The following is a 144,179-nucleotide window of genomic DNA, read 5'->3' as shown; positions in this document are numbered from 1 at the left end:
TGCATGTGTGTAATGCTGGAAATACTCCTGGACACAGGCAGCTGCATCCCTGCTTTGCCTTGCCCATTGTGGAGCTGTATATGATTGCTGTTTCTGTAACATTCGATTGTAGGTGATATTTAAAAAAAGACCAAGCAGACATGGAATTAGAGCGGCAAAAGACTAGTCAAGTGCAGCAGTGGGTGTGGAGAAAGAACAAAGAAATCTGTAACTGACTGTGATCAATTATAAATACCACTGCCATCGGACCAGCCGATGGGTTTCTTCGTTAGAAAACTATTTACAGCTCTGAGAACGGCACGCTGTCCTTGTGATGGTGTGACAGTAGTCTCGCAGACGGAAAGGATTGTGAGTTTCCCTTTTAAAAGCAGTGCAGATGTGTCTCTTCTAAAACCCAATATGTTTTATATTGCGTGTGGATATTTTCATCTGAGCAGCGCCGGGAGCCGCTGCATGACGGGTAAGCGGTATGCAGATGAGCACCCTACAGCCAGCAACTGGGAACTGCTGGAGAAGGGAGCTGTTCCTTCGATTTTTTTTCCAAGTAGCGAAGCAGACATTACAGGTGATCTCTGGCGCTAGAAAAAAAGCTATTTGCAGGTAACCTTTAACAAGCGAAGTGTGCAGGGTTTACATGAGCAGTCCTGCATTGTGCCTGCATTTCTGCAACTGCAGCCCTCCAGAGACAAACAAGCAGTGTCACAAATATCTCTGTACTAATATATTATTTCAGTTACATCTGCTGTAGCTTATAGCAGCACACAGCTCTTTCTCTGTTTGAGAGGGGCTGCTGAAGCCTTTAACTCCCCGCTTCACAGCACATCTAAGCTGCACATGAGATGAAAAGGCCAGTAGCAAATGGGCATGGATAGAATATGGATCTCAACAGCTACTAAGAAACTATTGTCACAAAACAGAACTTTTTTTTTTTTTTTGGCCTCACAGTGCTAGAGCCAAAGGGCATAAAGGAAAGAGCAAATCCAGAAGGCAGAGTTTCAGTGAAATACTCTGCTTTCAAATGAAGTCAGCTGAAGAAGAGCCTTCCTCCTGTCCCAGACATTCCCATATCCACCTGCCCCTCAGCAGTGCTGATAACTGCTTCTGCAGCAAACCCCCACACGCCAGGAGAAAGTGGCCTCAGTTTCATAAACCAAAGAAACCCCATGTAATATGTGGTGGGTCCTGGTCAGTGCAGATTAGCCCAGCCAAACAGTTTACAGTGCTAAAGAGCACAACTGCGAGGGCAGTGCACCACAGCACTGAGTGTACAGGTTTGGACTGCATTAGAGTTGATTTTCTTCCAAACAGTTGGTACAGTACTGTGTTTCAGATTTAATATAAAAATAACGTTGATAACACAGTGATGATTTAGTTGTTGCTGAGCAGTGCTTACCCTAAGTCAAGGATTTTTCAGTTTCCCATGCTCTGCCAGCGAGCAGGTGTCCAAAAAGCTGGGAGGGAGTTGGGTCAGGACAGCTGATTCAAATTGACCAGAGGGATATTCCATAGCATAGAACATCATGCTCAGCAAATAAACTTGGGGACGTGGCTGGGAACTGTTGATCGCTGCTCAGGGACAGGCTGGGCACTGGTCAGCGGGAGGTGAGCAATTGTACCGTGCATCAGTTGTTTCTCTTGGGCTTTATTCCTCTCTCTCTCTCTCTTCTTTTCCTTATTATTTTTACTATTATTATTATTAACTTTATTTCAATTATTAGGTGGTTCTTGTCTCAGTTTATGAGTTTTACCTTTTTGCCATTCTCCCCACCCCCCCAGAGGGATGTGGGGGGGGGGGTAGTGAGTAACCAGTTGTGTGGTGCTTAGTTGGCATCTGGGGTTAAACCATGGCACTGGGGCAGGGGTTCTTCTGCCCTCCAAAATCAGCATCTCACTCACTGCTGTTTCACTGTGCTGCAGTTCTTTTTACCGTCCCCTTTCTGATTGTCCAGCAAAAGAGAGCTTGTGAGCAGCTGTACAGGCGCTTTTGTTGACCTAAATCTAAGCTCCTGAGATCACACCTTTACTCCCTGATTGCGCAGTCCCACCCTCTTCCTTGTATCAACACAACTTATTTTAGAAAGTGATACAGTGGCAAATAACAGTTCAAATGTTACATTTTTCAGCCCAACCAGCGCGCAGTGGCAGTGACGAAACAAGGAATTGCCCTGGAAAATCATTGGGAGCCTGATTTTAGATGGTCTTCAACTTGCTTTGTGTGCAGTAGCTCACTGTCTCAATGTGAGGAGTAGGCTAAATAATCCTAAAGAGAGTAAATATCGCTCCTAGTGATTTCAGAGAGATTGGCTTATGACATTCCAGAGACTCTATTCAGCCTGATGTCTGTGATCTGTCAGGCTTCTTTAGGCTATAAAAAGTGAAAATACAGACATTTCTTGCTCTAAAACCAGAATAGAAAATGTAATTATTTGCAAAAATTTGGAATAATGTCTGAGTTTCAAAATTCAGGCTATTTGGCCTCTATATTTATAGCACTAAAGTGGAACTAAAAGAAAATGTTTTAGGGTTTTCTTTGGGGTTGTGTTGGGGGCTTTTTGTTTTGTTTGTTTGTTTGTTTTTAGAGGTTTTTTTGGGGGGGGAGTTGTTTGGGGTTTGGGGTTTTTTTTGTAGAGGAATGCTGTTATCCTGATGGGACCATGATTAATGGAATAATTTCTTCAGAATAATGCTGCATTTAGTTTTCATTCCAATACCCATTAAGTGCCAGAATTTTGATGTTCTGAAACCAGAAAAACCAGGAAGTGGAAATTCACAGCTTCATCTAAATTGCTTTTCCTGAAGGCATAACAGTCTGTGGTACTTGAGATCCAGTAGGTTCAACCTGGGTCAGAGAAAGCTTAGTATTACACAAGTAGGGGTACTGAAGTAGAGTCCCTTTCATGGGAAAGTAGTTTCCAGCCAGCAAAGTTGTGTGTTGGTTTGTTTTGAGCTTTGGTTTTTTTAAATTTTGTTTGTTTGTTTTGGAGGGGTTTTTTGTTTGGTTTGTTGGGGCTTTTGTTCGGTTGGGGGTTTTTTGTTTGTTTGTTTTTTTTTCCTCCTGCAGAGTTCTTTTGGCTACATAAACCTACTGACCATAAAGGCAGGCAGGAAAAAGAAAGTGCATCATTGTATAAAATCAGTTAAAATGCAATGCACGGGATGCACATACAATTTGGCATGACCCCTGAGATTATTTTCTACCCCTTGTTTTTGTCATATCCATAGGTAATGCTGTAAATATTTTTGGTTAGGGATTTGTTTATGAAACACAGTTCATTTACATGTTTTACATCAGTAGTATTGTATCCAGGCTTTTTCAAAAAAGTTCCTAATCTGACAACATCTTTTTGGACTTTATCACAGTAGGAATCCGTTTCACTTGTTACTACTTCAAAATCTGGGATTTTTTTTTTGGAATTTTTTTCCTTCAAGAAGTTGCAAAATTGTGCCGCTCTCAGCTGTCTCTCAGTGCTTTTTTGAGCCATTCTTACAGCAGGCTCCAGCCAGTGAATATGCATTGGAAGTAGTCTCTTTTCACCCTTAAAAGGGATTTTATATTTCCCTTGAGTTTTCATACCCCTATTTTTATGTGTAGTGTTTTACAACAGGGCCCTACTTACCTTCACAGGTACATCTTTTACCTGTTGCAGAGATTTTCAAGGGATGAAATCCTCGGATTAAGTAATCCCTTATCATAGCAAAGACACAAAATATCCGAAAGCCTGGCAGACAATGGGAAGACATCATTTATTCCCAGGGCTTCATCTTTGCCCTTTTTCCAGCCACATCTCCACAGGCCTCAAATGTGGTATTATTTTAGCACACTAATTAGATGCCCTGCAGCATGGACTGGGCTTCAGAGCTAAAGTCAGGGGTATATGTTGTCTTCTATACCACCTTTTTGTATGTACACGTAACAATAAAGGCTGGAGCCTTGCTACTTGTTCCAGAAGACCCCATCTACAGTGGAGACCCACTTCGAATGTAATAAGAGAGTTTTGGGTTTTTTTCATAAGAGCTAAAGAGGATTTCTTTATGTAGCTTGAATTTGTTTGTTGTGAACCACTCCTGACTAGCGCTGTTAAGTTTAGTGCTGGCTTCTTCTCTCTCATTACCCACTATCTCTGTGTTTAGCTGTGTCTTTAGAGACATAACCTACAGTCAAAATATTTGACATGTTAAGTCAATGTTGCTACAGAAACCCTATGAATCCTTATGTAAGGTTACGTTGAATTAATTTTTATAGACTGAAAATGTGATGATGATTTTACGATGTGCTTCAAATATAGCGTGCTACACAGCACTTAAATATCTAACGTTATTGATATTTAGGGTATTGGGGTACAGGGGTATAGGCATTAACTAAAAGAAACAGATTACCTCATTTGACACTTCAACATATATTGTACACAACATTCCTAAAAGTGTTTGAGGAATGCAAGAAAACACACAATTTGATGAACATCTGACGATGTAAAGAAAAAGAGGTGTCTCCTTTTGTTATGTAGGAAGGGAAAAGTAACTTACATAGGTCAAAATATTTTATTCAATAAAAGGACATTCTTGAGAAGAAATATTTGATCAATATTGCTGATTTTAGCAAATAGTAGTATAGCTGACATGTCAGAAAAGAATTTTGTTCATCAGGATACTCATTCAAAGAACTGAAAATTAAAACTTCCTGGATTTCCATACAGCCTTAATCTAGCTAAAGAAAAGAAAGGCATCTCGAGCCAACAAATGGCCCTTCCAAGTGATTTAATGTGGACCCTTCCAAGTGAATTAATCTGGCCAGAGGGTGCAGTGGGTGGAGATAAGGTCCCAAAAACATCCTTTTTCTCCTCTACTTCATACTTCCTAAGAGAAATACGATTTATTTTTTATAATGTTTTCCTGAATGTCCCTGGACTCATAAAGTTTTAAAAAGCATCATAACTGTGGCCAAGAAGCAGTAGTAAAACCACTTTTTGATGCTGCAAATTTCATACTGATGGCTGAGCTTCCTGGTCAAAATCAACCAACTAAATATGACAGCATAATATTCATTTTCTTTAAAATAACTTTTTGTACTCAGTACTATGAGCTCTCTAATTCATTATAGGCTTGCAAGTGTCCACTGGAGACAAAGTAATGTAAAAAGTAACTTAATTTCTTATTCTGTGTAGCAGCAGAACAACTGCTTTGCTGTTCTGCTTTTGCTTTGTGTCTATAAGTGCAGTGGTAAATGGGAGGATATTTCAGAAATTGAAGGACTGATCAGAGAGGGACATGATGAGTTGGACAGGGAGTCTTTGTTGTTTCACCTAAGGGAAAGCCTGTAAATTGGCATTTATGTAATTAGAAATCTGAACATAAATACTACCTTTCAAGTATTTCCAGACATGAGGAAAAATGATTTTCTAATTTCTCTCATTCTGTTTTAAAGGTACAGCATGATTTTGCAAGCTGAATAAGCTAAATATTGCAATTTATTGAAATTACTAAGCAGAGCAACAACCCTTCCCACCTCTACAGGCAAGAGATCATGAGCAAAATAGCTAAAGGCTTGTGATGTTCGTGGTTATTAGCTTACTTGGAAATTATCTGTTCAGACATTAAAGCTAGTTTTATTTAATCCTGTTCAGATAAATTTAGGAAAAGTCACATAAAAATTGATTTTTATCAATTTCAAACAAGAAAATTATCTTGGTTTTTATTTTGTTCTGACAGACCTGGCCAAATCCATTCAATTTATATTGCCCACCAAGGAGTCTCTTGATAGTCTCTGTAGTTCATCTTTCTAATCCAACTTGTTCTTCCAACGCTAAGTTTATATTGCAATTTCCTAATTTCTGATGTCATGTCATTTTATTCAGGAACTCACAGACACTGAAATCTTAATACAGTAGTAAAGTTATGCCCTGTATAAACTGGTATATCAATTGCATTTTTCATTTGGAACATCTCTGCTGAATTGCTTTTGGTAGGCCTGAGCAGGGAATAAGACTTTGTCGTGTAAGAGTAGAGATTTAAATATAAAAATACAAGTGATTGGCATGGGTGCCAATATAATCATGTTCCAATATTATCTCTGTCCTAGCTAAAAAAGATTTAGGGCTGTCCTTGAGAAATTATTACATCATGGTTCTAACACAGTGTTTGAAATAATCTTTATTATCAGTACTTAGAACTTAGCTGGCCTTCAAGTAAAAAAAAAAAAAAAAAGATGCCTCTTTGCATTTACTTATTTATTTATTGTTTTTTTTACATTACGTATTTTTATTAAGTTTACCAGCTTGTCCTATATAGGCAGTTTATGATCAAATGCAAGCAGTTCAGTGGTTTATGGCAAAGCACTGCTTAGTTAAATCTCATTTATCAACAGTGTCAACTGAAGTCCTGATCCAGCAAAATATTTAAATATTGATAGCATGTAAGCATGCAGTTATTTCTTTCAGTATTGAAAATATTGTGCATAAGCTTAATGCTGAATCAATGCCACACAGTGCTTCATCTGTGCTGGTTGTCTAGACTCTGTTACAGATATTTTCCTGCAAAGGCTTTGGCACACTGCATATTTGTGCTACAAGTGGAAACCAATCCTCCTCTTGCTGTTTTCACAGTAACCCCCCACCAAAACGATAGTGTTAGAAAAGGCTGAGGCTTAGAGACACAAGAAAATTAGGATAATTCAGTCTTTGGCGAGCAGATGTGGAGTGCCTTCTAACTTTTTTATGCCTAAGTGTCTCTGCAGAAGTGAGTCTCAATGATTTGCTGATTGGCTGTAAAGCAAACAAAATAAAATTAACTCTTATTTCCCCTTTCCTCTTGTCTCCCCTGCAGCTTAGGTTAATGCTGATGTCAAAAATAAGACATTTGATATTCTAGAAACCTAAACAATGGCTACTTTCTACACTTCAAAAATACACTATGGAATATCAAAGCAGTTTATTTTGAAAGACTACAGTGCACTAGGAAGGAAGAATTCAAAGTTTGGAAAGATACCAATGTTTTTTGTATCAGGGGAAAAAAATATGCTACCCTTAAACCAACAGTGTAATGTAAAAAAAATTATTCTAAGGTGTCAGTCGAGGCTAATGAAGAATTCTAACTTTAGTCGAAGGTCCTCTGAGAAAGATGAAGTAAAGTTATGTGATACTTGAGAATGTACTTTAATAAGGAGTTGAACAGCACTGGGCAAGCACACACACACACATTACTGGATATATTCAAGCACAAGTAATGTTTATGTTGCTACAACACTCAGGAATGACATAAGGAGGCCACATTTGGATTCAGTTTACTTTTACAGTAATATAGACTGTTATCCAAGTTTGGGCCAGAGATGCTCATTCTGAAGGTTTTCCTTCCAGACTTTCTCTCCTTGTATTGTAAATATTTTTCTTTTTTTTCAAATCAGTTACATTAAAATGGGATGAGAAATTGAAGTTCCTTCTGACTTTGAGTTCAAACCACAGCATGTAGGTAGGTTTCAGTACAAAAATCCTATGTTTGTGGTCATCTTCTCCTCTTCTCAAAAATAATATTCCTTTTTGTTAAAAGTGTTGGATTCTTGCCTGTAACAACATATTTTATTACTTTTACTCAAGCTGGGGTAAATATCTGGAAACGTAGCTCTTAGGTTATCAGCTACAATAGCAAACTGTCTCTGCTATTTATCCTTTAGTTTAAAATTTGTATAGAAACTTGTTAGAACTGGCTTAACTTACAGTTTGCCATTGTTTTTTCCTAGGCCATTCACAAGGCAATAGCCAAATACTTCACTGAAAGACATAATTTGGATTTTCATATGATTTTAACTTTTCACACAGCCACACTTTGAAGTCTTCTAATACTAGGCACAATACCCCTTTCTTGGTTTGCTCAGCCCTGCTCAAACCGTGACCCCAGGCAGTTCTTACCTGATAACTTGAGTGTCAGTAAGGATGCTTATCCTTGGCCTGTCTTCCTCAGTTGCCAGTCCAGAAATCTAATGAAATAAAAACAAATGAGGTGATGTAATTTACTCAGTTTGCTGAGTACAAGTGCGGAGGAATTGTAGGTCCACCAGCTAAATTCACCATCACTGTCACTACAGCTGAACCTTGGCCAGAGGGGCAGACATGAGCCCTGACACTTCCAGAAAAGCAGCCAGGTGAAGAAAGGGCCAGCACTTTTTGTTGTATTTTCACTTGTCTTAGATATTATATAAAGCAGCTGTGATGGTTTTAAATGCAATCTACCTCACAACCTAGATCAAAATAGCATAAATGTTAAAGCAAATCTAAATTATGGCTTTTGGGGCAGACGCTAGAAACTCCTCTGCAGGGTGAAGATAAAAATAAACCCTTCTTTTGGATTTTAGTCCTCCTGCCTTAGCTGACCTTTTCACAGCAGCAGAGATACAGAGCCAGCAGATACAAGGTGGATAATTTGTCACCGTGAACACATTGGGAAAGCTACATATTTACAATTGTTTCTGTTAGACAAGAATACTTTTGCTTACTGCTCCTTGTGGATGGAATTTACATGAACTGCTCTGATTTTCACTGGGGCTTATTACTTAGGTCTTGTGAACATAACCCATCACATTTTCACTGTCCTGTAGAGCAAACCCCATACCCTCGTTATGCTCAGTGTCCGGGAGAATTGCATCAAAGTAAAGGGGATTTTTTAGACACTCAAGATATTACTATACAAATGTTTGACATAATGGTTAAATTACTCATCCTGGATTTCTGGAGGTATACCTTTCCTTTATGAATTCTGTTCACTTCAAGATTAAGGCTTACAGCACTGTTTAGCTTTCAATGACAAGAATTTTTTATCTTTTAAATTTTTTATTTTTAATTAACTGTCACGTACTTTTTTTCCTAGTCACCCTTGTGAAGATAGAGAAATCAGCATGCAGTCTTAAGAAATCTATCTTTAAATTGATCATGCAGGTGTGGCCTTTCCTACAAAATATTTTTCATGAACACTAGTAAATCTTACTGGAGAGCATTGCTTCTGCAAGTTGTTTACACTCTATATGTTTACCCACCTTTCACCATCTCCCATCTGGGTGCAACTTGCATTTTTCTACTGCAGTATTTACTTTCCAGTTCTCCTTGGTTTCTTAAAAGTAATGGTCTTTGCTTCCTTTGTTCTATTTTGTTCTCTGCAGGTTGGGTAACACTGGCCACCTAAATCTTAGCTAAGTGTAAATACTATTTTTTTCCTGTTGCATTTTGTTTAAAGCCATCATCAGTAGAGTTTTGTATTCAAGAGAGTAAAACATAAAAGTTGTACTTAAAGGAGATTGTAAAATATCGCTGAGGTAACAATTTACCAGGAAGTTGTTGCATAATATTAATAACAAGCCAAACTTTAGGGAAAAAAGTAACAAATGGCAGAGGATGGCAAAATCCCAAGTCTTTGTGGGGTATTGTACTATTTTACCCCCTTACAGAAAATGTTGGCATTCATTGACTCCAGTGGGATTCACCTGTGTGCTCAAGTGAAGCTTTGTAGGCCCAGACGTGACGCTAAAGACATCTTGCTTTCCCTGGCACTGGAGTGCAGAGCTTCCTGTGGTACCTGGGAGTGGCTTGGCTGCATATATCAGTGCTGTACAATCACTTAGGAACCTTTTGAAATGCCCAGGGGTATTGTATGAATCAGACAACTAAGCTCAATCACTAGGATTCTACTTTGGTCACAAAGCCAGTTTTATCGTCTCTATTTTTAGGTAGTCTTCTTTAGTGGATATTATGGCCCAAGTACCTAGAATCACAGATTTATTACTTCTGCCAAAAAACCCATACAGATTTAAAACCCTCAATGCTCTGTACATCATACGTAGAACTATGACTCACTTTTGTTTCAGAGGTAAATGCACCATGTAGTGAACTATCTTCTGTAAAAATCACACTAGGCAGTGAGAATTGACAGTCACAGCACAAAGGGTTTATCTGAGAAGCTACTGAGTCACTTTAACTGCAGACTGATAAATGTGCCCAGCAGCTGTCAGTCTGTTAGAAACAGCAGGCACCTAAAAGGCTTTAAAAAGACCAGTCAAGGTTAGCAGTGGGGTGGAATATAGAAAGGTTAGTGTAACTAACAGTAATAATTTCTGTTTACCCACTACCATCGGACCAGCCAGTGTGCAGGCTGCCTTGGCTTTTATATAACTCTCCCAAATCACTGTTCCACTCTAGTTAGGATGATCTATTTAACTAATCCAAGCAAAGGAGGCGATTAATGTTGAGTATATACTTTGTGTCATGAGCACCGGTAAACAAGGTCTCTGTCCCCTTGCCACATTTCTGTGGCAGTGCAGAGAGCAGAACTAGGTCTTGTCTTGCAACTAATTTGCATGATGGGAAATATAAGCAAATGACTGAGTTGTAAACTCTCCTTTCTTTGCTATAACAACATTGTTTGAGTTGAGCAACTATCGAGTGAGAGGTTTAGTTACTGAATTAAAAATAATATAGGCTGCCTTGAAACTGGTGCAGAGAGATGGGTTTTGTGAGGCTAGTTCTACTTTCTGAGCTCTTCCGCATACAATTAAGAAAAAAACCCACTCCACGAGCCTGCTGATAAAATACAGCAGGTGGCAGTAATGTACAAAGGAAACATGGTCCTCGGGTGATCTCAGGATTAATCTGAGCACACAGACTTCACCCTTCCTCACACCGACTGCCTGGCCTAGAGCTGCTAAATGTCTCCATTTTACCTGTCTGGATTTCAACTTGCTTTAGTCTATATGCCAGCAAATGTCTTAAGTCAAGAATCAGACGGGAAGATTCAAAGTTGAATGCCTTTACAAGTTTAAAAGAACATCACTGAGATGTTGTGAGCATAAATAAATAACCTGAAAAGAAATAGCTGCTGATCTTAGACACATCTGCTCAGAAGAAGAATGTCATCTTGACTTTATTTTAGCAATATTTTTAAAGCACCTGTGCCAGCAATTAAAAGGGTGAATCAGAGAAATTCAGTTTCATGGATTTTAAGAAGCAGTAATTCATGGATTCATCCCTACTTGAAAAAGAGCAGTACAACTCTCCTCAATGCTGTCAGTTACAGTATTTCCTGCAAAAAATTATAAAAACTTTCAGCTAAAATAGGGCATGTCTTACTGAGAAACATTAAGTATTATTGACAGTTGTTGAGAGATTATTATAAAATTTTAGCAATATTTGACTAAAAATGAAGGGAGAAAAAAAAAATCCTCCTTTTGATGCCACTAAGAAGACCTTCAGCAGGGAGGTCTCCCAAGTCCTTCCCACTCCCAACTTCCATGCTGTCCCTGCTCTTTCTGTATTCTGTCAGATTGATAATTCTGGGCTCCAACTCACAGCTTGTACTGGAGCAGTGCAAGACCCAGCTTTATGATACAGACAAATTTAGAAGAATTAGCTGAAAGGTGTTGCATCTGATTTTCAGCCACTTCTGAAATATGTATCAAACCTGAGATCAGTGATACTCTTAGTTAAAATGTTGGGCTGTGACCTGTGACAAGGGGGTTGTGGCTGCCCTGGTTGTAGGCTAGTGAGAGCCAGCATTGCCAGAGGTGATGAACTGCAAGGTGGCTTGGACATGAGTTGTTAGAAATCATGAATTATGGGCATATGTGTGCAGAGATTTCAGCCACCCTGTAGCTGCCTTTTCAAGTGGACACGATTTACACTCAGGTGAATCTCATACAACAACTATGATCTCAGTGCACATTGAGGCACGTGCTTTCAGCAGAAGCCATGGCTGAAATTCCCCACAGAGAGATCCCTGTGGCCAGTCCCAGAAACACAGCCATCACCAATCTGTCTCCAAAAGACGCATGAACATGGCTTTGAGATTAGGAGTTAGGAAGGAAACAGATTAACTGTATATACTTCAGTTTTCTGACCTCTTTGGCTCCACGATTTTATTTGTGTTAAGGATAGAAACGAACTGTTGTGAACTGGGAAAGCCCAGGCAGCGCCAAATGTAGGGTATTGAAGCTCCCTTGTTTCTCCCCAATGAATAGGATTCTTGATTTTAACCAAGAGGTCAAGAAATGAGCTTTAAAAGAAAAGGCAGATGAGATTCGCTGTTAATCACAGATCTCGTTAAAAGGCACCCATAAGGAGTTCATTTTTTCTCCCTGCCTTTCATCAGCCTTCTTTCAGCCCACCTGCAGGGTTTGCTTAGACTTTCCTCTCTCTTGGAAATGCCAACGGTGACCAGTGTTTAAGTAAAGTACCTTAGTACCTAGAACTGAAGACAGTTTTGGTTACTGTCTTTTTGAGATTTTTTAATTTTAAAAAGGAACAGTTATTCTTTCTCTTTTTTTCAGTGGCCAAGAAAGTGATGAACAGAAAATAAATTAATAGTGAATAAAAGCTTTCTTTCTTTCTTTTCTTTGTCTTTTTTTGTCTTTTTTTTTTTTTTTTTTTTTTTTTTTAATATATAATTACATCCAGACATTTTTTGGCCACAGCCAGCTATCTCCACTGCAAAACAAACAAACAAAAAGAATACCATCACTAGATGATAATAACAATGGTTGCCTACTGCAAGCCATTGCTGTTAACCACTGGCTAGCAGAACCTATGTTGCAGGTAAAACTTATGACCATATAGCCCATTTTCATTGGGGCTACCAATGCTAATATGTGCAATACTTAGTATTAAGTTTAAGCAAAAGTATTTTGATAAAGAGAAGCTGATCTAAGAATAATCTTGCAGAATTCATTGCCTTTCAGAAGGGAAACAAGCAGAGTCCAAGTATGACTGATTTGATCCAGAAACCTCAACAGAGAAAACTGGGTATCTTTGCTGTCTGTCTGGCATCAGCCCGGATCACACACAGTTCAGCTCATCGTGGACTGTGACACTTTCCTTTTCACAATGAGAAGATGATGTTCTTAAAATGATTCCTACTTTTCATATATCTACATATTTGTTGCTAGCCCTCAGAAAAACAATCTGAAAAAAAATAGTCAAGAAAATGAAATAATTGTTTCATGACTAACAGTAACCTGGAGGCCAACCTCTTGACATCCCATCTAAATAGTTCATATGATATCTTTCGTTCTTCAGGGGTTATTTGCTTAAAAAGTTCACTGTAACATTATTCTCACTTAGAGAGAAAGCAAAACTCTATTTTCTGCCACTATTGTGATGGATATAAAGCAATGCTTCTGGCCGCAAAATAAATTAATTGAAATTATAGAACCCCATCTTGTTCTATGCTGTATTTGGAATGACTATCCGAGCATTTATGTAAAATCATCTACAAGCTTTACAGTAACTATGACAGCAGCTCTTTAGTCTTTAAAACAAAGATGTTAGTACACCATATGTATCAAACAAACACAGAGAAGATATGAAGATTACTAGTATAACCTCAGCTATCTTGGATATGTCCTTAACATAAAATTTAATCTTCTCATTTTTTGCAGCCAATGAGGCATATAGAGCTGCTTCTGGCAGAATGCTTAGGTACACCTGTGTTTAGAACAAATGTTCTTCCTATATTTTGTGGATTTAATTTCAAGTTATGCTTGTCACTTTAGTGCCTTTTTATGGCCTATTTTTTATTTTTATGAGGAGAATTACACAATGTTTTCTCAAAACCCCAAACCAATTATATTAAAAGAGGTATCTGAGGCAAATTCATAATCTAAATACTCTTTCTTAAAAAAAAAATAATTCTAGATTTAGGTTTTCCTTTTATTATGGTAAAGCAGAAATAATCTGACAGTGATTAACCATACTGCAGAGTCAGTTCTTTGGGTCATTGTGTGTGCAAGAAATAAGGCAATGCTCAATCTCCTCTGCAGATGAATGCAGAGATATTGGAAAGAATTATTACAAGAAATAGTGATACTGGAAAGCATAATTATGTTAAAGAGGTAACTCAAAGAGAGAGAATATATTCTCTTAAAAACAGCGAAATACCAAAGGACAAAAAAGAAAAACAACAAAAAAAAAAGTAAAAAAGTTAAAAAAAAAAAGTAGGATCCTAGAGTTACGTATTCTTGTATGTAAAATTATCTATTCCTGCTCTGTAGGAAACAGGAAAAGCTAATAAAAAATGGGAGATGCATTGGATCACAAGAATTTTTTTCTCTGTGTGTAAAAGGCATGCACCATTCAGAAATTTTATCTGCTTATTTTATTTCAGGTTTAACTGTTTTACTTTAAATCATGGCATGTACTATTTATACAAGCTTAAACAGAATATTAATTAGAAATGACGGTTAAGCCTGAATATAAATCAAGATGTTAAGTGAGTAGTCTCAGTGGACATTTATAATTAGCATTTGAATGTATAAGTAGATATTAATTGCAAGCAAAGAACTGTAGAAAATTCTGTAGTTTTGAGTATGGAGGGGATTGGATTATATATGACTGCATTTACTAATGCAACACATTTGGATAAACATGGATTCTCTCATCTCTCATTTTCCCTGAACCTACAGCAAGCAGATTTTCTTCATGTTTGTCAAGACAATGGCTGGGGTTTTTTCTCAGTCCAAAAAGAAGCTGGCTGGGATTTTCTTGACCCCAGCATGCTGGATGGCCTTTTTACAAATCCTCCACTGAGAGCAGCTGTGCACGTGCCAAGTGGCATTTGAGCAACACGTTTGAACAGCGCTCAGCCGACAGCACCCCAAGAAAACCGTAGCACAAGCGCCCAAACGGAGCCTCGCGTTGTCCTTCTCATCACAGGGCCCTGCTTACTGTGGCCTGACAGTGATCTGAGAACTCCCTCTGCTCCACATATTGCCTCTGGTAGGAAAGGAATTGGAATTTTAATGGTAATTTCATTAGGGATTCATATTTCTCAGCAAACCCCAGCTGACTCTCCATCAGCTGTGCAGCTCTGGAGTGTTAACAAGTAGTTAAGGGTCCACTTTTGTCAGCAGTACAAGCATATAAAATTCAGGGAGAGAAGAGGGAGATCACGTAGTACAATAACATTTTTTAAAATGTTTAAAACAAAGACTTAAAATCCTTTATATTTCTAAATATCAATATGTTATAAATACAGTATTCTAAAACTAATGCTTTAATTATGAATACAAACATTTTAACTGCATTTTTTTTGGTGAAAGTATTATTTTTCTAACTAGAAACCTGCATCCAAATCAGTGTTTGTACACTATGTTTTTGTCTGCACTAACAGAACTCAAATCATAAAATAACAGTATTATTAATTTAATCCCTTGTCCTCATTACCAGTGCATAACCTGCAGTAATATATTGTGTGTGTTAAAAATACTACATAATCCATAAGGAATATATAACATGCTATTTAATTTTCCCGCATAAAGCAGTAAACCAAAACTTACATGAAGCCAATCTGAGCATTTGCATTCTGACATCTATTTAAATTTTACTTCCATAAGAAAAAAATCAAAACAACAGTAAAGAGTGGGGAAAGAAATTAAGTACTGTGAGCTGTGAATTTTCATCATCATCGTCATCATTGTTATCATCATTGCCATTATTACTACTACTACTGCTACTAGTACTACTATTTTTTTAGGGAATGTTTGGTATTTTAAAATCATGTTGGGAAATTAAAATAATTTTTAGCTAATAATGGGGTTATTTTTCAGCTAATTAGGTTTATGAAGTGTTTTATGAAAGTCTGCATCATCAGTATTCTCTGATAAAAAAATAAAGAAACAGGAGTAAAAATTGTGAATTGCTCCAAACACCATGATACAGCTGGAAAAGCAAAGAACAAACACAAAGCCTCCAGATTCCTACCCATTTCCTCTGTTGTGTCACCAATGAAACAGAGTACCAGTGAGACCTGAAAAGGATATGTAGGCTTTCAGTGGATTTGAGTGGATTTAAATAGGAGGTAATAGTGAAAGGGTGCTGGAAATTATTTTGTTTATGGTTGGTAGATGAGCTGGTGGTCTTTCTAAAACCCATCAGCACCTTGCAGGAGATGGTTGGCATACACAGACATATTAACAACTAGAGAAAACAAGATCGAAACCAAAGAGAAAAAATTAAATCACTGCTACACCTCACAAAGTAATCCCCCATGACTGAAGTCCTAAGATGCTATATTTAGGACAGAAGTCTTAAAGGTTATTTTCTAGCTCATCTGGTCTAACGCTAGCTATCACAAGCACTAGATCCTGTAATTTGTATCACAACCCTAGCTGGATCCATAATTCTTCCTCCTCTTGCCTATTTACAGATTATTCAACATCTCAAAGCCTTTCCCTTCCCATTCTGCGCATCCGTCCTTTTCTCTTTTTTTTTTTTTTTTTCACTGATTTACACTCAAATGTTTGTATTTCCTTCCTCTTTCCTACTCTGACTTCCTGAAAGGGATGCAGAGAAATCCCTCCCTTCCTCCCCCTGCTTACCGTTCTCTTTTGTCCTCAGTCCTTATTGGCTGCACCAGGGCAGCTCCATTTCAGGGAAAGCCCTGCACAATGGTTAACACTTCAGTGTATTTCAGGAACAGCAGAGTTGCTTAAAAATGCTGCAACAAACTGAAACCCTGGAAATCCCCAGCTACACAATTTGTTCTTGAATGTGTATTTGTACTTGACAAAACTTACCTCAGGTGGCCTTCCTTGTGCACCTTGTAGCTGAAGTGATGTCTCAGCTATCCGTGGGCTCACTAAGGGACAACTTCACGTTTACCTCAGAAAGGAGCCTTACAATTTATTAAATGAATGAATTTACTGCTAAGTAGAGTTTTATTCCATCAGCTAAAGGTAGACTTTATTTAAAACTTATTTGCATTCATACTAAATTAGAAACTGGACTGCTAGTGTATCTATTAGCTATAAAAATAAAAAAAGTGCATTTGTGCCACACTTTTAATAATTTTACATATAGTTGACCTCTTTCAGTCATCAATTAAACAGTACATTATCACCAGTCTTGCATGCCTACATAAGCACGAGCACATCTTTTAATCTAGAGAAGAAATAAATAATACTTAGCTGTGTCTACAGTGTCTTGGTTTTAATTTATTCATGCTTTGTCTGTTTCCAGCCATTTTCACAACAAATTGTGAATTATTTTATGTCTTATTAGATGTCTACGGGTAAAGATGATTTTCAATAACTTACTTGGATACACATACTTCTCCAGCAAAGAAATCCATAGCAGATCAACTCTTGACCAGATAATTCATCCACACCAATCTGTCTGGCCTGGTGTGAGTAGCAAAATTCCAGGAGTCTTGGGTACATATGAACATGATTTCTGCTGGTCTTCACCTATGATAATACATTTCCCAACTGTAAACTTTCCTCTATGCGGTTCCCTTTCCATCAAATTCTTGCTTGGAGTCAAGTTATGTAACATACAATTTACCAAAGTGTGGGGCCATTCAGTAGGCTGAGATTGACAACACACACATATAAGTGTCCTTTTCTGTGTATACCTTTACTGATATATACAGGGACACAAAATCATGGCTTCTTCTAAAAATAACTTCTCTGTAAGCTTAAGACTCAAGTTTTGATATTGTTCCCTGATCCTCTACAAATATCCAAATTTCTTCTCCTCTCTTGATCAGTATGGAACTAGCAGAGATTTAGAGCAGGTCTCAGCATCTGGAGCCCAAGGTCTGGGCATGTGAGTAAGCTACCAGATGGCTCTTTCAACGAAAGAGGTGAAGGCAAACAAACTCGATTCTTAAAAAGCAAATCAAATGGTAAATACCTCTTTCATTTCCCAGCAAAAATCTGACAGTCTATATTTTTTTTTAATCAACTGCACAGCAAATGTATGCTTTATAGTGCAAATAATCTTTACAGTTTATACACTTTGTAAAATATCAGAAAATTTGACCAGGTATACTACAAACATCTTCAACTCTTTCTGGTCTGTTATACATTTCATTGCCTATTTTGAATGTGTATACAATATGTGGTAACAAATTGGCTGTTTCAGACCATAGTGTAATCACATAATCACGGTCTTGAAGCATCTCATTGACTTGCTAGGCCTGACCTGCAGTTCTCAAGAGCCAACTGTGAGGATACTCAGGCAAGAGAGAAAAGATAATGTGTGGATTGCTCCATGCTTGGGTAAGCTTAAGTAAAACAGAACAGAAGACAAAATCAGGGAAAAGTAGCTGGAAACCAGCGATTAGAAAGGACAATAATTCAATAAAATAAGAAATCAGTGAGAAGAATCAGTAAATTGTAAAACTCTATCTGTCATTCTTATTAAACTGTAGAATGAATTACTCCATGAGAGCATCATGCAATCTGGCAAAATCATAGCTTTCCAAGTTTCAGACCAGACTAGAATTTGTAATTTTTATTTTTTAATGATAAATGCTGTTCCTCTTGGCTCTTTCCCCAGTACAAAATACTCTGTGTGTTTGATTTGCCCAGGTGTGATAAGCCTGCCAGGAAATAGGTCTAACAGTCCAAAACCACTTGAAATGATTAGTTTACAAAATGAAATTGTCAATACTAAAAATATTTCTCTTCATAACTGTGAAGACATTATTGTGTACTCTACAAAAATCTTAAATAAATTTATACTTAAAAAATAGGTGTAAATATTAGCACAAAGCACTCAGACAATAAACCCCGGAAGAACTTGGATGAAATGAAGTGTCATATTCTTACAATATAAAAATTCCTATGAAGTATCAAGGAAGACAAATATTCTACATTGGACACAGTGTGCTTGTCATTTTCCAGAGTTTGACATTTCAGCTGATTGATCTTCAAAAACCAAGGCATTTGGAGACAATCCATAAATTTATTAGGATTATTCTATTTACAGAAACACCGTGGTTTTATTGAAGCAAGGCAGATACCAATAGTGCGTTAAATTTTGAAAGATGCTGAACTGAACGGCTGCACCTATTATTGTTTTCCAGTAGTAAGGAGGTGCACAGTTCTTTCCAGAGTTTGTCTTGGTATCTTTGACTAACAAATACACTGCTTTCTTTTTTTTTTTAATTGAAAAAAAGTTCTGTAATTAGAAATAAGCTGCTCCTTTTAATACAAGATATGTATACTTACAGAAAATGTTATTGACCTTAAGGATAGAAAACATGCATTATTTTTGGTTATTCCCAGCATTAACATTTTGGGCTAATCCATTTTAGATCTCTGGCTAATCTCAGACATTATTTCCTAAATTAGGACACTAGCAGCTTATGAGGTACGATCACATCTCACTGCGGCATGCGATGTTAGATTAATATAATGTCTGACCGTGATTCCATGATACCATAAACTTGAATTTAACACTTAGACCAGTGCTGGACAAAAACTGCAATGGCCATTGTAATTTGAAACACTAAACTAATATAAACTCTCCCACATGTTTCAAATGTGTTTATGGTCTCGGGTGGAGAACTTTGCAGTGGCAGGCTTTAGGCCAGAGCAGGTAGTCTCTCTCTCTGAACTACTCTGACCTTGAGATGCCTTATGGAGCCTCCATTTTACCATGGCTGATGTGAAGTCTGCATAGAAAACACACCTTCTGAATAAGTACACATTCTCAGTAAGTCAACAGCAATATGATCAGGGAAAAAAAATCCTGTAAAGACTTTTTTCTGCAGGCCTACAGTATCTTTATATAGCATGTCTAATGTGGCAGATTGTCACAACAAGGCCCTCTATAATTTTTCAATTACACCTAACTCTCCACTTCTACACTCATTTTTGATATTATATATATATATTATTCATTTTGTAGGGTATTGGAACTAAATCTGAGTATTTTTCAAACCTAGTACTAAAGCAGTCTCTACTGCTGCTGACATCACTGTCTAAATTTTGGCTATTCAACAACTGGAACTAAATCCTCTTTTGATCCCTCCTTCTCCTAGCATGTGCGTAGGCTTTGGGTTTCCTTTCTTTCCTTTCAGTAAATGTGAATTCTAGATGTCTTCCTCAGGGAAGACAGGATTAAAAAAGGGTCAGATTTCTGAAATGAAACAGAAGAAAATTTGTTGTAGTTGATAAATTGGTGTGCTTCATAGTCTACATACATTATAAAAAAGAACTGACTCCTTTACACACACATCACGTTTTGAAACATATAGATAAAAATTTAGAAACTATAGTATGATATATAAATGGAAAATGAAGTGCTCTCGTACCAATTCTTACATTGCTAATCCCATGAGAAATGGTCAGGGTTCATAAACACTTTTACTGCCATTGGTTAGGGACAATGAATACTGAATGGCCAAATAACAGCTACTCAAGGTCTCCACTTGCTTCTACAAGCTGCATTTTTCTTTACTCAGCAGCCACTGCAGACTTACACAAGGAGCTTAGGAGTAGCTGTTAATTTGAAACATTCACATTTTCAAGGCAGGCTTATTTGCAAGTTAGGTTGCAAATCCAGCTCTAACATATAAGACTGTTTCTTCTAAACAGATCAAAATTATGTGTTTCTTGGCGGACCTGACTTCAACTAGAAGACATGACTGTAAGTAGGTTTCGGGGGCAGCAGTGCAGTGTTTATCCTAATATAATTGGGATTTTTTGCACATGCTATTTCTACTGGTCCTTTCAATCAAATGAAATATCTTCTAATTAATTTAAAAAACCCAGTAAATAGTAAAAGTTCAGATGTTTCCTCCATTAAAAAAATTAAACAAAACCAGGGACCATGTCCCCTCAGCCCACCGCCTCCCCTGCCACAAAAAAAAAAAAAAAATCTTTTTATAAATATACCCTAGACCATATGAAGTCAGAAGGATTGCTAACCACTTAACTGAGGTCCCAAACATTTATTTATATATTATTGTGTGTGCAAAATGGTTCAGATAATGAATTGCCAAATTTCACACATTATTTAATGAAGAAAATGCCAATTAATACAGACATTTCAGCAGTCCTTTAAAGGATATATTTCAGCAGTCCTTTAAAGGATATATATTTTGAAGCTCCTTCAGCAGAGAAGCACTGGGATTCCTCTCTTTGTTAGTAACTTTCTGGATGCTGTTCACTTTGAGTTAATGAGTAGAAGATAATTAAAAAACTCAAATCTTACAGCATAGAACTGTTCTCTAATTCACTAATGCAGGATGTTAATGCAAACACCAAGCTTCTACAACAACATTAATTTGGTCACAATGTACATCTGGGGTTTTTTTACAGTACACTTTATACAAAAGAAGTATAGCAATCAAAGTATTCAGTTATTTTTATTAGAGTTCTGTTTTATTATTAAGCAAGGGTCTAGTTATATTTTTCCAAACAAGTGTGGGCAGTTCTGTTGGTTTGAACCAGATGTTAGTATCTTATTCTCAAAAATTGTGAAGTTTCTGCAGTTTGAGAGGGGCCACCAACCTGAAAAAATGTAACAAAGAAAACAGTACAAGAAAGACTATCTCCATTCAGTGTGGATTGCTGACATAAGAAAATTAACTTTTGCATTTCCTGACTTTTTCCATTTTAACTGGGTAACTGTTTGTGTGTATGAATGTAGGGCTTCATTTATTTATTTTTGCATCTAATTTCCTAAGTTTTTTAAAAAAGGAGAGCAAATGAAAACCCAAAGCCTTCTGTTTATGCAGTAAAATGAAGCTGATTTGGTGCTTTTGATGTGGTATTCTCTGTGTGCTGGATAAGGCACACAGGGATAAGTGTTTCTTAGCTTTGCGGTTTAGAAAAGTCCTCTAAACTGGCAGTGTCTTTTGGATACAGCTTGAATCTCGGGATTAATAAAGTTTCTTTACCTGCCTTCATACAGTTTCTCGGGAAAACACTGTACATACTATAAATAATCAAGTTACAACTCTTAGAACATGCAAAATTTACTCGAAGCATGAATCTGAAGCTGTTCATGTTGGACTTTCCTACAATATTGTAGAAACTGGTTTTAAAGAGGCAGCTTTTGCAGCAGTGTTCTGGTCCCTTGAGTCTATACACAGAGAATGGCAGCAAAAGCTGGTGAAATAAATTTGGATACTCATAAAGTGAGTCAATGAGCAGCTGTCAAATGGCAGCAGTTCTTCATTATTGATCCTCTCTATCTTCACAGTAATGTGACCTGAGAGAGACACTTTGTGAGAGGCTCTACGAAAGAGCATGTCATGCACAAAACCTATGTGTTTGACTTCCACGCTCTGAGGAAGCACGAGGAGAATTTTGTATGGGTTACATAAGTATGGGCTAAGAAGGTGGCAAAGTGCAGCACTACCAGATGGTAGTCCATTATCTTTAATGACCCCATGCAAAAAAGTATTCATGAGGTTCTGCTTTTGTGCACGCATCACTATAAGGCAGAAGATCAAATACAGAATTAATAACTCAGATTTTGATTTATTTTTGTCTATTAGCCTGAGTGCAATCTCATAGCTTGTTGCCAGAGGAGGAAGTAACACATACTGAAGAGGCACCACTCCATAATAAATTATCAGAAAGTGAGAAGCAAAATGCCCTGTTTACTGATGGGTCCTGTCATACTGTAGGAAAGCATTGGAGATGGGAAGCGGCTGCATGGAGACCCCTATGACAAGTCACAGAAACTGCTGAAGGAGAAGGTGACTCCAGTCAGTTTGCAGAGGTGAAAGCCATACAGCTGGCCGTAGACATTGCTGAATGAGAGAAATGGCCAAGACTTTTCCTCCATACTGACTCATGGATATTGGCAAATGCCCTGTGGGAGTGGTTGCAGCGATGGAAGCAGAATAACTGGCAGCACTGCCATTGTGGCATCAATGCTGCTGTGGCGAGATACTGCTGCCTGCTGGAGAACCTGATTTTGAAAGTACATCATGTAGATGCTTATGTATTGAAGAGTCAGGTCACTGAAGGACATCAGAATAATCAGCAGATGGAAGAGGCTGCTAAGATTAAAGTGTCTCAGGTAGATCTGGATTGGCAACATAACTGCAAATTATTTCTAGTTTAGTGGGCCCATGACACCTTGGGGCATCAAGGATGAGATGCAAGTGACAGATGGGCTCATGACCAAGGGGTGGACTTGACCATGGACGCTGTCACAAAGGTTTTCCATGAATGTGAAACATGCTCTGCAATTAAGCAAGCCAAGTGGTTAAAGCATCTCTGATATGGAGGATGATGTTTGCCATGTAAATATGGGGAAGCCTGGCAGACTGATTATAGCACACTCCTAAAAGCCCATCAAGGCCCATGCCATGTGCTTACAGCAGCAGAAGCAGCCACTAGATGGCTGGACACATATCCTTCCACTGTCCAAAACTATCCTGGGCCTTGAAAAGCAAGGCTTATGGAGACATGATACCCCAGAAAAGAACTGAGTAAGACAGCAGGACTCATTTCTAAAACAATTTCATAGACACCTGGTCCAAAGAATATGGCATGGAGTGGGTGTGTCACATCCCCTATCCTGCACCAGCCTTAGGGAAAATCTAATGATACAATGGACTATTAAAGATGACACTGAGAGCAATGGGTCGTTGGACCCTCAAACATCTGGATACACATTTAGCAAAAGCTACCTGTTAGTCAACAGTAGGGGAACTGCCAATTTGGCTGGCACTGTCCAATCAAGATTTTTACATACAGTAGAAAGGAAAAAATTCCAGTAATGTACATTAAAAATGTACTGGAGAAAACAGTTTGAGTTATTCCTGCCTCAGACAAAGGCAAACACATCTGAGCAACTGTTTTCCCTCAAGAACCTGGGTGCACTTGCTGAGTAATGGGGGACAACGGGGAAGTCTGGTGTGTGCCTCAAGGGAATTTGATTTTGCATGAGAATAGCCAATGAATTACATTGTATGATGTTAATTGCTACACAACACTGTATATCATCACTTCTGTGGTGACTATATGCCATATCATGGGTAATACAGTTAATGAAGAATGAAACTTTGATGAAACTGGACAAGCATATTGGTGACGGAAACAGAGCTGGCTTTAACCTGCAGCAATCCAACACCACACTCCCTTTTTTCTTGCCCTGAAAAACTGTAACTAAATGGACTTTTATAGGGATGGTCCATAGACTAAGGGAATGATATCTCTGTCTGCCTATCTATCTATCTATCTATCTATCTATCTATCTATCTATCTATCTATATCTCAAAGGACTAGAAGGATGATGATGCTTACCTGGCATGACGTAAATGGTATGGAGTAAGGTGTGGATACTGTTGTGGTTTTGACTGGGATAAAGTTAATTTTCTTCCTAGTTGTGTTTTGGATTCAGTATGAGAATAATGTTGACAACACACTGATGTTTTATTGTTGCTGAGCAGTGCTTACCCTAAGTCAAACATGATCTGCCAGTGAGCAAGTGCACAAGAAGCCAGGAGGGAGCATGGCCACGACAGCTGATCTGAACTGGCCAAAGGGATATTCCGTACCACAGAATGCCACCCTCAGTATATAAACTGGGGGAGTTGGCTGGGAACCACTGATCGCTGCTCAGAGACAGGCTGGACATTGGTCAGCAGGGGGTGAGCAATTGTACTGTGCATTACTTGTTTCTCTTGGTCTTTATTACTCTCTCTCTGTCTCTCTCCTTTTCTCTTGGTCTTTATTACTGTTTCTCTCCTTTTCACATTATTATTATTATTAAATTTATTTTGATTATTTAACTGTTATTAACTCATGGGTTTTATCTTTTTTTCTGATTCTCTTCCCCATCCCCCTGGAAAGACAGAGGGGACTAAGCGAGTGGCTGTGTGGTGCTTAGGCTGAGGTTAAACCATGTCATAACTTCATGAAGCAAATGCTCTTCAGTTAACCTCCACAATCCATGGTAGACGTCAAGCCACTGCCCGACTGTGACCTTCTGAAGATCTGAAAGAATTACATGCAGACAAGCATTTGCTTGCTCTGTGGTGTAACATTGCCCTTTCTTATCTGAAAAGTTGATCCGGCTGTGGGCAAGGTTTCTCTCTCCACATATTTGGCCACCTAAAACAAATATGACACGATTTAACTCCTACTTATCTTCCAATACTGATTTCAATATTGCATTCAAATCATCCAATACAGAATGTATTTTGAAAATAATTTAAATATTTCACAAGTAAGTTTCCACTCTAACAATTACATCCCAAGCTTCCTTTTCTCTCGGCATCAAGAGCACTTTACAAACATTCATTAATCCCATCCTCATTTTGAAAATGTGAGAATTGGCACATGAAAGTGCAGTAGCAAAAACACATGAAGTAAATTAAAGAAAGAGTAAATCACATCTGTTCCCTTATCCTGAACCATCTACTCCTCACACCTCAAATTCTCAGCAACTAATCCTAAACTGAAGAACTAGAATGAAATAACCCACAAACCCTCTTCTTTGAAACACAGTCCATTTCATAGAAATGTTGTTCAGCCTTCTGTATTCAGTAGTAATATTTGGAATCGGTAGTAGGAGACTCAGTAGAATGTTAGCCAATTTTCAGTTCTTAATAAAATAGCTGCTAGTAGTAGCCTCAGATAGGAACATGTTTTGATTGAAGAGATTGGTTAGAAGATTTTCGCCCTTTACCAATCAGTTTAAAACATAAACTGATAAAACTTTTTCAATAATTTTAGCCCTTATTTATTCCTGGGTTTTATAATTTTTTTCATGGATGAAATACCACCCTAGTTTTATCAGTGCCTGGATAACTAGAACATACCTATGTGACTTCCATCAGAGCATAAGTCACAAATTTTTGATTTTGGCATTGGGCTTGAACATACATCAGTGACTGATTTAGCTCATAAAGTCAGATAGCTCTTTTGGCTAGGTAAACCCACAGAAATCCTAAAATTGCTACTCCCTGTAAAGCTAGCCACGTAGTTTAAGACATCCAAATCAAGATCAAATACACTTGGAAAAGATGGCAACATATGCAGAACATCAGCATTTTGCTAAATCAATCTGTTTGCCAAATCATGTCCTTCTCTGGAGGACTGCCATCCCATACCTGGAGGAAGCAAAAAGCAAAGGATTCCTGCTTTTTAAAGAATGGCAAAATATTGTCAGATCATAAGATATATGAAAAAATACTGCCAGCTGCTCAATGTACTGAAACATTCTGAGAGAGTGCAGTGCAGATGAGAGGGCAGAAATTGGCTTAGAATCAGGAAATATCTTGTTCTGGAACAATCAGCCAACATGCAAGAAAAAGCCTGAAAAAAGTGTAGGATTAATTATGTAACATACATATGTTTCCCATAAACTCAATTTTCAAATTCAGAATAATTTACAATAATTAAAAGCATTCTGCAGCTCAGGTCAAGACATCAGAGTTGTTGAAGTTCTGGTAACTACTAATGGTTGATCTATTTTCTTTGACCTTTTCTACTACTGGAAGTTAAATTTTTTTTTAACCCTTTTTTAATTTTTTTTTTAATTTTTTTTTTTGTTTGAGAAAAAGGGCAAGGTAAGCAAGTCTTCAGGAAGGAAAAAAAAAGCCATAGGGGGAAAACACCTCTAAGTTTTTTAAAATTCTAGACTACTACTTTATATCCCCTCATCACATCCATGTTTTGATTGAATTTTAGCAGCACAGAGTTGACTGTTTTTACTTGCATGCAGCTATCGAATGAAAAGTGACGACAGAATATGATTTATATATGACATAATATAACAGGGTTTTATTCTGCTTCTGTTTGTGCTATTTGAAGGAATAAGCTTTTAGTGTGCCAAAATTATTGCTAGCCTTGTTAACTACTTTGGAAGCAAAATAGTTGACATAAGGATAGCCAAATCTGTTCCTTTATGAAAGTGTAATAAGACAGAAAATCATTTCATTGTCAGATAATGCTTCAGTTTATACGACGCAATTAGATTTGCAATAAACTACAAACAGATTTGATAATGTCACTTATAACAATAATCCTGGAAGAAGTAATAGTGTACCATTCAGCTCCCCGATGCCAATGAGCTGAAAGCAACCTGCCAGGGAGCAGCTGATTACCCAATCCAGAGTTACATAGATGAAACCGAAAACAGACTTTGGCACGCTATAGTTCAGATTTTTTTAATTTGTCTCCCAACTAGATAACAAGTTTATCTCCAGTCTGCATGTATTAATATTCCAAACACTGGGCTCATTAGTCTAATCAAGCGATGGGAAGACCACACAAATGTATGGATTGTTCAGCAACTCTGACCCCACTCATTCACACACATGTAATAGCCCTGCCATTCACTCATGCATAGAAATGATCACAAAAGCAAACAATGCCGTGCTCACTCATTCACTTAATTAGTTAGTCACTGTTTCACTCACTTGGTTGACTCAGTCCTTCGTACTTACAGCCTTAGAATCTCATCTCACTTTCCCAGTGAGTAATGCCAATTAAAATTCACTTAAGACCCACATAGCTTGAGAAAATCAGAATTACACCCTCAGTCTGACAGATACTAAACTTCATGAAGCAATCCCTCAAAGTGACTTGGAGTATTTTAAAATCTTAGGTTGAAATTTAGTGCTGCACAGGCCTTACCTAGCCTTCTCTTCTGCTTTTTCTCTCTCTTGCTTTGAAAGCAAAAGATTGGTTTCTGCCCTTGGTGTTATTTATTTAAGCAAGCATTATTAAAAGCAAAATGTCTCTTTTTTCACATACATTATAGACAAGGTTTCAACACATATGTAGTTGTCGGCAATCTATCTTTCATAAAACACTTCTCAGCATCAGTCTGCACGCTCAGTTATTTCATAATTTTGTTGGCTGAAGTCCAGTTCCCTTAATTTCTTTTAATTTTATGTTTCATACCCAGCATGAAGGCTTCAGAGAGGAAAGTGATATGTGATATTTTTAAATTGTTAAACCAATGACCTTTTTTATTCTATGATACAAGTTTGATACAAATTCAAATTGGTCATTCTTTCAGCATATCTGGCAGCATATTCAGCTGACACCTAAAATGTAATGTTACCTGTCTGTCTCTTGATCAAGACTTGCATCATTGCATGGCAGACTTTAATGTACAGGTCTGTCTGTATTTGTACACACACATAAATCACTGCAATGGTGATTCTTTCTGTCATAAAGCACAAAAAGCTTATCATCCTCTGATTTTAGAAATAGAATGTTATTTTTCCAGTAACAGCTTTCTCAGACCAGCAGTTGAGTGAATTTTTTTTTACCATTTTGATCTTCGGAGATGTTTATATAATAAAGAACTGCATATATATGGCAAAAAAAAACCTGCCAAAAAGCTAGGAAGTAAACTCACTGATACAATGTCTGAGTAGTGAAGGGGTCTGTGTAATCCTTTTTTAAAATTTGTATTTATTTGTGAATGTTTTCATCGAGGGCTAAGACTGAAAAACAAAAAACCCAGGGTGCAAATGGGATACATATTTTGTACTTTGTACATCTTTATAAATTTTTGTGAGCATCTTACTTTTATGACTTGTATTAGACAGTTTATTTAACGGGTGGATGATTATAATTATCTTTTTACTTTCACTGTAAAGTCTTTACTGTATATCTTCTTAAATGGAAGATTTTTCTTCTTTTTTTTTTTATTTCTTTTGACTGTACAACTTACCAGTCATGGCAAGATTTAACAGTTTATCAAATCCACTTTCAGAGTGTACCTCCCACAGACATGAGAAGACTGGGTACTTCCCATTTGGTTTAATCATGTTTATACTGTTAAACAATTTTTTCATTTTTACATTTATGAATTAACTAAGCTTGAATATGTCTGATCACATTCATATATACATAAAATAATACGCATTATTACCTTTTAAAAAATGTAGATAGGACCAGAACAACTGCAAATACCTCTTAACTATTTTAGATGTTAGGACAGAATAGGACAAGACTGCACCTTTACAAAGGAGGAGCTGAAAGCAGACACAACATTAATATCAAAGAGAGAATGAGGAGGGGTAAATGATGCTAAAAATGGAGGCCTCCACACAGAGATGGAAGGGTGGCTACATTTTGAGGTAATATCTCTTTTGGAGGTGAAATGATGAACAGAGGAAAGAGATTTCATAAGTGCATTTGCTTTTGCAAACAGTCTGACTTATCACTACATGTATATTGCATTTTGCTGTCTGAAGAAGTACCATTTGCAGCCAAACATGAAGATTTGATTCTAGTCAGTGAACCCTGTCTGCTAGGGTAATTTAGCCACTGCACTGAAGAATTTTGATGCATCAGGAACACAATATTCAAATAGAGCTCAGGCTTTTAATCTTGGATTTGTCCCGATGGGAGAACATCATCAATCAACACTCATTGAATACCCACTTGAACCTTTAAATTTGTGGCAAAATTTTCCCCTCTGAGTGGGACACAGCAGTATCATACAGCTACACTGCCAAAACCACCTGGAAATGGAGCCAGGGCACTGCAATTTAAGTTCTCGGGCATACGCTTTCACGGCAATTTTGCTACATAATACCATTTAGACCTTTAAGTGGTTTGAATATAACAGTAAATGCAGGTCAGATAAGGAATAAAAAAAAAATAAAATACAAGCACACAAGGATGAGAGAGTATTTTTGGCACACAACTTAAGCAGCTACTGTGACCACAAAATAATCAGAAGTAGATTCCTTGAAGTGAAACCATTACCTATAGCCAGTTTTCAAAGTCAAGTTTATTTTTTAACTGAAGGCAGGGGAAGTCAATCAATCCCTTTCACAAATTGAAATGGATGATCATGTGCAATAAACTTTATTCCTGCATATTCAAAAAAGTTAACAGAAAATCACTTACATTGCTTCCATTTTGTATAAAACCAACATTGGAGCTTTCCTTTCAGCAACATTCTCCCTAGGCAAGGGGATACTGTCCTGTATTTAATACAGAGCCATAGTTTGAATTAATTGTTTGCATCACTCTTGCTTCCACCTATGTTTGTCTTGCATCCCCAACAAAATCTCCTTGAACACAGAACTGAGGTGGCTCAGCATATTGAAAACACCTACACTCAGTATAAAATACATTACATACCTGTATCACAATACATGAGGCAAACATTTAGTGAAAGGTCAGGTAGCTTTCTGTTACTCGGGTGTGTGTGGGGCGTGTGTGTGTGTGTGAGACTATGCACTTACAGAGCTAAGAACCAGCTGCATGTGTTACCCTTCACAACATCAGATGCAGGCAGCCCATAAACGGCACAGAAACATGTGCATTTTCCTGTAAGAGCACTTCATCAAATCTTGTCCAGTGTAATTACTGTTACACCTTTTTTCTGTGCATGCAAGTCTATTTGTTTTTCATGGTGCTCTGGTGTTAGACAATATACCTCCACTTGCCACTGCACATGTTTTGCCCCATGATTGCTTACACTTCCTTGGGTTAGGTGAGTCCCCAGGTACTGGGTCCTGTGACAAGTGCATCAAGTCAAATGGCAACCACTCGCCCACTTGCACAACAGGCACAGAGTCTACAGCAGGAGTAAGTTCTGCTGGCTGATCATCTGATTATTAAATTCATTTCTACAGAGAAACATATAGCAAATGGGGAAAAAAGAGGTCAGAAGGGGTTTGTGAAACAGGTCAGAAGGCTGCATTTCTTTCAGAGAATTTGGCCCATAAGTATCATTAAGATATTAATGGGAAAAAACATTTTAAAACATAGTTGATCTTAAAATGGCTAGTGACAAAACAGTGTCATTAACTGTTTGTTAAAAGCTAAGACAACCTCCTGGTTTTTTACAATAATGTAACAAGAGGCCAACTCCTAAAAAAGTGTAGGGTTTGTGCTGATTTCTGTGTAATCATTGCTGTGAATAACAGTTGAATATTACTACAGATTTACTGTTTTAGGCTGTACTTACATTTCCATGTATGTAAACATTTTGTAAAACCTTACCAAACTCACATGAATCAAAATGCAGAATTTTAAGCACATAACAGGCTGAGATATCAGGAAAAGTACAGATTAGCATTAGGAATTGAATGAGCAATGTATGGAAGGCACTTTTAAAATAAATAAAACGTATTGAAAGAAAAAAAACCCACAAAGAAACAAAGACCATGCTCCTAAATGTTCTGCTGGATGAAATATTATTTGCAGTGTTACAGGCTTTGATTGTAGGGGTAGGGATAACCATGACAGGGTGTGCACCCTCCTTCCCTCCCCACCACGGAACAACGGAGCTCAAACACAAACAGGCTGAACGTCTTGAGGCTGTGTGACTAACATGTGGAGTCCACCAGTCCGCGCCACGGAGGAGACCCACCCAAAAGCTGCACACAGCTTTGTTACACTGCGATTCTGAAGCACAAAGGAAAGCGACGACGCTGCGATCAGCAAGTCACCAGCTTATCTACAAGAATTCCAGATGCAGCTACCGGCATTCCTACTCTGGGCTGCTGATGGTGGGGGCGGCCTAGCTGTGCTTCTCCTTAACAAAACCAGACGGGACAAGGGGAAAACTGGTCAGCATCCGTGGTTATTTCAGGCTAAGGTAGTTCCCCGACTGGTCTTGCTTGGTTCCCCCTGCCAGATGGAAGAAATACCATACAATTCTGGCCATGAGGAAATCATTAAAATAATGCATAAAGAATAAACTGTGCTTTGGAAATACCACCTTATTTGAGATGTCAAAAATCTCTAAAAGAAACGACTCCACTATTAATTTTGCTTTGTAGCAAAATTTTACTTGTACCTTTTTTTTTTTTTTTTCTGAATTCAAATGCTTTTCTTTTAAAAGGTGAAAACAGGCACATAAGTACACCCCCACAGAAACAATCATGGTTAGGAACATCCTGTGATGTTGTCAAACAATTATTTTTGTGTCTGATTGATGTTGGTGATCTAGCACTGACAAATCCTTATTCTACTGTTTTAGTCATACATACAATATGAACATACATGTTACATTAATGTGCTGGGAACACGGAAAAAGCTCTTCTACAGTGTATTAACTACAACAACAAAAAAAGGCAAAAGCTTTCAACAGTTCTGAAAGGGTCTAAAACTGATACATTTTTCCTGACCCTCACTTTATTTCCTTGTCATGTAACATGTACATATTTCTTCAACAGTAGCTACTTTTCTCAAAAGCACTGTTACAGGCTGCCATCAGAATTCACTCCTTTCAGAATGACTCCTCAAAATACCAGATTTGGTAATTCTTTCGAGAATTGTTGCACTATTTTTGCCTAAAGAGCTGATCTGAATGTCTCTGCATAACACAGATCCTTCTTTAATCACAAAGTAGTAGTTCTTTAATCACAAAAATACAGGAGAAACAGAAAACTATTTGAGTGGCTTACTCTGTGAAAACAGAAAGTCTGTACAGAGCTTGTTGCAGCGTTAAACCCCTGTGTAGAGAATCAAACAGCTGCTAAAATTCTCCTGCATGTTTGAGACAGCCTGAACTATGGATCAGAAAATCAGTGCCTAATGGAGTTCCTTGCCAAGAAGTTCATCACTCTAAGAGCCTCAAACAGAGCCTTGGTGGAAAGGCTGTTTTGCTACAGTGCAAAGGAGAAAGAGTAACTCCATTCAAAATGTGTTCACTTTTCCAGTAAGCATCAGTTTCAGGTGTAACCAATGAATAATCTCCTGTGCAAGAGAGAAAAACAACGTGATCTGTGCTGAGGTCTAGTTCACAGGGTAGGTTCTACAGCATAGGTTTTTCCACCTTGTGTCTGACTGTACCTGTTACAGAAAGTTACCCAACGCTTATTTAACAGTGGTTATTTTTACTTGCTGACTAAGACCAGATACCATGAAGTGCAACTTGAAGGATCAAAATAAATTAAAAAATCTAAGTTGTGAAGGGACTGGGTAGCCATTTTGGTGGTGGCAGCCATCTTGGGGCAGAATAGATTCAAAATAGCTGAATTTCCAGAAATTACTAATATTTTGCAAATGTGATATTTTTAAGATAATCTTTCCAACTGTCAGCCACTCCACTAGAATATGAAGAAGGGCATGGCTACCTACCACACTACAACACGTAACTGTAACAGGAAACCATTTCTACTGCACATTTTTTGCTCATAACTCACAAAGCCCCAGAGATTTAAAAAATAAAATAAGCTACTAATAGAAACCCCTTTTCAAAGCTATGATGTAAATCGAGAACCTACAGTGTAGGAATGCCCACTCTTGAGTTCTCACTGCAAGTTTAATACCTGATGAAGTCTGGAAATTTTAAGTACTTACATACAGAGACACAGAGACCATAAAAGCACACAAGCACATCACCTTTGAGTAGAAGAACACCGAGCCTTATTTGACATGTAACCCAACTGCTTGATTTGGGAATGAGGTTGTATTTGTAATTTATTTCCCCCACAAGAGACTTTTACCACTCAGGACCTCATTACTGGCTACTGCTCATTTTTGGAGCTTTGATCCTGAAGACGTAGTAAGGCATTCACAAGGAAGAGGGGAGCTGATTCTTGGTAAGGAAGGATGATGGAAGTGGACTGTAGAAGCAAGGCTTCTAGTGCACCTCGGAAGCAGCACTCGATGTGGGACGCACAGGAGAGGAATCTGGTCACAAGAGAATGGCAAAGTACCCATTAGAAAACTTATTTTGGCAATTTTACTTTCCACTGCTGAAGGTGAAGAAAGGCTGGCAGTGACCAGAAAGCGGGATGACAGCAGAGCAAATGTGCCCGAATCCTCAAGGTTTAAATAAAACCTCAGAAACAAGACTGATGAGCACGGCTCACGGATTAGAAATGGGGGGAAAGGATAGCAGCCTTAGAGGCTGGAGACAGCACGTAGCAAGCAACAGGATCTGAGCCTGATGTGGAGCGGGCACATCGCCGCCGCTGCTGGTGCTGCGATTTATGACCACCCCCCACGACAGGGGGAAACCGCGCCGGGCGGGGAGCGGCGAGGGAGAGGAAGCGGCGGGGACAGCCGCGATGCACCAGCGCGGGGCTGGTGCCGGTAAAGTTTGGGCAAGCAAAGGTCACAGACACGACACGAGGCGGCACCGCTGGAAAGTGACTCAGCCGGCCGAGACATCCGCCGGGGCTTCCCGACGGGGCGGTGTGAGGGAGCGCGGGCTGGCTCCAGCCTCGGAGGCTGCCATCGTTTCCCCTCGTTTCTGATCCGTGAGCCGCGCTCACCGATTCGGCGCATCCGCCGACGGCATCCTTTGGGAATGCGGGTGCGTCTGTGATTTATTCCCACCAGGAGAGACTTTTACCACTGGGGACCTCATCACCCCGGAGCTTTGCCCCTGAATATGTACTGAGGCATCCAAAAGGAAGAGGGGAGCTGATACTCGGTAAGGAAGGATGACGGGAGTTGTGGAAGCAAGGATGCGGCGATTGCTCCAGTGCACCCCGGAAGCATCGCTCTGTGTGGGACACGCAGGAAAGGGATGTAGTCACAAGGGAAGGGCGAAGCGCCCATGAGGAAAACTTATATTGGCCATTTCATTTTTCACCGCTGAAGATGGAGAGAGGCTGGAGTGACCTCCAGCGGCTGAGCTCCCGTGCCGGGGGAGCAACAGGCACACTTGCGGGGACGGACCGACGGCCGGCCCGGAGGCTCGGGGCGTTCCCGCCCCCCGGGACCGTTACAGCCGTTGCGCCTCTCCCGCTCTCGGGCCGATTCAAATTCGGCAGCGGCGCCGAGCGGGAGCGCGGCCCCTCCCGGTGCCCGCCAATCCTCTCACCTCCCTCCCTGCCTTCTCCCCTCCCTCTCCCCCCTTCTCCACGTGAGGCAGACGGAGAGTTTCAAGCCTCCCCGTCGCGGCGCGACCCCGGACCCGGCCCCGCCGTGCGGAGCAGGGGGGGGCCGGGGCGTGAGGGGGTGCGAGGGGCGGGGGTGGGGGGGCGGGAGCGCGGGGAGCGCGAGCCCCCCGTCCCCCCGCGCGGGCAGCGCGAGAACAAAGAGTTCTCCCCACCCCTCCCTGCCCCCCCCGCACGTGGGGAGCCAGGCCCCGCCCCTCGCCCCGCCTCCTGCCGCGCCCGATTGGCCCGGCGGGGCCCCGGCCGCGTCCGCCCGTCCAATGGAGGCGGTGCTCGACGCTCGCCAATGAGCGCGATGGCGATTGGGCCGGCGCGTTTGGCGCTCGGTCCGGGAGGGTGAATCCGGCGGCCGGCGGGAGGGGAGGGAGCGGGAGAGCGGGAGCGCCGGGCGGAGCTGGCGGCGCCACCAGCACCGGCGGGAGCGGCACCGGCGGCGCGGAGCCGGGGCGGCGGGGGGGCGGGTGAGTGAGAGAGCGACACCTCGCGGGCTCGCGGCGGCGGCGGCGGCGCCGGGAGCGGCTATTTATACCCGGGTCCTTTGTCATGGGGGAGGGGAGCAGGGGAAGGGGCGGCAGCGAGGGAGAAGGGGAGGGAGGGATGGGGGCGACGGTGGCTCCTGAGAAGCAGCCGCCCCCCGTCCCCTTCCCTCGAGGCGCCGGCGGGAAGACACGCGCGCTCCCGGCCAGTGACAGCTGGAGGGGGGAGACATGGAGTCTGGAGTGCCCTTTGTCTAAGTTGGCTCCGTCCAGCCCGGCCGGCGGCTCCCATCCCCGCCCGGCGGGGCGCAGCCCCAAGCCGGGGGCGAGCTCGCCACCGCTCCTTCAAAGGGCAGGGGGCGGCTGGCGGGAGGGAGAGTGGGGAGAGGGGAGACCCGGCGCTTCGCTTCCCCTCCTCCCTGCTCCTGCCGGCGGCACGCGGCGGCTCCGGCGGCGGCTCGGCACGGGCAGACGGGAGGCGTGTGTGTGAGCGGGGAAAACCCGGTTCCTGCGGCGGGGAGCGCGGCGCTGAGCTTGCCCCGCTCCTCCCGGGAGGCTGGGACAGGTCCGCCCGGGTCCCGGAAGCCGGAGCGATCCGGGCGGGCAGGCTGAGAGCGCCCCGGGCCGCCCGCTCGCCCTTCGGGACACCGGGGCTGGGCGGGGGGCTCCGGGCCCTGGCTTGGGAGGGTTCAGGGAGCGAGTTCAGGAGGGGCGAGGGAGTAAGGCAGTCTGGCGGCGGCTCCGGCGAACTTCCCAGTCGTGAAGGGCACCGTGTGATCCCGATCTTCCAGAGCGCCGCAAAAAAGTTCATAAGGAGCTGGAAATTCTGGTGTTTCGGATCTAATGTGGTCCGGAGCACTCTCTAAAAGTACAGTGTCTGGGGAGGTGAGAAGGATGGCACTGACTGGGCAGAGCCGTCCCTGATCAACAAATGTGAGGTTGAATAAAGAAATTGGTGTGTTGTGGCATCACGCACGTGTGTTTGACATTATCAGGTATTCATGGTGATACGCAAATTGTTACTAATAGACAAAAGAAAAGGAGTGCGTGCGTAGATACGGCAGGAATGGGATAATAAGCTTGTACATTACTCAAGATACTTATTTCTAACTTACAAAAGCACTACACTGATTTTATTGGAACAAGAGAAAAGTTTTTTTGTTTTTTTTTTAAAACTGGAAGTAAAGATTCTCAGTCTTGCTGATAAGAAACATTTAACAATTTGAAGAATATAATTTAATTATTGCAGGATAAGAGTGTCTTTGCTGAAATCTAGCAACTGTAGTTTCAGCTATTGTGAGTTTGGTTCTTGCTAATACAGATTTCAGTGAAGAGTTTTTACCAGCAGATTCAGTGTAATCTTCATTTCTAAACTGGGATTTTTCTCATAGATACGTTCATCTTTTTTCAGGGGTTGGCACATTCAGATTCTTTATGTGACTTTTAAAAATTTAAAGGTCGTTCTTTGTTTGTCCCCAGTGTCTATATCACATTGAGAGTCGGGGGAATGTTTATTTGTGGTAACAATAAAGCATCTTCAGAAGGGTGAGTATTACTTGTACATAGTGTGCTATAACTAGTCTCACTATCGACTATTAAAATGTGAATATTTAAGAGCTACAAAGTCTTTCAGAAATATGTTTCCAGTGTTTTAGGACTCAAAAATTTTGTGTGACATGGTGAGTGTTTTTGAGAGGTAGTACTTTATCAAGTACTGGCTATTACATAAAAAACGTTACGTTTCATGTTGTGTAGTTTCCTTTGCAAAACAGACAAAAAAAAAAAGAGCAAAAATATTTTTTTCCTTCCTCTGTCTCCATGAGAAATGAAAGTAACAACTAAAGTTAAACAACCTGTGGAGAAATCTGTGTCAGTAAAATGTTCCATGAGATGGCAACTGCTATTTTTGTTTGGAACTTTGGAAGGATTCAAGATTTTAACATAGGAGGAAAATTGGGAAAAGGTTTAATTTTTTTTCCCAGAAATTTTTTTTTTAATATGTAATTTCACCTTGAAAAGTGACAGACACTAAAAATCCGCACCATCAAAAAAATCATAAAGTGTTTCTGCTCAGTTTAAAATGAGCTAAAGCAGTGGTGTGTAAACTCAGGCCAGAGACTTGAAATTCAAGCTCAGTTTTTTTTCCCCCCTGCTGTGTTTTTTTCCTTTCTTGCTAGAATTGCCAACAAGCTGAAATATGGTGATTTCTTCGAAGATATGCTTTTAAATTGTTTTTTGTTCCATAGCATTGCAACATTCATAGGTGAAATGTACATATTCCCACACTAATTCTTACCTACAAAGAAACTTCGGCTTAGGGAGAAGGGAGTTCTTGTAGTGCATTATCGAATGCATGAGCTGTATAGTGAGAGTGCAAGCTAATGGCCACTTTCTGTAAAGCAGCTTATGTCAGAATAAGCTACGTCTAGAATCTAGTTCAGTCCAACTGTGTTCCCAGGAAAGTTGGTGCACTCTAAAATTCCTCTCACAATTTGCCAGAAAAAAGTGTTTTGTCACCATTCACAAGATCATTCAGCTCCTTTAGGTGTATAGATCATGCATGCCTTTTAATAAGTTCACAGCTGTCATGTTAAAACTGAAAACCAGTTTTAGATAACAGTACTGTATTCATGTGATTGAACAGTGAGAGTTATTTTTAAAAATGGCTGCAATACTGACAGAAGGCACACTTAATAAATGTCTGATTTACGTTGTGTTTGAGCAAAAGTGCTGTGGAAAACTTTAGTGTTGACTGTAATCCCAAAGTTCTGTAATTCTACAGTTAGTGCTTATAGATGCATCTTTGCTGACTTGGGGAGAAGTATCTGTGAAGCTTAAGGGGGAATAACATTTTTCCCAGCAGGGATGCTGAAAATCTTGTGAACAGAATCTGGCTTTTGCTAAGCAAGGAAGTTCACTGAGTCGAGTAGGTAATTTTTGCAGTATTAGTTATTTACGCAAAATTCAACTTATCAGACTTTTTAAAAAGTGGAGGAAATGAACTGCATACTGTAAATACAACCTTTAATGGTTTGATGTTTGAATAATACTTACATTAGAAAACAAGACCACTGATAACAGAAGCTGTAGGACAGTAACAGGAGATTTATTTTAATGTTAAAGCTGCTACCAACCTTCTGTTCGTGCTGTCAGCGAGGTCCATGGAGAGCAATGCTGGGCTTGTTGAAATGGTATCTGATTTAAGACAGCATCTGTAAATGTATCTATCTATAAATGTATCTATACATTTAACATCTCAGTATATGACGTGTACAACTGTTCTAGAGTGGATAAGTTAATCTTTAAATGGATGAGTTGCTCAAGCACTGGCATAATTTAAGTAATAATTTCAGATAAGGAGTTATGTCTGCGAGGAGGAAGGCTGAGGCAAACTAAAATCTTGTATTAAGTGTATCCAAATCAGTAAAATCTTATATAAAATGTACGCAAAACAGAAGAAGGGGTGTTTCACAGGGGAATGATGAAAACATTGATTACAAGTTAGTAGAGTGCTTGGATTTTCTTTTTAGCTCTAAATATGTGTGCAAGAGGTTTTTTTGAGCTAAAGATTAAAAGGAAAACAATATACAGAATTATTAAGTAGGTATTGTATCTGTTCTCATGGAGATCACTTAAAGACTTTGGAATGATGCTGTGTATGTCTGATTATAGATGAGGTGAAACTAAGAATGAAATTTGTTGAAGGAAGGAGTAGGTTCTGTGGAGCTCCAAGCAAGAAACAATAAAGTTTTCTGAAACATTCTGCTTTCTGTAACTGATAATAGTAGGCAGTTTAATTATCAGTATTTTCTAATTGTACACCTAGATTTCCACTAAGATGGGTCAGACTGTGGACTTGAGGTCTGGAACCTCAGTGAAAGTGATAAAACTACATCCAATGTAATTGTCAGAATATGTATTCTGAATTAAAAAGATAAAGTAACACTTGTAAACTTGGGTAGAGGGAACTCTTAAGGAGAAGAGTGAAAAGTATAATTTGCATTTAATATTGACAAATTAATCTTCTTTTAAACAATATTAAAAAAAGAAAGAAATTCTTAAATATTTAACAAATTATTTAGCCACAGGCTTGTAAATTGATTGTAATTAAAAAATACTGAGAGAGAAGAGGATGTCTGTTAATGTTTCTTCTGTGTTCAGAAAAAATTGTAAATAAACAACACCCACCCTCAAGTTAATGTGGGTCACACTCTTATTTTAGGAATCTTTTGGCTACCTGGCTGAAGTCTGGATTATAGGATTTTTCATTTATTGTGCCTCTGCTCTATTTGTGAAAACCTACTGTTGTCTTGGAATGATTTAAAATGCATACTATACTTCCTATCTAGTGGTAAAATCAGTAGTACTTTTAAGGTGAGAAGGCCATTTGGAAATTTAGATAGATACTGCGCGTGATCTGAATGCTGTGGATAAAAATAACAGTGTAATGATGTGAGTGGATCAGCAGTGTTGTCATTTGCTTGAAAATGTGATGTACTTCCAAAGCTTCTAATTGGGATATATATGATATCATTAAAAAATGAGGTAAAACTGACGCCTTACTGTGTGCAAATAAAGATTTCCTTGATACACAATTACAGAATACTCCAGAATTTGCTATTAGTTTTCTTTTTTTGTATGTGCATATGGTGCCTGCTTAAATAACATTGTGTATGTAATTACGCAAGCAAAGTAGTACAAATTGCAATTCCACATCCTAGGCTTTCTGAGCTAGGAAGTAAAAATAAATCTTTACAGGAGGGTATGATTTCTTTATACTTTTAAATTGTCTTTTAATCTAGAACCAGGCCTATTTCCCTTGTCAGTTTTTTATTGTATCTGGCTCTTTTCCATTCTGCTTTTTACGTGGTTAGTTCAGTTTTTCCTGCCATGCATTCTCTTTTCACAGCCTGCATGTTCAGTTTAAATCCCAAAGCCATCAGATGTAATTTAAAGGAACAAAGTATTTGAAAGGAAGGAAACTCAAACCTTACAGCTCATATATAATTTTAATTTTTTTAATGTGAGCTGGTTTCCTTTCCATGTTTCTTGGTGTGAGTGGATCTGGCAAGCTTCATATTTTTGGTGTGTAGTTGTCTGATTTCGTTTCTTACTAGTAAGATAAAAAATTCTAGAATTGGAACTCATTTTGCTGCTTCAGTCAGAAATTGTGGGGATATGTTTTATAGATCCTTAATTTACCTGTGAAACTGTACCATGGCAAATGGATTAAAGTTGTTATTATCATCTCTTTGTCATTGATACAGTTCATAATCAGGACATCATAAATTTTGTCCTCTGTGATAACTTCTTCCTGTTGTATGTCTACTATTTGTACCATGTTTCAAGTGAGTATTTATTGCTAATGTGTTTAGTGCAAGTTAAATCCACTAATTATTGGGAGAAGAGATTGACATATGTTGTTTCATTCTTAAAGCAGTTTAACCATTCCTGTGTTCAGTACATGGTTGCTTTGAAACTGGGAGATGTAATCAATCCCAAGACCTAACTATTTGCAGTTCTCTTCTCCAGCCTAAGGGAGATGTTTTCTTTTTCACTGGAAGGTGGTAGTGTTTTGAGTTTGTTGTTTTTTTTGGTTTTGGCTTTTTTGTTTGTTTGTTTTCTAAGATAAACTATTTCTCGTTAGTTTTCTCCACTAAATCAAGCTTCTGGAAAAGTAGTATCTGGTTTTTTTCCCTTTATAAGCAACATCTAATGTACTGGTGGATTAATCCCATATACCTTAAAAAATAGGGATGCCGTACATTAGACCCAGTTATTCTCTGAACTTTAAAATGAGAGTTTTGTAAATAACTCTTATGGTTGGTTTCATCATTTAAAGCTCATTTTGGAGTTTTTCAGGCAACTGGCAAGTACCAGTTTAGCTTCAAAGTTTGCCAGACTGTTCTACAGTAAATTCTGCATACGTGGAAGGGTAATGTCTGAATTTCAAAGTTTAGGCTATTTGCCTATTCAGGGAAAGAGTATGGAATAACTATTTAACTGCTGAATTGTTGTGTGTCAAGGTTTTTCCTGTATGGAGTGTGCGTTGCTTTTACATGCATGGTTTGAACTGAAGAACCTGTGGCTATTTTAGTTTTTAGAGGATAAAAGGTGTGTCCACAAAACAAGTTCAGGAGGAATAGTCAGTGTACTTCAAATTCACATCCTAAATTATTTTGCCTGTGGAGACATGTCTTAAGTGTTCCCAGCAAGTGTTACTTTTTCTGCCAGATTTATCCAGGATATCAAAAAGCTAAATTTTTAAGAGATGGAGGTGTTAGGCAACAGAGGTTGATTGGAATTTGCGTGGGAGTCATCTAGCTCCTCTGGGTGTCTGTGAATGGGTGGGAAGAGAGAAATTTGGAGGTACGCATTTGAATAATTCAAAGATGAAGTTCAAGTTTTATGCATAAAACTTTACTTTCTCTAGACAACCATACTTGGTCTGATGTGAGAAATGTGGGATGGTATTAATGGTGACTTGTAAAAAGTACAGTAAAAATTGGGCTTGAAACTTCTTGTTGCTGTTCTGCTGTTTAGAGTTTTAAAATGTTTTATTCGGTTTTTGAGCCAAATAGTCTTACTCATGCATGGAAATATAGTTAAAAATATTTATACATGCAGATATCCAAGTGAAAAGTAAGTAGTTGCATTACCTGCTGCATGTTGATCTGCTGATATTGCCCAAACTGAAGTGAGATGACAGTCGCTTTCGGTTAGTGCCAGTTTTGGTTTAGTCTTTATAACAAAATACTTGGTTATGATCTCCCTGCTCTCTAATCCCCCTCCCCCACCCAAGTGGACAAGTACTTGAACTTCTTATTTTTATTTCCAAACCAGTATTTTTCTAAAAGTATCAAATGTTGAAGTGTGCTGGAAGAAAGTGGTAATATAGGGAATTTAGTAACTTTTTTCTGTGAAATGGGTCACTCTTACTCCTTACATGGTATTCAGTAATGATTTCATGTCTGTTTTTGTTTCTCTAAATCCTGAAGTAGGGATACAGAGACAGATTTTTTTTTTTAGAGTCACTTTGCAAGTTGCGGGCTTGCATATACAGACTAACGGAACACTCCAGTAGGGATTCATCTTTTTGTTTTAAAGACTGTCTGAAAACAAATGATACTATGTTACTTTTTCTGTTCTGCTGTTGTATTTGTTTAAGGAAATGTATTGGAAATCTAATTATTTGTATTGAAATCTTATTTTCTTATTAACAGACATAACTCTTTAATTTTTCTCTGCTGAAGAGAATGAAACTGAGAAGCACCCATACCACTATTTCTTGATACGTAAATGTTCTAAATGAAGGACTCCCACAAAATGAGATAATGTGAAAATAAATCCAAAGGCAGTGTACAGTTAAGAGAAAAGAAGTCATCAAACTGATGACTTCCTTTTTTACGTCTCTTAGAAAATCAGAAATAAGCTTGATTTCTGGAACAGTTCTGTTGTTGAATCTTGCTCAGGTACTTCATGTTTAATCAACTTATAGTTAGTACCAGAAACTTTTAAAATGATTGGGGGGTTTTGTCAGGACCAATTTTTTTTATTATTTAAATTTCCTGAAGCAGGTTGATTAAAATTATTTTAGATATTAAGAAACACATACAATTTTGACTGTATTGTTTGAGGCACTTCTGGAAGACCAAGAGTTACCTATAAACTCTGAGTTGCAAAGTTTTTAACATGCTGGCAGATAGAGTAAGGGATATTGAATACTGGCAGTTGCTTTGCTTTTATAGTTTTCTAACTCAGAAAAAGAAAAGATTCTCATTTAAAACCAGCAAGAAAATAAATTAAGATTTCTCATCTTTTTCCAGGAGGGAAAAGGGAGTGAAGCAACATTTTTTTCTCTTTAATATCCAAGAGCTGCTTGACTCCTTATTCTTCCCTTTCTTTCCTCCTTGTCCTTGGGAGTTTCTAATATCTGCCTGGTCAGTATATAATAGTGGTAGAAACTCCTGAGAAGAATTTTAAAGCCACGTAGTGTTAAACTACCTATGTGAATGAACTATTAGGGGAGAAGCAAGACATAAAATACCATGAGAGACAAACTAATATTTGTATTTAAAAACATCAAACGGAGAACATGGTTGAAGAAAATGTGAATTCTGTGAGCCCAAGAGCTGACATGTTTGCTTCCTGTCTTGTGTGTCAGTAACTGAACTGCTCTGACTTACTATGTGAGGTGAGCATTTCAAATAATAAGTGGTATGAACTGAGCACATCCAGAAATTGATCTGCGGACGTAGGCATTTAGTGCTGTCACAGGGAGCTGAAAATTGAATGCCTAAGGCCATAGTTCACTGTGTCCTTAGGTGGGGCCAGAGTGGCTGGATGCTCACTTTTCTTCAGTCAAAAGCATCAAGATACTTTCAGCCAGAGGACTTCCTTGCTTCTGTCAGTGTCTGGCTGCAGAAATCATGCTCTCAGGAGGGAAATGATAGCACAGGTGCAGGGACAAGTGGCAAGTAAAAGTGCTTCTTTTTGTAGCAATGCCAGCATAAAGTAGGGGTGAGGCTTGAAAGTCAGAGCCATCTGGTCTTCCATGCAGTTTTTGACTGGTATATATGGGCAGTAATGAGAAACTGTGTTTGAAGATATTAATTTATCTGTAAAAAACAGACTGGAAACAATAATGGATGAAAGAAAGTGCATGTTCTGATCAATGCAAGCCGAAGTCAGGGTTAAATATGGGGAGGGGAAACAGGGACTCCTAACAAATCTGGACCAAGGGTTAGAATTGCTAATATCTAAGATAGGAGCATTTCCTAGCAACATTGAGGCATACAATGCAGGATTGTAGCTGCTTTAAAGACCCATATGTTATTATGTTACATACTGGAGCAGAGAACAGTGACAATGAGTCTGCCAAATTGTGGTTAGCTACAATGGCATTGCTTGGGTAGGGACTGCTGTCTGTTGACACATCAGTGTCTGCAGCCCTAAATGGTGTTTCTCCCTGGTAATTTTTTTCTTTTTAATGACTTCCCTGATTTTTAATTATTTTTGGTTTTTATAAAATATGTGCTCACACTGAAGCTTTTCATAATGCCAGAGCACTTGTAGTCCTTCATGAAACTGTTGCAGAAAATACATGTAACTTAGTGACCTGTAAGCCATGTCACATTTGGTTAATGTTTGCCATTTGCATCAGAAGTTACTGTAGGGGATGCAGAAGGATGCACGTTATCCTTCCTATGCTTGTTATCATAGGAAAGCTAAAAATCAGCCATTAAGGGAATTCTGTTATATTGGTTAGCTCAGATCCAAGGTATTGCCTGTGTTATAATAATTTAATAGCTACTCGAGTGTTTTAGTTTTAGTTCGGCGAATAATACTGCAAATAAAAATATAGTTGTTACAGTTAATAAGTTAGTTTCATAGTAGTACTACTACAAATAAGTAGTTTCATTGGACTAAGTAGGTCATGAACCAGTACTCCTAGTTCACTGTTAGCTATTCATACACAGTGTAAGAGAAAAGGGTGTGTGTAGTCATTTTGTTTATGTTAGATCAAGGCAGCATGTGATGACCAGGTGTGAGCTTGCCACAAAATGGGGATTTCTTTTTTTCTCTTAAATCTGTTTTGAAATAAGCTGAAATTCTTACTCAGAAGATACAGAAGAGCATCTCAGTTATCTTGAGTATTTTGAAGTATCAATTTGGAGCTATTAACTTAGCTGCTCGGCTAGTAACAAGGTCCAAAAAACATTATGTTTGGGAAGAAATAATTGAGAAGGCACATCTTTCAAGTTTCAGGGAGGAAAGTCATAGAGTAGGTGCATATTGTGAACATGTGTACCACTTGACATGCTTAATGATTTCTTCTAGAATATGCTTAGAAATGGAAAAAAAAAAAGACAGTGGAAAAAAAACCCAAACCCAAAAGACAACCAACCATTTACTGTTCCAGGGTAGAGATCAGGCTCCTAGTCTCAAGTATGCCAAGTACAAGGTAAGGGTGTAGTCAGTTAAATCACAGAAAGTGAAAGGTCTGAAAAGAGTGACACTTCAAAGGCATGAAGGTTGGGCTATAAGAGTAGCAGAACCCCATTAGGATAAGAAGACACCTCATTTGAAAAAAACAGCCCTTTAATTTACGTGTTTTAATTTATTTTAAACATAATGTTAAGTTTAAGCACTCTAGTTAGACTACTTTCTTAATTAGTGAAGAGCTTTCCGATCTGTCTTTTTTTAATTACAGTTTCTAAGACATAGAACTGAAGGTTCTAACTGTACTGTTAACCAGACAAGGTGTCTTTAAAATGAATAAACATGTGGAACAGTAGTGGGAAGGAGTGAGTGAACTACCTAGTTGATGGAGTTGTTAAAGGAGACTAACTTAACGAATGTGTCCACTGATTATAACAGTCAGTGACTGCACACCGAACTGTAGAGTTCAGTCTGATTAAGCTCTTAATCATTTTAATTCACAAATTATTGTTCCTTTATTAGTAGTGTTGTTTTTTACAATGTGCCTGTAGCTGATTGAAATCCTGAGTATTAGGATGCAGTGGTGATTGTTTTCATCTTTTGAAATATTAAACTGGAATTTAAAAGGCCAGCAAACTCCATAACATGAGCTTTAAAAATACTGTGGTCCTTGGTTTTGGGATAGTGGGCCCAGCTGAGGGTTGTATTGACTCGCAAAATAGTTTTGGTTGGCGGATTCATCTAGAAATCATCTGATCCAGTCTCCCACTTGGGTAAGGCCAGCACTAAAATTGTATTTTCCAGACCACTTTTAAAACATTTTCAAGAAGTGAGATTCTAACACCTCTCTGCTTAATACACGCCTATACTGGACCACACTCACTGTGAACAATTTTCTTCTTATATGGAAATGAAATCCCTTGCTGAGTCTTGTCTCTTGCCTCTTGTATGTTCCTTTTAGCATAGATTAGCATGTCTCAGTAGAAGGGCTAGATCAGTGCTCAAATTCTGTGATTGTCCGGGTTTAACTCTTCATTTGTGGAGGAAAGCATGCTATTTAGGGAATTAATTCTTTTATGTAGTGGTAGAAATGCTTGGAGTGACTCATCCAAATTTGATAAGGCCCAGAAACAGATATGTTCTTAAGAGTGTGTTCAGGAGTTTGGAAGCCTACCTGCGGTATTCTAAAAGAATATTGATAAGAATAAATAGAACGTACCTGAAGCCTTAGATTTGTGCTAATACTTGTTGATGATTGATTTGAATATACCCAGTTGTTGTGAATGGCTGTAGTGGGATGTGCGAGGCAGAACTGAATTAAAGGAACCTACACTACCTTAGCTTTTCATTTGTCTTGGCTGGCAACTACAGTAGACAAGTTACAAATGGTTGCTGCTATTGTTTGCCACTCACTACATCTTTTCAGAGCAATCTTTAGTTGATCAAGAGATAGCAGGAAACAGCTTCTTGAAAGCTACTCTGCAGAAGTAGTTAACACGTTAACTGCTTTGATTGTGCAAAGTCTTGTAAAGAACAAAAAACTGACAGGGTGATAACAGTTTGTTTTATATGGTATGGAAGATAAGTGTTCTAGTCTAAGGCAAGTGGATGATACACTGTGATGGTTTGCTAACATCGAAGGGGAGGTTTTGATGCTTTCCCATTACTCTGGTTTCATTGTTCCTCTTCTTCCTTGCCATTTTAGATGCACCTAAAGCATGAACGATTTTGGTCCAGTTGGAAAACTGCTACATTTGAGTGCAGAAAAGATATGATTTGATGTAACTGATCAACTCAATTAAATTTATCATATTTGCTGTGTAAAATCTGTCTGAGATGCTAAAGTAGTGTAGGCAGACAATGAAGAGAGGAAATAAATGCCATTTTAAGATCCCACTTCCTTTCCCAGTCCTAGTTGAGAAGTACACTAGGATGTATTTATCAGCTTCCAAGAGCAAATAGGTAAGTGAATGTGCTGCTTAGTTTTGGTTAAGTTGAAATGTTCTTCAAAGCTAAATTCTGTTAGGTAACTGCTAACACACTAATAACCATTGATTACATCAGGGAGGAGAAAGCACACTAGCCTTGGATTTGACAGCTGTTCCAGTGGAGGCAAAATCTTTGGGTTGTTGGTACATAAGCAACTCCCAGTATTGTAGTGAGTATGCTGCTTTTAAAAGTGATGGTACTAACTGAAATGTATTTTAGTGTTGCAAATAGTAATTGCAAGTAACTAGCTGTCACAATAATAGGAGCTTAATTGTGATGAGACTGCTCATGGCATGCCTATTTATAGCTGCAGACCTGCCTTTGGTGCTGCCATATTACCTGGAAAGCCTACTATAGCTACTATCAGTCTGTTTGGTGTTAGGGCTGTCAGGAAAATATCTTGGCTATATGTGGATGTTACTGCAAAACAGACTTTTAATTCTACTTGCAAGCCAGGGGTTTTCTGCTTACTTGAAGAGGAGGAAGAGGAAATCTTCTGGAATTTGGACATTTGATTTCACACAGTCATTGTTCCTCAGTTTGGGGTTGGCATTGGTACATCTGAGGCTGTTGGTGGTTCTCGTCCTTACATTAAATTTGTTAAAGTTAATAGTTTTGTCTTTGACAATAGCTTGTATAACAGTTTCCATCTCTTGACTAATCAAGAACATTCTTGCAGAACATGTAATCTTGTTAGAGTTGATCATGAGTGTTTTGTTAACCTACATCATCTGCAACCCCTGAAGCCTGTCAGAGCAAGGAAGCACAGATGAGCTGTTTGGAGTTACCTGCTTAGGTCAGTTCATGAACCTATCCTTTTCTTTTAGATACTGCCAAAGAGAGCTCAGTAGAGGTTAAACCCCTGTCCCTTGTGTGGATTCAAGAATTCATGGCTTGAACAAATTTGTGGCTGCTGAACAAACCAGCATGTGGAGCTGATTTTGTTGAAAAATTGTGTTTAAGAACCAAGTATATTCATTTTCTGGGCTGTTCAGACAGATTTTTTTTCCTGACCTAGTTTGATTACAGAATCGTAAGCACTTAAGCTCTCACAGTAGAGAAAGATGTGTAGAAATGGAAATGAGTGACCACTTACACAGTGGACAGAAGATGTCTTTTCCAGGTAAAACTAACACCAAATAGCATTTGAGGAAGATAGTTGAACTGGTGGCAGCATTTGATGTAAATTCTCTCTTGAAATTTAAACTGCCTTTAATGATACAGTACTTCAGCCTATGGAATATCAACATGAGGTAAATTTTTAAACATATAGAAGTATTTTTATATATTTCTTGTTTTAAAATAGGTTGAACTGCACTACTAAGTTAAAATACCACATTTTTATAATTTAAATAGTAAAAAACACACCCCAGTTTACTTCCATCTATTTTTCTGTGACTATTTCTGTAAAAGATTTAATGTGCTATAGTTGTTTTTATAGTGAAATATTTTTGATAAACTATGCTAATATTTCCTATATTGTATTTCAGAGATAGAGATTTTTGTTAGTTGGTTTGGTTTGGTATCTGAAATACCCAAGCTGATACTGACCTTGGGAATATTTTTCTTCCCATGGAAATGAGAATGTGGTATTTTACATAGATAAGTTTAAAAGAAAACCATGTTTTGTTTTGCTTTAGAAAATCCTGAAAGCAGAGTAGCAACTACAAAACTTCTAGGCATATTTCTGTGTGTCTCTGCTAATAGCACAGGTAAAAAGCCCTTAGAGGTTCTGTGAGTGTCATTCTTCCCCCACACCTACATAACTTAATGTGGAAAAAGTTAGCAGCTCTGAAGTCACAACAGTGAACAGTTTTTCTTACTTAACCATAGAGAATAATATTGTTTCTTGACCATATTTTTTCCCCAGGAATCTCTCTGTACTGTTAACACAAGTTTGATATAAATGAAGGAGACAGATCTGGCAGATTACAGCACTAAGTTATAATTAACTTTCAAGTTACTTTTTTTGAAGTCTAGCAATATGTATGTGTTTTATTGATAGTTTATTTTCATATGCTTGGTAGTTGTAATAAGACTCTCCTGGAAACTGCTTACTCTGGAAAGGTTTAGGGTAGGTTCATAGAGAATATTGTCTTGTTTTGCATTTAGGGTGCATGAAGTAAAATCATACAAGGAAATTTCCAAGAGTGTATGCAGAAAAGTTTAGTTTAACATGCATGAAACCTAATTAGCTGCAGTTGAACAATCATTTCATTGTATCGTGCTGTGTAAAATCCTGTAACAAAAAAGATTTTTTGAGGTAGTTAGCGAAAGTTAACAACTTTGTATCTGAACTTGATGCATTGGGTTTTGATACTTAAAATACCTTTTTTTTTGTTTTGCTTTGTTTGTTTGTTTCGTTTTGTTTTCTAGCAAGTATTGATTTTTTTTGCAGGCTTATGAAAAAAATCTTGTTAATTCCTTTTGTTGCTAAAATTCTGGTTTTTGAGTTGAACATGAAAGTTGTCCTGAATTCTGCTGCCCAAGCAAAAATTTTTTTAATTTGTGAAAAAACATAGAAGGGTGTGGTGGGGTGTGATTGGTTTTCTTTGGTTTTGGTTTTTGATTGTTTGTTTGTTTGCTTTGGCTTGTTTTTTTTTTCTGTAAGTTTTGTAGATGCTTGAAGAAGTTCCGTGTTGACTTCAGATAGGGTTTATTATATAATGATTTGTCCATTAGTAAGATTGCATAAGCTCAGGCTGAAAGACCTGTATGCTGTCTGGATCTGATAAAAGCTTGCAGCTCAAGAGCATGTCTGCCACTCCAGAGCAAACTGATGTATAAAACCAGTGCCTGTTTGTGGTCTCATTGCCTGCAGTAGTTTTTCTCTAGGGTTGGCCTGTTTTTCTATCAAATTCTTTCTGCTTTATAACTCTGCACAGGAAGCCACAACTGTGGATGGGGTCATCAAACTCATCTGTCTTTCAGAAAAAGTGACAAAAAGTGAGTTTTTATTTATCCTTGGTCAGTTTAATCCAGTTTTTGGACAGCACTGGGGTGTGAATAAAGAATTGGGAAGGATGGGATGATTGTAAGGTGCCATTGCTGCAAAGGAAGTTACTTTGGTGAACACCTTCATTATGTAGAATTGAATCTAATTAATTAAGTTTATAGTATTTGAAATGAGAGTTCATGGAGCCAGCTCAGATGCATGTTTTGGGCTTCCCAGTTAGTGAAAGTCAGTCACTGTTGACAGGGCTGTGGGCATGCTAAGGGTGAGGTAGAAGAGATCAAGGAGCAGTGTGATACAGTTTGTTGAGCAGGGTGTTGCAGTAAATTCATTCTTTTCGAGCTCGATGGTCTGAGAAGCAAATGTGAAAGCATTTTGCTTTGTGGAAGGTAGAAGTAGTACTTCCCACTACCTGCCCATAACCTATGTGGATGGTTGTATTCCTTCCTTACTGTAGGCAGCAAAAAGCATGATTACTTATTTTATTTTTCTGTTTGCATCAGATTGCATATGCAGTTTCTCTTGGGTTTTATATTCCCCTCCATCCCCCGCATTGAAACTGTTGGTTAAGAGTGCTCTGAAGAGCAGTATTGTAGCTGTTTATGCATATATTTAAAATATGTGAATGACCTTATGAGTGTAGATTAATTCACAAAAAAAGAACTCATAAATTATACTGTACAAAATATGTCTTAATTCATAAATATCTCCAAACAGGAATCCTAAGTAGAGGGAAGATAATGTAGTATTTTTACAGCTTACAATATTGTGTAATATTAAGCACAATTACAAACTAATAGCGTTCTTTCAAAAGGGCAGACCCCCTCATTTGTTCCCCCATGCTTTTCAGTTGAAAATTTTCATTAATTGATTTTTTTCCTGAAATTTGGCACAGTAGCCAGAGGAGCTTAAATATAGTTTTTGACAGCCATATGACTGTTTGAATAGACTGCCTAATTTAGAGAATTATCTGTGTACTTGTCTGTCACTGATGGATATTGCCAAAACGATCAAAGAAAAATAGGACGTTGTCTTTAAATAAGGCTATTTCTATGTTCCATAGGCAAAGCAGGAGCAATTTGAGCTGAAATTGTTCTACACTTCTTTGTCTTTTGTTGTGAATCCTGGATGTGTCGAACAGAGTTTGTCTGCTGAAAGTAAATGTTGGCTGATTTAAGCTTATAGACATGAATTTTCATAAAAACTTACTATAAGGAATGTGAATCTTGTGCAGAATTATGAAATGCTCAGCTGGCATTATTTAAAACACAAAGTATATGCTTTAGGGGACTGCCATTTTTTGATGTTTTTTTTTTTTTTTTTTTTTTTCATTTCCAGATATGCAAGTATGAGTAGAAACTGAAAGGAATATCTATGTCTTTGTTTCTATTTTCTTGTAGATTTTCTTTCCTCTTAAAGCAGTGTCTAGGTGGCTTCAGTATGTCTCATTCCTAATAGCATAGTTCAATCCCCTTACTTCAAAAAGAGGGGTTAGTTTTGTTATTTTTCTTGTGTTTGGTAGTGGTCTGTTTGAAATTACATTGGTTTTGTCCTTAGTATAGTTATCTAATGTTCAGTGCTACCCATACACTTAGGTACATCATGCAAGGGTATATTCTATAGCTCAGGGAATTAGGTAGATGTAATAGGACAAGTAATGGAAAAGTGTGGATGTCATGAGAGCTGGGCAGCAGAGTGCAGCAATGCTGAGCTGTATGTGTGGGATAGGCAGCGTGGGGTCCCTTCAGCTCTGCAGTGCTGTGCTCTGGGAGGGCTGGCTGTGTTCAGTGCAGCTTTGGACCCAAGCTTTTGCGTTTAAGTGTGGTTCATGCTTCTCCTTGTTTGCTGTGGAATCAGAATGATTGCCTAGTGTGGAATGAGACAGTCTGTCAGTCTTTGAGTGTTGACGCTCGAATCACTTGGGATGTCTCACCACATTTCCCAGTGCTCCCTCTTCTGCAAAGAAGGTGCAGGGAGTTATGGCAAGGTTTCCTTTTTTAGTGTGATGCCAGGTGAGATCTGTTTAGTTCAGGTTCTGTATGGAAGTCATTCTGCACTTTCAGAGATGAGCTTTCTCTAGAAACAGTATAACTGCTTTAGCGTTGTGCTTGCTTTCTTTGTATCTGTGTTGGAGATGCCGTAATCTGCCCATAAATAACTGAGTTGGCTGCTACATAGTTTCTTTCTTTTGGATAAAGCTTTTCAGGACTGGGATCTTTGGCAGTTAGGTGGTTTCTGTGGACCCTTTTTATCAAAAGGATGAAAAATGGGAAAGAATAAGATTTAAAAACAATAGAAACAGCTAGCAGCAGGATTCAGAAGGGGAAATGGGGACAGAGAAGAAGGACAAGGCCTGGGGGCTCTCAGAATCAGACCATTGCACTGAGACAAACCAGTATCATGTTTTATTTATTAAATGAAAACTGTTTAACACTTAGCAGTCTTAAAACAGGCTTAACTATTCTTAGACAGATGGGATTTAGCTTGTGCCACTTTGGCTATTGTAGGGGATATTCTGAAACTTTATATGAAAAGTTGGCTAGCTCTAACAAATTGATCTTAACATTCACTAACTTCTCTGCTCTGCAATCCTAGCTGATTCCCATTCAACATAATTTAAGGAAAATGTAGAATGTTCTTTTCTTGTCTAACCAAGTGAAAACTCTGTAGTTTTTTACAGCTCAAAGTACTTTCATAATTTCTACTGTTCACATTTGAAGAAAGTGATTTGGGAAGGGTTTTTCTAACACACAGGTACTAATGCAAGTAGACCAACAGTAGGCTTGAGACAGCATCTACAATCCTGAATTTGCCTCAGAGATTGAGTTTATGTTAATGTTTCCCTGAAGTCTTTTAATTCTCCAAATTACTTTTGTTTGCAGGGATGGAGGTAATGTCCAGCACCCCTCTAAGAAAAGACTTCATAGTTCTGTCTCATTTTTTGCCCCCCCAACATTCCCTGTCCTTGCCTGTGAAACTTCCTATCCCAGTTTCTCAGGTTTAGTTTCTTAAATGTATAGTTTTGGGGACAACCTTTGAATTGACATTGGAAATTGCCAGTGGCGTTTGTCTGTAGTCCTAATGTGAAGATGATGGATCAATTGCACTGTGAGAATTAACTCTGTCCCCTATGAATATGCTCTTCTTGCCCTACCCCCTACCATAGTACATATGTTAGCAACATTGTAATTTTACTTTGGCGATGTTTAACTGCCCAGAAACATAAAAGCACGGTTCACTTGGTTTGAAAAACTGCTGCTAAGAGTTCATTGTTATACCAGTTTTGAAAATCACTGAAAATTTTTTACAAACGTGCATCCAGGACAGTTTTTTTTCTCTCAGCTATATTTTTTTCTATAACCTATCTATGCATATGTTTCCTTTCCACTCACTGCTTTTTCTCTCAATATGGATTTGACATTTAAGAGGCAGTTTTTAATTTGTTTGTACTTATTTGACTTAATATATGATGTATATCCCACTGACTGTTGCACATTAATGTTATTGCTTTAACTAGAAGAACTTTTTCTTGCTAAAACTTGACATAAGCAACAGTGCAATTTTTTTTTTCATTTTCTATGATTTGTTTTTTGGTGCCTTGAACATTTAAGTCATTTTCTGTATTGTGCCCCAGATAGCAGCTTCGAACTAGTGGAAGAGGAGTGTTCTTATAAGTCACGTTTGTTTTCAGATGAATGACCTGAGTGTTTGTAAATTATGCTGTTTTAAAAGGAAATATGAATTTTCTTGGGAGGTGTTATTTTTTACCATTTTAATACAACAGGTAGCAACGATGTTCATTGCTGGAAAATTGAATAGATTGTATTTTTTATTTGATGGAGGTACATATCTCTCACATCTTAAAGCCTTGTTTGTGGGGTCTTCCTGGGGCTGTATTTAAGTTGTATGAAAGAAAGATGGAAATTCTGTTGGGTTTTGTCAGTTTGTTTTGTTGTTGTTTTTAATCCAATTATATATGATTTCCATATAGATCTGCTTTTGATGAGCAGGGCTTATCTGGCAAATTAATTTCAGTTAAGAAAGCTTTTTTTAAGCCTGAGTCATTTGTTATTCTCCAGGAAACTAGAACAAGAAGGGCTGTGGTTGATGCAGTATTAGAATAAGTAAATGTAATCTGTGTTTTTGGTTTATGAGCTCTGTTACTTCAGTATTGTCAGCTGAGCTTTCATTTATCTTTAGAGTTCATTGGTACTTTTTCCATTTCTTTTGGCTGAATCGTAACTGAAGGAATTTCGACGTTCTGTATTGTTTACAAATTGAGATTCTGTTATTTAAAGGCACTTATTCTATGTCTAATTTATTTCCAGTTAATGGGATGTTTTTCCGTATTTTTGCTTTGCTTAGTTTAACATATAGTAGAAGGTATTTTCTGTACTTCATGGTGTTTTTATGCTGTTCTCTAATCAATATCATAGTGCACTTTGAATCACTGATTGTCTTGACCGTGTTCTAACATGCATGGTCCAGAATTATTTTTTTAAATTGTTATTTTATTTTTTTTTAATCTCTTGGTGTTGTGGCAAATAAGATACAGGTGGATTCAGCTTGCTGTCTTGTGCATGGAAGCAGACTAACCATGTTTAATGCTTTACTCTGTGTTTACCTCCCTGTGCTGGTTCTCCATCCTCCACCTCTGTCTAGTCAGGTGCATTATGTGATACATATTTGTATTCTGTGTCTTTTTTAATCAAAGAATATTTCCCATGATTTGGGCTGGCAATTCTGCCATTTGTTTGTAGATTAATTTTCATTCTAAATCTAAAAACCCAACGATTTTTCTTACAAAATATGATTATTAAGTCTTGCATGAAGATGTGTGTCAGGCTCTTACAGACTTGTTACCTTTTTTGTTCGGTATAAATGAAGGTGTAACCCAGAGAATAAAAAGACTCTGTATTAGTTTCCCCCCTCCCATCATAAAATCTGATAGAACTCACATCTGACCTGTGCAGAGCTACTGAAAATAGAGCAGCAAGCTTTTAATAACTTGGATAAAGCTGTACATATAACTGCCAGGGGAGCTGTGGTGTGGGGCAGTGAAATTAGTGCTGGGCCTTTGACTCGAGCCTGAAGATGGCACCTCTGTTCATGTTGACCTGCCTTGATGATTAGAAGGGTTGTAATTGTTACTGCTCAAATTAATGATGCTTGTTTGAGAATATATTAACCTTAGACAACTGGACATTTCAGCCTTTCATCCATGATGACTATTGTGAATGATATTTTGAGCTATTTAGTGAAATATTGTAGGTTATTACAATGCAGTAATAATCAGGAGGAAGCCAGTCTTTGATGTAGTAGTTTAGTTTCAGGATGCTGTCAAAATAGTCTTTGCCAGCATAGTTGCAGCATACGGTCCTTGATTTTGAAAAATACTGAGCAGATTGGCATATTCCAGCAATGTGCTTGGATTGTAATGTAAAAATACAACTTCATTGCCAACAGTCCTGTAACATAAAAGTGAAGCAGTTGGCACTAGGAGGGTGATCAGCAAAAGTGGAATCAGCGGACAGTTTGGGTTTTTATAGAACACTTGAGAAAAGAGCAAAGTCTCTTATTCAGTCTATTTCTAGAATTTCTTCATGCTTGAGAGGCTGGGTAGGAGGACTGTGCTTGAGAGTACCTCTTTGCACTTGAGGTCAACTCCAGAAGCCTATTGTAGGAGTTGGTGTCTTAGTGAAGAGGACCACTCCTGCAAGGAGGAAAAAGTTTGTCTGCCATGAACATAGATCTCCAGAAGTTAATTTACAAGGCTGCTTGTAGGGATTCTGGTGTGTATCTTTGAAGTGGGAATCTTGATTTATTCCTCTTCACCCCTTTAAATCCATCAGGTACCTTTTTGTAGAGAGGCATTAGAAGTGGTTAAAGCAAGTGTGAAGGGTCCCACTGATCTGTAATTAAAATCACTGTTTTCCAGTGCCTCTCACTTAAATACATTTTCTTTCTTTTTCTCTGTTGGATTGGGATGGTATCGCAAGTGTCTGATTGAAAGGAATTAAAGGAATTAGATATGAAAGGTATTAAAGGAATGTCTTTGTCCTACCTAACTTCACTCCCACTTCTTCTATAAGCAGTGGCATCAGATTTGGTAATATTAACATGACATTGTCTCTTGTAGGATAATCATGGGTCAAACCGGAAAGAAATCTGAGAAGGGACCAATTTGTTGGAGAAAACGCGTAAAATCAGAATATATGAGACTGAGACAGCTTAAGAGGTTCCGACGTGCGGATGAAGTAAAGGTACTTTATCTTTTGGTTCTATTGCTTATGAAATTATACAAATATTGATTTCCCTCTGTTGTATGAGGTGTCTTGCAGTTAACATCTGCTATAACAATTTCACTGAATACTTCATTAACCTACTGAAAACTTATCTTAAGTCTATGGTCTTATAAACAGGTGTGATACATTTATATGTAATTGGACTGAGAATGTTAAGTATCATAAGATACTGTGGAGAATAAGTATGGCAACTTCTTTAGCTGCATACTCTTTAGAATGTAGTTCCATGCTAAACCTTTGAGTATCTAAATGTGCGAATGTGGTTTGAATTGAGGAAAGGGATAATGAGCTGTATTGCATCTCACTGACATTTAAACAAAATCTGTATGATTGAGTTCTGAGCACTTTTTTTTTTTTAACCTGTCTGGTTTTGTTTATTTTTAATATTATAATGCCTTAGGATGCTAGCAAATTTATTTAGAGTCTTTGATTTATCTGTAATGTTGTGATTAATTTTTAGAGTATGTTTAATTCTAATCGTCAGAAGATATTGGAAAGAACTGAAATCTTAAATCAAGAATGGAAACAACGTAGGATACAGCCTGTTCACATCATGACTTCTGTGAGCTCATTGCGCGGGACCAGGGAGGTTGGTTAACATGTGTTGTGGTAATTCCACTTACAAGGTTGTTAGCACGTTTTCGTTTTATTACGGGAAAATTGGCTGTTCTTTTTCTTTTTTTTTTTTTTTTCCCCCAGCATGATATGACTTTGTAGCTTAATATGTTTTATATAAGTCTCTTAAAGAATTTTTTTTATTATTTACTTTGATCATATGACTTCTGGAAAACAATAAATATGTAGCAGGCTACCTAGCTTTAAATGAAACACAAAAGTGAAGCTTCTTTGTTTCTGGTAATACTTGGGTCATACCTCAGCATCCTTTAATCAAACTGTTTTGTCTCTGTGGTATTGGGAGTTTACTCTTGCACCTATTGGAGTTTTCTCCAAGTTGTAAAAATGAGTGGTTACTTTGGTTCTTAGTGAGTTAAAGCACATAAAATCTGTGAACACACCCCCTTGACAAAGTCTTCTTTATATTAATTAAAGTCATTTAACCATAGAGATCCTAAAAGGAGTTAGTTAGGTTGATGAACCCTTGTGTTGCACAAGCAGACTGGAAGCTAAATTTGTGAAAAACATTTCCCTAATTGTGGTGCAACTTGAGCACCGAAACTGGCTTTCACAGGATCACCAAATGGGTAAGATTAGAAGGGACTGCCTCTCTATTCAAGCAGAGTCATCCTAGAGCATGTTACTCAGGATTGTGTCCTGTGTCATGTTGGTAGCTTGAACAATGGTTTAAGCCGACTCCAACTTTCTGTATTCAGCTCAGGTTAATTTATCTTCTTTCTCAGTTGCTCTTTAGGCACTTCTTCCAACTAAGCCAGTTTGAAGGTGTTTTATCTGTAATCTGAAAAGCTAGGATGAGAATGAAAAGACCTTACTGTGAATAAGTTAAAAAAAACAAAGCACTTTATGTGCAGATTTTCCTTTTCCTCAAATTTTAGTGGAGAATTGGGGGACAGAGGTGTGTCAGAGGTGCATGTGTGTTCACATGCAAGCAGGCCAGGACCTTTGAGTGTTCTTTTTTAAACTTTCTTGGATATGCAATTACATGTACAGCTCTCCCTATTAAATGGCACTGTGGAATCAGAACTTCTGATAATTATTGACACAGGTACACATCCAATTTTCACCTTTTTTTGTTGGTAAAAGATCATTCCTTGCAATTCTTCTTTCTTTTTTCTTTTTTTTTTTGAAGCTTGGTGTTCACTATCCTTTATATTAATTTCCTGCCTGTATTGATAGAGCACACTAATTACTGCATTCAAATCCAGTCTCTGTCTCATGAGTCAGAACTCTAATGCTTGATTTAAGATTGCCATAATTTATAGTGAGAGAAGTGAGACAAAGAAATGATGGAGACTTTAAAAGATTACTTTAAAATCTCTTTCTCTTAATATGCTGAATTTCTTCAGAGTTGCATAAGAAAGACACTGGCTAGAAATTTAGTGACTTGATGGAAAGGTTCTGTGAGTGCCTTCAACCAGTGACAATAATGTGCCCCATGCTGGCCTACTAAACATCAAGCTGGGTTCCATACCAAAACAACAGGGCAACATAACTGAGACTTAGTACCAAACATTTTGAGTCATTTTGACATAGCCTGTTTGTCAGCCTGAGATTTCTAGTTCCAAAGATAAAAGTAATTAGTTTTTTTACTTTTGTATTTTTCTTTAAAAATACATGAAAAATATGCTAGATGACTGCTAGCTAGAAAATTAAACATTAACCTGAAATGGAAATAAAGCAGTAGCATAGCATAGATAGTGTCTTGAATATTCATATACAGAGCAGAAATCTAATTTCATTTGCTGCAGATTCAAAAGAAAAGAAATAAATCTGGCTTGTGTCATTCTACCAAGGTGCTGTCTCTGTATACTGTTTGTTACATTACTTTGTGTATTTCTTTAGAAATGTGAAGCTCTGTTCATCTTTCCCTTCTGGAAAGGAGAAAGATCTTTTGTCTCCACTTTTTTCCTTTCATGTAGCTGTTCTAAGCTTTGTTTTACCAATCTCGAAATCCTCTTTGTTGTACTTCTCCTAGGTTTGTATGTTTCTATCTGCTTTTGTTTCTAGCTTTTTTTTCAGAGTTCTTCATGCTGCTGCCCAAGTATTTGAGAGAAGTTGACTTGTGTCTGTTAACTGTTAATTAGATGAAAAAATAACTTAATGTTGTCTACATTTCTGTGGAGTGTTTGTCCTTTGGAGGCTACATGTATCTTTGGATCTCTAAAACAGTAGTCCTGTAGCTGAAAACTCATTGACTTAATACGCAGAGTTGTGTATTAAGAATTAATTTTCATTTTTCCTTTGTAAGCAGTGAGCATAATCAAAGGCTTGAGGATAGGATGAAGATAAACAGAGAATGACAGGAAAACAAGGCAGGACTTAAAAAGACATGGAGGTTTGATTTATATAAGATGTCTTGCCGGCATTAAAGTAAAATTTTATTTATTTTTATAACATAAATAATACATGATATCTGCAGTGTATTGATCCAAAGCCAGGGGAATTCAGTTGGCTCTCAAGTGGCTTGCATAAATACACTAACAGCAGTGTAGCAGCAACAGGTACTAAATCTGTTTTGAGATACCAAACTTAATTTGTATTGTAGGTTGAATAGTCCAAATAAAATACTATCACAGCCACTTAATAGTAAGTGGAAAAAAATCCATCATGATCTATTATCAAGGTATTGACATAGAAATAATTCTTGAGGTTTTTTCCTGCTAAAACTATTTATACTATTATGCCCTAAAAAAATGATGTGTTTTTCAAAGGTTGATGTGGCTAATTTTGAGAAACTCTTTGAATTTGGTGCATTGTGGACTGCTCTGTGTTTTATTTTTGTTCGGTTTTTTTTCTGATCTTACTATGTAAGTGTAACTTCAACCTCTTATTTCAGTGCTCTGTTACCAGCGACATAGATTTTCCGAAACAAGTCATCCCTCTGAAGACTCTCAATGCTGTTGCTTCTGTGCCTATAATGTATTCTTGGTCTCCCCTTCAACAGAATTTTATGGTAAGTTTAAGCAAGTGCTGGGAGGAGAAATGTATGGAGAAAACAGAAGCATTAATTTTAGAAGTAAACCAGCAAACATCCATTGCCAACTACCCTCTCTGTCTTCGGTATTGGTAATAAGGCAGTAATAATCAGAAATAAGCCCCCCCTCCAATAAAATAAGCCCCTCCTCCCCCAATAAAATAAAGAAAAAGATAACTTTGATTTCAAACTAAACCTCTATCCTCAATGAACCTAAGTATCTCTAAAATCTTGCAATAAAGTTTATTTAATTCAGGTGACCTATTATCTTCTGTGGCCTTTACCAAATGTTAATTTATTTGAAAGTATATGATTAGTGTAATGAGAAATGTTTTCTGAGGAGTATGAATACTTTTATGTAAGACAATCAACCAGCATACCTGTAGCAGAATAGTAATTCTTATGGCATAAAGGGAACTTAATCCTCAAATAGTCTCCCTATGTAATGGTCATTCTCATTTAGCACCTGACTATGGCCTTTTTTTCTGATTAGCTTCACTGTATGCAGAAGCCATAACTCTAGATTTCTGATGTAGGTATTTGAGTTATTTGGAAAGCTTAGCTTATTGCAAATCTTTGTCACATCATTTTGTGTATGATCACCTTTGTTGACTGGTTATTGTGATAATAGCAACATAGTGATTTAAATAACCATTTTTATCAGTATATGTACAGAGTTCTTCCACACGTTTTTCTACTTGCTTTCAATTCATCAGTGTTTGGATATTTTGGACTGCAGAATCATGATCAGCAGGAAAGTTTACATTTATTTTCTTAACAATAGAGCCTTCTTTTGTAGTATTCGAAGATGCAGCTGAGTATCAGGGTCCATAAATTCTACTGATAAAGCATGGTATTATTAATGCATTTAGTCTATATGCAGACAAAAAAAGACAGTGGAGTTCAGATTAAATTGTCAGGCATGTTTCTGCTTGCTGTTTAGACAACTTGAATTTAAAGTCTTTTTGTGGCATATTTTCTTATCTCTGGCAAAACAATGAAGGGATGGTTTCCATTGTGGTTTCCAACATTACTGTAGAAGAGATCCACAGGGGGGCGAATGAACTTATCAAATGCAAGCTTCCCAAAGCTAGGTAACTTAATGGGTTTCCATAGTAGAAGCTTTGTGGAAACACTGCTAACCTTGAGATTAGGAGCTAGTGTTAGTATTTTGAGCCAGTCACCATGAGTGCAAAAAATTGTTGAACATCAGTGATGGTTTTGTTTCATTTCTTTAATTAATGGTAAATGTGCTAAAGCAGTGAAGCCAGCTAGTTAATTGTGATAGCTAGACTCCTGTACCTTGTGGACAATAGCAATGCAGAAATGGTCACTTGAAAATGCAATTTAAAATTGTTTGATTATAACTGTTGTTCCTAGGTAGAGGATGAAACTGTTTTACATAACATTCCATATATGGGAGATGAAGTGCTTGACCAGGATGGTACCTTTATTGAAGAACTCATCAAGAACTATGATGGGAAAGTGCATGGAGACAGAGGTGAGCCCAAACACTCAGGTATACAAATCACTTCTTCCTACGTAAATAATTGTTGTAGTATTGCTTGTTAAGGCTTGAGGCTTGATTGTTACAGTAGTGTCACTAGAATCTCTACATTGTGTAAACATTGGCTATAACTGGCTTCCTTATTTAGATATATTGCTTTGCATTTTCATAAGGATAAGTGTTTTAAAGTAGTAGTATGGAGAAATTAAGCACATTATCTTTTTCCCTATACCATACAATGATTCTTGGTATTCAATTTTGTGCTCAGAACTTTGGAATAAAATATTGTAATGTCCCTGTGTGTCCTGCCTAGGAGAAGGTGGCAGGGGAAGTATGCAAAACTCTGATAATGACAACATTTGCAATTGCAATTCAGTAGAATAACCTCTTGTAGATTTGTGGGTTTTTGTATATATTTATTCTTATGTGTAGTTTACCTCTCCTCCCGTGTGGAAGCTGGACTACCTGCAATGTAATCTGTCTCTTAGTTTGCTAAAGTCTCAGTGAAGTGGTGACCTTTCACTTGCTCTCTGTGCTCACTCAGAACTGGTTTATACAAGTTTTGTAGACTGAGTATATAAGTTTATATACTGAGCTTTACAGCTGTAAAGGTTTCTCTTGACTACTCTGGTTCCTCCTTCACAGAAACATTACCTACCCAGTCTACCCCTTCATTCAAACAGGGAATAGTTTCTTAAAATTGATTATATTCCTGTTAATGCTGAAGTGATTGAGGAAGAGAATGACATTTTTTGAGTTCATTATGTGCTTCTCATGAAAGTTAAGCCTGTGATTTGATAATAACTGCTACACGTTTGACTTGTTAATGTCCTCAGGATAGCTGGTGCCTTTGTATTTCATAAGGAACATAAAATGTTTCATGGGGTTTGGCCTTTGGATATTTTTACAGATTTACTGACTGCTAATATCCCTGTCAGAGAACTGGTTATGTCAAAATGATGACATTAGTAGTAAATGTCTTCTATGATTTAATTTATTATTAAATGAGTCTAGCTTTAAAATTAATCCTGTTTGAGCATCTCGAGACCCAAGTTTATGATGGCGATTATTGTTGTTATGGGATCTTCAAACCTATATATTGAAAGTAGAAAGACTTTTTTTAGTTTCCCAATAACTAGTATTCTTGAGTGACTGTAATTAAATGCTGTGGGAATCTGTAATCCAGAGGCATTCGTGTGTAGGAGTCAGAATTCTAAACTAGCTTTATAATTGCATGTTTGGGAGATTAATTTGTACTAACCTGTGTGTGTATATTAAGAGTTCTATTTAAAACATCCAAATGGTGTTTTCAGTGTCTACGTAGTAATAAAACTATTAGTTTCTGTCAAGTTATTTTGACATCCAACACCAGTCCAGGGTCAAAAGAGGATGGTGATAAGCACTAAAGTTCCTGCACAGTTCATGATTATTTTTTGAAAAATAGCAGTTTCTGTCAACACTAACTATGATTTTTCCTCTGTGCAGAAATGCCTTATTGTTAAATCTCTTCTGCCCTCTGAATGTCACAACAGAATATAAACTAATAAGTAGATCTATGCAGCATGGTATCCTTCAGTTTTCTCTTGAATTTTTTATATATAACTGCATTCTTTTTTTATCACCCTGCTAATGGGGTCTATAGGGAAGTGGATGCTAAGGGACTACCAACCAAAATCTCTCATGAGATTCCCCAGCTGATTAAGAATTACTTTATAGACTGGTAACATGCATTTCCAGACTGGCTTAACTTACCGTGTTGGAACTGGGATTCTGGCATAAAATCTCTTAAATAGTCTAGCTAGTAATGGTTTTTTTTTTATCTTTCAAGGAGGAGAGATTTATGTATGTGTACTGATATGAAGCACAGGAAGTCGGGAAAAGAAAAATGCCCACAAGTTTCCTTCTTGCCTTCCCAGTTGTCAGTCTAAGAAATGAATAATGAGTATTTTTAACTCATCTCTTGTTCATATACTGAAACTAAGAGGGGAAAAACACAAAATTCTTTTTTATGAACAACAGCATTTGCCATAATTTAATTGAAGTGTAAGGGGGATTAAAAATACTTAATATACACCTTGTGCTTTTGTGTTCACTCACAATTTTGCTGAATTTCAGAGTGTGGATTTATCAATGATGAAATATTTGTTGAGCTGGTCAATGCCCTTGGTCAATATAGTGATGATGAAGATGATGATGATGGAGATGACAATCCTGAGGAAAGAGATGACAAGCAAAAAGATCGGGAAGGTAACAGGATGGGTATGTTTGTCTGCAGGCATTAAAATTAAAACCAAAACTTTTTATTTAACCACTAAATAAACTTGTTCAAACCCTTCTTTATACAATACAGTTTTCAGGTCTAAAGTAGCATGATTTTCATAATTGCCTTTGGCACTTAGTTCAAGAGAGTTCATTTTGTACAGAGAATAGTACAAGATACTTGTGCCAGTTTTTGTTTATCTGCAAACTGAGGCAGTCAAATGTAACAAATATGAATCAGGTAGCTGTTTAATAAATGTTTTGGTACTCCTCAAAAAATGAAATATTATTCTAAAGTAGGCAGAGTTCTGAATTACCATCTCCATCTGGTGGTGAAATAATCGTTTCTCCATTTTTACTAGTAGAGTTTTCTCGGCAGGAAAGATCACTTAACCCAGTTTAAGTTGTCTGTGGTATTTTTACATGTTAGAATTTTGGTGAAGTCCCCCTTTCTCTGAGCACCTTATTGAGGTAGCAAAGGAACAGGAATATAATTTTCTTGTTTTCCAAATGTTTTGCTTCCTTGACAGAGAAAGAAAGCCGCCCACCTCGGAGATTTCCTTCTGACAAGATATTTGAAGCCATTTCCTCCATGTTTCCGGACAAGGGTACAGCAGAAGAACTGAAAGAGAAGTAAGACAATATTTCTTAGGGTATATTGCTGTGTTGCTCTATGAAACAAAGATTCCTCGACTTCATTAAATATTTGTTGATTAGAAATGGTCCCCCTTGCAGCTAGTTCTGTGGCAGTTGTGTAACTGCTGCAAGTGAAACTTGAAGGGAAATTGGCCATTCCCACAGAGTCAAACAATACAGAAGTATTTATTAGCCTTCCTTTAAAACTGTTTAAAAGTGTATACTTTTGTGTCTTTAATAATCTATGTCATTTTTTGAGGTGTTAAAGCAAAAGCTTTTGTTAAAAAAGAAATAAATCTCCTTTTTGGAGTTAGTGAGTAATATATATGAAGAGATGATGGTCTGGAAAACAAATGTGTTCTTTTCTAGTCAATTTTATATTTGTATTAATGAGTATGAAATTAAAAACTTGTCATGTCACTAAGAGATTGACCTTTTTAGCTGGCTTGTATTTCTTATTATTTTTTTTTTAAATTTGTCATTGAAAATATAGAGTGATACTGGAATAAAAAATACATTTTTAAAAAAATATATACTTAATAAATAACATCCATTACTTTCTTTTAAAGATATAAAGAACTCACTGAGCAGCAGCTTCCCGGAGCTCTTCCCCCTGAATGCACACCCAACATAGATGGACCAAATGCGAAATCCGTTCAGAGGGAGCAAAGCCTGCACTCTTTCCACACGCTCTTCTGTAGGCGCTGTTTTAAATATGATTGCTTCTTACATCGTAAGTATGATTATAGTGTGCTTGTATATATTTTTGTTTTGCAAGTCAGGATACAATGCAGTAGGAAGGAAAGAGAAGAAAAAATAAAAGCGTCAGTATTTCTGAAGCTTATGAAAACAGCTTGTCCATGTTGACATTATTTTGCAGTGAAAACTGTACCTCAAAAAAACCAAATGCACCTCTGTGGGGTAGTTTGTTATCCTTTTTGCATTTAGGACTTTGTATATTCCTGACTTGGACCAACCTGTAACATCACTTCTCTTTATATAGTCTGTAAGAAAACTACATTATTTTCTACTATTGGTTCTATGTTACACTTTCTCAGTTTATGCATGGAGAATGGAATGTATTTTTCCATAAAAATTTAGTTATTCATCAAACTTGTTTCATTTTGCAACAGGGAGAATAAATGCTCATGAACAGTTTTATCTTTTATCCTCTTAAGTTAATAACTTGGTTATTTGAAGAATTATTTCAGAGAGTTGAGTTTAAAAATTGTGATATCCTTTCCACTGAATTGCTTTCATGTCGCCCCATTCTTTTGGGAGAAGGATTTGACAAGAGCTTAGCAGTGATGTTAGTTTTCGCTTGCAAAGTGTGAAGAGTAAGAGAGGTTCTGAAGTGCTACTAGAGACAGTTCTTGCTCAGAGAACAGAGTCAAATGTAAAGGGGAAACTAACAGTCAATTATTAAGTGGTTTTGACTTGGAGTGGAATACTATGATGCCCTCAAATTAATTTTCTCTTTTGACTTAACTGTTCATTTGCATGTTCCACCGTGAGTGCGCATGCATGTTCATTTGGAAATCTTTGTGCTTTGTCAGCAGCTCCTCATCCAGCACACATGCAATCTGCCTGTTGTTTGTACTTCACACTGAAGGCTTTGCACAGTGCTGCTGCTTTTTAGTATCCCTTAGTTGCATTTCAGTTTGAGGAGGAATTGGAGTTGTTCTCAGGTGGTGGGGAGGAGGGAAGCTTTTCCTGTTCCTAGTTCCAACAGTATTTGTGCCTTTTGGAGCTGGGTCTGTTGTTTCACTTTCTCCTATTCTGTTGACAGCCCTTGCTTGAAAATATGAAGAAAAAAATAAAAGGAAGCACTTATTTCTGAATGAGGTTAAAGGACAATAAGTTTCTGGAGGTATAGCTTCTATCTTGTCCAGCCAGTTTCAACATGATGTGTTCTGTGAAGCTGCAGGTTTTGTGGTATCTTAGTTGCCTGGATGACTCATTCCAAGAAGTGCTGTGTGCAGCCTTAGTCCGTAGGCCAGGGAAGTGAAGCTGTATGCTGCCTCTTGGCAATCCATTTATCTGGCAGGGGTTATATGAGTTCTTGACACTCTCAATAGTTTAGCAGAGAGACTAAATGCCATTTTAAAAGGATTTTGACTTTTTAAGTCAATGAAAAAGCATTGTCTGGACATAGTGAGAACCAACTCTTTCTAGTGGCACCTTTGAAGACTTTAGGTATTTCTGCAGCAGTCGTCTTAAGTCATTTTTCTCACTGATTTTATAAACTTGTAGGAGTTTTCCAGTGAAGATGGGGGTTCCTCTAAAATATGCATATATTTCATTAGTCTGTGTAGATTTGCCTTTCACAGTCACTTTGCAGATTGACAGAAGTAGAACTGAAAAGTTCACTGACCATGTGTTGGTGCTTGCTACTCTGGGGAGCCTGGTATTACTGGTTCACAGTTCTGAGGCATGAGCTCTGTGAGACTTCTGTTCTCTGAGTGCTGTGAAGGATGGGTTCATACTGTTGTACATTTCGATGTGTTTTTGAGTGCCCGGTTCAGCCAATGGGAAAGTCCAGAGTCTTTGGCTGAAACACTGACTGGCTGCAGGACCTCAATTCTCACACTAGCAGCATCCTTTAAGCCGAAAGTGCTGTGCCTCCTTTCTCTGTGTTCATAACCTTGAGATGGAAGACAAAGTGTTTTTGCTGAAAGATTGCCTAAGTTCTTGTTGCTGGTGAATTTTGATACATCCCTTAAACAAGTCAGTGTTCTTTCCAACCTGGTGTATGTCCAAGGCTTCGTTTAAACTGTGCCTCGTACTTAAAAATGCCCAAACTTTAAATCATCCCTTCAGGATTTCAGGGCCATAGCAGAAAGAGGGATGAATAGCACTTTCACTGTGAAGGCACTCAAGAGGTACCTTTGTGTCAGGATGGAGTGTGAAATTACTGGTTATGATAATGCTCCTCATGACAGCTTATGCAGCACATGCATTGTCACTGGTAATGATGTATTTGATACTTGATCATTGCAAAGAGGTCTCTTGAAGCTTGATTTACACATTCACTATGTAGCTGCCACACTGGACACTGAATGTAGTAAACTGATGCTTCAGTCATGCTTTCAGTCATGCTTTCAGTCCCTGAAAACATACCCAGATTCCACCTCAACAATGACTGCTCACTGCTTTGGATGCATTGCTTCCTTTTGCTTTTGTCCATAGCAACACCAAAGAAAGAGGATTGTTTTCTGTCTGTGTCTGTCTGTCTGCGTGTCCGTCTAGAGCTAGGAATTTATCCCTTAAAAACTGAGAGAGTCAGTTATATGACCTCTTTGCTTCCTGTGAAATTTTAAGACTGTTGGTAAAAACTCACCAGGCTCATTGCTGGGAATAAGTAACTCATCAAAAAAAAAAAGACCACTCTGGTTATTGGAAGGCTGCACTAGCAATTTTCAACGTCTCTGCAACAATTTAACAATTTAACTTTTAAAAAAAGTTGATAACCTTTCTACAGTTACCTCTGTTCTGCTTCATGCACTTCCCAAGTGCTGCTGGATGATGTCCTGGCTTCTGCAGATGACATTTTTGATGAATTACTTTGGTAATGTGGTGGGCCATAGTGATCAGATTTGTACTCTGAAAGGTGCAAATCTCTGGAGAAGGCATAGAGAATTAAAAAAAAAAAATCGAGGAATTCTATTGGATCTGGTTTTGCTTTTTGTAATTCCCCCCTCTTAGATTCCATTTTTGTTAAGATTAGCCTTATTTTATGGAGTTTCCAATCTTTGTTCTAGAACATTTGAGTTAAATATAGGAAAAGTTATCATTAGATTTTTAACATGTCAAGTCCCCTTGACGACCTGGCAATCCCTTTATGTGCAGGTGATGACATTACTGAAAAAACTTGTGTACCGACTTCATTTGCTGACAGCAAGGAATTATGCCTAAATGTCTGGACTAACAAAGAATTTAGAAGAAGGAAAAGTATCAGGTAGGGGGAATTTCCCAAATAGCTTGACTGTGAAGCAAATGTACATTTCAGGCTAAACTGTTGCCTGTGTACTTTCACATTATGAAAAATATGAGAGTTGAGCCCCTTGGGATGAGACAGATAATAAATCTCAAAGACAAAAAATATGCTCAGTGAAGCAGTTTTAGAATTATTTTCTTGAGGAAATTATTAAAGAAATATGGACTCTAGGTATTTAGGAAACCCTAAAAAGTCTTTTGTGATTTTTTTAATAAACATTATTACCGATATTTGAAAAATTAATAATACAGCTATACAAATAGTTTTATACTTGTCCTGGGTCCTTTCTTTGTAACAAGCCTCCTCCCCAAAAAAATCCCTCGCAACAGTGGTGGTAGATTTTGACTATAGTTGTCTTTACCATTCTATGTTGGGTATTTTTTAAGTAATTGAATACAAGATATAATTCTACTATGAAGTATCAGAGCCTACTTTTGAAGTCTCTCTGGTTTAAAAATATCAAAGGTTGATTTATTTCACTACATTGCAAACTAAGCAGGTCTTCATTGTCCAAAGGAAAACAATGTTTTGAAAAAATTTTCATTCTATGACCGCGCACAATGAACTTGGGAGAGAAGCGTTTGCATCTGCAAGTAACACGTAAAAAGAATAGTTTTGATTTCTGCACACTGCAGCACTCTGATATGGATCATGGCTTGCAAATGTTTTATTATTCTTTTGTATTGATGTAAGATTATTTTTCTTGTGCTATGAAGAGAAAGTAAAACAGTTACGTGGAAAAAAACCCTGAATGAAATGGTATACTGTGCAAATTTGAAGATGCAGTGTTACAAAATGGGGGGGTTCCCCTCTGTTTTGGGTGGGGGACTCCCATCATTTCACTGTTCCTTAAAAGCTGGAAAAAGGTGGAATAACTTGGCATTAAATTGCTAGGTTTCTTTGTTATTTAGCGTATTTTACCTAGAGAATGTATGAACACTTCAAGGTTACTTGAAACATATGAGAACTGACATACTACATAAAAGCTTTTAACTGAAACCTGGGGGAAGAAAGTGCTAATAGCAACAATATGCATAAATTAAATTCCTATACTTGCTTGTGAATAATTTTCACAGAGCTACATGCCTATATGTAGAAAATTAAAGCTTTTTTGTGTTTCCAGATTTATAAAACATGATTTTTTTTTTTTAATAAAGGGATGCAATATTTAATTAGTGATACTTTTATATTGTTTATACCATTTTAAGAAAGCCTTGTAAGAATACATTGCTTCCCTGGGGTTCCCATGTGCTATTGTCATTAATACAGGCACAACACTATAGAATTTATGATTTGATTTTCAGTCTGCCCTCCTTTATGGGAGGGGAGCATGAAAGGATCGTTCCAAGACAGAGTGGTTTCATCAGAGAAGCTTTCTTAAGTGCTCACCACCACTGGTCACCCTCCTCAGTGATGCTTGCAGAGCTACGCTGCAAACCAGACCACTGAAATGAAATTTACTTTTATAAACTTTGTGAAGACATATTTGGGCTCTGCCCACATTCTTTAAAAGGGAAGGAGCTGCATTTAAAAAGCTCAGTCTTGAAAGCATAGCGGATATATAGAGAGAAGCCCTGTGCATGATCTAGAAATAAGATGAGTAGGAAAGCCTGTGGTGGTGGTTAATGAGGGAGAAGGATGTCTGTCGTGTTGGTATGGAACTGCCCTTTTAGATTAATATGGGTAAGAGGGGAGGGATTTCACCTTTCAGTTTGAACATTAGCACTTATAATTAACTGAATGTTTAAAAACTTCACTCTAAGTTACAGTTGCCTAACTGCAGCTGTGGTAAAACTGTAGCATAAGTGCTTTTACAGAGCCTGGAAAAGCCACATTTTCAGATGAGTGTTTTCATGGAGCATTAACAAACAGACAGCTAGCACTGAGTACTCTTTTTTTTTCCTTTTGAACTTCAGTGCATTCCCCATTTTTGTTCCTTGCAGTTCTGTATGCCACTGTTAACACATTCAGAGGGACAAAGTATTTATTGATATGCATCTATTTGTATATATATATGTACAAAGAAAACCAGAATAATTTTTTCTTGCACCCAGGTGAATTTTTTTTTTTAAAAGAATATTGCAGAAAACTAAGGATAGTATTTCAAAAAGCTTCTAATATAATTTGGGAGCATGAGTATATGAGTTTTGGTGAGAGTCTAGTGGCAGGTTTTCCAGGCTTCAGTTAAGTAAGTGTTACGGAGAAGTTCCCAAGACTTCCGGCAAAATCATGTAAGTCACTCTCTCTGAAAACATCCTGCTGGCAGGGATTGCATGGTAGGACAACAGGCTCTGGCAAAGAGAAATGGGTAGGAGATTCTGCTATCCTGTTGTAAAGATGCTCTTGTTGCATGTGTAACATACCCAGTTCTGCTTTTTTCCGAGTTACTGCTCCACAGCTTATATAGAGCTATGCAGAGCCCATCAGATACAGGAGCAGAACTTCTCTGCAAGTTGCAGACTTAACTGTGGTTGTTCTGATCCATAGTGACTGTGCAATGCTAACTTATTTTTACCCTGGGAAAGAGTTCAGTTCCTGGGATACAGGAACAGGAACTGAACTCTTACATCCTATCAGCTTAGTTGGAGTGCTGATAAACTAATAGAGGAAAAATGCTTATGTGTCTCCTTCTCTTTGATGAAAATGTAAAGTTGGATCCATTACCTTTCCAAAGTGTGTACGGGCTTGGATTTTTTGACAAGATAGGAATTGAACAACTGAATCTAACAGATTGAAGGAATGATCATACATTAATAGGAGAAGCCCTGAATAATTCTTGTTTAACATGACAATAAATTAAAGTCTGTTCTTTTGTTAGGAAGGGAGATATAGCAAATCTTCCTTCATACATGAAATAAATGTGATGATTGCTGATGTAAATGGGTGTAATGGCTTTAAACTGAAAGAGAATAGATTTACATTTGGTGTAAGGAAGACATTCTTGACTGTGAGGATGGTGAGACACTGGAACAGATTGCCCAGAAAAGCTGTGGGTGCCCCATCCCTGGAAGTATTCAAGGCCAGGTTGGATGGGGTTTGGAGCAACCTGGTCCACTAGTGGAAGGTGTCCCTGTCTATGGCAATAGGTTTGGATCTAGATGATCTTTAAAGTCCCTTCCAAACCATTCCATGATATGTGAAACTTAACCTATGTGCGTCTCTGTGTATTTAAGTGGTAAGTCAGATGTCACTACATGGAGTTTATTTTGTGGGACTTTTTTCCATTTCTTAATATTTTTATTCTGGTTTTAGTAAAGTCTTGGTAAACTTTGTGTTTTGGATACTGTTTAAGGTTAGATATTTAATATATTTTTATATGAAAACTTAAAAATGTGATGTTTTGATTCAACAGCATTCCATGCAACTCCTAATACTTATAAACGAAAGAATACAGAAACAGCATTAGATAATAAGCCTTGTGGACCGCACTGTTATCAACATTTGGTAAGATAATTTTATAAGTTACAATTCACTGAGTGCTAGTGCTAGCTGCAGTATAGCAGGATACACTTAATATAAGGACACACTGGATTTAGGATAGTGCATATACTTGTGGGCCACTTGCAGTCAAGTAGGTTTTCTTCAGTGGGTGTGAAAGAAAAGATTTAAATTCCAATCATCTTAAATAGGAATATATTTTAGATCTGTTAGATGTAGCCCGAGATATTGTAGGGAAGAAATATTATTACCTCTTAATGATGGGGTTGCTGCTGTTGTGTCCAGTCTAGTCAAGGAACTGCAGAGTAAGCTCTCTTGTAAATTATATCACAACTAAAAATTATAAAGGTTTTTTAGTTTGCCAAAGGCAGATTCCATCCAGGACTTAAAGTCTAAAGAAGCAAAAGAATGGAAATTAATAAGGTGAGATGTAATATAATTTCAAATCTCTCTCATAATTCCCCTAAATTTTTTAGTATGAAAAACTATGCAATTTTCCAATCTAAAAACTTGCTACACATTGTCATACCCCTTTCCACTAGACAACAAATTACCAGTACTTGCATTTTAAAAAATGCAGAACACATATTGTTGAAGTGCCATGTGCCAGAAGAGTTCCTGTGTTTTGACAGGTATTCTCTGTAGGAAATTCTCATTTTTTCTGTCATCTGGGAAAATAGAAATTTACTACTGAATTATTTTTCACTTGGCAGCCAAAATAAAAGGAGAACTGGAATACTGACATGAGTACTTTGTAAATGTAGTTTTTTTTTCATGGTAGCATCAAAGGTATTTTATGTTCATGGTTAGAGTACATTTAACTGGAATTTCTGTGTACATGATTATTTTGTAGAATAATGCAGAGTTATGCAGTATACAAGTAGAATGTGCCCTTCCCCAAGCCCTGATCACAGGTGAAAACACTTTTTAATTATTTTACCAAAAACGGTGATGTTTTGTGTTTAGGAAGGTGCAAAGGAGTTTGCAGCTGCCTTGACCGCTGAGCGTATAAAGACACCACCAAAGCGCCCGGGTGGCCGCCGGAGGGGGAGACTCCCAAACAACACCAGCAGACCCAGCACACCAACAATAAATGTCTTGGAATCAAAAGACACGGATAGTGACCGAGAAGCTGGAACGGAAACTGGAGGAGAAAACAATGATAAAGAAGAAGAAGAAAAGAAAGATGAAACATCGAGTTCCTCTGGTGAGGCTGGTCAATGCTTCTTTATTCAGTGAGCTGCAGTGCTTGAGAAGATAAAACAGAACCAAACCAAACAGAACCAAACCAAACAAAAAAAACTAACAACAACAACAGCAAATCCCACCAAAACAAGTTGAGCCCCACAATCCTAGAAAACATGTATTTGGAATGTATGGGACTGAATGAAAAGACAGAGTAATAATATGAGTTTAATGAATCAAAATCCTGGAAGGAAATGCCCAAATTGTCTCAATTTTCATATAGATCATGTAATTGAATAGCTACTGTTAGCTTCTGCAGGAGATATGTGAAAAGCATTGGGTTTTTTTGGTGCTTAGGAAACAATAACAAGAAAAACCTGGGATATTTTAACTGCAATTAATAATTTGACATTTTTAAGGGCTGTGTAAAATTTTTGAAATTATCTTACTCTCAATTATTTATTACAGAAGCAAATTCTAGGTGTCAAACACCGATAAAGATGAAGCCAAATATTGAGCCTCCGGAGAATGTGGAATGGAGTGGTGCAGAAGCCTCAATGTTTAGAGTTCTTATTGGCACCTACTATGACAACTTCTGTGCAATTGCCAGACTGATTGGGACCAAAACGTGCAGACAGGTAAGAAAGGAAGCTACTTGCTAGGGGTGATAGCTTTTTACTTTTAAAACTGAAGTATAGAAATACCAGTATTGATTACTAGAAGAGAAAATTAATTAATTTTCTTGGTTTTCCCAAGAATGCTATGATCCTGAATTCATACCACAAATACATAAAAGTTAGTTTTAAAAATGTTTTTAAATAAAATTTAGAGGAGGTTTAAATTAGCCTATCAGTTATTAAATGACAAAAATAATCAGCTTTAAATGTATTGAAAAAAGACTATGACTGGATATAATCTGTAAGTTGTTGGTTGAAGGAAATCATACTAACTTAGAAAATGAGCAACTTTCTACTAGTGAGAGATTTATCGTGGATGTATTATGGTATCTCTTGTTAGGTGTATGAGTTTAGAGTAAAGGAATCTAGTATTATTGCACCAGTCCCTGCTGAAGATGTTGATACTCCTCCCAGAAAGAAGAAAAGGAAACACAGGTAAATCTGTTACTAAATAACCTTAGCATAACAATAAATTGGAAGCACAGGGGATCAGAACAGAAAGTATTTTGGAGGAAAAGTCGTGCAACATTTCTTTTGCTTCCAAAACCAAAATTTGCAGCAGTAAAACAAAATGGTGTTTTGGTTTCAGACGAAAGTCTTACCACCTTGGCAAATACAACCTTCCACTTCTCTTTCTCTCTCCCTTCTTTTTAAGCTCTTTAACAACCAGAGTCTTGTTAGCAGATTCTTGTAGGTGTATTGCTGCAAGTAGTCAAAACTCAGATTAGAAATATCCTACACAGCTTGTTGCAACATTCAGTATAGCGTGGTATAATTTTGTTTGCAGCAACAAACATTAAAATTTAGAAGCATTACAATGGGATTCAGTAATGGTTATACATTTAATTTTGTAAATTAAAACTCGTATTTTTTATGGTAAAGTGTATTTCATTAAGATTCAGATGGTTAGTAAGAAAAATATTGTAGCAAACTAGTAGGATTGCCTTTTTTTTCTTTAGGAGACACTATTCTTTTGTAGCATCCTAGTTTCATTAGCAACTAGCAAGAACCAGGCTAACAAGCTATTATCTGGAATGAAGCTTCAATGAAGAACAAAATCAAGCATTTTGCTTGGGCCACGAAGACCATCTGAAACCATTTCTGTTGAAATTTTAAACTTGGTGGCTACTGTCTTGTCAGTAAAATGCATTTTTCTTTGAGAATACTGAGGTTCAGAATACGCAACTCTGCACGGATTTTCTTTTTTTATTGCCAGGGATAAGAACACAGGAGATAAAAAGCTGACTGAAAATAAGCAAGAGCATTTCTTTCAGCAAGCAATAAGTACACTTTTTTCCATATAGTTTCCTATGTCTCCCTTTAACGGTCCCTATATTCCCTGAAGTTTGTTATTCCAGTTCTTCTCCCATCAATTTTTCTTGCTTCTGTCTTAGCTTGTGTAAGCATATTTATTATTTCCAGGCTTAGTGAAATTCCTGATACTGGCTCAGAGATACTGTTGACGTGGAATAGAATGTTTCTGCTTTGTAGCATAGAGGCTGGCGATGTGAGCTAGGAAAAGATTCAGTGAGCATCTGGAAGAGATTCTGCTCTCAGCAAAAGCTATTGATTTTAATGCTCTTGGCACAGTTTTCAAGTGTTTGGGCATTTGGTGGGCTTGGCGGTTTAAATTTAGGTTATTAGCCATGGTGCAAGCTTTGAATATGCAGCTGGGAATTAGCTTGCTGTCAGATTCATACAAGTTGCTATAAAAATGGTGCCACTACCTCTATTTAAAAAGAGCAACTAAAAGGCTCAAATGTATTTTGAAGCTGAAATGGATTTTATGGTTACCAGGATGACATTGTTTTGGAGCAGTTTTGAGACTTTTTTTAGTTTATTTTTTTTTTCCCAAGTAAATAAACGCACACACCATTGCATGGGGTTTCTTGATGTTTTTTTGGTTTTATTAGTTGGCAATATAAAAACTTTTATGGTAGCAATTTAGTTTTGAAATGCCATTTAATTCTTCTAACTCTCCTTGAAGGAAGGAAATACATTTTTTTATTTCCCAGAAGATGTGGCAATCAAGCTGTCTCTGTTCTCCTATGTGCAGTCATCTTTCAAAAAAAGGAAAATAGTTTTGCCTACCTACATACTGCTGTAATATGAGCACTCTAAAGATGTCACACAACCAGCAATTGGGACAAACATCTGGAAGTCTTTCTCTGTTTTTCACCTTTCTTTTAGTTGAGTTTACTCACTCTTAGAGTAAATCCAGTCCTAGAGCTGGGAAGACCCTTCTTTTACTTTTGCACTTTTCCATTGAAAGGGTCCTACTGATCTGCAGGTTTTCCACGTGTGCACGTGGCAGATAGCCTTTGAGCAAAAGCAGTATTGACCAAAGAGAACAGCAGCAGCAGAAGGCTGCCTTTAGTGGCCTCTTGTAACTGATTGATAGCAGATTTTCTTACAAGACTTGCCTATTTCCCATGTCGTCACGGTGCCCGTATAGGCATGCTGAGCAACTAGCTGGCAAGACTACACCCCTCTTGGATAGTGAAATATATTCTCTCCTACTTGCCTGTGTCATTTTTGTTAGATGACAATAATAAGGCTGATTAATGAGAGAAGGTGGCTTCTAATGTAGTTGCTTTTTGGAGAAACAGGAAGTGTCAGAGCCTCTCCTATGTATCAGAAATTAACTTGGCAGTTTAGGAAAACTCTGCCTTCCTGAGGAGTAAGTACTTTGCATAGAAGCCAATAAAAAAATCTGAACCAAGACAATTCCAAAAAGCATGTATGTGTGCTGGAGGGAGAGTACTTCAGTACTGTTCATTCTTCTATGTGTATGTTTTTCTTCCATTGCTGGGAGCTGAATTGTATTTGCTTTAACTAATCAACACTGCTTCCTCTATTTTGGTAAAGATTTGTTACTGATTGTAAGGCCATGTTCAGCTGTTTTTTGATTATTTTGGTTTTCCTCTTCTCTCTCATCCCATATTCAGATGCCACTTAGTAAATTTTATTTGAAAGTATTTTCTTTTTTTCCCCACTTTCTCATTTTCTTCCTCCTGTCCCTGCTTTCTGCTGGACTGCTGTTCACTGCATGTGTTTGAATAGCTGATGTAGTTCTGCCAAGAGTTCAGGATGCCTTTTTGTATGGATTTAAAGTCTCACTGTTATCAGGTAGAAGGTGCAGCTGAGGCATTGGCACAGATTCTTATGTGCCACCTGGTTGGAAGGCTGAATCTTGGAGTGGCGGGGAGACTGTGGATAAGATGATTTAGGAGACTGAAGTCTGAGTGATGCCAGAAAATCAAACACTGTAAAGACTCAACTACATATTTGACATAATTGGCATGTATTTTGAATTTTCAGTGCTCTTTCTGATAGCAGAGTATCCCTGTGCAGAGCAAGAAATGCTAGTGTAGCTTCTTCCAAAGAATGCATTTTTACTGCCTGATTAGCTGATACTGCTGCCTCCTAAAACCACTGGCAAAGTCTAGTAGGTTGTTGGGAGAGAAGAACAGTATTTTTGACAGCTTCTGTCATGATGCTTCTGGAAACACTTGTTTTCTAAGATGGCTATCCTGCAGATGTCAGCAACCAGATGTGCAAATCCACCGGCTTACTTGGGAACCTGCCACTTGAGTTTCCAGTTTGCTTTTTTTAAATGAAGCTTCAAGTTGTGAGGGCTTTCTCAGCTTTGCCTTTTCCTTGCCTTTGCTTCCTGGTGCATGGGACCAGATCTTGCCTTTTGTTTCTGTTTGAGATGGCAGATTATAGGGCAGATAGAAAAGTTACTCCACATTTAGTATGGTACCAGGCTCTAGCTCTGTGCACTAACCAGGGGAACTTGCAATGCTTCCTGGCAGTTCTGGAAAGTTACAAGCCAATGAATGTACTATTTGCTTGTGCTAAGCAAAGCTCCTGTCGAGCTGGTCAGTGTTGGCACCTTCATGTTGTCTCCTGTCATTCCCCACAATTCATGCTGACACTGTGTGTCTCCAGCTCCTTTCTCTCTGGGCTCTCCTCCTCCCATGACCCCAGTCTCCTGTGCAAGAGTGGCTCAGCGGGTGCCTTTCCCATCGTGACTGCCATCTGTAGTTTTCTTTCTGGTTTGAGTTGTTAGCATCAGTGCTTTGTTGATGGTGGCATTTTACATTTAAAATATTAGGATAAATAATAGGAAAAATATTAGGATTTTACCCTAGGAAAAGAAAAAACCCTACTAATTGCTAATGAAATGGTATTTTAAGAAGTCTAGCCACCCATCTAGAACAGCTTGGTGTGCTAGTAGGTCCTTATTATCTTGGGGTGACAGACAAGTTTCTCTGAAAGACTTTTTCAAAAATACGGTATGTTACGTTTTTCAGATACCAGACAGACAAAAGAGAAAGTAGTTTGATGTGCATTAGAGTAATTTAAGTTAAAATTGCACTCCTTCTTTCAATTATATGGCAGCTATCTTCTTACAAAGATTCAATGTCTTGTAATATATGTTGGTAGCCTTTTTTTCTAGGGTGAATCACTCTTAATAGGAATATCATCTATTTATTACAGTGCTCTGTAATGCTGATAGTCCTGGGGTTTTTTTCCTTCCCCTCAACCTCAGTTACCCGGGCAAGTCTGCCTCTGTGTGTTTCTAACATGTATGGGCTCTTTCAAATACCTGTAAGAAAGTTTGTTGTCGAGTTAAATCTAACAGTAAAGCTTTGAGAGGGCTATTTTGTAGAGGATCTTATTTATCTGAAGCTGTGGGGGGGTGCAGCACACCATTTGGTTGAAGTAGAAACTGATATGCTTTTATGAAAGAAGGAACAGCTAAAAAAGTCCTATTTAAGTAGTTACAGCAGGAGATATTTCTTTCAGAGTGCAAACTTTTGAGTGTTGCATTCACTGAAAGGCAGAATAGCTTTCTAGGTGTTCTGTGCTGGGGATTTTTGAGTACCTTTGTTCATGAGTGTCCTGGGCTGCTCAGTAAATCTGCAGAGAAAGTGAGGTAGCTTGATGCAGCTGGCAGTGTATCATTTGGCCAGGGAATGAGGCTTCTCCCATATTGTCTTGATGTTGCTATATGTCATACTAAGAAACTCCAAGATGTATAAACTTTGAAAATCCTTAATCTAATTTTTTTATTATGTGTGTTCACTGAAATACAAGTGCTAACTAAAATGCCTAGAAGTGAAGAAAAAAGTAAACCAATTGATTTCTCCTTTAATTTTAAGGCTATTGAAATCAAAAGTCTGGTTTTCCTTTTAGGTACCTAAGGTCCAGACAGGTGTTTATGCTTGATTGTGTCTGACATGCTGTTTATGGAATAGTTGACATTCCCTACCAAAGAGCTTGCAATCTGAAATGGATATAAAATAAAGGGGTAATTGTAACTTGCAAGAATGTTAAAGTGTAGTGAGTCATGTTATGATAACCAAAAGTATGTTATTTTTAAAGAAAACCCCCAACCCTAACCCAACAAAACAACAAATCCAAACAATAAAACCCATTGCACAAGAAAAGCACCACTTCTGGCAAAGGTGTGCTTAGCTAAGCTGACTGAGAAAGGGGACACTGAAGGAAAACTGTAAGGACATAAGAGAAAGGTGTATAGAGTTTGGAGCAGAAGGGGAAAAGCTTAGTGCAGTACCACCAGTCAGAACAACTGGGGAAAAGTCTGTCCGGCCAGAAATAAAATATTGAGGCCACATCACTCTGGCTGTGCCAGACAGACATCATCATCTGTTGTCCGCATACTTGGAGCTCATCAGGTGAAGGATAGGACTTGGCTGTGATCTGTAGACAACAACCAGTGCTGTGCTGGGGCCTAGTCCTGTGAATCAAACAGCTGTCAGACTTTCACTCCCCTATTTAGATATGACCCTCCAGATCTGCAATTCCGAGTCCTTCCTTCTGCTGCTGCTTCTGCCTGCTAGAAGCAGCTCCAGCAGCCTGCTCTTGGCAGGTTTTCCTTCAAGGCCATCTGAATTTAAGCATTTCTCTAGCCTGGGCTGGGTGGGGACTGCTCATCTGTACAATTCTGGGACTAGAGGAATGGTGTGGGGAGGGGGGAAGCAGCCTGCAGAGCTTTGGTCCTGTCAACCCCAAGAGACTGGGACAGGGTGTTTCTGCTGCAGTCACCTCTGACTTGTGTGCAGTTGGCAGATGTTCATGTTACCAGAAGCTTTCCCATCTTAAATTAAGTGTGGGTCCAAGATGCAACTCCCTTTTCCAGCCCACTGCAGGAGGAGTTCCTGTCAACCTTCTTGTTTGTTTTGTGTTTTTGCAGGTTGTGGGCTGCTCATTGCAGAAAGATACAGCTGAAAAAGGGTTAGCATCTTTCCATTCAATTTATGTCCTGAACTTTTAAGATTCTACTATTGCTTTTTTGGTTTTGTCTTTTGGGGGGTTTGTGTTTGTGGCTTTTTTTTTTCTATTTTTAATGTCAGGCCATTATATACATTGCGTGGGGAGCTAGAGATTATAGAGGAATAATAAGAAAAAAAATGTAAGCTCTCACTACAGATATTGTAGGACAAAAGGTACTTTGGTTTACATAACTGGAAGAGTTCTGTATAATTCAATTAAAAGGGAAGGAGGCTGAGTTTACAATCTTTTCAGTATGGCCTCATCGAAGTACAGGTAAAAATGGTATTAGCAATTGGAGCTGCGATAAAAACTGCTTTTGTGGGTTTTTGTAAAAAAAAACCCCAGCTTATTTTAGAAATAGTTCTCTGAAAATCTGTTGAGAATAGGTGGGACTTCTAGCAACATAAATAATTGATCAGTTTGTCTCCTTTTTTGTTGCTGATTGCTAACTTGAGCACTTTTACAAATTCATGCAAACCCAACACCAGCTCAGTAGTATTAACAGCAAATATAATTTATATACCACCAAATTTTCCTAGCTGCTCTGTAGGTAAAGCTCTAGACTCGTCCCTGGTATTTCCTTTCTCGTCTAGAAGACTTCAGCATTGTCTGTACTGGAAAATTGACTTGGGAAAGCACAGTGGTATAATAACCAGGTATTATGTTGCCAGTGTTAACCTGCTTGAAAGCTGATTGTTGTTCCATATTAAAAATTACTTTTGAGTATTTGATCAAATTTATTTTGCCGAATAATATCAGTCCTGTTATAGAACATATTCTCACAGGAAATTATACCATTGTAGTTTCGTTTTTCAGTTTTCCACAGTAAGGAGCTTTCGGCTTGAAATACTCAAAGCAGCTGAGTAATGGGCAGAATAAAGTGCCCTAGAAAGCAGCAGCTAATGGTGTAGAACATCTCACTAATGTTACAGTTCTGGTTAGGTGTCTCAGGTTTTTAACCCCACTCATTTGTAGGTTTGGGTATTTTATTCATGGTTGGGACTTTCTTAGTTAAATGACTAAAAGGGAATTTCTACCTTGGAGAGTGAGGGAAATTGTGTATTGTTTGTTTGCAACTTACAGCTTTACAAAATGTTGCTATTTTTATTCAGATGGGTCATCGAATCATGTTTACAACTATCAGCCATGTGATCACCCACGTCAGCCTTGTGATAGCTCATGCCCATGTGTAATTGCTCAAAACTTCTGTGAGAAGTTTTGTCAGTGCAGCTCAGAATGTAAGTAAAACATTTAAAAGTAATCTATAAACTTCTTTCCCTGTCCCACCCTCTAGCTCGGTACTGCAGTCAGTCCGTACTGCAGACAGTGTTGCAATAGCAGCAAATTGTATCCAATAGTGTGAGCACGTGTTCAGTTTAATTTGGCCCTCATAATTAGCCATTGCATGAAGTCAGAAAGTCTTCAGACTTAAAATTGAGGAAGACTAAAATCAGGAAAGAATTTACAGTACTTTTGAATACTCTATACAGATATCAGTAGCTGTGTTATTATTAATATATTAATATTCTGATATGCTATAATCTGCACGGTCTTAATTTTAATTTGTACTTTTTTCATACCTGCTCTTGTCCATCTATTCCTTTGTAGGCCAAAACCGGTTTCCTGGATGTCGTTGTAAAGCACAATGCAACACCAAGCAGTGTCCGTGTTACCTGGCTGTGCGTGAGTGTGATCCTGACCTCTGTCTCACGTGTGGAGCAGCTGACCACTGGGACAGCAAAAATGTTTCTTGCAAGAACTGCAGCATTCAGAGAGGATCCAAAAAGGTATGACCATAGTTACACAACTACATGCCTATTACCTGGGTTCTGAGGTGGTTTTGTGTTTTCAAGCCAGAGAATGGAATTTCTTTGCCTTTGTGCTGTCAAACATGAAAACAAAACAAAACCCCCAAACCAAACAAAACGACAAGGGTGGTAGCTGTCACTTGTTAGCTTGCTTATATGCTGCTGTTAAGCTCTGTCTACATTCTGTCATGTACCAGTTAGTGTTTTCTGTGTAGCACTGCAGTGGATTATCTCCTTTCCCCCATTCAGGCTTCACTTGTAATTTGCAAATAGGCTGCTGTTTTAAAGTGATACCTCAGCAGTCCTTCCCTAGATCAGCATAAGGAAGTTTGTCTCAGACACAGAATGGCTGTTTCTCTATCCAGTTGTTGATTGTAATGCACAAACTTGTGTCAGGTATACTGAAGATACTTTGAAAGCTCATTCAGCTCTGGTAAATCAATCAATCAACCAAAGCTTATTTCTACTCTGGAACATCACCTCTAGGACATCACCTCACAAACTAGTTCAGTCGAGTACTGAGCTAATGAGTGAGTAGTAGGCTTTTGTCTGCAGACCTTTCTAGGTTGAAGTCTTTAGTAAATGTGTTTTTATGTAACACCCTTATTTCCAGGTTAAACTAAAATTTTTAATGCTTTTCAAATACTTGAGGTTGTTTTTCTTTTACATACATCTTCTGATCCACAAGCTGTAATTTTAGTGTGCATTTGATAACTAGAAGAATCTATGTTTGTCTACTCTCCTGGAGTCCCAACAAATACATTTCATAAAGTGATACAAAACAAAATGGAAAAAAACCCCTGAACTTAAACTAAGCCAGGCATGTCTAAATTTTTTGGTTTTTTTCTGCCCCACAGCACTTACTATTGGCACCTTCAGATGTGGCGGGCTGGGGAATTTTTATCAAAGATCCTGTACAGAAGAATGAATTCATCTCTGAATACTGTGGTGAGGTAAGGATGGAGAATGCTCGTTATGTATGAGCTTTGTTGGTGAAGTTTTCTGTTGACAAGGACCAGCAGATTGTCTGTAACCTGGTATCATGTTTAGACAGAGTGATGTGATTGACTAAGTGCGCAGGCACTGGTGTCAGAGACTCAAAACCCAGGAGCTACATGGTTGAAATGTCACAAAAAATCTGAAATAGGTTCTTATGAGAATGAGAGGCTGGAATGTCATTTTTATCTTAGATATAATTTTGGTTCAGACATGCTTGGAATTTTGTGCCAAATCATTTTGTACAGTACTAAAAGTCAGTAGGTGCTTTCAAAAAATTATATTCTGTAGCAATAGAACCCTGAATCAGGTATGCAGCCTTGATTTTGAGATGAGAAGCAATTCTTGGTTTTCTTCTGCTCTGAAAGGATTTATTTATGCTAAGAGCAAACTGTGGATGTTTTGTTAGTGCAGAATGCTTGCTAAAAACAGTACTTTGATTGGGAATACTTTCAATCCCAGAGAATAAAATACCCTTCACCTGTCTTTCAGAATGTCTGGGGTTTTTGACCTTAAGCTGTTAATACTGCAAAAGGGAAGAGTTCATCTCTTTTATAAAAGTACTATTTTTTTCAGATTATTTCTCAGGATGAGGCAGACAGAAGAGGAAAAGTGTATGACAAATACATGTGCAGCTTTCTGTTTAACTTGAATAATGGTACGTATGCATTAGTTTGCAACCCTTGGAGCATAAATAAAATATGTATGCTCACCATTTTGTTCAGCCCTGTTCTTTTGCAGACAGCAGGTAACACAGAGTTTTTTCTGCACATCTTTCCCTATCAATTTTGATAGCTAGTGTTTTATTTTTATTCCCTAAATGCTAGTCAGCTAGATGTAGTGATGGAGCCTATTACACAAGTAACTATACAAGATGAGTAGAAGTTGAATTTCATGGAGTAAAATTAGATGCAGGCATTAAGTAGACTAAATAATTTAAAAGGCTTGCCGAGTATTGCCTGAAATAATTTTACTATGACTTAAATCAACCAGTAAGTGATGATGGTAATTGTGTTGGGGGGGAAGGAGAGCCACACACAGATACGTGCTATGTGGCTACTGCCACTAGCAGATAAAAATACAGACTGCAGTGTCAAGCATAAAATACCAGAAAAGAGTTGAAAGGAGGAAGAATCTTCTGCTTTATGTCAATGTTTGCTTAGCATATTTATGGAGCTTGTCCTTGTGGAATAAAGGTATAGAAGCTTCAAAATGAGAAGCTAAGGTAGTGCCACTGTGGCAAGAGGTAAAGGGAAAGCACAGTGTGGAGCAGCAGGAATATTTTGTCTTGCAGAATGGTACATCTGTTGTAGGATGATGGGCCACTTCTTCCATGTAGGAAGCCGTGCAGTTATCTTCTCCAGCTGTTAAAATCCAAGCACACTAGGCACTAAACACAAAAACTTGTTTGTAGGTGACTCTCCATCATTTGTGGGTTTTGTTGTTTTTTCCACCCCCCTAGATTTTGTGGTTGATGCAACACGCAAGGGCAACAAAATTAGATTTGCAAACCATTCAGTAAATCCCAACTGCTATGCAAAAGGTAAGTTTTAAATTTTCTTGCTTTTCAGCAATGTATGAAATGTTGTGAGATACTTATTTAGCATGCACACTTTATCAGTATTTGTACTAACATAAGCTTAAATTTCTTTTAAACAGTTATGATGGTTAATGGTGATCACAGAATAGGAATATTTGCTAAAAGAGCCATTCAGACTGGTGAAGAACTGTTCTTTGACTACAGGTGGGTAGATGGATTTTGTAATTTCTTTGTGTCATAGACTGGATTAGCTTTCAGTATCTCTGTTCAGCTCATAGTTAATTACTCCACCTGCCTGGTCCTTCAACCTCAGGTCTCAGCAGCTGAGAAGCAGAATCCACACTCTGCATTGTTTTTTTTAAGCCAGATATCAGAGTAAGACTGAATTGAGCAAACCTGTATAGAGCAAAGTTTAGTGACAAATGGGGACAGACCTGCACAGCAGACTTTAACTGGTAGGGCTCCCTAGTACTAGTATGGGCTCTCCCATCACTCAGAAATGGGCGAGAAGTATTGTGTTATTAGAGAGAAGTGCTTGCTAAGAATGTGTTCATACTTTCCTCTAAAATCATCCCACTTGAAGAAAATTAAGCTGTCCAGTGCCAATACAGTGCAAGTCAACCTTCAGAAATGCAGTTGCTTTCCACTAGCTAAAATGACCTTCAGCTTGGTGAGATTCAAGGTGGAAAAAAAGTGTGGAATTTTGTTTCCTCTTAATCAAACTCCTCTAAAAGTAGTTCCTTGAGTGGTCAGCACTGTTCTGCACCTGCAAATTCAAACGAGGAGGAAAGGCCCCAGCTGGTGATGAAACTATGGGAAATCTGAGTATTCCAGTCTGTAGTGCCTTCTGTCATGTCAGAAAAGTGAAGCTGAAATGTTCAGTGATACTGGTTTTTATTTGCCTTTTTTTTTTTTTAAATTTCAGATATAGCCAAGCTGATGCCCTTAAGTATGTGGGCATTGAAAGAGAAATGGAAATCCCTTGACACCAGCTACCTCTTCTTTTAAACAAACAGCTGCCTTATCTTCAGGAATTTCTAGTACTGTGGGCAATTTTAGAAAAATGAAAACGATGCAATTTGAAATTATGTATTTGCAAAGTACTGTAACAGTAATTTATAGTAACAAATTTTAAAAAAAAACAAACAACTTTTTATTGCCTTCTCACCAGCTGCAAAGTGTTTTGTACCTATGAACTTTTGCAATAATGTGGTGTGGTACATTTTTCAACCTTGAATAAAGGATACTTGAACTTCTTCATTTTTACTGGAACTGAGTTGGAATTTTGTGTCAGCCAGTTGAGGAAGCAATGTGAATTTAACTTGTAACTTCTGAGCAAAGGCAGCTCCACCCTTGTCCCCTCTTGATACTGTTACTTTAGGTCACATTTAAGATTCATGTGAAGATTCAAACAGTGTAGGAGACATCAGTCAGGTTAAGGGTGGTGCTGCAGCACCTCAGTCAGTCTTGGTCTTGCAGTTTTTGTGCTCCCTTGGCATGGCAGCTGCATTCATGTTCTCTGTAGAGTAATGGCTGCAGCTGAGAAACTCCTACAATTAACCTTTACATCCCAACATCCTACATCCTCAGCTCCTATATCTAACCTTTTGTCACAGGAAGAGTTGCACTGCATTTTTTTAGTCTTTCTCCACTTTTGCCGAGTTGCATCAGACAAGAGGTCTCTCCATTAGCAGTACAGGCATTTCATGCAAGGGAAAAAGGGTCGTCCCCCCCACAAACAAAAACCAGAACAGCTGTGAGTTCTGTGACAAATGCTACTTTCAAGACAAAGCTGTGGTACAAGATGCCCTCAGCCGTGGCATCTCTGAAGCACCAACTGAATAATGAATGCAACAGTAATTACATATACATTTCTCTTTTTAGTCCATTTGGGTCTCATAGAGGGCTGCCACACATTTATTTCTTATTTGCCCGTGGAGTGTGAACTCTGCAGCCTATTGCTGGATGGAACACAGTGCTCTAGTCAAAACAGCTGGAGTGGGAGGGCAGGCACAGGGACACATTGCAGAACTGATTTCAAGAAATCCTGTCCACGATGACTGTGTACCTTCTTGCACCTAGGGGTCATGTTCAGCACATACTGCCACACTCTCATGTACAGCAGGATCTCCTGCTCTGTGCTGGCCTAGGAACTGAGAATTCATGAGAGAAAAAAAGAAGTCCAAACATTAAAAACTTATTTTCTCTATGCTTGGGTAGAACATGGCTCTTGGGTCTCATGCGGACAGTATACAGAGTACTGCTTTAACCAGCCCTGGGTTAAGGCTTGGCTTTGAGAGGCAACTTGGAGCAGGTCATTTCTGGCCTTCCAACTGAGAACAACATTCAGGCCTGTTTGTTTTTCTGTCATCATACCACTCTTAAATCCTGCTACAAAAATCTACTAGCTCTGAACTTTCTGCAAGAATTGTTTACAAAAACAACACAGCATATACTACTACTATTACTACTACTAAAAAAAAAAAAAGCCATCCCTGAAAGCATCACAAGCTCCACTCTTCTAAATTTCCAAAAGCAATTTTAAAACTGAACAGCAAGATGCTTCTAGTCCCCATCCTGGCAGTCTTTAGTACAATTAACATTAATTCAGAACATGAATAGAAAGCCTGCAAAATCTCAGGTGCAGATGAAGCTCCTCCCTGCTTTTCCAAATCACTTTGGATCACATCTAATACTGTTCCATAATTTTTTTTAAACCCATACATTTTTTTTTAGGTCAGAGTTCAGCTGTAACCATTAGTTTCCCTCAAGAGAAAAACATTAGCAACACCAAACCTGGCTCCTTTATCTTCCTGTGAGAAGAAACACTGAACAAATCACAAATTCTAAAGGGAAAAAAGGGTTTGGCTGCAGAAGTTCTTTTCACCATCATGATTAGAAAATATAAAGTACCAAAATGAGACTTGTGAGGATGGCAGCATCTTGCTTGTAGCATGTGGAAAGCCAATATTCATTTCACAAAATGTTGTGAGAAGAATGGAATGAAGCCTGGTCAATCAGTGTATGTGTAGTAACACTCAAAAGTATTTTAATTCCCATCACAGGCTGCATTTAATGGGAATTAATCTTTAGGAACACATTCAATTTTCTGTTCTAGCCAAAGAAATGGGCAGCCTAAACCTCATTGATCCCAGGCAGCATTTAAGCAAGTGAGATGCATTTTATAGCACACTGAGCAATATTAAAAACAGCTCCAATTTCAGATAACTAAGGATTGCCATGTCTATCCTAAGTCTGCAGATCTTGTGAAATCATCACAACTTCCTTTTATTTTCGAAGTGCAGACCTTTCCTCTTAAAAAAGAAATAACATGCATAGATGATGATAGATGACAATTTCTTCAGAGAACAAAATGTGCTTAAATCACCAGAAAACAGGGAGGAAAAGCAAAACGAATTTCTAATAGCTTTCATAACCATTATACCTTTTATTTACATTTAGAAAGATAAGTCATGAAACTTAAAACAATAAAACCAAATGCAACTTGTACAGAAATCTTTTAATTTTTTTTTTATTATTTATCACACATTAAAAAATGAAACACACTATACAAATGGTTTTTCATAGCAGATTACACATGGGTCCATTCAGACTCGCTCTCCAAGTGCTGCCAACATGTATAAGTACTGCCTGTGATGGCAGCTGTTTATCATATAGCCAATGTATTGATTTAAATGCAGTAGCATGCAACCCTTAAAGGAGAAGGGTTTGATTCCTTTCTGTTCTTAAGTTAGGTTAAATGGCATTGGTGTCCATATTTACATACTTGAAATGTATCAATCCTGAGCAGTTCTGATGTAAATCTGAGACTGGCTGATGGGAGTCCTGGTCTCAGTTATTAAAAAGGGAGGTCCAAATGGCAGCAGGGTGGCTGCTATGAAGTTCCGTCGCTTTCATCCTTTCCATCACATACCTATTTGCCGAGTGTCACACAGTCAAGTAATTGCTAATAAAAACGTTAAGCCAAGTAACTGTAGGTGTCCTTCTCACCATCTACACGTTCCAAGTACTCCTTCTCAATGAGAATGTCGATGCATTTCTGTGGGAGGAACAGAGGTCAGTGGTGGGACACTGGCAGAAAAGCCCTCTCTGTGGTTGCTACAAACTTTGAAGGATTTTGGCCCCTGTGGGAGTTCCCTGCCAGGCCGAGGATGGGAGTAGGCAAAGGGCACAAACCATGGCAATTTGCTCTCCTGGTTCTGACCACATCCAAGTAGAGGACTTTGCTAATCCATTTAACTGAATTATACCTACTTGATGCTATTCCAGGGGAGTGGCTGGTAGATCAACCTATCATCAGTATGCTGAGCAACTTCACAGTAAGACAGCAAATAGAGAATTAAACCAAAGCACCAGAGTGCTCACTGTGAGGGCACCAGACACAGCAGCTGCAGTAAGAGCTGCCTGTGGCACTGCCTGACCGGAAGCACCTCAGTACCGGTGCCAGTTTATGCAACTGGTCTCCACTGCCTCTTCTTTGCCCCACCCATCCCCTTGGCTGTGCATGTAAAAACCACTGGTGAGCCCACTTTAACAATCTGGTGAAGAAATTAAAACCCATTAATTAGTAATTAATATAATCAATACAATTATTAGTAAACAATTAAATACAGTGCCTCCTATCCCAACATTTTTATCCTGAAAGAGATCAGGAAGCTGTTTCATCAAGCCAACCCAAAGGCTGGCTGCACTCCCACAACTAGGAGAGCAGGAACAAACAGTAAGCCTGGAGCAAAGGCTACGGTAAGCTGGCACTGATGTGAAAAGATGTAATCAAGCTACTATTTTACTTCTGCCAACAATGTGAAACATGCATATTACCCTAAGAGAAATGCAGTATTTCTGGTTAAAACATTTCCTACTTACTTAAAACTCAAAAAAATCTGTCCTTACCCATCCCATCTCCTTAGCTTTCCTTTTTAATTCAGAAACACGTGTTTTGTCTATATATATACACTCCTCACCTCCTGGAACACAGGTACAGAGATGTGGTTCTCCCATACCTTAATTACAGGAACTCGTGGCTTGAACCTTGAGGACAGCTGTGTTAGCACTTCTCCAAGCAGTTGCTGGTGTTTTAGAACCTTCCTCATTTTCATGATTCTCACAATAGCAGCCTGCACGGCAAAGTGGGAAAGGTGTGCTTAGGAGCAAAGTACTTGTCCTGGATAATGCCATTTAACATTTAACTTCCCCAGCAGATCACATCTGCTTGTGCAGAAGCACCACCACAACAAACCTGAGTACCAGACAGGGAGAAGTTTGCCCACAAATGTCAGCTACTCAGGCAGACTGTAAGAACTCAGGTTCTACACAGTACACAGGCATTTAGAAGTGGCTTTGACACAAGACTTAAGACCTGTAATTACTGTTGGTCTTATCAATAGCACCAGCTGGTACCAAGAGCAACATGAAACTACTTTGTGTAACAAAAAGCCTTCTTTATATATTTAACTTTACTGTAATGCTCTCTTAGTAGCACGTGTGTATTTCCTTCCCCTGCCTCTTTGCTTCTCGAGTGGATTCCGAATGAAATGATATAAAAACACTGTTGATTTCATACTACTTGGGTATTATTAGTTTTCACCCAGAACAAGGTCTGGTGAGGGTGTGCATCCATGAAACCCAAACACTATCAACATCAGATTAGAAGAAATGTGAAGAACACAATCTATCTGTAGAAATGCCCTCCTCCACTTTCTATTACAGACTTCAATCACCTTTAAGAGCGTTTTAAACACATTTTTAACTCTAACACAGTGCACTGCAATGGCATGTTGTCTTCTAATAAAAATTAAGAAAACCCCACTGTAAGCTTCATTAAAGGATTACAAAGCTGTAATTCTTAGATCATGGCAGCATTCTGCAATACAACTCACCTGAATCAGTAGTTTCCTATCTTCCTCTATATTTTTGTGTGTAGTTTCTTGTTCCTGCTTCTGTTCAGTCTTCATTGGCACATTGATGTTTACCCTTAATTTTTTGCTGTAAAGAAAAGCAAAGTTAATAAAAAATTAGCCTGTTTAGAAACCGATCAAAGAAACAAAGAAAAACCCCCCCTAACAAAATCCAACTCCAAAATAAAAGCCACACCACCACAATTACTTTACAACAAAAGAGGACTGTGGCTCTTCTGAAAATTTTAGACACTCTTATTTAAGTTAAAAAAAAATATTGAAAAAAACCCCCAACCAATCAAAAAACCAAAATATCTTTTTGATTGGTATTCTTGTATTTCATGTCTTACTGAATCCAGCTAGTGACCTGCTAGGTCTAGCTAGCACTGTACAATTACACTGTATTTGAAACATTTCTATGTTTAGTAAGAAGCTTTGAGTCAGTGAACAGGACAAAGAAAAGTAAGTCGAAACAGAATGACCTTTCTGATTTACAGACTGGATTCTGACCACAATGTGAAGAAATCCATCTGTTTTGTAAAACTGAATTCTGCCTTTCTTCTACATGCTCCCTGGTGCTGATGGTTGTGCTGAAGTGAGCCCACTACTCTCAAGACAAGGTGCTGTGTCACAAGTGGGGAACAAACCTCAGCATCAGAGTACCAACGTGCACAGGGCTCTGCTCAGCTTGTTGGCTGCACTGGAGGGGGAATCTGTTCTTTATTTAATGCAGTGTTGTACATCATATATTGGGAACCACTGAGCTGCTGAGTGCAGGAACACTGAGCTGTTCCCATCACTGCATTAAGGTAACTGACCGCGAATGCTCAAACCTTTAATTATGGGTAAAGGGGAAAACAGGTAAACAGTGAGGTACAAGGAAAGGTTTTAAAATGGTTCTTTCACTCGATATCTTATCTTCAGGAAGTACCAAACTCACTGAATTTACGTGTGTTTACATCTATGCTCTGGTAAGCATGACAAAAAGTCACCACAAGTACTGTAAACAGCTTCAAATGCAGGACTGTTTAAAATAGGCAGTAAAACCTACTGAAAATCATGTTTATTAAGTCTTCAAATCACTGTACACTCTGTGGTTCTGAAATGAGCCTGATCTTCTCATGCTAGCTCTAGTGGATGAGCATTTATGACTCTGACCTTTGCTGGTCACTGCGCACAACTGTAACCTTATAAAATATAATATTTTGCTGAGTGCGAGCGAGTCGTGCACCTCGGTAAAACAGCAGCACCATGTCTTACCAGAAATAAATAAGTCAAGAATCAGACAAGAATCAAGGAACAAAAAGGGCGTATGAAAATACATCCAGGCCTTGACAGACTTCTAAGTCATAAAGCTGAAATCTTACCCATCCCCCCCACTTGCCAGCCCTCTCCCTTAGTGCTAGTACACATCGCATCTGTATTTCAATTGGCAATTGAACCCTGAAGCTTTCATCTCAGGTATATTAGGTTTTACCCAGATTTTGAAAGCAGAGGAGGATGCTACCCATTATACATAAATGATGCATGCCGCTCAAATTTTCCCTTACTTTTTATAACCAAGATAGAGTTTTATTAAAGTATCTGGTTTTAACTCCACTTCATCAACATTTGCATTTTCATCTTCCAAAACCTGTAGGAAATAAATAAACAAACAAATAAATAAATAGCCATTAACACATTTTGCTGTGTGTTAAGCAGGTCATAAAAAAGCAAGAGTACTTACAAGCAATTTTGATTTCAAAAGTATCTGTAGAACTTGTGCCAAGATATCCTACAAAATTACAGGAAATATTATCAGTACAGATTGCACTTTCTCTAACTTAAAAACTTGAACAAGAATGCACATATTTAGACTAAGAACTAGCAAGTGCAGAACACTGTAAAATGAGGGGGAAAAAAATGGCAGTAAAAACATAGTTCACAGAAATAAAATACAGTTAGGCCCTTTTTGGGTGTTATGACATTATTCCCCTTGTGGTCGGTCAAGTAACATAAAATTCTTAAGAAAGACTAATTCCAAAACAGTAGACCTTTCTAGTTGCTGGTTTAGGAAGTATTTTGCAAGCAGACTCATAAGCCTAAGAAATAATTTTTCCCAAACCATGCAAATATATATACCATGGCAAACTTAAACTTCAGAAAGAAAGCACACTCTGCTTTCTGATTAACATCTTTTTACTTTCTTTGTTACACTAGGGATCTGTTCTGTTGATGTTGCTGGTCGGTCACCCAGATGGCTATTAGGGTCAACATTCTGAGCAGGCTTGCAAAACTGCTATTTTACCACAGTGGAAATCTTCTGGGATCCAAGCACTTAGTTTTCAGCTGTATAAAGAGTTTTATTCTGATCCAGCCATAATTTGGGCTAAATATTTATTTTACAGAAATCTCTCTCTCCACAAAAAAAGTATCTATAATAAAGGGCAACCCCCTAAAACTTCTGGGTTTGCTGTAAACCATCATTAGCAGTAACTTTCTAGATATGAATTTCTCGAAGTAAAGATCTCACTGACTAGGAATTGCCTAACTTTCCAGAAGTTGAAGTAGACTTGATTCAAACCTACTATAAAGGCCACAGATGCTAAATAAACTGTGGGCTTTAAACTCTACTTGGAAAGAAAAGGAGGGAACCTGTTCCACAGGAGAGTTAGCCAATGAAACTTCAGATTTTGCTATTTTCATGTATAAAAGCCTTGAGATGTAAAAGAATGACAGATACACAGATCAATCATTTAGGGATAATGCTTTTTTTGCTACAGTGTTGTCTTTTAACATTAAAATGTATGTAGTGAAACCCTGAAAACTTCCCATCAGAGCTCAGCAAGGGAGCTAGACAATTCACTCCAGTCATGAACAGGAGTATACACTCACTAAGATTCATCAGAATCAGGCAGTTATGATTACAGGAAAGTAAACAGGGAAAGTAAGTTGACCAAGAATAGAGCACATCTGTCACCTTCAGGACAGAAACGGACTCTGGCTTCAAGCACATGCAATCCCAGTTTCTTACAATAGCAGAAAGAGCCCTGAAGACCAAAAGATTTGTTCACAAGAGTGTGGTAAAATGTGCAAAGTCACTACCATTTTTATTTGAGTACTGTCTGTCAGCTGCTGCACGGTATAGGCATCTTCTGTGTTGTACTGCAGTAAAATCGCCATCTGGAATGTGGATGCCTAACAGATCCAAAAACAGAGAATGAAGGGGAGAGGGGGGAAATCAGAAATTGAGAACGAAAAAACACATTTTCTGAATTTGAACAGCCTGAAATTTACCAGTTAAACACACATACTGGAATATTTGGACAACACAGAATACCCAACTAGTGCTAATCATTACGTAATACAGAAAAATCTGATGTTGCTTACCCAACCAGAACTCCACCTTCCAGCATTATCTAAGCATAAATCCCAGGATTCTGATCATTTAGCTAACTGCAGACACTTCATCAAATCTTATGGTGGCAAAGCACTATCCTTGTACTTGCTAATATAGTTTTAAATTATTTTCCTCTGTCACTCCCTGACTCTTACCCATTTAATCTTCATTAAAACCTACACAGACTACTGAATTAATTCTCACAACTCCAGCAGAATAATGAAACTGAATTTATAAACAAGGCAGCTATCAGTGGCTATCACCACAGGGTTAACATATGTTGATAACATGGTCAAAGTCTGATATTATCTTGTTTCTTCTCACTGTTGCGAACTCCCCTCCTCTGTCGACTTTTCAAGAGAAAGCAGACACAAAAGTATAACCAGCATCAGATCCTACACAAAGAGCTTGCAATTGTCTCACACAATGCAACTCAACACCTGTTTAGGCCACAGGCAATGTATTCCCTTTCAGAAGTCAATTTTCTTTTAAGCACAGATCGTAAGTATCAGTGCAGTAAATAAAACAAACACACAATAAAGGTTCTAGCAGCTGTATCCAGTCCTCTGAATGCAATCATTACCAATTGTTTTACTGGCATGACACTGTCCTCACCTGTAATGTGTATCTGTTTTTGAAACAGTTGGTAACCAACTCCCCTTTGGACAGCTGATACAACCATGTTAATTTTCTTCCACTATGACGACTGGCATAAAATGCAGTAAATCTCTGATAGCTCCGTTCTAACTGTATAAAAACAATAACAAATAAATAAATAATATTATTCACCGTTGTTTACCATTACTAAAACATGCTACAACATGAAGCAACAGATGAACATCATCAAATCTGATCACCCTCAACCACTGTGTTGTCTGAATAACACAAACAGAAATCCAAAGTATTCAAATTCTGCAGACTGGATGAAATTTCCCTCTGTTATGAGTTTCCCCTTTAAAGTACCATTAACATTCTATTCTTGGCCAGTCTTCGCAAGCGAAGATTTGGGAAAGGTCATAAACCCTTCGAGCCTGCGCAGTGGATTTTTTTTAGGTGAGACACAGCGTGCGCTGAACTGAGCCCACCCTTTAATCCTGAGGTTCATCTGCCGGGGCCGAGCAAAGCTTGGACAGTGGCAGTGAGGTCCCCAGGATGTAGCTGGATTGCCATACAAGGCTGACGAGCTCCAGCTGCCCGGGGGGCCGGGAATTGAACCCGGGTCGCAGCGGTGCGAGTCCTGCACTCTAACCACTAGACCACCAGAGGCCCCAGTACCATTAACAACACAAATGTAAACCAGCATTTTAAGTTTCATTCTTTCTTTCATGATACACTAAGCACAACTAGAAAAAATATGTGTTTCACACAGTTCCTTCCTACTACTTTACTCAATTATCTTGTTCCAAATATCCTCAGGCCGAATAGGCAAATACCAGAGACACTTCCCAGTCCCCTCTCATACACAACAAAACAGAAGGAGACACCAGCCTTGTAAAACAAATTTCTCACATGATCATTTCATGTTCAGATGAACATGCAGGTGCCTCACCTCAGAGGGCAGAGCAAATGTGCACGACTGCTGAAATGGCCACGATCCAGAACTCAGCACCTGGATGCTGAAATCCACTGAAAAAGAAGTGAAGAGGCTGAGCTGCATTATTCCCCTTGCTCCTAGCCCCTCTTCAAACACAGCCCCAGTTCTAACACAAATGCCTTCTGGTCAAACTAACATGGCAAAGAATCATTAAGCAATAATTTTTTTTTTTCAGATCATAAACAAAAGACACTCATGAAAGATGTCGCTGCAGCTGGAGAGCCTTAGATGTGACAGGCACTCAATTTTCTCTAATTTGGAGAAGTTATCCTGTTCCTATCCCCACAATGTACTTCTTTTTTAACATGCAAGTGTGAAAATTGTGAGCATTCGTCATCACTCCACAAGACGCAACTGCAAGAATAGACCTTTCACATTTATACGTGTAAGGCATTTTGGGCAAGTCGACTAAGACTAGAAACTAAGTAAAATAAAGCCTGACAATACACAACTCTAGTTGTAATCCAAGAATTAATTATCAATTCCTGGCAGAATTTGGTTCAATGTGCTTCAATTAAAAAAATATGTATAAAAAAAGCGGTAATGCCATTTAGCAACATGGAACACCCTATACTTTTTTCCTCAATCCTTTCACACAAGTGTGAACTTAAGCCATTTTGTGTTCAAAATCAAAACTGTTTAAAGAGAAACATCTCTCCAGTCAAAAATTAAAAAAAAGGAAAAGAAAAAGAAAAAAAGAAAAGACAGGATTCAACTTCATTTAGTTATATACCTAAACATGAGCTGCAAAATCAGGAGGAGGCTACCCACAAAAGATATAAAGTGCTATCACAATACAAAGAACAGACCTATAGGACTAATTTAAAAATCCCAGTTATCTTAGACAGAAGAACACTAACTAACTTCTGGCAGAACAATGTCTAAGTCAAATACTTCCCTCACACAGTTAGCTCTACAGAAATAAGAGGAAGCTAAACTAGGCAACAGTAACTTAGGTAAATGTATTACTTACAATCTAATGGTTCTGAGTTGGTCAGGTGCTTTTTAAACTGTTCATTCAAATCCTTGCTTACACCAATATCTTGGAACATCCGCTGCAGCTTGGAGGTATACTCAAAACCACAAGCTTGCTGTATTTTAAAAGCACAGATACATCAGCAAGACACATTTTTGACATTGGATAATGAGAAGAACAAAGTACCAGAACTTATTTCCTTAAAAAAAGCACAAAGTTCCCTATTTCCCTCACTCAAAGTACTGATCCCAACTAGATGAGCTCTTTAACTGTCACTGAAAACTGAAGAAAATTAAGTTTGACAATGAAGCAAAACACACAGTGAAACAGAATACTCAAAGGGTATTAGATCATATTTTGCTTGACTCCGCATGAATAAGAGTTAATGAAATTAAGCTACTTTTCAGTAGTCATTCCCTTGAACAAATATATCCGTGTCATTTATTTGGATAAGAATAATGAAGTTTAACTCCACCGGACAGACATGCATTACCAGCTCCTTTGATTAAAAAAAAAAAAAGGAAAGAAGACAGAAAAGAAAGACCTAGGTTGTGCATTTTTCTATTGTACATAAAATAAAGAAATGAAGGGACATACATTAATACTTTCCAAAACAGTTGGAAGACGTGCAAGGATCATGAGACAGTCACGGAATACTCACTTTTAATTTAGAGATCATGCTTGCCTCAGCATCATCGCTAGCACTGTTCTGATGTACGAGTCTTTTTGCCAGCATTTTAGCATAGAATTTTTGAAACACATCTTTATCCTCAATGTACTTGAAGACAACCATCTGGAAAAGCCAAGATAGCTTGTAAGGAAAAAAATATTTAAACATTTGTCTTAAAAAATCTGTAGCAGTAGCTACTTCATTTGCACCTAAATTTTTAAGATCAGGGGTTTTGTTTGGTGTTTTTTATTTTTTTGAGGGGGGGGAGGGAGGAGAACAGAGTGGTGGTGTGTGTTTGTTTTAAATGTGGATATGATTTGAACACACAAACTTTATATTCCACATGTGCAGTCTTTTAATATGTGCATATTTAATGATATAAAAAGATACTGTAGAAATTATATATGTATGCATACAAAGATGAAGTAAAAGCATAGATTTAATATAGCCACTGCTGTAAAGGGCTTTTCTTTAACACACAAAAGAAAATAATTTTTAAAAAGCCACACAGGGATTATTACTGAAAAGTTGAAATACTAAGTAATGAAATAAAATATGTAAAAATATTTTTTTTCCTTATCTGCCTTGTGTGACAATCGAATACTCCTAACTTGTCAAAGCTAACACAGAAGAGAACTGTATTTATAGACATCTTACCACTTGATTGAGTGTATCTTCCAACTCTGCTTCTTCTGGATTCTTTGAGCTGCAATTAAAGAAATGCATTTTTAATGAATCTCAAAACAGTAGAATTAAGCCAACACATGGATGTATGTGGAAACTTCATAAAGAAATACAGACTTGAGTAGTTCTGGGATCAGAGACTCTTTAAAGAGGAAACAATGTAATGAAATTAACACTTCACTACTCCACCTGTGAGCAATTCTGAAGTACACAACTGAAGTCCAGGGTGAAGTCCTGGACCATGACTTGCTCGGGACTTCTTGATACCTGATACTTCTCAGGATTTATGGGCTTAAACATAGATCTGTCTCTTCCTGTTGCTAAATGCTATCTTTATTTCTTATCTTAGATAGTACAGTGAGAAGAAAACAGCTCATAGAGCTGGGACTTGACTGAGTGAAAGCTCAGGTGGCACCACACTTTTCCTCCACGGCATGATTGTCCAGCAGGTATATCCCAAATCTACCCTGCAGAAAGCTAATATTTATAAAGGAGAAAATAAAACCTTTGCTCAAGGAAGGAGGGGATGGGGAAGGGAAAAATGAACAAATTCTTCCATTTTTGGGTTGTTTGGTGGTGGTTTTTCCTCCCCCCAAACAATTAGAAATGTTGCCAGTGACAAAACTGACACCAATCCAGTATGAATTGAACTGATACCAACAGTATATGACCTGCTGAACCATTTGAAGCCAAATACTCTGAATTAAAATATGAACCATCAGAAATTAGAAAGCAGTTTTTGTCCTCCTCGACTTCTGCCCTGATGGAAGAAGGTATAGAGAAAACAACAGGAGGAAAGCAAGAGTTTTAATGGAAAAGGGAATGTGTCTCTCTTCATTATAACATAAAACCCAACTCAAATTTTTTTGATAAAAAAACCCATCTAAAACCTCCTGCTGTTTTATTAAAAACCCAGAAGTTATATTCCTATAAGGAAAGAAAGGTTTTCTTATTTCCCCTCCTCCTTAAAAAAGAAAAGTCAACATAATCTTTAGGAATGATCCTATTGAAAGTTTTGTATCCAGAACTTGATATACTTAATTTCAGTAGGATCATTAAGTTCTGTTTCTGAAGATACAGTATAAAACTTCAAACGCTAAAACATTTTAAAACAAAAGCCAACATGAAACAATAATTTGTCTTTGAAGACGTACCTTTTCTTTAGTAAAGAGTCACAGTATCGTGCCAGTAGCTCTGGGGATTTACTGGATGATTGAGCCATTTTTGTCACTGCATTATTATTTATAAATCGACCACAAGCCTATAAATCACAAAAGACAGTGAAATTTTGGGAGACAAAACACTGAATGGAAATAAAAAAAGAAGTTCACCATATGCCACTCCATACACTTACTTTGTCTAGTGCAGCCACAAAGCCAGCATCATTGTTGAATGCAGACATGACTAAAGCATTGTATTTCTTATGGACATCCAACACAGTCTGTACATACATTTTTGGATCCTGCAATAAAGAGAGACTGGATTTTGCAACATGTTGACTTTCTACCTCCTCCAAAATGGAGCTACTCACTGGCCTAAGCAAATTTTTAAGGAGGAAGTCTACAAAGTGTTAGAAATATTTTAAAGGTAAAACAGTAACTAGAGTAATTCAGGTCCTATGTTCAGGACTGACTTACATTAGTGCAAGTTTTCATTTACAGCAACCAGAGTGCACAGTGTATCACATTACACAGTACAAAAGACAACAAAATCATTTAGTCAACCACTGCAACCATTTTCAAAAACTTATGCTTGATTCGAATCAGTTTATGGCACTCACAGACCGACTCCTACGTGCAATTACTGATCTTTGCATCTCAATAAAGACAGAGTGGAGTCAGAGTAGGGACACGGAGGGACAAGTAAAACACCAGGCACACAGGACAGCTACTATACAACAGACTAAAAAGTCTAGACATCTTCAATCTGGAGATCAGAAGTTTGAAGAGAGTATGACTGGAAAGATAATTATCACTAAAAGCCACATTTTGTAACTATTGGGCATTTGATGAAAGTGTTTAAGACAGATAAAGGCCATCTTTACACATAAGGTAGTGGACTTCTGGAACTTGCTGCCACGGGAGGTTGCTGGAAACAGAATCAGCAAGTTCAACCAGGCATGGAGTTACTCTTGTAACATTCCTATCTGGCAACAAGAGTTCTGGATGCTGGCAAGAAATGGTAGAATACAGGTTGGGTTTTATCAGGATCCTGAAAAACGCTTCCTGTTGCCCCTGAAGACAGGCATAGACTACGTGGACCACCAATCTAATGCTGTGCTTGAGATAAAGAACTGAGATTATTGAGAACCTCATAAAGCACAAGTGGATTTGAAGAACATTCAGAAAAGCATCTACAGATTACAAGGACTCAAAAAAACCCCCCAACAAAACCCAAAAGCACAAAAAGCAGCAATCTTCCGAGTGAAGAGCAGTCTTGTTAATATAGTTAACAGAGACCAGAGCACAACTCATTCTGCAGTAAAAATCTAAAATAGGTGAAATGAGTCAAACTGGTATGACTATTTTTCTGCACTGACTGCAGAGAAACTGAGAAGCATTTGCTCAGCTGATTATCTGTTTAGATACAGTATGGGTAAATGAAGTTAGGTGGAATCAATCCTACCTACGTGTGACAGAGGGCTAACAAGGCAATGATGAACAGCTACACAGTGGTGTGAGTGATACTGAAGAACAGGTAAGATGGTTCCCAAGGGAAACAACCAAAGGTACTATTATGAATATGAAGAACAAATGTGTGAAATAAGAAAAGGAACAAAAGAGAAAGATGAAGAAACAAGGAAGAGTTTTGAGCAGGTTGAATTTTGTAAACAGATGGAGTCAAAAAAACTAATACATACAAATCTCGGGCCTCCCCTCTCTCAAAGAGGAACTAATTCCTGGAGAAAGAACTTTCATTTTTTTTTTGATAAATTCTTTGAGGCCTAAACAGAAAAAACCCTCAAGAGTGATGACCACTAGGGGGATGTGTCAAGCACACAATCAGAGTGCATCTGATTTCCAAATTTAAGGTGATATCTACAGATGAAGCTGAAGATTCCTGAACTTGCTTCATGCTTACTTCATGATTCATAAAGGATCAACACTGCTAAAAAGCTATGTACTTAAAACTACTGAAGTGAACCACAGACCCTACACACATCACTAGAGATTACTGCTTTAAAGATTACTAGTATGAAGTTATTTCAAGAATTTCTCAGGACAGCAACAGTTTAAAATGAACTTTGTCAAAAATCAAAGTTAATCATAGAATATCCTGAGTTAGTAGAGACCCACAGGATCACTGAAGTCCAACTCCTGACCCTGCACAGGACCACCCCAAGAACCATGCTGATATGATCATCAGTGACAATGCCTGAGAGCATTCTCCAAGTGCTTCCTGAACTCCACTTTAAATAAAATTTACCAGAATCTATATTCTATCCTGATTTTGCCTTGTGCAGTGTTTAATTATTTTTTTTCCTGGAAAATATCATATTGTCTATATATAGGCAGAAAGGTCAGCAAAGGGTTTAAACAACGTCATGTTTCCAAGATGCAACCCTAATGAATACAAATTAGTATTAGACATAAGTCTGAAATTACAATTATGGGATAAAAATCAAAAAACCGATTACATGGCTAAACGATTGCAGTGTTTCAGAAGGCCTGACTTGCTCCTTATATTGTGACCTTTCCAACCACTTCAGTTCCTTTTTCTTCTTATATTTCTCATTCTTTTCTAAAAAGCATAAAACCATGTACCAAAAAACTCAAACCAACAGATGCTTTCTCCAGACACTCCTACCCAAGTCAGAATTCTGTAAGACGATGAAATAAAATACAGTCCCCTGGAGATAATGCTTCTTGAAACAGTGGACTGTCAGGTGTATTTGTATTGTAAGTGTTGGGTGTTGTATCTGCACAGCCAGCTTTCCAAGCAGCATGACATCCTGACAGAGAGCAAAAACTCAGACAGAAACTCACCCTCCTCCCCAAAACCAAACCAAACCAAAAAAAAAACACTCCACCACACAAAACCCCCTCCCACCTAAACAAAACCAAAAAACACCTCCAAAACCCCCTCAAAACTCAAAGAGTAGTAATAAAGTGATATAACTGTTGTTCTAAACCTATTATCAACATTTAAGAATTGCCTACTACCTACAAATTAAATTAGTGAGAGGGAAAACATAAGCAAACCGGAAATTTTATCAGAAAGCATTCACTATCCTTTAATGTAAAACTGGCACCAACTGCACACAGATTTAGTTTGATGGGATACTTGCATTTAGAGCAGCTTCTCCACATTTTTCAATTGCAGCTAGACCCTGATTATGAATGTGGGTTTCCAAAAGCTTTTTCAGCTCTCCAAGGCCATCCTGGATTCGAGATACAAGGTTATACATGCGACCCAAGTCTGGAAAAGGCAAAAAAAAAAAAAAGAGGAAATCTAACAATTCCCATTTGCACTGGCTATGATTCCAATTCCTTATTTACAAGCTGCCAATAGGAATTAAACATCCACTGTCAACAAAAACACACATTCAACTGCTTCTGTAAAAAAACCAGAAAAAACTACAGTAAAAAATTATACAGTATAGCAAACCTTTGCACTCACCTGGAAAGCTAACACTAGTTAAAGAGAAAACAATCCTTTAATATTAATATGTTTTAGCTTCACCATGTGACATAAATCTCAAGACTATAAAAACCCCACTTGAATGGTAGAAAATTTACTTCTGATTTCTAGTTTTCATAGATTTAAAGCAATGATTGTTAAAATGCTCTTATTTACACAACATTCTGAAGTGTTCCCATGAATTAGAGACTGTTATTAGCATTACTGCTGGCTGTGCTACAACATTCTCCAGCCGACCACTGTCCTTTAAATCTTAATCTGAACAGGATAGTTCTCAGAGATCTAACACTACCTGTGGCCCTTTGTATATTAACACTTTTACTTTGGGCAGCATCAGTGGTAATGGTTGGAAATTTAAGGCAAAATGTTATGTCTTGATATGACCTTAGCAGATAAACTGAAACATCATAAATCAAATTTCTCTCAATAAAGCATTGTTAATAAGAGACGTTTCTTAAAAAAAAACCCCAAACTGATTATCAGTAGAAATAATTGTACCTGAAAGAAGAAAAGAGGTTATGAAAAGTATTACCATAGAACAAAACTAATAAAGGTAAAAATAAATTGGATGTCATTTCACATATGTTAAAACATCGCATTAAAAGCTCACCAGTTTTCAGCCAAGACTTTCCAAATCAACTGGTAATTCTGGGAAGTCTAATATTGAAGAGGGTTTTGGTTTTATTATTCAGTTTCAACAGGGTAGATGCTTTGTACCTTCTGAGTACAGAACTCTTTAAAATAAAAAGCAAACTTTAATATGACTGTAAACCAGGTATGCAAACCCACTAGTTATCCTCTTGCAATCTTGCCCTCACTGAACAGGCACTCAAGTGAAACAGTAAACAATCAGATTATTTACTGTACACTAATGAGGATATTTCACCTTGTCAATTCCATCTTAAGGTTGTCGGCTGCATCAAGCTCTTCTAAAGTGTAAGGACTTCTCTGAAGGGCTTATGAGCAATTTGTTACCACATGAGGATTATCAGATTAAACAAAACTGAGCAATAAAGAAGCTGGAGCTCTAACTAACTCTGAAATGCAACACACAGTTTGATGCCTTCTAATACAGAAGCGATGACATCTCAATTTAGATCAGTTTCTGTGTAACATTTTCTGTTCCTTAGAACTTTGTCAAACTTTTGGATTAGAAAAGGAAACTTTTTTTTCTGTGAAAACCATGATTGCAACCTGATGTTAACCTTTATAAGAACATAAGAATACTGTACAGAATTTTAGAAAAAAGATAGGAAAATAACGCCATGCACAGGTATAACAAGCTGCTGCCAGATCTATCCACAAGCAAGGATTCACAGGTTGGTCTATCAGGATGTCTATGTAAGGTGAAATAAGGAAGAGATGCCACAAAGCCTTGAGGAAGATTTGCTCAATGACTCCACCTACATTGTTACAGTCTGCTCCCAATAAACATAATTATTTCCTATAGGGATCATACTGATGTGAACAGGTGATACATGATGAATGTGTCCCACAACCTTTATAACCACTTTATCAGTTGCACAATGAGATTAAAAAGTTACAGAACACCAACAGGAGTGGCCTGTAATATGATATGCTTAAGCACAGTTCACATGGGAGGACCTCAAAACCAGTGCGTACTTTCAAGAGCAAAGCAGTATATATTTTAACTGAGAGCAAGAAGTTTTTATTGTAAGTTTAGGATAGTCTATAAAAGGCTATGTTAGCATATCACAAATTTGAGAATGAACTGATTAGAGTGACTAAAGAATGAACTATCAGACAATCTTTCAAAATAAATGTTTCTAATCTTGAGGCTTTGTGAAACTTAGAAAAGGGGTAGGGAACTACTGTAATTTGCACAAGTGAAGCCCAATAAGAGAAAAGAAAATATTTTGAAAAAGAAGAAGAAAATCGAGTGTTTTAAAAGACCTAACTTATCTTAGAAATAACCTAAATGAAAGTAAAACCAAAGACATACAACTAGACAGTGCCCAAGACACAAGATACTCCTTTTCTTTTTTTTCACCCTGAAAACTTACAGAATTGTCACTACAGTAAGTGACTGTATTAAAGGCTCACATAACCCATGAGCTTGATAAAAGGGGAAAAAAAGCCTGTGAAGGCCTCCTGAGTCCAAAACACCCCCTTTCTTGCTTATTCTACTACTACTTCGATTGTCAGAAGTCATTTATAAAGTCATTTATTCCAATTAGAAAGTAAATATTTACAAAGACGAACATTTGACTCTTAAATACTAGTACAGAATATTTATATTTGAATCAGCTAGCTTCTGACCTACTAATCATGCTGAATTGCCCTCTTCAGTTTTGAATCATCTCTTAGTTATCAACATGACTATTACAGTAATAATTCATAGTTGCTATTTTGAGACTGATATATAATGAGACAGTCATAGTTGCAATCCAAAACTTTCAAGTGAATACTATCATCATTAGTAACTTTATCATAGTATCTCTTAAATCCTTAAAAGCAGTATTTCAGCTACAGAGCCTTACTCTGACTTCAAATATAGATTTAATTAATTCCCCAACTGGAAAATCAGAAACATTACTCACCCTTACCATCTGCACGATCCACAGGAATTACCTGCCCCTAGTTGTGACTTACTTTGTGCTATGTATTAACTTCCGAAGAAACTCGTAAAAACCAATACAATTGACAATTCCTTAAAGATACCTAAACTTTGATAATCTTCACTTTTGTTAGAGGAACTGCTGAAGAAGACTTTATTCAATGTATTCTCAATGATGATATAAAGTCGATCCATTAGTAACACTTAAGACTCATTTTCACAGCTAAAATTAACTCATCAATTAGTAATTTACACCCTTTCCTTGTGCTGATATGGGGTTTTATGTATTTTATATAGTCTGTTTAAAAGTTACTTATTTGCTTCTATTCCTCTTTTCACATTTCCTATACATAATTCCAAATACTTTAGATTTTAAAATTCTCACTGATGACTCAGAAAGATCCATGGATTAAACTGAAACAGCTGGGAAGAGCAATGATCTGTTTTTCATCTCCCATCTCTCTCACATATACTTCAGCTCTTGGTGGAAGGGTGGCCCCAGTGCTCTTGAAGCTCTTCCAGCCATGTTAATAGAAATCAAACTAGTGATGTTCTGCCTTAATATTTGGGATTGGGATAGGTTCCTTGAAGCAATATTATCAGTCATCCCAATTTAATCAAAACCTGCTTGTCAATCAGTTTAGTGACTATCTTTTCTCTTAATCTAATTCCTGAACAAATCATATTTAGCCAGCACCAGATTTTACATTATTCACAAATCATCAGGGAGGAGAGCTCTAAGCCTAAAACCAATGTTTGAGAATCTCCTTACCTTCATTTTTGTCAGCATCCAACAAATTCTGGAACTCTGTATGAAATATCTCCAGATGTTTTTCAATAAGTACTTGCTCACATTTTCGTGCTAACTCATCTTGTGTGCTCTCATGGAGATATACCTGAACTCTACGCTGTTCCTCAAGAAGGCGAGCTTCAGCCTACAGAACATACAGAGGGAAACATGAAACCTCCATGGAAGGCAGAACAGGAATCCAACAGCAGAAAACAGATAAAATAATCTAGAAACGGCAAAATAATCTAGAAAACAACAATAAAAAAATCAAACCTCTCACTAATGTGGTGTTATGGACCACCTACTCAAGCAGTTGTTTTTCTGGAAATCATAACATATGTTTGGAATCGATGCTTATGTTGATGATAATATTATGTACTGTTTAAATGGTGGGGGAGAATCACAGCAAGACTGTTTTCCCATTGCTTCTGAATAAGAAGTTTACAGATGGAAATCTGCTGTCAGAAAAAGAGAAAGCTGCTGACATGAGATGCTGGCAGTTTTAGAATCAGAAAGCTCACCAGCTACAGGGGTAGTTTTGTTTAAGACAAACATGAATATATTTCATGCCTCCACAAAACTAAAAGGCAGAAAACTACAATTTAACAGTATGCCTATGACAAATTTATTTGAATGATCTCATCTACATTCTTACACAGAAAAGCTTCCCAATAAACTACAATCATTTAAATTATACTAGCATTTAACTTGGCATATGAAATGCTACATATGCATATCTTCCTGGCAAACTAAAATTTTAAATGTCACTTGAGGAATAGTACCTACGCCAAAATGTAAAACTGAAATTGTTTATATAACAATTATCTCTATTTTGTTTGGGAAAGTGTTAAAGATTTGCTTTACAAGCCATCTCTAATTGCAGCACATTATTAGGGATAAAGTGTGTATGTCCTCTTATCAGTCCAAATTATTTAAATTAGCAGTGTCCCCAAGAAAATGACATTAGGTTAATTCAGTTTCCTAGTATGTCAGATTATCAACTAAGCATGAAAGATCATAATACGGACAACAAAAAAAGTAACAATTCCACTGCATCATACTTAGACAGCTTTAAATAATCTCACCCACTGTTAGCTTCACTTCTTTCTGTAATGATTTTGCACTTAAGTTCTTGTGAAATGGTCCTGGATTACTGTCTCCTCGAGCTAAACCAGTACTGATTAAAATATAGGAAATGAAATCAACAGTTTGGGAAGGAATATAAGCTCCTGCTTCAGAGTACTTGCTAGTTTCTTACCAGTATGGAGTAACAATCTTTACTGACAGCAAATAGCAGCAAATCTTTCTGATGAACACTGGGGACTGGAATCAGACTAGTAGTTCTACTGATCTTGTATTTAAGCAATTCTGTACTTCTGTAGTTCAGGAAATTCTGCTGCTTCTAATGCTGCTTCTTAAAATATCCTTAGACCATCACTTTTAACATTAACAGTAAACTCTCACTTTCAGCTCCTTTATGAAAAGAAATATTTACTCTGACTTCATGTTTGCTTATGGTCTCATTTTTTTTGTGTTCTTATAATTCCATTTTCCTTTTAAAGTCACATTTCAGAAAGAAGGGAAAAATAATTAGTTCACACAAAATATTTTCACCTGCTTTAACTATAGTGATCAAAAGTTCAGTTTCAGACTATATTTCAAGGGACAGTCTTAAAAAATACTGACCTTTTTCCCTACAGCACATCAGGCTATGCCAGCTTTACTCATGAGTTCTGGCCTGAGAAGAAAAATTCACATTCCTTCTAAACTCAGTAAGTCTGCCTGTATAACTATAGACACAAATCCTAATTCTAATTAAGATTTCATTGAGTATTCTACAAGAAACAACCACAATTCTACTATAACATGGTAACAGTGATGTTATGCTGGTGTGCACTAAGGTACTCCAACAGGTTTCTTTTTATTTTCCGATGCTATTTATGCCCAGTCAGAACTTAATGTACAGTGCTTCAGGGAGAATGTCAAGTAAGCGTACTAACAGCAGATTACTCCGTCTGCAGTTCATGCTTCCAACAGATTACTTTTAAGATCTTATAACCACTAGTCTATAAGGAGATGCCAAGACTGCTCAAATAGCTTGTATACATCTCTACTATACTAATTTGAGCAGAGACTTAAGGCTACACATTTTCTTGCTGAAGATCTGCCCTGTCTTCTGCCAAGTTTATAAGGGCTTTCAGCTTCAACATCAGCTTCTAGCAGTGATTTGCTCTTTTGCGGATTTTTGAAGACCTGAGGATTGTTTGGGGTATTAATAAGTTATTTCTACTTGCCACTAATCTCCAGTTCTTGAAATAGCAATGACCTTCAGACAGCTTTTTACTATCCTGTACCAAGGAAGCCTGGATGAGCCAGTCATTCAGGTTATGAATGACCGAAATTCCCTTACTCCCTTTTTACACGTATATTAGGATGAAAGTTAAGACAAGAAATTAAAATGGAAGTAGCAAAAAATAATTAATTCGACAACAGAAAAGTAAACATAGGTAGGTTGGCTAATTACTGGGCAACTATCTCAACAGACTAAAGGCATGATTCATTTTACTATGTTATATCAAGGACTCTCCCACTTTTTTTTCTTGGTTAATTCATTGACTCTAATGCCAAGAGTCAAGAGAGGATGTGTTCCGTGGTAAAAAGCATTGCACAAAAGATACTGCATGGAGGGATGTGTATCTGCATATCACATACTCAAAAAACTCTTATTTTTTAACTAAGCTGAAAGGGAAAAAACAAGCAGCAATTCAGAAAGTAAAGAAATGTGCTGAGAAAAATATACAAAGCAGCACATGTCCAAGACGGAAGATGACCTATGTATTTCACATTTAGTAAGACTGATCCAATAACCAGGCTAGAAATAGTCAATGTTTATCCTGTTTGCTCTTAGTTGCTCTGTCTGGGATTCCCAAAAGCAGAGACTAGTCAAGACTTTAAATCTGGCCTCTGTTGATCAGAAGTAACTGCGTAAGGTTCATTACAATGAAATATTCTGAGAGAATTAAAGTTCATTAATGATCTATTTCCTTGGCCAGCTTGGTCAGGAAGAGATTCCAATAAATGTGCCAACACACAGTTCCTGTACAGGAACAGTCAACCTGTAGGTTTAAAGCAAAATTATTGTTTTAGTGTCTTGAAGTCTAACAAAATGTGAATTTATTTTAACATTCTCTTCTGTTTTGCCCATTAAGAATGTTTCAAACTTCCACTGTACTTCCTGAAATGCAGCAAAGGAGACAAACTTCAGACCAGATAAACACAGAAGCAAATCACTACAGGGAAAAAGAGCTAACTCTTCCTGTCAAAAAACCAGCATTTTAAGAAATTGATAATAAAAGCCTAGAATTTATATTATTTTACCTCTAAAAAATACCTGTATCCAGAAAAACTTAATCACAAAGCTGATTAAGTAACTTACCTTCTTCATATACTCTGTGACTGGGTTCTGTTGCAAGAATTCAGTACTTTCCCGTGTATAAAATCTCTCTGTGTCAGCAAGAAACTGAGATTCAAAGGATTCTTTATAGACAGTTAGTGTAGGTCCTTTTGCAAATGCATCATCTTCATTCAGCCCCAGCTCCACTACATGAAAAAAAAAACAAAAACAAAAAAACCCAAGTAATGCCAAAATTGTTTTTTATGAAGTGGTCTCTTGCAAATAAACGAAGTACACTCCTTCTGACTTAGATGAAGGTAATGGATTGGGACTGTATCAATGCCACTTTTAAAAACTTTTAAAAATACACACTGATTTTGCACTTACACAATAACCAACACAAGACATTACTCATGTAAATTTCATTTTTGGATACATTTCTTAAATGGATTATAGGATTTGGAAAACTCTGCAAACTCAGAAGCTAGTTCAAATTTTCCCCCAGATTATATGCTTTTGTTTTTATTAATGAAACCTATAATCTGGATGGCAAAATTCTCAATGTCATGCAAATGGGAAAAAAAAAAAACCACTCTGCTTTGTAAACTACTATACTTCTCCCCTTCCAGATTTAGGTTCTAAATAACAGATTTGTAAACAATGAACACTCTTGTCCATCGGTTGCTCTTTCAAGTATTACAAATATGGTATAACCAACTGTAATTGTACCAAGTGTCAGTACAAATATGAAGTTAAAAAACACATAACTGTATTTAAGTCACTATAAAAAAAAAAATCTTTATTGGACATCCGAGGAGGTGGGATGGTACTTCCAGGCTCTGATAGGGTACCTATATTTACTTATTCTTAAGAAAATAATAGAACCTTAAAGAAATCTCATTTACCATAGGATTGTACAACTCCACTGATCAGCCTTGTATTGATAGTTTCACCATTTCTTTCCTTTTCAATCAATTTCAACACCGCATTTGTTACCTTAGAAAACAGGAATTAAAAGTAAGTCAAGCACAGAAAAAGCAGCTGGCAGATCAAGCACAGTATTTAATCAGGACTGTATTCCTATACTGAAGACAAGTCAAGCCCCTTGAAAACAACATTTAAAGAGATCTGAACATATGAAATTCCTACAGAGTATGTTACACCTTTAACTTATATAACATAATTACAGTCTGATTAATGGTCATATATATATGGGTATTAAAGTGCTTAGTCTTTTTTCTTCATCTTTTTTTTTTTTTTAATTTCAGAAAAGCACCTTCTAAGCCAACCTTCTTTTGTTTTATACCTAAAAGACAAGACGACTCTGTGGCAAGAGCTGAACTCACCACCTGTTCTTTACACAAATGATCTGCTGCAACTACTTCATCATGAAGTACTGGTAAGTGAAATCAACATACATACATACCTGAAAATTGTGGTGGAACGTCTGGTTTTATATTGTGTTGATTTAAAGAATTTAAAATATTTGGTTGACCTGAATCTCCCAGGCACAGTGTAGATTTAACAATTCACAGTAACATCAGAAAAGACCAAAATCCCTGCCTGTCACTATCTATTCTCATAAAATCTTGACTCTCAAACCTTAAGACATGACTGTCATCAGCCCTGATTCCTGCATGGCTTAGAAACAGCTAAAGTTGCTACTTCATTTAAAATGAGTCTCCTTAGCTTTTTTTTAAAAAAAAGACAAGGGTCCTCTCAGCAGAGAGATTAACAGAACAGTCTTGGTTATCAAGGTTCAATCATACACACAGAGAAAGGCCTATTCCCTCAAATATTTATCTTTTTTAACATCACAAAAGAGAAGCAGAGGGCTCCCTTTTATTTTCAGGGTTTGTGCCCCTCCCATCCTCCAAATTCTCTCTGAAGCAGTTACTAACAATATACAAAACTAACCCAATAAAATAACACTATAATAATAATAATATATTTATATATATACCTGCTTATTTAATGGTCTGAATAAGCAGTCTCTCCAGGTCACCAAGGCAAGCTAGAAGGAAAGGAAAGGAGGTGAAAGATGGAATAAAAATATTTACATATACACATATACATGCAGGATAACTTCTTAAAGAAAGCTGATATAGTATGCTAAATAATCAGAACTTTTAAAATTATTGTATTTTGGCACACACATTTCTCAATCAACAAGACTGTTTCACACCTAAATTACCACTTGCTTTATTATTAACTCTACCTTTTCTGACAGCGATCCACTGCCAACTGTGAAAACTAACAAAGCCAGGAAATTACTTTGACAACATACAGCTTTTTTTCTCGGCAATTACCAGGCTGACACAGTCTCTTAGCATTAGGCTGGTAAAGTTAAGAGGAAGGGAACTAAGGATACCAACTGTTTTTCTACTATATGCAAAGTTATTTTAGTGGAGCAGTAAAACACTACATCAGTTTCCTAATGCTACACCAGCAAGGACCACAATTATCATTTCTAAAAAACCTAAACAACAAACTTTTAGTTATCTGAGATACAGCACTTCTGCTAAGTTCTTCTCTTATTTATATTACTTTACATTACAAAAAAAATTATCAAGATCACATATCAATCTTTCAGAACTGTACCAAAATAACTTACACTACAAACCAAATGTTGACTGAATCTTAGCAGCTTGAATGCTAAAAAATTTGAAGAGATGTATTGAAGTCATCAGAAAAAAACTGCAATTTACTTCTTCATTTGGTATTTGAAACACTTGGCTGAATTCTAAGTGGAACGACAAGGCCACACTGATGCACACAGACAGTGGTATAAGCAGCAAATATTCAGACAGACAACCCTCAACAGTCTAATACTGCAAGTCTCAATACATACAAGGCAGATTGAACATCTCACAGGCTGAGACCCTTGGAATTTTTACAAATATACTGGGGTGGGAGTATGGAAGGAAGGGAGATTTCCACTTTGCTCAACTTCTATGAACTTCCTATGAGATTCAAGCAGCAATCTGCAGGATGATAATGCAAACATGACAGATGGAATAGATAAATTGCTCCCTTCAAAAAGCTACTTACTGAATAAATTTCATATATTCCTTTACGACCTTCATCGCACTCACGACGAACCCAGTGTCGATTGAGGTAGGCACATATCCCATTCAATACTTTGCTTGAAAACCTATAATCTTCCCACTGTTGAGTGTAGAATTTCAGCACACTCTCATCCATCAAATCTTCACCATCCTAAAATAACAACAGTTTACCAGTACTGTTGGGCAATTTCAAGGTAAAACCAAGATATATAAGGGTGTACAAACTGACTGCGTAATTAACCTACACCATGCAATGTATTCATAGGGAACATAAGTGTTAATACATCTAGTTCTACATTAATAAAGCACAAAGCCAGATTTTGGAATTAATGAGATTTTGGAAATAAAATGCTGGGAAAAAAATGCACAGCATAGACAAAGGTCCAGAAGATACTCCTGTCCCTCCTGTGGGAGAGAGCATGAGGCCACTATGTTACAATCAAGCAGTGACACTGATGGGTGCACCAGGTAATGCATTCAGAATGACAACCTCCATAAAATGTACCACCCATTCCCACTGTTGCTCCTTGGGGAGCTGAAACCAGTAAGCATGGATGGGAGAGAAGTAATAATGAAGTAAACGGGTAGTAGATGAAGCTCCACATTCAAGAAAACAGGTGTGGCATAATATTTCCTTTTCTTAAGAAAAACAAAAAAAGGAAAGATAAAATTTTAAAGTTCAAGTGTCTTTCCAAACTGGACCTCTACAGCCTGAATGGACAAGGGAATAAAACCATGAGTACATTCTGGATAATGTTAAAATACAAGACAGCTTAAGACGGCATGTAACAGTACTTCTCTAAAACACAAGAATGCTGTTTTGGTTTGATGGGGAAAAGCAGCTCACAGGTACAACTTAGCAACTGAGGTAAAGCCTATAAAACATTCTAGTGGCTAATGGAGACAAAAGCAGATTTCAAGATTATTCTTTTTTTTTTTTTTTTTTACTTCCAGTGGCTGCATACACTTCTAGGTTTGTTGATACAAGCTTTTCTCAACCTAGCCCCTATTACTTACTACAAGTGCAGATCAATCTCACGTCCCATCTTACCTTAAGGAGATTTGTCAAGTAGTTCTTCAGAAATTCTTTTAGCCGTTTGTACAACTCCAAGCCAACAAACTGAGCACCTCCAGGTGTCTGGCCCTTTTTTGATTTAGAAGGAGGTACTCCAGCTCCCCGTGCTTGATTAGACTGGTGTACACTGGTACAGTAGTTATAAACATGACTGACAGAAGCGTTAAGGAACACATATGTACCAGTGTAAGACATTAAAAATAAAATGAAAAACTACGTTCATTTCAATAAGCTGCTACTTATATGACTTAAAACATAGTACATTACAAGATGCATTAGGCCACATCAAATCATACCAAAGCTAAGAAAATGAAGTAATTTTCAGCAGAGTTATCTGCAGTAGAAACCTCTAAAACTGCTGAGAGCACTGCAAGTACTAACCTCAACACCAAATTTACCTAACACTTACTTAACAAGATCACCAAGAAAACAAAGCAGTGGAATTTGCTGATAAGGTTATTTTCAACATTTAAATGGAATTTATTTGATGTATTATATTGGCCTTCTACAAATACATAAGCTTTCATTTGAACTGGAAGAAATTTCAACACTAACCCTCAAGCAACATTCAGTACTTGAAAACATAGAGAATATTTTTGCATTCTTTCAAACACAATCCTTTATAAAACATTTGTCCACTTAACACTGGCAGACAGGGCACAAACCTGGAAAGCAGTAATGGTGAAAAACATGTACATTTAAAAGATTAATAAATAAAGATTAATAAATAAATAATGGAACCCAATTTTAGGCTACAAGTATAATCCCAACATTTAAGTGTAAAATCACAGACTCATAGAATTGCGTAGGTAAGAAAAGACCTCTAAGATGAGTCAAAAGATTAACCTGGCGCATCCAAGTCCACCACTAAACCACTTCTCTAATCACCACGTCTATGGGTCTTTTAAATACCTCCAGAGACAGTGATTCCACCAGCTGCTCCTCACAGGACTTGTGCTCTAGACCTTTCACCAGATCTGTTGCCCTTCTCTGGACGTGCTCCAGCACCTTAAAGTCTTTTGTATAGCGAGGGGACCAAAACTGAACACAGGATCTGAGCTTCAGCTTCACCAGTGCCAAGTACAGAGGGACAATCACTTCCCTGGTCCTGCTGGCCCCACTATTGCTGATACAGGCCAGGATGCCATTGGCCTTCTTGGCCACCTGGGCACACTGCTGGCTCATGTTCAGTCAGCTGTCAAACAGAACCCCCAGGTCCCTTTCTGCTGGGCAGCTTTCCAGCCATTCTTCCCCCAAACTGTAGTGCTGCCTGGGGTTGTTGTGACTGAAGTGCAGGATCCAGCACTTCTCCTTGTTGAACCTCATACCACTGGCCTTGGCCCATTGACCCAGCCTGTCCAGATCCCTCTGCAGAGGCTTCCTACCCTCCAGCAGATCAACACACTCACCTAACTTGGTGTCCTGTGCAAACTGACTGAAGGTGTACTTGATTCCCTCGTCTCAGTCATCAGTGAAGATATTACACTGAACTGGTGCTGGTACTGAGCCCTGGGGAAGAACATTTGTGACTGGCTGCCTGTTGGTTGCCCATGCTGCATGCACTGACACAGATTCACTTGGGTTACTGAACCCAGGGTGATCCAGGGTGAAAAGCTCTAATTCTTATGCAACCAGGCAATTCTGTGGTTTCTAACAGATCAGTGACCCTTTTGTCTTTGCTGTCACATGGATCTCTATCCCCTACCTCAACTGAGATGGTAGACTGAAGGATCTCACTAGCATGCTACCCCTTAAACATTGGTGCTGCCCCCTGGTTTCATCCTTCTCCCCCTTCAAATCTAGTTTAAAGCTCTCTCAATGAGCCCTGCTATGCAAAGACACTTTCCCCCCTTTGAGACAGGTGTACCCTGTTTGTTGCCAACAGGCCTGGTGTCGTATAAACCAACCCAAGATGAAAAAAAAAAAAGAAAATCAAAATTCTGTCAATGACACCAGGTTTGGAGCCAAGGTATTGATCTGCCAGCTTTTCCTGTTTCTTCCCTTATTCCTTGCAACTGAAGGAAAGAGGAGAAAAGTACTTGTACTCCTGATCTCTTAATCAGTCATCCCAAGGCCCTGAAGTGTCTCTTGATTACCCTTGGACTTCTGGCTGCAACTTCATCGCTGTTTACCTGAAAAATCTGAGGACCATACCAGGGTAGGAAGTTTTCTCTTCACACCTTTAAGCCAGGCTTCACAAAGGCAGCAGACAACTCTAAGAAGTGGTAGCAATAATTTTTCCTCTTACACTAATACAGCCTGGAACTGTTAATATAACATTTCAAGAAAACTCTCAGTTTTCTGACCTAAAACATTCAGATATTCAGAATTCTTTCGAAGTAGTAAGTGGAAGTCACATTGCTCAAAACATTTCAAATAAGAAAGCATCCTGAAAGAAATCACTCCACATGCAAGAAAAATAAATTAGCTGGGTAGCACCTAAAAGAACTTGATGAGGACTCAGATCTGACAACAAAAATCACCCTAATGACTCACACGGCAAACAATCAGCCAACAGGAACAAAGCTACTGAGCACTCATGCTTCTACTGACAGTCTAAGGGCAGGCTTTTGAATCACATCTCGTGTTAGAGAACACTGTATTAACCAATCCAGAAGGTTTAATTTGGTTTTAAGTTGTGTTTAGCACAAGTGGACCCAGCTTTAACCACCAGACAGGTTTCATCCACAGTACAACACATACTATGAAATTAATAGAGAGTTGACTTTTATCTTTCCTTTCAGAAACTCCATCACAATGTAGTGGAAGACATCAGCACAACCAAATCCCAAGGGAATTATAAACCCCAGATATATGACACATTACAGTCACTGTGAAGAGTTGCTTGTAATAAATAGTAAACTCAAGTAAAAAAATTTCTTACAGTATCCAGTTAACTTTCTTGCAATTAACTTTAAAAAAAGCTTCATAGACAAATCATAACCTTAAACTGGGTTTAATGATCAGAGTATCTTGCATGCCATCAGGAACAAGGCCCACAGTCTTCATATCAAACTGGAAGGAAAGCCTGCTCATGGTCTGTATTCACATACTTGTTCAGAAAGCCATTGCATTCTGTGCAAAGAAGCAATGCCCTTTGCCTAAGATTAACCCTTTCTGAGAACATAAAGCATATTTTCATTTCCTATCTGTTATCTCATCCAGGTGCCAAAAAACTAAATTTCCAATGGTATCAACCAGTAACATAAAGACTTCAGCTGTGCTGAATTGAAGCAACTGAACTTTTAATCAGCCCCTTATCTCTATTAGCCACTGATTTCCTGGACATTAATGATTTTTTCTACCTCCTAATCATTTGTTTGTTCAAATTCCCTGGTGCTGTTGCTACTATTACCATCTACACTTTGACTTCAGAATTCCCTGTTCAAGTGAGGAACACCACACAGCACAACAATTTTTTTCTAGATACCCAACTTACTTTATTTCCAGAAACAAGAAAAGCAGGGCTTATCTCACAGTTTAATTTTAAAGGAGTTACTATAAATTTATCTAAAATGGAAAACCTCTCCATCATGATACAAGGAACTTAGGGCTGATTCATAAATACCCAGTTGACAGACTTGTCTCCTTCTTCCTCTAACTCTCCTATCCCAAGTGGCTTTGAGCAAGCCTAAAAATATGAAGACTGTCTAGATGATGGGTAATTCTTGCAGCTTTGAGAGTAGCGCCTGATGAAAATATTCCTTCTGTTCACCTCTACAAACAATCACAACAACCTTCAGAAAAATAAAGACCAAGGTTAGATGGCATAAGCCTTTTCCTAACTCCATACATTTTACTATTAAAACTCAGGATTCCTTGTAAAGTAAATACTGAGAGAGATTGAGACTTTTTGTCCATCCCTGACAGTAATCAACTCTGAGCTGAACAAAAGTAATATCAGTAATGCCCATCTTTGTCTTTTATTCTGGCTTGAGACTTGCTAGCCAAAGGGTTCAAGGCAGCACTTTTGAAATTCTCTAATATAGTTGTTCTATACAAGTCACACTGAAGTTAGTTTGCCTGTGCAGAAGGCTGTTTGCAAGTGTAAATAACTCTTTGACATACTACATCTAAAAGAATGCTCTCTCACACTTTGTTTACAATCTGTGTCCCCATCTGCTAAAGCCAGCCACTGACAGAAAGATTGACATATTCAAAACAAAATCAGATTTGTGCTGTTACAACAAAGTATATGACAGTCCATCTCAGAATAACAAGGGGAACACTATGAGAAGAATTCTTGGTTGCAGAAGGCAAAATAATCCCCTCAATGCTTTGTATGCTAGAAGCCATATACATACACAAACAACTATCAGGAAAGTTTTTTGTGGGTGTTTGCACAATGCTGCATAGCAATTTCCAACTACAATAAGCAGAGAAGTAAATTCATCAGTAGAATAGTTTGCACCACAGTGAAGCCGTGCTGGTCCCCAAGCTTCTGGTTGCTGAACTTCAGATTTGGCCCAGCAGACAAACCATCTATAGGAGGAACAGATCGAGATCAATGTCCTCTAACCTCTACGCCTTCCTTACAGTGAAGGAGAAATTACATTTACTTATCTAAATTAAAATTTAAGGAAGAAGACTGCAAGGAAGTTTATGAAATGATTCAGCATTGTGCTGTTCAAGATGAAAAATCTATTTCAGAATGTTATTCTCCTACAATACTCTACGAAATGGGATACAAAAAACAGCCAAAGACAAATTAATTTTACCACCTTTGTCATCAATATAATTGACACTACTTTTGACTTCCTTGGCTCAGTTTCTAAAGGTGAGCACAGCAAAGGGGAAAAAAAAATCCCACGCCTCCAAGCCATCTTGTATAAGACCATTTCCACAACCCACCTGGAGAGCTTCCTTGGCACCTGCTTTTTCAGTAGCATGAGAGCTCATGCAGGCCATCAGACATCTGGACTAGGGAAGTAACCACCACTACAACTAACTGTTGTCCCTGTTCCCAGATCCTTTGCTCAATAGATCTGAACTTCTGTGTCCACACAAGGGAAGTGAAACAGGCTCTCTCAGTAACAGTCCATATATTTTTTGGGCAAGTATGCCATCAAAACACAAGCTTGAGCACGCCATGCTCAGCTCTAACCTGCTCTCCTCCCCAGAAAAGTACTAAAGTACTCCATACAGCTTTTTTTTTTTATTTTGTCCAAGAGCAACTGCAAAAAGAAATTATATGAGGAAAATTATCAGTTTTGTAATTCAACACACAACAGGAAAGCAGTCAGACTTTACACTGATGGGTGCAAATTACTCAGTTTTGCACGAGTCCTTAGTCTTAAATTTTTAAAAAAGAAAACAGTTCTGCTGAGGCAATAACTGATTCCTCTTTCAGCAGTACAGCTGGGTCCCCACAGTTTTTCCATCTTCCTATGAAAAATTCATATAACTGGAAGAAGTCTGTTGAGGAACAGATATGTAAAATTGAAGGAACTGAAAGGGAAGCAGAATTAACACAACATAGCACAAACTGTAGTGCAGAGAGAAATGACAACTAAGCTTTTTAAAAGGAGGAAGCCCACAACAACAACAAAAGCTGAACGCTCTACCAAAATTTCTCTGGTTTTACGTCTAGTCTCTTTATTATAAACATCAGTTTTAGACATAAATTTGCTATTTCACAGATCTTAAGCAATAATTAACTCTATGCTCTACGTTTAATGGCTGGCCAACAGGACTAAGTTGAAATTAGTTCCACTTCTGTGAAAAATTTGTATTTTTCCTAGATCACACCAAAGGCATGCAAGAACACCATACAGAAAGTTACTGAAAATACTGATAAGAAAAATGCTAGGAACGATTATGGAAGTTTTGTATTCTTGTAAAACCACTTCTAACACAAACAATACAGCCTATTATATTTACTAAAGAACAGCTTTACATATTTTCTTTAAATTAAAGCCACTCAACTTCTGTTGAAATCCAGAAGATGAGGCTGTGTGAACCTCACAAAGCCACCTCGGGCATAAGTAAAGCTGCTAAGAGACATACCTACATGACTTTAATGTTTCATAAGCCAAATAGATTAAGGAATTTTGCAAAAGTTCTTGAAATTATAAGGTTGTCAAAAAGCAATCAATCTTCAGAACAAGTGCTTTAAACACTCACTTTAGCTTTGTGAGGAGCAGCAGTAAAACAAAAAACCCAGAAACCTTCATTCTTTTCAAGAAGGTATCATCAAGAGATTTTATGTATGTTCGTTCATCATTCAGTAAGGAAGGGTTACCTCCACAAAACAGTTCAAAGAAAACAAACAAAGAAACAAATTAAGATCCCTTCCCCAACCCCACACATTCACCACTTGTGTTACAAAGCAATTAAGTCTCTAGACTCAATTGATACATCTAAGTATTTAGATTTGATACAATTGCAGTTCAACCATCCCATTTCAGTCAAACCATTTTAGTCAGGGAAGGACTGCGGCAGAGACTGAAGGAGCTATTACAGCATCAGCTGTGCAGCTGCTATGAAAATCCAGGCATAACTCAGCTCAGACACATTTCTACAAGTCTGAGATCAGAGAAACTTCCAGCAAAAGCTATCTGAAGACTAACAGATAACTTCTTTTTTCCCTCTTCATGGCATAAACTCAAAAGAATCACAGAGAAGCACTGAGTTACAAGAAAAACACAAATTTTCAAAGCCAAATGCATAAACAAAGTGTACAGTCTTAATGCCAGGAAATGTAAGATCCACTGTAACTGAGGTTGCTTTTAAATTTAGCTTTCGTTGCATTGACAGAGGTTGGTTTTGTACAGAATATTATTAGTTACTATAAAAAGAAAAGTAGAACAGCAAGCGATCACTGTGGAAGAGGACATAAAGGGAAATGATTAATATAAACATATTCTGCCCTTCTTTCAAACTGAAGCTGCCATTTTTGTAACTACACACAAATCCATACAATGATACCTACTTTTCCACACATGTAAAGGCATGTTATGTACCCTTCAAACATGTAAACAAATACATTTACTTCTACCTTCAAGCCCTAACTGGCACATGATAAATGCTACGAAATCAGGTATTGAAAGTAAGCAAGATTAATACTAGCAGACAGCAGAAGCTGCTTTGATGCACCAAAGCGACCTTAAACAATCTGACATTGAAGTGAAAGGATGTCTTAGAGTGACAGAAACTCGAGAGAAAGTGGAAGTTTCCAAGATTAAAAAAAAAAAAAAAAAGCATGCCCTAACACCCCAGTATCTTCTCAGTATCAGAAAAAGCAAAATAATCTCTTCAGACAAAAAAAACCCCACAAGAACATACCATGCTGACTGGTAACAACCGAATCATGAATTAGAAAATAAGGATTTTCACAGTTTTAATATGCATGTGCTGAGCAAAAATCCTACTAAAATACAGGAATTCAAGTGAAAGCCACTAGGAAAAGGATTGCAATAGAAGCAACTACAAATGGATGCCAAGAGAAGGGCTTAATGGTTTTGACTGGGCAACATGTGCTACTGGTGCTGAATCTATCCAGAGGCAAAAAAATTACTAACTATATTTATACATTCTATTTTATGAACAGACAGATTATCCTGAGTCATCTGGTAGTTTTAAAATGTAAGCATACTACACTTAATTATTTAATGTTTAACACAGCATTTTCCTTTACCACTTGCCAATATCTGAGAAAAAAAAAATCCCACCTTATAAAACAATTACAGTAACCTTTTGTGATGTACAGTTAGTTACATTTGGTCCAATGGATAATCAGTAACTACCTCTTTGTTAAAATAAGTAAATAAGTAAAAAAAATTGAATCACAATAAGCAAATTTTGAAACAAGGATTTCAGAATAAAATAATGAAATGTAAAAGAACAGCCTAACCTTAAAATACTTTAAAAAACTATTCTGAAAATAATTACTAATGATGGTTAATAACAGAATAATATAAGAAACACATTTGAAAAATCCAATTTACAGGTGACTTGAGCAAATTTTAAGTCACAGTAAATTCAGTCATTTTACTTCAAATTTTCACAGAAGAGCTATATGATAATCATGCCAAACAACTACTCAAATGTATCACTGGTAATTTTTATGTACACATCAGAAAGACTCTGAAAGCCAATCCAGACACTGCAATCTGGACACTGCATTTTATGTCTTAGCAAAACAACCACACCACACTTTCCACAGTATAGTAAACTATCCTTATCAATGAAAAGATTTTAAGATATCTTCATGTAAAGAAAAATCTTATTTGTTGTAAATTAATGGCATTTGGAATCTTTAAACAGTCTTAGTTTTCCCAATTGAATTTTCTTTAAATATTAAACTGAGTTTATGTAAAAAATGGTAATTTTGGCATTTCAAAAAAAGTACACACATACAAAATAGAAGCACAACACTGATCTTTCCATTCACCACTCATATCTGAAAATTGGTAAGTTGATGTGTGCTTGGACAAAAAAATAAGTATTTTAGGAAGTTACTAATTTTTTTGTCTAAGTCACTGTGAAAAATTATGCTACTTTAATAGTGCAGGAAAGTTTTCTGACAGTCTAGTACTTGGTCTGCGAATCTGCTTAAGATACATAAAACAAGAAAATTAACAAAATCCTTTCATTCTCTCCATTAAATACAAATGTAAGTAAATCCCAATTCATCCTCTCATACCACGAGGCCTCAGGAAAATAAACTGCAGGCTCACCATAAGATTAGTTTGAAAAACAGGCATCACCTTGTGGCAAAAAAAAATAAAATAACACAAGATGTATGACTATTTTATCATTGCCAGGTGACATTAAGAAGAGGTGGCCATAAAGAAGTGACTTACAGCAATATAAATAAGTTAAGTAAGAATAATTCTAGTAAACAAAGTAATAGGTCTTCAACTAACAATTCAAAACAGAAACTGGCAACTTGCTACACGCACACACAGTCCTCTCCTGGACAGTCTAACTGAAGTTTCCTCCAAATAGACTAAATGCTGCTGAGAGATGTTCTGTCTATATATACTGCTCTAACATTGACTTTAACAAGCTAGTCCCGTGGCTCACGGCCTATAAACTAATTGTCACCAAACTAGAAATAGGGTACACAGGCCCTTCACTCACATTAGTAGTGCTGTTAGATCTACTGTTCCGAGAAATCTAGTTAATTTTATTGACTATTTCTCTTTTCTGCATGAAGTCAACGCTTGGCATATAATTCTATGCTAGCTTGTAATACAGGCTGTTAGATAATGTTAGTTACTGCTGTAGGAGCCATCAGGCACTTCAGTACTAGAAATTACTTGATATCTGGGAAAGGAACAGAAAAGCATCCAGATTTCATTTTCAAGAATCCCACATATAGGGAAAAAAGCCCAAACACCAGAACAACAAAACACACAAGAAAGAAACAGATGATCATCTGATCTGACAAAAAAACTGACAAAAGACCCTGCATCCTGCAATCAAAAGCACAAATAAATTATAGTTAGAAAAAGGAAGGATGACAACCTTGGTAACCACCATTGAGAGGAAAGATTTTTGGTTCACCTCAGTATACTCAGATCTAGAAAAGCCCTGGAATAACCAACGTCTTTCTTCTCCCACTGAAATGAAGGGGAAAAAACCCCCACCTAAAATACAAACTCTGGCCTGTACTCAGAGATTGACTCTAGTGTCTCACAAAAAGAGACACTGAATAAAGAAAATTAGTGCAGGTGTGATAGAGATACAAACATTTTGAATTGCATAACTATTCTAATTCTTTTCCAGATGCACTTGACCAAGGCACAATAAAACCTTCTACATCTCCAATCAATTTTGACTGAAAAATCAATAGCAGATACAGGATTAAAGGCAAGTTTGCTTGTATGCATGGTTCTCCTCTGCTTATAAATTAGAAGGATGAAACTGAATCCATTTCATACCCTGACAAAAAAAAGAAAAAACGGGGGATGGGAAGGGAGGAAAAGGATAAAAGAGGATGAGGGAAGACTGAAGTGCCCACTGCACAAGACCTAGCATCCTTTAAGTAGGGCTGATCTTCAGACCAGTTACAGTTGCAGCTGAAACTCATCCGCATCTGTTCTGCTTTCCAAACTAAGCTGTTCAATAGGCAGAGCTTCCTGAAATAAAAGTCCATCAATCTATTGGACTTGCTGTACACAAAGACTGAGCAAATATGTTACAGTTACTGCATTTGAAAGGAGAGTAATCTTTTAAGCACAACTTTTGAACATGTGCACATGGTATAGGATGCAAAATGCATTGTTATCTTCATAGTAGATGAAAACCTCAGCCTAACCAGTGTCAAATATTCTGAGTTATCAAATTGTAATATTAATCCACAAATCAAACTTGACCAACAAAATTATCCACTAAATTAATTCACTTATGAAAGTAACAAAAACAGTCCTTAGTTTTGAACCCGACCACTCCTTGAAGAAGCAATGGGAAGAAAATGAGTAGTTAATAGACAGTATATCCCTTTTACAGCTTCATTCCAAGAATATTTGAGAACTTCAGGAGAGGAAAAAAAAAAAAAAAAGTGTTTTACCATTATAATTAGTACCTAGTCTTCAGCTGCCCTGCTTAACAGACCTCACAAACAAGGATATATTAAAGGCACTCAGAAGAAAAACTCTCTCAGAGGTTCTACCACATGACAAGTTACTGTCAGACATTCAACTTTTGCAGACTGGTTTCACTGAGTCAAGAACAATGTTGAACCTAGCGCTGCAAGAAATCAGTAATTTTAAGTCTTAGTAAAAGGTCTGACCCGAAACAAATGTTATTACATCTTCCCATCACTATTAAAGAAGTATCCTAGAAACACTCAGCAGACCGATCAGGGTTCTTCCCACCACCTCCGGAAGCACAGATTCTGCAGGCACAGATGGGTAAGATTACACACTGATGCTGAGATTACATGTACAGAAAAACTTTTCTACCTCCTTAGAAAGTCCAAGGAACTGCTGAATTGATTGCTTTATAGCCTTCAAGCTCCTCCTTCTTTTATAAAAGCTCTGTCCTTTCAAAAAAATTAACACAGACTAAAATTTCATATGCTGCACTCAGTGCCAACAACAGCTTTAGACGTTAGTTTATGTATCAGAACAATAACTTTGTTAAAATAAAGCAACTCTAAAAATTGATAAAGAAAAATAGCAGAACTACTTAAAGGAAGACATGAAATGTATTCAGTCATCACTTCTATCATATGTCTACACACTTAGCAACCACCTTCTTACTTACCACAACTTACCACCACCTTCTCAAGCAGTACTTACTCTACAGAGCAATACAAGGTTACGAGTCAATGCAACATAATAGATGCAAAACAAAGGTGGTTTCTCACCAAATCCTTTTACCTGCCACTGTATAGGTGGAATGTAAAAGCATTTCTCACTTTCTAAATAAAATCCTTAAGTCAAACACTGAAGCTATAATACAGCACAAGACATGTGTCTCTTTCAAATTAGTTTTAAAAGATCCTTATGCACTACCTGACAGAAAAAAGCTTCCTGCAATCTTCCAGCACACTCACACAAGGATGTTAACCCCCCTTTTAGCATCTTATAACCACTCCCAGAATGGGAAGATACTGGAAAACAGCTCTCTGATGCAAGCTAGGAATTAAAGAGAAATCCATTGGACACATATTACTTTGAGGATGACATTTGAAAAATTTTTCAGGTAACTGGACATTATTACCACTAAGACCTGCAGCATAAAGCCAGAGACTAACATATAAAGGAAAAAAAATTTCTGTTTTCTTTGTGTGTATTGTGGACTCAAAATTACACCTATTAATAAAATAACTTTAAACATCTGCTCTATCAAAAATAATAGTAATCAAACTTGAAATACAGAGGCAGCCATAATAATTACGGAAGTCAGTTTTCCAAATAACAGAATGTTCCTGCTTATTTGCCAGTAATATTAAATAGAAAAGGCCAATCTTCAAAATAAAAATAAGTATTCTTAAAAGCCATTAAGTCCAATGGTTATGAAGCAATTTTGAGTTTTGAGAAGTAAAAAGCTATCTCTAATCTACTAGCAGGGTACTAACTGTCACAGGCATTAGGATACGTGTAGAGTTCCATGTATCTGGATTTCGCCATACTTTGTCTGGTGTAAACCTGTTGAATTCCAGCTCTAAGGTCATCCCATATCTGGTCAAGACCAATCTGTTTAAGTCCATGCGGGTTCTGACTCCTATTCGATGACATTTTGTATTTCCTGTAAAGTCTTCCAGTGCAGCAGCCTGAGATCTGGTTATTCCTCCATCAGAATCACAAGTCAAGTAACATTCTAAACTCAGTTGCGGCAACTCAGTGAGATATTCTTTACATGCAAGAAGTGATGTTTCCCAGGAAGATAACCTGCAAGAGGAAAAGAAAATATACACCTTATATGACAGCCCGAATTCATTCACATTAAGGATACAAAATTAATTATTTCATTGAAACATTGTCAATTACATAGATGAGAAATCCAAGATGAGATCTGAAATACCAAAACCAAGGAACGTAATCTTGCAATTCAGCAATCCACTAGAAAATGGGACAGTTAGTGCCCAGAGCTGCCCAAAGGCTGCAGGTACTTAGGTCAGGGCAGTTGACAACAAAATCCTAATGCTAGTAACAAAACATAACAGTGAAAATCTTTCCGAGCAGCAAACACTATCTTATCAAGAAGTGTTTCCTCCCCATACAACAGTAAAAATCCAGTATTTCCAACTCTGGGTTCTGCGGTAGCTCATTGTTTAACAAACATCCTAATGGATATCAAAGATTAACCAGAAGATACTACAAATAACTTCTTCTTGAAAGAAAGAGTTATCAGTAACTCCTCCAGACCTGAGATTCTATTGCAGGTAACCTGAAAGTCCAAGGTATTTTGGAAGCAGAGAATTTTTCCATCTGGTAAACCCATGCTTACATTGATTTCTTTGCTAAGTAAAAGAACACCACTTCCTTTATGTAATTTTAACAGCAAGAGAACATGCAGTCAAAAGTGGTGGGAAGAAGGAACTACTAAGGGAAGTACACAGAATAAACAGTGTGTGAACTGTGAACGAAAGAATCAGAAACTAAGAAAATGCACTACTCCCATGAGTCTTAGTGACCATAGTTTGGGACATAGTGAAAAGATGGTTATCAATTCATCAACTTCATTAAATGACAGGGTAGGAAAACAGTCACCTGGAAAGGACCACTAAAAACATCAAGCAGAGAAGATCCATTTTTACATAAGTCCATAAAAATATTTTCCCCAAAGCAACAAAATTAAGATATAAAAAAATAACAAAGATGGTAGCACAATAAAAAAATTTAGCCCAAAAATAAGAGTTTTAATAAGTCAGGACCAACTTAATCTTACTGCAGCCTTTCCATTTATATAGGGAGCTTATAAGAAAGATGACTTTTTACCAGCGACTGTAGTGACAGGACAAGGGTCAGTGGTTCTAAATCAAAAGAGGGTAGATTTAGACTGGATAGAAGGAAGAAATTCTTTACTGTGAGGGTGATGATGAGACACTGAAACAGAGAAGTTGTGGACGCCCACCCTGCCAGCGTTCAAGGCTGAGCTGCATGGGGCTTTGAATAACCTGATCTAGTGGAATGTGTCCCTGCCCAAGGCAAGGAGACTGGACTAGATGATCTTTAAAGGTCCCTTCCAGCCCAAACCATCCTGTTATTCTGTACCCTAGAGCTCATTGACTGAAATACTCAGAACACAATGAAACTTGATGTTTTTCCATTCTTCTATAGACAATACAGCTTTATGATAAACCTGTCATCAAAGGCTCATATGAACACTTCCATAATTTCAAAGATAGTATAGGTCAAGACTAGATAAATCCTATTATTTGTTTTTGGCTTCTGACAGCAGAATATAAAGATATTCCTTCAGGATCTACAGTAAGTCAGAGGTGCTTTCTCACAGCCACTTCCACGCTACTACATGTTCCACTCCAGGTTTCACAGAGTTTTAAAGATTAAGTATTGTGTTACGCCCTCCCTGAACCCCACCCAATTATTTGTAGTTCTCTTCTGCCTTTTCTCCTGGACCCTAACAAGACCAGCTAAGATCAAGACATTTCTTCATTTTTTTCAGCCAATGACTGTCTAACTACAGGAACACAGAAATTACCACTCCTAATAGCCCTTTACTTTCCCATTACCTGTAAGCATTTAAATCTCAAGCTCTAAGTAGATACACAGAGAAATACTTTCATTATGTCAGTCTCAGCAACAAGTACTGTCTCATTTTAATCTGACATACAACTGCTTATGTAGCTAATTTTTCTTTTTCTATGGGTAACAATTACTCAGAGAATTAGGTGGAAAAACAAGAATTCAATCAACATATATCTTAGAAAACACACACCTAAAATTCATCCCTGTCGTCTTCCTTCCGTAATTACAGCAAAGTCGTCATTAAAGACAGATGAGAATAATGCATCATAATGCTGAAATGTAAACTAGATGATACCTTGTTTGTATTTAACTTCTTTAATTTCTGGAAATCGAACCTGCTGTGGTACTAATGATGAAGGACTTTCACAACTGAGAAATGAAAACCAGGAAGAACAAAGGTCCAGGAGTTACCACTCACCTCCACTAAGGGAAATACTCTGTGCATGTTACACACCCACAATCTTGGACTATGATCATAAGTAAGCATTGCAATGCAAAGCAAGAAAATTAATTAAATGTCTACAATCCAGGAGAGCAGAAACTTTTTGATTCCTTAAATCTGGTACTATTTGAACTCTCTACAGAAGTAAGAGAAGACACAGTTACAAATCTGCAATTCTACCATGAATGTGTGCAAAAATTAACTTACTGTTGCTCTCTTAACAATCTGCCAAAAGCAAGCAGCCTAGATTTAGAGCGCATTTTAGTGAACACATTTTGGTGTACCTAATACAAAACACTTGACTGCTGGATAAAACTTTATAACAAAAGGCCGACCCCTTGTTAGCTAGCAGAAAGCGTAGCCAGCGGAATGACAGCATCTCACTTCTTAGGCTCAAATAATTTACCTCTTCCAGTTAATTACTAGTTAATACAACCATGAAATAGAGCAATAGATGAAGCTACTATTAATTTTTTTGCAATTTTTTCATGTGCAGAAAAATAGTAAGGTAATTATTAATATATTACCTTAACAGGAATAAAGTTTCAATACATAGGAATACTTCGACTACAAAAGCATATTTATGAACGCAATCATTTGTACTTAGTGGTTAAACTAAGTTATGATATTAAATGTATAGAAAGAGAAGGGGTAAAACAAGGCTATGTAACTCAGCACCACTGTTATTATACACAAACACAGTGAAAATCTGAAATTGTATTTAATGTGAAAAGTGCTATTTTTGTGTATCACACACACAAAAAACCCTTTCCTAGGCAAACAATTCTTGAAGGTCAAATCTGGTCCACAGTAGTAACTCTGCATCTCTTCACCCACCTTCCCAATGGCTAAACTTAAAAGAGGGAGAAAGAGTTCCTAAGTTCAATTTCTCAGTGCCCAGGCCATGCACAACTGCCGAGAGCAAGGTGAATTGCTACAGGTGAATTAAAACCTCATCATTAAGTCATAACCTTTACATCAGTGGGATCTCTCACCTTGCAAAGTGCTGTTGGCAGGACTTCTGCACAAGTTGGTCTTGAACTGACCATCACTGTGCTTTCTTGCCCAAACAGATCAGACTTGTTGCTGACCTGCTTCAAGGATAAGACCACCCGCCCAAGTTGCAACATGCCCTCTGTAGCTTTGGACCAGAGAATCCAGATTTCATTACAGCTTCAGGCCAACTATATTTACATGAAAAAAATTACCCCTGGAGTTTCCAGACAATATATACACAGTGTGATGCTGCAATATGACTGTTCAACACCATCCAATCTTTCAACTCTCCATTCAGGTACTGCAATTAAAACAGTCAAACAAAACAAAAGGAGGTAACACTTTAGAACAGCCTCGAAGGACTGAAGAAAATGTTATTCCCTCTTTTTCATTACTTGAGGATACACATCATGACAAGCCTCATATGCAAGGAAACACATTGTGTTAGAAAACAGTGGTTTTGTTTTCACTGATAATCTAATAATTAAGAGTATTTTTTTAGGTATCCTCTACGAGGAAAATGATTTGTATGCTAGAAGAGGCCTTTAGGAAAATGCCAAAGTTAACCCTTTTATCTACAAAACATAATAAACTCCACCAGATTTACATCACCTCAAGCCATCTGCTGAAGTATCTCATTTTTGTGTCCTAATACAACAAAACTTTCAGCTTCACTGCTCCAAGGCCTATGCATCACCTGCTGTTCTCCCACAACCCCTTATTTCTACATTACAGATTTCAAGGTAGTTTACTTCAATAATTACAGATAGAATTTGAACTTGTCAGCTTCTTGGCCCAGAAAGAACTTACAGGTCCACAGTAAGGTTTCCCAGCTGACCCAAGAGCCCAGATGGCATTTTTTAAAAGACACAGACAGGAACAGATCCTAGACTTAGTAATTTCCAAGTATTTTATCTCCTGTCTAATTTCAGACGTGAAGAGAACATTCTTGTCATGTCTAATAGCATGAGCTAAGGTGACCAGATTTAATCATACTGAAAACAAACACATTAGAGAAGCAAGATTCACTAATAAGCTATTGTGGAATGAATGTCATTAAAAATAAGTTCAAAGACCTTTAGTGTTATGAAGTTTCCAAAGTTTACAGGCATGTGTAAAAAGTCAGAATTTCATCTCTGTACACTGCCTCATATTCATTTTCTAAAACTGAATGCTAGTTTCTCAGTAACAAAAACAGAGTACTAGTTCATTTGGACAGTGGGTGCAGGTTGGTATCTTTTGTAAAAACTGAGGCAGTGAACCACGTTCACTTTAATGGCTGCTAAAAGCAAAATATCTTTCTGTGCTGAAAGAAAAAAGCATAACGAACGTTTAATCTTTGGCTTCAAAAGACAAGAAAAGGAGTAAGTTTAATACAGTCACACCCTTAAAAATGCAGCATGAAATTCCTTTTGCAAGCTCTTTCCTCCCCATTTTTCCAGCCTCACTCCTCTTACTCTATCCTGCTCTCCCTGTTGCTGTATTTCAGCAAGTCTGATCCAGAAATTCAACAGATGCTCTTGTGTTCAACAAACAGCAACACTCAATAACGTTCCTGAACAGTTTTATTCCCCTCAAAGCCTCTGCTACCACTACACTGAGCCAAGGCAACTACTCAAGTGACCCAAGACATTCAACATTGATTGAATGCTATATGACACAAGCATACAAGTATTTTCAAGAAACTAAAACAGAAGCACATTAAACAAAACCTTTGGTCTAGCACAAACTGTTTGCTTGTTCTTGTATTACTTTAAAAACAACATAAGATACTGAATGCTAGTTTATACTCTAGCTCACATAAATTTCAAAATGGCTATAGTTGAAGTGACCCTTAAGTATTACCATATCAAAACATTTGGTTTGTTTTTGCCTTAAAGTAAGCATTCAAAGGCAGATTTATTGTCTTCAGCTTTAAGCTTAAAACAAAACATACTAAAAAATTAACACCAAACCCCTCTTGTACCCAAAATAATCAATTTAATATTCATATATCCTTTCCTACCAAACAGGGACAGTTTCACAGATAGGGGACTGCCAATGACCCATACTACAAACCAGCTTTAAGATTCCTCTTGAAGTCATGCAAACACATGCCTTTTAAAAAGGCATGCAAATGCAATGTACAGAGCTAACAACAATACATCTCCCTCTGCTGCTAGTTAGCCTGTAAGATACAATCTACACAATTAATTAGATGTAAGCGCTGGAGACGTATATATAAGTATATACTTACAAAAGTATAAATATTTAAGTACAAGGTGGGGAGAGATTTAAAAACTGTTTTCTGTCATCTTTTACTTCTTTGCCTTCACAATGTATAAGCTATTTCTTGGAATTTCTTTCCAGGTTAAAAAATTGTCTCTTGACTCCTAAAGGACATAACCTTCATTCCAACACATATCTGTTTGATGAAGAGGAGACATGAGAAGTAATTCTATTTTGTCCCTATAATCACTTGCACTCACAATTTATGATTTCAAAGACACTTTTCATATCCATGTACCTGCAAATTAATTTTGTGTTTACTTGATTCCAGTTGAGGTTATCATTATGAGCTCAAAATTTTAACACAGCTTAGTTGGGCCATGGTCCTGCATGCAACATTATTTAGCACTCACATTTCTGTCCAGAAGTATTTTAGGTCACTAAATATAAATAAAATAATATAAACTAGGCAGGCAGTTTATGCATGTGACACAATCCTTAAAGCAAGACTAGGAGGAAGTGTAACATCCTTAGCACTTCACATGCTACAAATGTGTAATTAATCAACATCTGGAGAATCTGTCTATAGCAGCCATTTTCACAGTGCCCCAGCAAAATGACACAACTACTGTGAAAAATTGGTTATTCCAGAAATCACATCAGTACCAGAAGAGAAATATTAGAATCTTTTCTCCCTTTCCAATAAAGATATTTAAGAGACAAATTATGAAAATTACAATGTTCAGTTCCTCTGTATTATTACAAAATACTGATTTACATGTAGTGTGAAAAGCTTTAGCTCATTTTATTTTCAAGAGAGTTAAATTCAGTTCATTATGAGAAAAAGGCAGAAATGTATGCATGCATACACTCCTCCCTTCCAAAAGTTGTCTTTGGGTGATAAAAACATTCTGTGCAGCATTAAAAAAAAAAAAAAAGAGTAGAAGTAAGTACGTTTAATTTGCCAGTAATTTCAGACCAAATCATGTAAATTTGTGTAAATTTTGAGCAGTTACTACTGTACCTCCCAAACAACAACTTAGTTTAGGGCTCCAGTGTTCTCCCCACACCCTCTCCTGTATGTGTTATAGCTCTGATCAGTGGTATCTAAAGCATTATAAGGAATACATTCCTACATTACTTCATGTGCCAATGATATAGTTGTCAGCTGAAAAAATAAAACAAAAGCCTGGATATGGTTTTCACAGCTAGAAAGACACTTAAATTCACTTTTATTTTCAAATTTAAACACAATATACAGAAGTAACTTGGAATCGCAGTTTTCACACTTGCATTATTTACTTAAATTATGCATGACTGTGTTCACTAAAAGCCTTTTTAAATGACATGGTTTTAATCTGCATGCCTGACTACAAGGATTTTTCCAAAACATCAATTACTCTTCCTCAGAAGAGCATCAAGAAACTTGGAGTTTTTCACTTCTCTTTGCCTACTCTTTTATTAGCTCTTTAACATTTTTTCCTTTATTTCTTCCTTTACCCTTGTCTTCCTTGACCTGCAGCTTTTAACAGATATCTCACTACAGTAATGCAATAGCTAACAAAAAAACCCCCGAAACATGCCAAAACCCAACATGTACATGCTGCCTCATAAACGAAGGCTAGATCTAGGTTAGACAAGGTTTGCTGTTGTATTCCATAAAAGAAAACTCTCCCTTCTGTAATTGCCACTAAAGTAAACTTTGGTCAATATTAACAATCCCTTCAGCTTTAAAAGTTTCCTAGTAGTCTTACCACATCAACTTTGAAAACAGGGCAAGGGAACTACATACTTAACTGTACAGACAAAACTTTTCAAGTTTTGCTTGGCCATCTTTAAGAAAGCTCACTTTGTCATTGATGAAGTAATTCTTACTTACAAAGTTTTTAGATTACTCCTAAACTGAAATGTCCTTTCTAACCTAAGGGCTCCAAAATTCCTGTGCTACAAAAAGGATACAGGCCCTGCAGGAATAATAAGCTTCATACCTCCTTAAAACACTGATCATGCTCAGCTTTTACACTTCAGAAAAAGAAAGGCAGCAGATTAGGAAAAGAACAACATCACGCAAAGAGAATCAAGTCAAGACATGAGTGCACTGAAGAGAAGGAAGAAAGGTTTACATAAGTTTACTGGGGTTGTGTGGCCAGGCTTTGGTAGCAGGAGGACAACAGGGGTGGCTTCTGTGCGAAGCTGCCAGAAGATTCCTCCATGTCTCACAGAGCCAATGCTAGCCAGCTCCAGCACTGATCTTCTGCTGGCCAAAGCCAAGCCAATCAGAGATGGCAGTAACACCTCTGGGATAACACATTTAAGAAGTATATGTGCTCAGAGAAAAAAGGAATGAGAATATGTCAGTGGAACAACTCTGCAGACACCAAGGTCAGTAGAGAAGGAGGGGAAGGAGGTGCTCCAGGTGCCAGAGCAGAGGTTCCCCTGCAGCCTGCAGGTGCAGACCATGGTGAGGTAGCTGTGCCCCTGAAGCCCATGGAGGAGTGCAGAGATCCACCTGCAGCCCTTGGAGGAGCCCCACACAGGGGCAGGTGGATGCCTGGAGGCTGTGACCCCATGGGAATTCCATGCTGGAGCAGGCTCCTGGCAGGGACCTGTGGACCCGTGTAGAGAGGAGCTCATGCTGGAGTAGGTTTCCTGGTAGGACTTGTGATCCTGTGGATGACGCGTTGGAGCAGGCTGTGCTTGAAGGACTGCACCCCATGGAAAGGGCTCATGTTGGAGCAGTTCATGAAGCACTGTAGCCCATGGCAAGGATTCATGCTGGAGAGGTTTATGTAGAACTGTCTGTTGTGGGAGGGATCCCACACCTGAGCAGGTGAAGGACTCCTCTCCCCGAGCAGTGGCAGAAACAGCCTGTGGTGAACTGACCATAACCTGCATTCTCTGTCTCCTTGCGCTGCTGGGGGGCAGGAGGTAGAGCCCAGGAAGGAGGAAGGGGTGGGGGGAAAGTGTTTTTAGGATTTGTTTTACTTCGCAAAACCTGCTCTAATTTCGATTAGTAATAAATTCAATTAATTTGCCCAAGTCTAGTCTGTTTTGCCAGTGACGGTAATCGATGACAGATCTGTCCCTGTCCTTGTTTCAACTCATGAGCTTTTCACTGTATTTTCCCTCCCCTGTTCATTTGTGGAGGGGATTGATGGAGTGGCTTTGCTGGGTGCCTGGCACCCAGCCAGGGTCAAACCACCACAATAAAACAAAGGGCCTTGAGTATTCCCATTCTCTTTCTGGTTCAAATCATATATATGATACAACCTGCATAAAAATCCAAATGAAACAAGCAAACAAAAAACCAAACAAAGCCAAACAAAACCCAAATAAGCATAAGCCCTGAAGGACAACACACATGAAGATACACTTCTTGAATCAGTTAGGAAGATGCAGAAAAGGAAAATGAGGGAGGACAAGCCATGAAAACTCAAAGCTAGATACCCAACATGCCAAGCAGAAGACAGAATAACACACCTTGTTTTCTTAGAAAGAAAAAAAAAATATAAGAATATATATAAGAAAAAAAGCAACAGCAACAGGGAGCCAGTTTAGAGCCCTTAATGATCCTGCAAGGACAACTCTTACACATAACTGCTTTCCCAAAAGCTCTTACCAGACATCAAACTTTAACTAAATCCAAGTTAATACGCTAAAACACCATGATCCTACTGATCTCCACGAAGAAAACCTTGGTATGTCTTACAGTTTGCTTCAGACACAGCATGACCTTCACCAGAACCCACAGCGCCTCTGAACTACAATATAAATCCCCCACCATTTTAACAGCACTCAGTGCACCACAACACACACTTTTATACTGACCTGTTAAGACACAAACAGGAATTTTCACCTGCAAAAATATTTCCATACAGAGTTTTCCCATGCCCTTGGTAGGTAGCAGTTCATACTGACAATTTTAAACCAACATTAACATGTTGCGAACAAGCATAAAACAATTCTGGCTGGAATCTCTTCCCAACAGGTTGCTAATTTTACCGCATCTTCCATCTTGGTACTTTCGCAAGAGCTCAACTGATCAAGGCAATGCAGTTTTCCACTTCAATTTATAAATAAAGATGATGGTCACACCAATGCATCTTGCAAACAGTCTGATATTTTCAGACATTCAAATATACCACAATAGCACAGCTTAAATACTGAAGAGCTTCCTCCTATATTCACCTTCATACTAATGTTTCACTAGACTGCAACTATCAAGGACTGCTGCAGTTACTCACATTCATTTCCAAAATCATGACCTGTGAAAGCCGCCCCCTCTATATTTTCTTATTTTTCTTTTAAATCAGGTCTACATTAAGTGCACAGATATATGTGCTAGCGATCTTGAGTCCTACTATGGTGTAATGCTGCAACCACTGCTAGCAATGAACAGCACAGTTCTCATATAGTCATTCCAGACACCTAAATACTGACAAGGCACATGTACTCACTTACACAGCCAGTGCAAAAAAGAATGGGAAATTTCTCATTAAAGTCTAGAAAGGGATTTGTATGTAATTTCTATGCTTCAACTATGCAATCTGAATTGTAACAGCCCTAACTTTCAGTAAAGAATTTAGACTTCACAAAATGTTAGTTCTGCTTAAATTCAGTTACCGTTTTCACCAAACTTTTAATCAGTTTTGACCTCTGATAACTGCAACAGGCACCTCTGGTACAGAAGTGAAAAAATTTGACTTAATTTCCTAAAAGTTAAAATTGACACACATCCCTAGCAGCCACATTTATATTCTCCTTCTTGTTGATTAAGCTTGCACCATTAAGTTTTAAATCTAAGCCTGCATCAGAATCTAACTAAATCAATTTAATTACCTAAGGATACACATTTTGATTTTATACTACCCCTATTAGTGATGGCACCCTAGCAAAGGGGTGATGGCACACTTTCAGAGATAACAAAACTATTTCAAAGTTACCTCTGAATAAAGGACAGTATGAGAATAATCTGTTTTCTTAAGAAAATGCAAGCATTCTAAAAAAGCATTTTGAATTGTACTGTGAAAAGTTTATCCTTTAGCTACCAAGAAGCAAGTAGAGCATTTCCCCATGAAATTATTATTACTATGAAAAGTAAGATGAAAACACTAACAGCTAATAAAATAGTATATTTCCTATAACCCTCCTTTTTCCCCTAATTCAATCCTCCAAACTTTAGATAAAAATTTCAGATGACAGTCTCCACTGCTGTGAGACCAGAGGACCTTACAAATTTACATATGAAATTAAGTTTAAATTACAGAGCAAAACAGGGTGAACTAAGGTCACACCAGCAGCCTTAGTTCTGAACTCTAATCCACATTAAGACATTGTCCAAACTTAAACACACAGAGCAACAAAAAGCAAAGTTACATTGCATGCAAATTAAAAATACAAACAAGAAGCTTCTGAGTTCAGCTAGGGCTGAAATTAAATTATTAATAACCCAAATTCTTGTAGATCCCTGCTTTAAGTTCAAAAAATTAACTTTTGTCTACCTTGTACATTAATGAATTGAATACTTCTGGGTCCCAGTATCAAAACCACCAAAAAAATGGGAGAAGAGAAGCATATGTGTGTCCTCAAAAGATAAGTACACTACTAGAGCAGAGTGAGAAGCTGCCCACACTGCAAGGACTTTACATCATCATGATCCTCACCATCCTATGTGTAAATAAAGTTTCCATTTCTCCTTCACAATAACATCAAACTTGAGACATATAGCAGCATTAACCAGAGCAAATCTACTGAAATCCAAAGACAAGGAGCATTTTATAACACCTGTATGTAATTCTAATTTTAAGAAAAACAGAAGTCAATGGTATCGAACCGATATTCAAATCTAGTGGTAACTACAAAGACATCAGAGAAAATGTATTTGACCCTTTATTCTTAGTATTGATGTCAAGCAATGCCTTGCATCTGCTACAGCAAGTTACAGCAGTGAACCTTCTGACTCCAAAACCAGAACAATCAAAAGGGTAAGAAAAGAAGACAATCTACATTTTTTTCCTGAGTTTTTGGAAGAACATCACATCAAAGTTACACAGTTTATTCAAGAACCATAAAATGGTTTGGGTTGGAAGAGACATTAAACATTACCTAACTCTCACCCCTCTGCTAAAGGCAGAAACATCTTGCACCAGATCAGATTGCTCAAAGCCCCATCCAACCTGGCCTTGAACAATGCCAGGGATGGGGCATCCACAACTTCTCTGGGTAACCTGTTCCAGTGCCTCACCATCCGCACAATAAAGGATTTCTTCCTTCCATCCAGTTGAAATCTACCCTTTTTCAATTTAAAACTTTTGCCCCTTGTCCTGTCACTACAGGCCTTGGTAAAAAGTTTCTCTCCATCTTTCTTATAATCCCCCTTTATATGCTGAAAGGCCTCAATAAGATCTCCCTGGAACCTTCTCTTCTGCAGGCCGAACAACCCCAACTCTCTCCGCTTGTCTCCATAGGGGAGGTGTTCTATCCCTTTGATCACTTTTGTGGCTCTCCTCTGGATCTGCTCTAATAGGTCCATGACTTTCTTGAGCTGGGTGCCACAGAGCTGGATGGAGTGCTCCAGGCAGGGTCACATGAGAGCAGAAGAGAGGGTGAGAATCACCTGCTTCTTTTTACAAGTTCAGGATACAACTGGCAAAGAAAATAGTGCAATTTTGGAGAGATAAAGTATAACAGACTCCAACTCTTGTAAAAAAATTTACATATGACTCTATACCAGTTTCCTGAAGTGCAAAACAGAATTACTATTCTCCTATTTTCACAGTAGCCTTCACTTATTTCTCTGAGGCTCATAGATAAAGAGGGGTTTGAAAAACACTGCATTATATAAAGTGGAATGCAGTCAAAGTTTGGTTGAGTTAAAAAAATATGTATTTGATTTTGACCTGTAGCATTTATAAGAAGATGTAAGGCAGCAACATGAAGAGGTTCACTCTTGTGGCACCAGCGGTTCTGTGGGTAAAAAGAAAGCGACAGAAAACTACCCACTGGGACACACACTGTTTCCTAAACCAGTGCTCTTCCCAGTAGCTAGGAGAGAAGATTCCAGGTATTCCCAATTCACACAACTACTGACACCCAGGATATGACTCATCATTAAGCTGGGCCCTACTGAAATAATTGTGGTTATGCTAACCTAGGCACTACTTAAGAAACACTACAGATGAAAAGGACTCAGAGATTGTAACATGTAAGATAAAAATTTTAAGTTGAATATCTGAGAAAACTTTCTCAAAGGACTCAGTATTGTTTTCATAACAATACAGCTAAAATCCAAGAACTTTCACCAAGGCTAAGAATAAGCTAAATTCAAAAAAAGTCACTCCCAAAGCAGTATCTAAATAAGGATGTGCATCCATTTTGCTTAAATGAATTGAAGTTATTTAAATTAAAGCAATGTGATTTTCTCAAGCTGACAGTCTCAGTAACAGGCCGGAGTTACAAGGCCAGTTCAAACCAGTGTACAAAGGAGTGAGGTGGAAGAAGAATCATCAGCTAAACCAGCACAACTATTTTGTCAGCCAAGGAGCAGGAAGCATATGCCTAATTTAGGTATTCTCTACACGATGTCTAGATAGGCAATGGAAGGTTTCCTCAGAGGGGTAATTCAGATCAGAAGCCTAGTTCAGTTGTTCTGAGCTGCTGTCAAGTTTCTAGGGTCTGTGTGTAGCCAGCTGAGAAAATACGAAGCTGTTAACGCTAGGCGCCAAACCTGGGGTTTCGAGTTAGGTGTATAAATTACTCCTGAAATCAAATGTGTTCATCCTGCCTCCATGGGACAAGTAGATCCAGTGTTTCAACTGCACCTCAGATACATGGTGATGACATGACTGTGAAATGTAACCAACCTGAAGACCCAAGGTGGCTAAGAAAGACATAGAATAAGAAGTTGGACAACAAATACTGAGATACAAGAGAAGGTACAAAGCAGAGGGAAAAGACTTCTTTCCAGTCGAGTCACCATCAAAGACACAAAGTGTCGATGCAGCACGGATGGACACCTAACCATTAACACACACTCTTACAGCAGTTCATTGTGAGTAAAAACTAGGTACCTATATATTATCTTACTACTTTCCCAAAGAGGATGCATCCCAAACACACTCCATATCAACTAAGTACCAATTCACAATATGGCATTACAAACATTATTTGGCCTCATTCAAGTTACATGGCTACTACGTATTTCTGGCCCCCATGGACCATTCCTCCCAGTCCTGCCAAAACGATTTCCAATACAGACTTTTCCCTCCCTGACTAGCACCAGGATACGTGTGTGTTTTAGGGAGGAGGTATATGATTACATATGAACACCTATACCAGGTTGCTGAGAAAGTCAGTAACAAAACAAATTAAAATAAGGTAAAACAAGTAAGTCATCTCTGCCCTCTTAGTGCTGACAAGTACACAGATAACCTAGGGTTAAATTCCTTTCTCCTCAAAGGTACAGATGAAGGATTTAAATACAAAGTCAGGGAGACAGCATATGAGCCTACAAAGGAAAGGAGTATGTGGAAAGGAAAAAGTATTAGGTAAGATCACAAGGAAGGTTCTAATGACAGGAAAGTAAGATCAGAAGGGCAAAAAAACATGGTGAAGGAAATGGTTACTGGGAGGAAGAAAATTGAAAGGGGAAAGGTAGTAGAGGGATAATCATGGTGTTGGAATAGAACTTGAAGAGGAAGTAAGAAGGATGGGGAAAGGATCCCAATAAGGACACAGTTAGATTTCAGTGGCAAAGTAACTGGGAAACAAATGAGGTGATTATTTAAAAAGACAAAAACTGCAGGAGTAGTCATCTGGATGGAGGCAATAAATGCACAAACAGGCAAACAAAAGGTTACAGGGGGCACCTTCTCTGCTAAGGCCACAACAGTAGGCGGCAACACGGAGAAGCCTGGTGCACAGTCCTTGAGAGCAAGAGAAACCTGGAGAAGGTGACTAGAATGAACTGTGGCAAATATCCCCCAGCAGCCAGGATGGTGCTGGGGACACTGGGGAATCTCTCTAGGTAAAACCAAACAGCTACTAGACAGACCTGAGCGTCACTGGGGCTCTGGGGATGGCTGGGATACAACAGGGTGAAAGGAAGAGGCACAGAAAAGGACAGGGAGGACAGAAAGCGGGTGAACACCCTTAAACACTTACGGTGAGGTTATGGACAAAAGCTCATAAGGGAAAAATGAGGGCAGAGGCCTGGGACGAGCCTGGCACGGCTCGGGTGGGCAGTGCCGGGGCCAGGAGGGGCACAGTGAGGGCATGGGGCTCCGGGAGGACGGGCCCGAGCTCTGAGAGCAGCCGGGACGGCACGGAAAGGCAGGGGCAGCCACCGGGGCCGCCCCGGCCATGCGGGGGCCGCGGTCACGGGGCAGGGCAGGGAGGGCCGGGGCAGGGCAGGAGGCAGAGAAGGAGGGAGCGGACAGGCAGATCTCTCCGGCGGGGCCGGGGTAGCCGCTCCCGCGCCCCGACGGGGGCGATGCATTCCGAATGCGCAGTTCGCGGCCTCCCCGGCCCAGCCCGGCCCGGCCCGCGGCTCCCCGGGCCGGATCCACGAGCGGGCCGGGCAGCGGCCCCCGCCACCCCCGCGCCCCGGGGCCGGGAGCGCGCCCGGGAGAAGAAAGGCGGGCGGGCGGGTCGGGCCCGGCCGCCCCTGCCCCCGCTCCCCGCGGCGTGACTCAGTGCCGGGCCCCGCTCCGCCGGCTCCGCGGCGCCGCCGCCGCCTCGCCCCGGGCCGGGCCCGGCCTCGCTGCGACACAACGCCGCGGCCTCCCCGCACTCACCAGCATCGCGCGTCCCGCAGAGTCAGGGCCGCGTCCGCCCGCCCCTTCCGCCTCCGCCGGGCCCGGATCCGCCGCCGCTGCCTCCCCCCGGCGCGGCCCGGGGATCGCCGAGGCGCCGCCCCTCGCCACCCGCCCCGCCCCGGCTCTCGGCGGGCGGAGGGGCCGGGGCTGTGGCGGCCCGGGGCTGGGGTTTGGCTCTTTGGCGGAGCCTGCCCGCTCGCTGGAGCTCCTTGCGCGGGGAGGCCGGCCGCCATCTCCTCGGCCCTGCTCCGACCCCTCCCCGAGTTAGTCCAGTGCCAGAAGAGCTGAAGGATGAGCTGAAAGACTTGAGGGTAATGGTTGACAAAAAACTCAACGTGAGCCGGCAATGTGCCCTCGCAGCCCAGAAAAGCAAACAAGTCCTGGGCTGCATCCAAAGGAGCGTGGCCAGGAGGTCGAAGGAGGTGATTCTGCCCCTCTGCTCTGCTCTTGTGAGACCCCACCTGGAGTCCTGAGTACAGTTCTCCTGTTCCCAACACAAAAAGGACATGGAACTGCTGGAGCAAGTCCAGAGGAGGGCCACGAAGTTGATAAGAGGACTTGAGCATCTCTCCTACGAAGACAGGCTGAGAAAGTTGGGGCTGTTGAGTCTGGAGAAGAAAAGGTTGTGTGGAGACCTCCTGGCAACCTTCCAGCATCTGAAGGGGACTACTGGGAAGTCAGAGAGGGACTCTTCATCAGGAATTGTAGTGATAGGACAGGGAGTAATGGGTATAAATAGAAAGAGGGGAAATTTAAGTTCAGAGCCAGGTTGGATAAAGCCTTGAGCAGCCTGGTCTAGTGGGAGGTATCCGTGCACATGGCAGAGAGAGTTGGGACTAGGTCATCTTTAAGGTCCATTCCTACCCCTTAGATTCTATAATTGTGTGTTTCAGGATGATATCATTAGGTGTGATAATGCTTCCTCCATCCTTAACTAAGCAGCTACTTTTGTATTTCTGAGAAACGTGGGTTTCTAGAGTGTCCTGGGCATACTGAGTGGCACCATACTGTGTCTGGGAGCCTGAGTGGATGGTACAGCTGTGGGATAACAGTGCGTCCTTGTCAAGCAAGTGTTAAACCAAGCTGTGAGGCTCCTTTGAGTTATTCACATCAGGAGTCATTACCTCGAGGTGCATGAACACTGCTTTGAAAACTTAGATTAAAGTGTGGCTGTTGTAAGAACATAGAAGTCTTTCTGTAATTGTCAATTTCAGAACAGTAGCAAAACAACTTGGAAACAACATTACAGAGATAAGAACAGGGTAGAAATTGAAAAAAAAAAAAAGGAAATTTTATTGTTCAGCTGTGAGCTGGTTGGAAGATGTGGGAAAGTATTTGGTCTAGTTGATTGAGGAATAAGAAATTACATGGACCTGTTTGCAATCTGTGAATAAATTTAAGCAAAAATACTTACTCTAGATAATTTAATATATGATGATAAAATGTAAATCTCCTAGCATATTTGCATCACTTATATGTGGATTGAAAGTGAGACAGTTAATTTTTCTTTGTATGAAATCCATGATACAAAATCATACCAAAATTAGGGCAAGTTTTAGAAAAGTAGTGGTTTGGAGTCAGTCCTGTCTTAATTATTCTTGAAGACTGTGGAATTATATTGCTGGGGCAGTGGTGCAAAGGAAAAGAACAATGTTTGCAAAAGATGTCAAAAAAAAGTTCTTGTCCTTTATATTAGTATCAAGAGTTCAACCCAGAAAATGCAGTAGCTTCATGTGAAAGAGAAATGGGGAAGCAATAGGAAGAAACAGAAGATTTCTTTTCTCTGCAAAGTACTTCACTTGCATTCTGGTTCTACCAGCTGTACACCTTTTCTGAAAATTGGCCTTCTCAAAGCTAATGGTCTTCAGTCATATAAGTGCTTGAAAAATTATTTCCCTGTATAATAATGCCTTACTACGGCACAGCCTACTGAAGTGGACACAAGCACAGTCAGTGACACAGCCCTTCCAATGAAGCAGTGCTGACTAAGCACCTGGGAAGCACTGTCTGAGGAACTGGTTTAATCTGTAGCAGGGACACTGTCTCGGTCGACTGGGTGGCATCACGATGCTTATGTAGATGTACTTTGCAAATACCACTCCTAGGCACAACTGAATTTCTGGCTTCCTAACGTATGTGAGTTGTGCTAGAGGAGGGTTTGTGTTAGTCAGCATCAGCACGGCCAGTTCTGATTGGTGTGTTAAAGACTGGGGAGATTGAGGGCAAACAAAGTAGTCTGTGGGAGACAGGAACTGAATCCAAAGGAGGGTGGACCGATCATAAAAAATAAGGACTGATTTCTGAGTCTTGTAAAGTTGAGTTTTGGTGCTGTATTTTACAGTAGTTGTATTTACAAGAGATGAAGGCATCGTTTTTTAAAAGCCTAAAACAAGGAGACAACAGAGCCATGGATAAGCAAAGAAAGTGAAAGAGAAATTACAGGAAGGGAAGAAGATATGGTGAGAAGGAAGGTCTGAACTGGCACCATCTCGCACTAAACTGTGTTTTTTTAGCTTTTGTGATTAACTGCAGTACAATCTTGAGATCTGACAGTTTAGAGTTTTGAAGGTTTGTTTCTTTTTTTCCCCTAGGATTGCATTATGCTTTGTGTTCACTATAAAGAGGTAAGGCACAGTTCTCTGATTTTATTCATAATACTGGTAGCTCAGCTGGCACTCTTAAAAGGTAGGCCGTGAAAAAAGCCTCCCTAGACAATTCAGACATGGTGCATGGCGTGGCTCCTTCATACATTTGTTGAAAGTATTCCAGTGTCAGGGTAAGTGGTCACAGAGAGAAAAGGGAATTGAATACCAAAATAAGTGTTACCAACCTACTCATAGCAGGATGGCTAATGCATTTCAAATTGTCCAATGGAATTTATGTACTTTGCATGAAAGGAGAGAAGCTTCCCCTAGAGACCAAGGCAGCCAAAATTTCAAGGACAGACTTCATGAGAGAAATCCACTCTTTTTTTCACTAAAATGAGTTTGCAGTGCTGCTGAGAGGGGCCTGTTTTCAAAGGAACTTGCAGGTTTCACACTTGTTGCATCAGCAGTGAATCAGCACACATCAAGCAAGAAAATTATCATGACAATGTTTGCTGTCAGTGCAAGTAGGTAGTTCTGTTGGCAAAGAAGAAAAGCCCGAGTCATTCTAAGACAGAGTTGCGGTGGCTGCTAGTTGATTGCTACTGTGGGGAGTTTGGACTGATGTGGAGGGATACTTTCCCTGCTAGTTACATCTAGAGTGATCTTCTGAAAGCAGTAATTATATCACCCCCACCCAGGAGCATGGGCTTGTTATGGGCAGGGCAGACGATAACCAGATTTGGTAAAGATTGCATGGCTGTATTGAAAACATCTCTTGCTTTTTCTGGGAGATCCATTTTCCTCAATGTTTTGGTTGAGGATGTTTGGATAAGCTCATAAGTGATAGTTCCTCATTTAAATGCTTTATTCCTCCTTTTGAGCTGAGCAGAGTTTGCTCCTTGCTCTGAGAGCTGCTGTTGTTTGAACTAGTGAGAGGCAGCAGGCGTGTTTTTCCCCTTACTGTTCCTTTTTGGGGGGGTTGCAAGCCAAGATACAGGAAATATAAAACAATGC

At 38.2% G+C, this 144,179-nt stretch overlaps 2 protein-coding genes across 9 annotated transcripts; one reads left to right on the top strand and one right to left on the bottom strand.

The window, feature by feature from the left end:
• The first annotated feature begins 33,980 nt into the window (after nucleotides 1–33,980).
• On the top strand, nucleotides 33,981–85,456 carry EZH2 (enhancer of zeste 2 polycomb repressive complex 2 subunit). 8 transcript variants are annotated; one of them, XM_064668905.1, is made up of 20 exons: nucleotides 33,981–34,091; nucleotides 56,060–56,183; nucleotides 56,686–56,814; nucleotides 59,698–59,814; nucleotides 61,216–61,354; nucleotides 63,458–63,601; nucleotides 64,132–64,234; nucleotides 64,807–64,970; nucleotides 71,587–71,678; nucleotides 72,639–72,879; nucleotides 73,326–73,495; nucleotides 73,875–73,969; nucleotides 79,761–79,801; nucleotides 80,953–81,078; nucleotides 81,449–81,627; nucleotides 82,506–82,601; nucleotides 83,221–83,302; nucleotides 84,107–84,187; nucleotides 84,304–84,388; nucleotides 85,110–85,456. In XM_064668905.1, the coding sequence occupies exons 2-20, from the start codon at nucleotides 56,067–56,069 to the stop codon at nucleotides 85,168–85,170; spliced, it is 2,262 nt and encodes a 753-aa protein (XP_064524975.1). In that variant the 5' UTR covers nucleotides 33,981–34,091; nucleotides 56,060–56,066; the 3' UTR covers nucleotides 85,171–85,456. The 8 variants fall into 8 exon arrangements, with proteins under 8 accessions (XP_064524975.1, XP_064524956.1, XP_064524940.1 ...); XM_064668886.1 differs by lacking the exon at nucleotides 33,981–34,091 and adding an exon at nucleotides 36,440–36,581 and having other exon boundaries at nucleotides 56,686–56,787; XM_064668870.1 differs by lacking the exon at nucleotides 33,981–34,091 and adding an exon at nucleotides 36,440–36,581 and having other exon boundaries at nucleotides 63,458–63,589.
• A 2,233-nt stretch (nucleotides 85,457–87,689) lies between these two features.
• On the bottom strand, nucleotides 87,690–140,648 carry CUL1 (cullin 1). The gene is made up of 22 exons (XM_064668849.1): nucleotides 140,557–140,648; nucleotides 125,003–125,295; nucleotides 112,928–113,102; nucleotides 111,860–112,027; nucleotides 110,772–110,822; nucleotides 109,714–109,804; nucleotides 108,851–109,014; nucleotides 105,397–105,559; nucleotides 101,694–101,824; nucleotides 98,760–98,867; nucleotides 98,560–98,666; nucleotides 97,379–97,427; nucleotides 96,713–96,844; nucleotides 96,049–96,166; nucleotides 95,031–95,107; nucleotides 94,097–94,228; nucleotides 93,187–93,279; nucleotides 91,829–91,876; nucleotides 91,653–91,735; nucleotides 90,085–90,190; nucleotides 89,209–89,322; nucleotides 87,690–88,244 (listed from the first exon to the last, which is right to left on the bottom strand). The coding sequence occupies exons 2-22, from the start codon at nucleotides 125,140–125,142 to the stop codon at nucleotides 88,164–88,166; spliced, it is 2,331 nt and encodes a 776-aa protein (XP_064524919.1). The 5' UTR covers nucleotides 125,143–125,295; nucleotides 140,557–140,648; the 3' UTR covers nucleotides 87,690–88,163.
• Between the last annotated feature and the right edge of the window lie 3,531 nt (nucleotides 140,649–144,179).

The sequence above is a fragment of the Pseudopipra pipra genome, chromosome 1, assembly GCF_036250125.1.
Source record: "Pseudopipra pipra isolate bDixPip1 chromosome 1, bDixPip1.hap1, whole genome shotgun sequence".
Lineage (NCBI taxonomy): Eukaryota > Metazoa > Chordata > Aves > Passeriformes > Pipridae > Pseudopipra > Pseudopipra pipra.
This window is presented reverse-complemented; position numbering and strand designations above follow the sequence as displayed.

What these genes read in the sequence shown, in the direction of transcription:
- EZH2 (XM_064668861.1), top strand. Translation starts at nt 36,544, where the DNA reads ATGTTTATTTGTGGTAACAATAAAGCATCTTCAGAAGG. An exon ending in AATAAAGCATCTTCAGAAGG is followed by an intron (nt 36,582 to 56,059) that starts GTGAGTATTACT and finishes TGTCTCTTGTAG; the next exon opens with GATAATCATGGGTCAAACCG. An exon ending in AGGTGAGCCCAAACACTCAG is followed by an intron (nt 61,355 to 63,457) that starts GTATACAAATCA and finishes GCTGAATTTCAG; the next exon opens with AGTGTGGATTTATCAATGAT.
- CUL1 (XM_064668849.1), bottom strand. Translation starts at nt 125,142, where the DNA reads ATGTCATCGAATAGGAGTCAGAACCCGCATGGACTTAAACAGATTGGT. An exon ending in AGATACATGGAACTCTACAC is followed by an intron (nt 113,103 to 125,002) that starts GTATCCTAATGC and finishes CGCTTCTGTCAG; the next exon opens with TCATGTTTATAACTACTGTA. An exon ending in TGGAGTTGTACAATCCTATG is followed by an intron (nt 109,015 to 109,713) that starts GTAAATGAGATT and finishes TTTTTCATGTAG; the next exon opens with TGGAGCTGGGGCTGAATGAA.